A 144179-nucleotide genomic window follows, 5' to 3' on the forward strand; every position below is an offset into this window, starting at 1 on the left:
GCTGGACAGTTTACAAAATCCTGTAAGAAAGATATTGTGATTTTGCCAGCATGTGAGAGAGACTGTTTTGCAGATGATCATCAACAGCCTTGTTTGGCTTCTGGGAAAAAAATAATCTTCTGAATAACTTCCAAGGTAGACACAGAAGCTGCCATTCTAGTCTGAGCAACATAATACAACTGGAAGCAACATAAAAAGGGTCTCTCCTTCATAGCAGATACCTCCTCACAGCAAGCAACTAAATGTCATCAGCTGTAGCTGATGCTGAAGAGGTTGAAGAAAAGAGCAAAGAATACTGGTATTAAATTTTTCATGAATAAAGCTGTGCATGTCAATTTTAATGTGTTCCTGTATTGTTTCACCACACATAACGTGCCCTGAGGAGGTCTGCTCCAACTTCTAAGGGTTTGGTTAGGTTCCTGTAACGAGATGGGAAGAATAGAGAAATATTTTTTGGTCCCACCTCAGTTGTTGTTGTAGCATATTTGGATTCACACAATCTTCATATCTTAAAAAGATAAATGCCATTTATCAAGAGAGCATTAGATTGACTACTGAAGATTAGAGAACAAGCCCCCATACTCATCTCCGTACTGAGGCTGGGAAGCCACTACATTCCATCCAGCAGATGCTCCTCATGATGTGACATTGGTGCAGATATTGTGCTGTCACCTGCACATTCATCAGTTGCCCGTTCACATTTTGTGTGCATGACACCCATTCATCATGAAGACTTTTGTAGTTCAAATGAAGCATCATTTACCTGACTTAACTGTACCAAGTATAAGTATTTTTTCTCAGTATTGTTCTGTTATCATTAAGTGAGATTGCATAGTGGTCAGCATGCTGTACTCACATTCAGGAGGATGATGATTTAAATCTGTGTACAATTATCCAAATTTAGGTTTTCTGTGCTTCCCTTAAATTGCTCCAGAAAAATGTTGGGGTGGTTCCTTCAAAGGCATGCCCAATTTCCTTCCCCGCCCTTGACAAACTCCGAGCTTTTGCTCTATCTCTAGTGACCTCAGTTTCGATGGGATGTTAAACCCTAATATTCCTTCCTTCTTTTTCTGTTCTGTTATTAGGTGAAATTTATTATTACGTAAAAATTGTATTTATTTTGCACATCATTGTACAACTGTGCAGCACTCTCATTGTTTTGGTGGACTGTTGCATGCTGCTCCTGCACATGTGGACATGTACTGCAGTGTACTTTCATATTCACTCACTACATCTGCACTCAGTTGGTATGCTAAGTTGTTTAATTGATCTGGGTCTGCATTGATGTCATATGCTTCCTTGAAAGCCTGAAAACCAAATAAAAATAAATCAGATTGTAAACTCTTCACATCATAGGCAATATGGAAAATAAAAACTTTCTGCTCTAATCTATTAAGTGTTCATGTTTTCTCAAAAACAACTATAAACAGTACAGTTAAGATAGCTCATACATATTTTCTCATGTTATTTGTACATGTTGGGAATATAGAAAAAATAGTAGCAGTTTGATTTGTTTCCTTCACTGTTGGATGAGGTGGGTTCTGTTCACCAGTTTTCAAATCATCGTATTTAGATTATTTACGCACATGCACAGTAAGTACTCACTTGTTTACTAAATGAAAATAAAAACAAAAGGCATTCCATGCATACATAACCAGATGTTTATGAAAGCTATGAGGTTTCAGTGCTCACGCATTGCTAGGATACGCTTTGTGTGAAGGCTTAATTTTGAACAATCATTAATGAATGATGTTAAAAGCTAGGCATTGTTGTGAGTGTCATTGTAATAATGTAACCTGCAACCATAATGAGACTGTGAGAGCACAGAGGTGTGAAAGGTCAGAGCAGGAATGTGGATTTGCATGTAGTGTATTTGCTATTGTTAGGTCCTTTCATGTAGATAAAGTAAAATGTCTAATGCTGTGGCATCAATCAATAATTATTTCATTTAATTTAAGTGGAATATACAAACAGCACCTACCTTGTCTTTTATTGCAGACCAGAAATTACTACAAATAAATGTCAGTTATTAATTTATATCTGGATTTCATAATTTTAGACTGTACTAATGTGGAACTCATGGAAGAGTTAACTAATCCCACTCCTGTGACAAATGCAACAGTGTTGTAAAGTCACACCTTAGCACCAGTCTTGAAGATGTATACTGTCACAAAGGTGGTGGACAAAACAATGTGGACAATCTTCAGTTATGGTCAATCACAAAATATCTTTGTGTAGTGAATGAGCAGTATAAGCACAACAGTCTATTGGTAGAATTTGAAGTCAATGTTGCACAGGATATTTAATAGTGACTTTGAAAGTGTTCATTAGTATACCATTATTACAGTGACAATCACTGATGATTATGACAGGATGTAGAAAAACAGAATTGATATCAAGTGATATGGAAACAATAAATATAAATGTAGAGTGTAGGGTGTATAATAATGAATAAACACTGCAATGTTACAAAGCTAATTGGCTAAGATCAAGGATGCATAAATGCATACAGAATGTGGCAAAATTTAACTTCTCAGAATAGGCATAACTAGGATAGTGGATTTAAATATCTGTTGTCTGGAATGGGTTGAAAACAGTCACCTTTGGATACAGTAGGTCTTATTAATTGATAGGCTTGTAAAGAAAAATTGAAAATTCCCATCCCATGCAAGGCATAATTAATTTATCTTCCTTTTACATATTCATGGTTCATCACTCTATGTGCTATCTTCAGTGATTTGTTTGTTATTCTGCCTGAAAATGTTTTTTGACCTGACAACATATTCTGGACTTTCATATGAATTTTGCTTAGATATTTCTGTATAAAAAAGAGTTGATTATTTGACATTAATTTAAATGAGCCTCAGGGGCTCAGACAGCCTTGCGACAGTATTGGATGCAAATTTCTTGACCTCTGCTATCAGGAGCAGAATTGTAGGGTTCCCCTTAATAGGTCAAGTGTGCACTACATGCAGGAAGCAGCTACTACAATAGCGGAGTATGTGTGGTGTGCACATGGGAGCAAACACGCTTTGCCTGTAAAATCAGCCACAGCAACCTCAGAGAATCTTGGTCCTCACAGTTAAGAGATAGAAAAGATTAGTATGATTTTAGTAAATTGTAGGAGCATCTAAGGAAAGGTCCCAGAATTTGCATCACTTATTGAAGGTTATAATGCACAAATAGTATTGGGAACAGAAAGCTGGTTGAAGCCAGACGTCAGTGACAACGAAATCCTAAGTTCAGATGGGAATGTTTATCGTAAGGATAGGTTAGTCACCAATAGTGGCATGTTTATTGCAGTAAAAAATTTGATAAAATCTAGCAAGGTTATCATGGATTCTGAATGTGAATTTATCTGGATGAAACTGAGTATTAAAGAACGGTCAAAAATGGTGATCGGATGCTTTTATAGACCACCTGGGTCAGGATCTGTAGTTGTAGAATGCTTCAGACAGAGCTTGCAGAATATCATTAGTAATTTTCCTGATCATGCCATTGTAGTAGAGGGTGACTTCAACTTGCCAGGTATAGATTGGGAGTGTTATGGCATCAAAACTGGTGCCAGAGACAGGGAATCGTGTGGCCTTGTTCTGGATGTCTTGTCCAAAAATTACCTTGAGTAGATAGTTAGAGAACCAATTCGTGACAGTGACATCTTGGACCTTCTGGCAACAAACAGACCTGAACTTATTGAATCAGTTAATGTAGAGGAAGGTATCAATGATCATAGGTCTGTGACAGCATCTATGACGACAGGTCCTACAAGGAATGTTAAGAAATGTAGGAAGACATATTTGCTCAGCAAGGGTGACAGGATACAAATTTCAGAATATCTCAGCAATCAGCATCAAATATTCGGTGATGGGGACGAAGATGTGGAGAACAAATGGAAAAATTTCAAATGCATCGTTCAATGTGCCCTAGACAAGTACGTTCCAAGTAAGGTTTTAATGGACGAAAAGCTCCACCATGATTTAATAGCCATCTTAGAAAAGCGCTACACAAATGAAGAGCACTTCATGTCAGATTTGTGAGAAGTAAAAACCTAGATGAACAAACAAAAACCGAACAAAGTGAAAATGAGCGTAAGGAGAGCAATTAGAGAAGTGTTCAATGCTTTCGAAAGTTAAGACATTGTCAACCGACCTGAGTAAAAACCCTAAAAGATTTTGGTCATATGTAAAATCAGTAAGTGGGTCAAAATCATCTATTCATTCCCTCAGCGACCACACCGGCACCGAAACGGAAGATAACAGAGAGAGGGCCAAAACACTGAATTCGGGTTTCCAAAGTTGTTTCACCACGGAAGATTGTAACACTGCCCCTCCTTTCAATTGTCGTGTGAATGTCAAAATGGCAGATATTGAGATAATCGATAGCGGAATTTCAATGCAGCTACAATCGCTTAGTAGTGGAAAGGCTTTGGGACCAGATGAGATACCTATAAGATTATGCAAAAGAACTTACTCCCCTTCTAGCAGTAATTTATCGTATATCGCTTTAGCAACAAAAGGTACCTAAAGCCTGGAAAAAAGTGCAGGGCATTCTCATTTTTAAGAGAGGCCGTAAGACAGATCCACACAATTATAGACCTATATCGATGATGTCAATCTGTTGTAGAATTATGGAACATGTTTTATGCTCAAGAATTATGACGTTCTTGGAAAATGAACGGCTCCTCTATAAAAACCAACACGGATTCTGCAAACAGAGATCCTGCAAAACTTAGCTCGCTCTGTTCCTCCACGAGATCCACAGTGCAGAGGACAATGGTGCTCAATCTGATGGCATGTTCTTTGATTTCAGTAAGGCGTTTGACACCATCCCGCATTGCCATTTAATGGAAAAAATACGAGCTTATGGAGTATTGAAGCAGACCTGCAATTGGATTCAAGACTTTCTTGCAGATAGAGCTCAACACGTCACTCTTAACAGAACTAAATCGACAGATATAAAGGTAATATCCGGAGTACCACGTAGAAGTGTGATAGGACCGTTGTGTTCACAATATGTATTAATGATCTAATAGAAAGCGTCAGATGCTCTTTAAGGCTATTTGCAGATGCAGTTGTCTATACAAACGTAGCAACGCCAGAAGATAGTAAGAATTTGCAGAATGACCTGCAGAGAACTAATGAATGGTGCAGACTCTGGCATTTGACCCTGAACGTAAATAAATGTAACATATTGGGCATTCATAGGAAAAGAAATCCACTACTGTACGGCTGCACTATTGATGACAAACAGCTGGAGACAATGTCTGCCGTAAAATATCTAGGTGTCACTATCCAGAACGACCTTAAGTGGAATGACCATATAAAACAGCAGACACAAGACTCAGATTCATCAGAAGAATCTTAAGGAAATGTAACTCATCCACGAAAGAAGTGGCTTATAAGGCACTTGTTCGCCAGATTCTTGAGTATTGTTCATCAATCTGGGATCCCTTTCAGGTAGGACTGATGGAGGAGATAGAGAAGACACAACGAAGAGCGGCGCGTTTTATCACGGAATCGTTTAGCAGGCAAGAGAGCGTTACGGAGATGCTAAACAAACTCCAATGGCAGACGTTACAAGAGAGATATTGTGCATCACGAAGAGATTTGCTACTGAAATTTCGGGACAGCACTTTTCAGGAGGAGTCAGACAACATATTACTCCCCACCCCCCACCCCCCTTCCCCTCCACATACATCTCGCATATTGACCACAACAGGAAATTCGAGAAATTAGAGCCAATACAGAGGCTTACCAACAATCGTTCTTCCCAAGAACTACTCACAAGTGGAACAGGGTTGGAGGGATCAGATGGTGGTACTGAAAGTACCCTCTGCCACACTCCATTCGGTGACTTGTGGAGTATGATGTAGATGTATAGATAAAAGTTGAAGTTAGATGTAGTGGGGATTAGTGAAGTTGAGTGGCTGCATGAACAGGACATAAAATTGGGGAGAAAAGAAATTTGGGGCATCATTTGACTAAAAGAAGGGATCAGTTGATAGGACACATTCTGAGACATCAAGGAACTTAGTGTGAGAGGGCAGTGTGGCGATTTAAAATTCAGAGGGAAACCAAGAGACAACCACAGTAAGCAGGTTCAAATGGATGCGAGTTACAGTTGTTATTCAGAAATGAAAAGGTTTCCATGGATAGAGTAGCATGGAAGGCTACGTCAAACCAGTTTTCAGTTTGAAGACAACAGCAGCAGCTGAAGAATATGATACATATAACAACACAGTAGCTGATATCATAAGCTTTTTGTTTTCATGGTGAAGTAAAATAAAATCTGCATATACTAGTTAAACAGCATTAGTGAAGAAAATATGTGTCTTGACGCATCTAATACAGTAAGATAACAGTGCCAAAAATTGTAAAACCCTAAAATTGCAATATGATATAGCAATTTCGAGTCTGAAATGAAAGAAAAATAGAAAATATCTTGTCATTTTCAGGTCACAAGGAACACAACTGATAGCAAAGTGTAGCAGTACACCTTTCTTATTTTGCCAAACAGTAGTGTGGTATGAAATTAGAATTATATATTAATACCTTCAGCTGCTGACAGGCATTGATACATATGAACAGGGACAGGTGAAAATGTGTGCCCCGACCAGGACTCGAACCCGGGATCTCCAGCTTACATGGCAGATGCTCTATCCATCTGAGACACTGAGGGCACAGAGGATAGTGCAACTGCCAGGAATATCTCGCGCACACCTCCCGCGAGACCCACATTCTCACCTTATATATCCACACACTACATTCGTAGTGTCCCTACGCAACACACTCATTACTCATGGAAGACATTCTTACCAAGTCCCGTAAGGGTTCGGGTAATATGTGTGCATCCGCACAGAAGAGGAAGGTCATGGCCAGTATTGCCAGAACTATATACTTATATGGATATGGCGTCTGTTCTTTTGGACATTAGCACTATATATATTTATGTCTTCAACTGCTGACAGGCGTTGATATATATCAATGGAGACAGGTGAAAATGTGTGACACAATCGGGACCCGAACCCAGGATCTCCTGCTTACACGGCATGTCTGAGGGATGTATAGTATTTCATGGCTTGACTGTCTGACATATGTTGCAGCTATCGATATGTTGCAGCTGTTGATACACACACACACACACACACACACACACACACACACACACACACACACTGACATAAATTAATGTCAGATCATCAATTTGTTTTGTGTACTAATAGTTTTCAGCAGGATTCACATAAATCTCCTCAAAATGTTATCTTATTTAAGGCAGAAATATTCAACAAATTTTTGAATGTGTTGGCAGATTGGCAATACTATACTTCAAGTTGTTTTCTTACTTGTGTGTCCATCAGAACTGAAGTCAGTATCTTACTTTGCAAAGTTTCAAGTGATTTACATTAACAACCGTTAACTGAACGATCTCAGCATGTTGTGCAATATCCACCAAGCAAATCAGCATGAAAGTTTATCAGAACTAATACACAGTATACGTATAAATTCAATATCATTGTAGGTGTGAAACCCTACTCTTCCTTCCTTAAGTACTATAATTCACAGAGAGCCAGATGATGATGTTCCAGGCTTACTGCCCATCTGAATAAGACAAGTCACTTTTTTATGATAAATTTTAACAGCTTGAGATCTAACAATTCACATGGATATGAATGTCAGGTCCAGAATATCTCTCAGATGTTCAAGCATTTGTTCTCTCTCTCTCTCTTTCCCCCCCCCTCCCTCCCTTCCTCCCTCCCTCCCTTCCTCCCTCCCTCCCTTCCTCCCTCCCTCCCTCCCTCCCTCCCTCCCTCCCTCCCCCACCCCCATCCCCCACAAGCAGTGGAGGCTTTGGTTAAGGGATTTGCAGAACCAGAGGATGTGGCAGAGGACAGTGCCCAGCTGCTGAATGTGATGCGAGAAGGACCCAAATGGCACAGCCACTGAACCAGCAGCTGAGGTCACGAGTGTGATGGCATGTTACTGCTGGTCCCAGTTTGGTGGTGGCCATTAATGGGTTAAACATCTGGAAGTTGTCAAAACCTCACGTGCGCAGTAGTTGTAGCACAGTTAGCTATGGGACAATTGCACCAGGTATATGCTCTTGGGCATGATGTATGTGTGTGTGTGTGTGTGGGGGGGGGGGGGGGGGGGGGGAAGGGAGGGGGGTGACATAGGGATGGACTAGGAGGACAAGGATGTTGTTTAGGTGGATGTGCGATGGAATAGGTTGAGGTCATTGGCATGGAATAAGTTGTATTTCAGGTGGCTACAGTGTATTTGTTGACATATAAACATTGTTTGGTTACAAAGCACAATAAATAGGGGGAAGAAAAGCAAAAAGGTACTTTACCTCATCATCATCAAACTGGCAGTACAGGATATTTTCTGCAGCTGATATACGCCGCAGACAGCTATAAGTGTTATTACGTGAATCCTGGCATTTACAAGAACCATCGACGGAGCAATACTGTAAAATTTATAGAGAATTATGTACTTTGGTGCATATGAAAATTGATTTACATTACGTACTATTATTAATGGCAATACCTGTTTAAATACTGACTTTTCATGTCATTACAGAGACAAAAATTTTAAATATGGATGATGGTTGTCATAAATCCTATTCTTCTCATCAATTTTCAAGATTACCCAGTCTTATCATAAATTAAAAAAGATATGGTGCTGGTGTAATATTCTACAATATTGGAATATATAATATTGTACAATATTGCACCAGTGATGTGTGGTTTTTCATTCATAATGTATAAAATATTCTACCAGAGACTGACAGATCCGTCAGTTAATGCAATAACTGAGCCTCATAACAAGTGCTCCACTGTAGTATTAAGTTAAAGTATCACCCAAATTATCCTTAGATTAATATTTGCCTTTCGTAGAAACATATAGCTTACTTAACCAATTAAATTCTTCAGCAATAAACTAAGGTAGATAAAAAAGGCCCTTAAAGACAAGATACAAAGTTATAAAGCTCTGCATCCTGTCCAAGATGGATAAATTAGGATTGATTGACTGCCATGTCATCCACTGCCAATGGCATCATTGGATGTGGTATGGAGGAACATGGGGTCACACACCACTCTGCCGGCTGCTGTTGGCTTTTTTAACCTCAGAGCCACTATTTCTCATTCAAGTATCTCTTCAGTTGGCCTCATGAGGCTTAGTGTACCCTGTAACCAGTCCACCCACTAAGGAAAAATCCCTGGCAGTATTGGGTATTGAACACGGGCCTCTGTGTTGCAGCCAGACATGCTGACCACTGTGCTATGGAGCCAGGCCCAAAGCTATAAAGGCTCATAAAATATGCAATATAGCAGACATATTGCTTGATAAGTAAGTCTGACATCTAGAGGATCGGTGAAATAAGGGTACCGCCCAACCATTCCCAATGTTCCATAGAGCTCATCATAGATGAGGATCTCTGGGATGCAGAGTGTTTATAATATAATAGATAAAGGCCTCAATGTGTACTGAGAAGGGAGTGCTGCATTCATTTCACTGCAGGGGAAAAACAGATAAAAGGTTGACAGGCAAAACCAAACAATGGGAAGGCCAGGATGGAATAACAAAAATATTATGAGCTAAAATGCGTGGCAGTCTTTATAACTGAATGTACAATGGTCTTTTCATTGTGCCTGTCTGTGACTCCTCATTTCCTCTGTATGGTGAGTAGTGATCTATTGTTTTCAAAATATTGTTATAAACAGAGCAATTGAAAATTAGTGACCTATCCCTGGCTGTAGCTGCTCATGTACAAAAACCCATGAATGTGTCTTTTCTTTGGTTACCCAGCATATGAATTTCCTTGAACCAAAGCCACTTCCTAGACCATCTGAAATCTGTGCTCATCCCCCTTCACTCACACATTACCATTCATTTCTCACTACACCAAATCTACCACATGGTGTAGCTACCATGAATCAAGTGTGAGCCAAACCTCACTTGAAAGTGTTTCTCCTCACCTTAATCAATTTCTTACTTAACAATGTCTTGTCCACCCTTTAGAGTTAGCCACCACAGGTGTACAGCTGTCAGAACCAAAAATGGAAGTGAATGGAAAGCTATAGTTTGAAATTTCGTATACAGAGATCCCATAAGGCAGCAGAGTACTAGCTGTTCTTTTGTATATAATTTATTATAGTTTAATTTCTGAGAGCCTTGTTTTTATATAAAAAAGTGTGAAGTATTTTAGAGGTGTTCAAAGTTATAGAAAATAGTTAGTCTAGAAAATATGCAGGATAATCTCATCTCAATGGACAATGACATAATTCATATTCCTGTCTAAATTCTGTTGATAACAGAATCCACTCAAAAACTTTATTGGGATACAAGTAAGAATTCATAATGGCTAAATGAAATTAAACTAAAGTGATTTTCATCACAAGATTCTCAATCACCAAAAATATGCAAGATTTAAAATGAGTTCATTTGACATCAAGAAGAAACGGTTAAAATGTAAAGGTGCTGTACCAAGTTGAGCATCTCACAGATAACACTTTCTTTTATTTTAAGGAAGTGGCTCTCAAATTTTCTCCAGCCACCTTGACATAAATTTATCTCTGTCTCCCTAAATCAAGTTTCAAACAAACTAATTACTAGAATTCAGACAGGATACTACAGTCTAACAAAAAAGAGGAAAGGAAACAATGTAGCAGTTGCTGTTAGTTAATATCATTGGGGGTAATTGAGGATGATCTCTCAATGTACAAGAATCTGACACATTATTCCAAGATGGCTCATGTGGCACAAAATAAAGAGGAATTAAACATCAGTTTACGTCTTGCTGACATAAAAATTATTAGATAATTTGGTTCCATAATAGTGAGTAATCTGGTGAGAAAGTGTGTCTAGACAACAAATATATTATGAGCCTGTGGGATATTGACGAAAACGTTGACGCCAAAGGTAAAGACAAGCCAGACAAAGAAGTTTTACATCACATCACATCACATTATGTTTTCAATATGTATGACTTAAAAAATTAGAAATCAGTTTATTCTGGATAACTGAATTCAACAGTGAAGTACAGAAATCCTTTTTGTGACATTCAGCTTCCAGGTCTGATATTTTTGGAATATAGCTACATCTATACTTCTCAAGCCACACTGTGGGATGTGACAGAAGGTACTTCATGCATGACAATCATTTCCCTTTCCTTTCTCCATTCATGAGTGGTATGAGACACAAGGGAGTATCAGTAAGCCTCTGCGTGAACTCTATTTTCTATGATTTTCTAGTAGTTGTCATTTCACAAGACTTGTCTGGAAGGAAGCAATACATGCTCAAGTTTTTTGGAAACACCCATCCTTGGAATTTTAACAGTAAATCTCTTTCAGTGATGCATAACAACACTCTTGTAACACCTGCCACTGGAGTTTGCTGAGCATCTCTGTAATGCTCTCATAATCACTACATTAATTCGTGATAAAACACACCACTCTCTCTCTCTCTCTCTCTCTCTCTCTCTCTCTCTCTCTCTCTCTCTCTCTCTCTCATGATCAATTACATTTCCTTTAGATTCTTTCAATGAATATCAGCCTGGTATCTGTTTTTCTTAAAACTAGTTTCACATGATCATTACACTTATGCCGCTTTAGTCAGTTACTCCTAGATATTTTTATGGTTGTTGTCATTTTCAGTGATGTTTCATCAATAGTGTAACCAAATAGTAATGGGTCTCTCTGCCAATTTATGTGCAATATGTTACATTTATTTGTGTTAATTGTCAACTGCCAGATCCCTCACCAATTGTCAGTTCTCTGAATCTTCCTGCATTTCGCTACAGCTTTCTGATGTTGAAACCTTTTTACAGCCAACTGGATTGTCCACAAATTGCTTCAAGGAGCTTCTGATGTTATCTGCTAATCATTTATATATATTTTAAATAGTAATGGCCCTGTAATACTGCCTTGGAGTACTCCCACGGCTACTTTTACTTCTTTTGGTTTAATCCCACGGAGAATGATATGTTGAGTTCTACTTGTGCTAGAGGGAAATTATAAGAAGTATTTTGAGGCATTTTGAAGATCTGTTAACAACACAGAGCTTTACCTGGCATGATCCTATTGGAGGTAGTCTGCTGTCCATTCCTCTGAGCTTTGAACTGACTTACCTTGGCAGTTACATGTGGGCTTACAGTTTAATGTGGACTTTGAACCAAGCCACGAGTCAACATTTTTCGCATCAATAAACTTTGCCAGGAATGAAAGAACTGATTGGAGAGAGATAAAGCTCCTAAGATTGGCTAGGGATTGAACCAGAGATCGTTGGATCCATTGTCTGACATGTTTCTGCTGTGCCACAGCTGATATTGGTCTTACAACATTTTTCAAATACCACTTTAAAAACCTTCACATTTTGACAACTGCTTCACAGTTCATATATTAGTTAATGTCCTTTATCATTTCCAATATTTCTCATTCTAACAAGACTACAGGGGTTTCAGACCAGGGCAGATGAGAGCAGATATACATGTATTTAACAATGTGCTTGAGCTTTTTAGATTCTTTTGGATATATTAGTGGTATTTAAGATAGAATTGAACTGCAACTCATTTGCCCCACTGAAATCTGTCTTTACAGAAATTCTTAAAATTAATGTTTTAGGCTATAGTCATATCAGCATTAACAGTGTAATATTCATTAAGTTAAGTCTACAATGTCAGTTTTCCAATTAAGATTGAGATATCTCTGTAGTCTCCAAAACTGGATGCTATATACTTCTTGTATTCCATTATTGGGGAAGCAATTTTTATGGCTTGCGGAGTAACTGAATTGTAAGTATAAAACATTGTAAAAATTTAATGATAATCTGTGTATATAAAAACCCGGACACACACTGTGTCTGATTGTCTGAAATTCCAAGTGCCTGTTGCTATGTTACTGACCTGGAGCTGAGCCACAGTTTTTGTCACACACAAGGCAAACGCCATGAATCTGCTGTGTCTGCTTTTCCATCCTTGTATCTGGGAAGCTACTACCAGTGCAGCAACACATATCCAATTGGAAAATTATTTTCAGCTGAATTTCTTGCAATTAGGAAGTAGCATCAGGAAAATTATTTGCTGTGACTCTCATCACAGAAAAGTAAGGGTTTAATCACATTGATTATTGCTTGGATCTGTTCCTGACATTCTTAAACAACCCACTGATTCTTACAACAAGCTCTACCACTCTATTCACTGAACAGAACAGAGGGAAGGTTGCCTCATCAGTAGTGAAAAGATGCTTCATGCGTTATAATCAGAATGTTCATCACAAATTCCACATGGTTTAGATACATGTGAATTAAGTAGTTTGATGTCCTTAAACACATGACCTTTGTACACATACAGCTTTAGTTTTTTTGTTGTGAATGGATAGTTCCTGATTAGTATATTGGGTATATTTTGGTTGGATATGGGTAAATGTCTCCTCTAACTTCATGCAACTAATAAGGATGGTGTACATGTTCCCCGTCAGTTAGAGGGTAGGACAGCTAGGTGCAGTTGGGAGTTTAGACAGAGGGTTGGGAGATGAACTAAAAAGACTGGGTGCATTGGTGGAATGAGGGCTGTGTAGTGCTGGAATGGAAACAGGGAAGGGGCTGGATGGATGAGGACAATTACTAACAAAAGTTGAGGTCAAGAGGGTTACAGGAATGTAGGATATATTGCAGGGGGAATTCCTGCCTGCACAATTCAAAAAGCTAGTGTTGATGGGAAGGACCCATATGGCACAGGCTGTGAAGCAGTCATTGAAATGAACGATGTCATGCTGGGCAGCGTGCTCAGCAACAGGGTGGTCCACTTGTTTCTTGGCTACAGTTTGTCGGTGGCCATTTACATTGACAGGCACCTTGTTGGTTGTCATGCCCACATAGAGTGCAGCACAGTGGTTGTAGCTTAGCTTGTAGATCACATAACTGGTTTCACAGGTAGCCCTCTCTTTGATGGGATAGATGATGTTTGTGACCGGACTGGAGTAGATGGTGGTGGGAGGATGGATGGGACAGGCCTTGCATCTAGGTCTATTACAGGGATATGAGCCCTGAGGTAAAGGGCTGGGAGCAGGAGTTGTGTAAGGATGGACGAGTGTATTGCATAAGTTCGGTGGATTGTGGAATACCACTGTGGAAGGGTTGGGAATGATGGTGGGCAGGACATTTCTCATTTCGAGAGGTAGTCAAAACCCTGGCAGAGAATGTAATTCAGTTGCTCTAGTCCTTGGTGCTACTGAGTTATGAGGGGAATGCTTCTCTGTAGCTGGACAGTGAGACTTTGGAGTTAATGGGAGACTGGAAAGATAAGGCATAGGAGATTTGTTTTTGTACAAGGTCTGTGAAGGCTTCAGTGAGATACTCGGTATATTTTGAGAGGGACCACTTGTCACTGCAGATGTGATGACCATGGGTGACTAGACTGTTTGGAAGGGACTTTTTTGTGTTGAATGGGTGGCAGCTGTCGTAGTGGAGGTATTGCTAGTGGTTAGCAGGTTTGATATGGACAAAGGTACTGATGTAGCCATCTTTGAGGTGGAGGTCAACATCTAGTCAGGTGGCTTGCTGGGTTGAGTAGGACCAGGTGAAGCAAATTGGGGAGAAGCTGTTGACGTTCTGAAGAAATGTAGATAGTGTATCCTCACCCTCAATCCAGATCACAATGATATCATCAGTGAATCTGAACCAGGTGAGGTGTTTAGGATTCTGGGTGTCTGGAAAGGATTCCTCTAGATGGCCCATGAATAGGTTGGCATAGGATTGTGCAATGCGGGTGCCCACAGCCATACCTCAGATTTCTTTGGAGGTAATGCCTTCAAAGGAGAAGTAATTGTGGTTGAGGATATAGTTGGTCATGGTGACTAGGAAGGAAGTTGTTAGTCTGGAGTCTGTCAGGTGATGGGGACGGTAGTGTTCAATAGCAGTAAGGTCATGAGCATTAGGGATGTTAGTGTAAAGTGAGATGGCATCAACAGTGATGTGCAGGGCACTGTGTGGTAAAGGGACAGGAACTGTGGAGAGTCAGTGGAGGAAATGGTTGGTATCTTTTATATAGGAGGGTAGGTTCCCGGTAATAGGTTGTAGGTGTTAGTCTACAAGAGCAGAGATTCACTCAGAGGGGGCACAGTAACTGGCCACAATGGGGCATCCTGGGTGGTTTGGTTTATGAACTTTCGGAAGCATGTAGAAGATAGGAGTGCGGGAACTGATAGAGGTGAGCAGAGAGATGGACTCTGGAGAGAGGTTCTGGGATGGGCCTAAAGATTTGAAGAGTAACTGGAGATCCTGCTGGATTTCTGGAATTGGGTCACTATAACAAATTTTGTAGGTGGATGTATCTGATAGCTGGCAGAGTTCTTCTACCAGGTAATCCTTGCAATTCAAAACAGGTAGGATTATAAGGCTGGGATCATTTTTTAGCTGGTGGTCTGTGGTTCTCCCTGTAGATGTATGGTTAGTTTCCATGTTGAGGGATTTGGGGAATGATGGTGAGGCAAGGTTCAAGGTTAAGAAAGTTATTGGGGTGATTTTGGGGCAGTAGGGATGGATCACAGATGGATGGAGGAGTGATCTGAGTCAGTCAGGGTTCAACATTGGTCTTTGGTTGACTCTAATTGGTAGGGTTGGTGGTGAAAAAGTGTTTTCACCATAGGGAGCAGAGGAAGAACTGAATCACCGAATTTGGGAGTGAGGCCTAAGATGAGGCCTTTGGAAAGGGCTGATATTTCTGTGGGGCTAAGGCTTCTGGAGGAAAGGTTCGTGACTGTGTTTTGGGTTCTGGATTCTGTGTGATGGCGGGAGGGAGTTACGGAGGGTGGGGTAAATGGAGTAGGTCTGAGAGACAGGGTTTGTCATCTATGAGGGGAGTTGAGAGGAGAGGAGAGGGGGGGGGGGTTGGAGGTTGTTGTAGAGGTGGTGGACAGCAGTATTCCAAGGCTGGAGTAGGAAGTGAGCAGGGTGGAGAGTTTTTTGAGGTGGTGTTGTGCATGTTGCACTAGTTCCTGGAAGACAAGAGTTTCAATGTTTGTTATGGGTTCCAGGAATTTGGGATTCCATAGCAAGAGAACTTTGTGGATGGAGAGAAGGTACTGCAACCCCCCAATCACCACCTGCCCTCTGTCTAACTTTCTGACTGCACCTAGGTGCTCTACCCTCTCTTCACACCATCCCTGCACACTCCCTAGTAGCACTTCACTGCTCCCACACCTACCCTACTATCCCTCCCTGTCCCAGCCTCCTCCTTACCCCCACCCACTTGCCACTCCCACCATGCATTTGTGTTTGCAGAGAGTGTGTGTGTGTGTGTGTGTGTGTGTGTGTGTGTGTGTCATCTATTTTTGACAAAGGTCTTGTTGGCCGAAAGCTTATTTGCGACAGCCTTTTTGTTTTGAAATTTGGTTAGTTTCTTAAATTGTTTTAACCAATGCTTGAGTGACTGTTCTGTGGATGGATCTTATTAAAGTATGTTTTGTGTTGGCAATGAAACACCACAGGTTGTGCACCAAAGTCAAAATAAAGAAGCTGCCTTTTTTTGTACTGTGACCTCACTGAGCATATGGTACTCACTGTTCCCAGTTTATGCAAGAAAAGAAGTCGTTTCAATTATCATTATCACAAAATGCCATTGTAATTGAAAATTCTTTTCTCTGTTTATTTATAATATAGCAAACAATCTGTGGATAACCTATGCTTTCAGTTACAAGATAATATAATGGAATAATTTATGTAGATATCAAACCCTGGTTATGTGACCCAAGATACAAGAGAACAATTTTTGCACAGTAGGTTAACTCCAAAGGAAGCAAAGCAAATAGAGTTACTGTCCACATATATCATCATTTGGTTCTTTACTTTGTACCTGTGTATGTGGTTATGTTCTTCTGTTAGTTTTGGTTTAAGCAGTTGTTTTTAACAATTAAAATTTACATTACATAAGAGATATTTCCTTAAAAGTATAGCCTTATAGATGCAGCTTAACTCTGTGTCACATATTAGAAGAGCACTTACCCAGTTACCAAATCAGGATAAATTGGAGCAAATCTGATGGCACAAGAAAAAAATGAAGTAAAAGAAAAACTAGATGCTATATTCTAAGCTTCAGGAGGAAGAGCTGTATTCAAAAATAGGAAAAATATATGCAAATAAACTAGGGAAGGTAAAGTCAGTCTGAGCTATCACTCACATATGACTGTAGGAAGAGAATCAGGTGCAACCCTAGTTATTTTTTTTATTTCCTCCTTCACCTGTATGTCTTTCTATTGCCTCCATCCTTGCTACCCTCCCTGTTTTCCTTTCCCTGTTGCTTCATAACCTGGGTTGTGAGTAATTGAATCCACTTTCCCTTTCTTTCCCCTCTCTTCTCCCTGATAAAGGAACATTTATTCCGAAAGCTAAGAACGTAAATTTTCGGTTCTGTTTTTTGTGTATCTATCGTCTGTACTGAGCTGAGGTAAATACTGGCCAGCCCCTCTATCTCTTTGTTAGTATTTGTCTTTCTATTGCCTTTTTTTAGAGCCTAGATAATTTTTCCTCGCAACAAAGTCATTATTTTTCAGTTATGAAAGCTCTAGGTTCTGTGTCTGTTTCTCCCATTTGTGATTTGCATTCCACTCATTCTTCAGTTCTTGGTATTTCAGTACTTGCACTTAAGTCACTTTTTTATGGATCTTGATGTTCACAATCAATTCTTTAAACATTACCTCCTTCCATTTTCAATATGTATGTTCAACCAAATATGTATTAATAAGTAATGCACTTACCATGAGCTTATTATCCAGCACTAGAGGGCATTCTTCATCAACAGTGAGATCAGATCCCTCACCTACATATTCTATTACAAATTCTCTCCCAGTTGTGTTCTGGCCTGCTAAGGATTCCTTAAATGATTTGCCATCCAGTTCCACCAGAGATGAAAGATTTGCAATGTCAATAACAGTTGGTGCAATGTCTATGTTTAATACTGGATCAGATATAATCTGGCCCTTTGGTACACCAGGTCCCCTCACCAGAAGAGGAATCCTAATATCGAACTCATAGGGCTGCCGTTTGTCCCAAGGCATTGCAAACTGACCTGTAGCAGAAAAATGTAATATCTATAAACCATTTGTGATTCCTGTAATTTTTTCTTGCCACATCTGGTGGTATACAATAGCAATTTTTTTATTATGAAAAGATAGTTTTCACGTTTATGATTGCATAACAAAGATAAAAAGTTAATCATCAACTGCATAAGAAAACCTTTGTTTGGTTCATTTTACCAGTTCCAACCGTTTAAATTGTGATCTTCAGAAGTGAAATAGGCTCAAATCATTGACTCTGCAGCTGCTCAACTACAGCTATGAACAAAATCATTTATGATATTGTCTCTAATGCAGGATATTAATTGCTTTTTTAACCATTCGAAAAGGACACTTTGAAAAAATGTACTTCATTGGCTTCATCTATACTTACCTATCACCTGTTGTAAAAAGGAAAATTGTATAATGAGTTCAACAACTTGGAAAGTTACTAGAAGGAGACAAGAGTCTCACACATGTGTGACATGCATTGTCTGTCACTCAGGCATGTCGTACATGCACAGTCTGCACTTGAATACTGCTAGTAAAAGGACACTTGTGTGACAAATTTACTGTAGTATCTTCTTTGATAGCGTTTTCCAACGTTTTCACTAATTCTTTTATAGGTTAAATTATTGGGAACTCATAGCTGCTGGGTGAATATAGTTACTAACCAAACCAAACCAGCTACTAACCAAACCAAATACTGCAGTTTGAGCAAAATCATGGCATGGATGAACACTCATTAAGCATCCTCCACAAAAAAACATAAGAAGTCTCAAAATTAAAATGATAGATTATTAAATTCAACACAAGAAAATAAAGATAGAAGTGGGATGTCAGCATACATATCATGGTTTTCAGAGCACCATTTGGAAATCATTGACACTGAAGTGATGTATCTAGAAGATAAAAGTTAATTCCATAGAAAATTATTAAAATCTCCTCTGTGTGAATCTAGCCTTTGCTAGTGTATACTGCTGATGAATTCATGGACTTCCACTTGGATGGCTGCACTGAAATTCTATTATGTTTTAATGAGTGCCAGTCTCATCACTTTCTTGCAAAGTGTTGAGATGATGTGAGCATCCTTGAGTGGTGGCCACCTCTCCTCAATTCTTCCCCATGGTGCAGGCACGGTGACCCATGATGGTGGAGGGGGGAGGCGCAGACTGTCATTTAACTCTCAGCACATTCGGTCCCATCCAGACTCCCAAACAGCTAACTGCTAGGCACTGTCTCAGTGTGTAGCTGTTAATGTTAATGCAGGGTTCCATACCAAACTTAGCTGGTAGCCCTCATTCCTCTTGATGAGACTTTCATGGAGCCTTATCTCAATTGATTCTTCATAATACTCTGCCAAAAGCCACCAGATCAGCACAACATTTTTGTTTTCTCAAATTTGAACATATGTCCCTCATTGAGTCTGTGTTCCGCCACTGTCAACTTACCTTTATGCCCCAGAAGTGGGTATCTACTGTGTTTCTTGCAGTGTTGCAAGATGCAACACTGTGTTTGCCTGCTGTGTTGGAGTCCACCCTCATAAGCAATGATGTATGCACCAGATAATTGAAGTTTCAGTTTGGCCTTTACCAAGTCAAACATATCTTTCATTTTTTATATTGATCAAAAATTAGTTTTTAAGTTGTTTTTTCTGATGAGTCTAACAATTTTGGCTGAAGGATGCTCAATATAGTGGTTAAAAGCAAAGGCAAATTCCTGTTGCTCTACCTTGTATTTGCAGATAGCTTTGTTGCTTGTTTTCTTCAGTGCACATGTGATCTGCACTTGCTTTATCTATTTTGACAAAGTGTCTCTTTAAGATGTTGCAACTCGGCTGGGAAGCTGTCTTTGTTGCAAATAGGGAGGTGCTGCGAACTAGAGTTATTAGAATATTGTACTACTGTGCTGAATGATGACAGTTCATTGCATGGAGCTACATATCTGTGTGAGTCTCATTTCTTTTTAGAAATGGAAGGCATCCATTCTGTTCTAGCTCCATCATGAACTGTATGTTTTGACAGATATTGCTGAGGTGGTTCAGGAACTAATTCAGTGTGTTTCTGCCATGTTTCCATGCAATGAATGTGTCATCCATGTAATGGAAGAAGTTTTTAGGTTTGAACCATGCAGTTCTTAGTACCATCTCCTCAAAGTTCCCCATATAGAGACTGAGAATCCCAGGGGCAAGTGACAAGCCTATGACTACTCCAACAGCTTGTTCTTTTAAATCCCCACCACATCTCATGTAGGTTGTAGTTTTCCTGTTTGGGGCTGAGAAAGATCTTCTAAGACTACAGAGGTCTTAGTGATACTTGTGTGAAAAGAGCTAAGCTAAGCTAAGCTAACAAGCAGGTCACTCTTCTACAGCCACATCCCTTTTAGTGAGGTCATGAATTGAGCCAAGATCTTCCCATGATGAGTGCAATGTTCACTATTGCTTTCAGAAGGGAGGCTAGATACTCAGTCGCTCCATACATGGGCAAATTAAAGGTGTTGACTATTGTCCACAGTGGTACACATTCTTTGTGAATTTTAGGCAGTTCATACAAGCATGTTGCTCCTCGAACTTTGAGAGAGAGCAGTTTCATATCTTCTTTTGTTACAGCTGACACGTAAAGCAAAACTATTATTTTTCTTGCTCTCTTTGGTGTTGTGTCCTACCTTAATTTCCTGTTGGCTGGATCCTGTAGCAGAGGGCTTGTCTTCCAGTGGTAGTCTGCAGCACACAATAGAAATGTAACATGTCCTTTTCAAGCACATAGGCCTATTGTGTTTTATCTTCTCTTAGCAATCAGTGGTTTCCATTCTTTTGTGTAATATTTGATTTTGGAACTTGGGATTTGTTCATGATCCTGCATGTTTCTTGCCTAATTCCCTAGGCCATTTCCACTGGCAGGCCACAGACTGCTTCTTCATCACGAACTCATGACCATATGCAAAGGAATGCTGCTGCAGAAGGATGACCTGCCTCTGACCTTCACATGCCTACCACTTCAGTACAACTTGGTAATCTCATCAGATGTGGTGGGGATTTCTATGTACAAGTTGATGGAGTACCCATAGGCTTCTCAAAGCTAAAATCTTCTTCTGTTATGTGGATGACACCTTCATCATATTGGAACATGGAAGAGAGCTATGAATAAGTTCCTGGGCCACCTGAATGTGTCCATAAAAACTTACAGTTCATCAAAGAGCTACAATAGAATGGAGGTCTTCCACTTTTAGAAAGAAAGAAAGAAGTCCCACACAGATCTTCCAGCTGAGCTACAACATTTTGAAGATAAGTTTCACCAAAAGGGATGTAGTTAAGCACAAATTAAATGTATGTTGAAGAAAACGAGTGACACGCAGCTGGGGCAAAAACTTGATAGAAGCGACCCCCCCCCCCCTCCCCCCCACCACCATGGAGCATTTTAGATAAGACATCACAAACTGAAAAAATCAGTTTTTCAAACGTATGTTCATTTTGTAGCCCACATCTTCTGAAGAGTGTGGAACATAAAACATATGTGTTTGAGGAAATGTAAGACATATTATTTGGTCTTAAGTGTGCCAAGGAGCAGTGACATGCCTCTTCACACAGCATTCTTTTGTCCCACATCACTATATTTTGCTTTGTGGAATTCAAAAGTGTATATTTTATAATGGAAGCCATTAATTTGCTGCCTCTCTCGCTCCAAGCTGGACAGTGTGATGTCCTAATCCCCCTAAAAAAAACTCAAAATTACTACTGAGAAGGATTATTTGTCACCAGGAGAATAGGAACTCACAATTAATACTGTGTAGGATTATTCGTGACTGGGAGAATAGGAACTATTCTGAAAATTTACATTCCTTATTGCCTATTAACTAATAACTTTCTCTTTTGTGTAACATAAAATTAAATATAGGAAACATAAAACAAATAAAGACAAAAGACAAGCAAGACAGTAATTTCTTCTATTCTTAGGTCCCATTATTGTTTTCTCTCTAATCTTGCTACAGTTTTACATGGAGTGCTTTCCTTTCTGCAAAAGAATCTCTTACCTCATAAAAGTTTGTCAAATGTTTTGCTACATGAAAAATCAAACTATCATTATCTACTACTGAAAAAGCTGTTAATATGAATAGTTTCTCAATCTGATTACATCTATTTTGTCACTGTCTGCTAGACAAAATGAAATAGACCTTTCTAATATTGCAGCAATTGTAACACATGCCAAATAAATGAGACTGTTTTGGCACTAATGGTCATTTTTGTGAACCTTGTTTACATAAGTAACATGACAGAACATAATTAACAAAATACCAATATCAAATGGTTAATAGGCCTACTATAAGCAAAAGTTTTATGTTAGGAAATAGTTTCACATTTCATTCATATGCTCCATTTTCTCAAGCATAAGATCAAAAAGTAGTAGTATGAAATTTATTTGGTATTGTCATATTCATCCATATAACTTTTGTCATGTCCCCATTTCTTCTCCTTCCTCATTCGAAAAAACAATCTTTTCATCAATAATTCTGTAGCTATTCCTGCCATTGTCAAAACTTATTCTCTGGTTAACTTCACTAACCCTGCCATAATCACCTGTTTAGTTATCCTGCATTTATTCTCCAGTTAGGCATTATTACTTGTTTGTACAATGCATTTTCCATGCTTATCCAAGAATAGAACTTAAGCTGCTTGTAACTGGGGACTGTACAATGGGCTCCTAGTAGTGTACCATCCTGGCAAAAGTTTTCTGTCAAACTTTCATTTTCTTGGGCACACCGAGGAACTAATATGTAATTTTTCAAACCTGTTATTTCTGTTAGTTTTTTATTTCCATTCTGGTAGTCTGCAATCACCTGTTTGAGTTTATTCGGCTCGACTTGTATAGCCTTGTCCCCTTTGGCTGTAGGAAAGTTTGTTATTTCTAGATGCCATGGGGATTCCCCTGGCAGAGACACCATATACACTATGCACACATTCAAAAATCAACTTACCATTCATTCAGAAATCAGCTTAGAATGTGTTCAAAACTGTTCAAAAACCAGCTGAGATGCATTTCAAAATCATGTGAATAATCGATAGACCAATGTGCCCTGGATGCTAGGTACTTTGTGAAACAAGGTTATTTTCTTCAAGCATATGACTTTGGTGCCCCCTGAAGTTGCTGCCCGGGGCCGACACCCTGGTTTTCCCCCCTCGCCCCTCACCCTAGATCTTGGCCTGTTGACACAGCCATGTACAAACAAGAAGTAGAGGAAGAGAAACTCAGACCTACTTCATGCACTTGCCATGAGAAGAACCTCTGGTTGTTAGTTCAGAAAAATTAAGTGGAAAAATATAAAATTATGAGTATTTTGGTTAGTTCTGGAGATGTGCTTGTATGATCTGATTTTTTATTCAAATCCTGGTGTGGCACAAATTTTCATTTCCCACATTTACTACATTACAAGTCCAGCATTCCAAAATATATTTCATTTATATCATTTCATGCTGTTACATTTAATTGATTTCATTTCAGTAAATTTAACTGCTACAAGAATAGCTTAGATATTCTAACACAATGTCCATTAATTGGGTGAGAAGTGTGACATGGAACAGGCAAACAAATTAGTTTTGTTGTTCAGTACTTTTCATTGCTGTATCTTTAACTTTATGGAAGCATGTTAACATCAATTTAATGAGACAGACAAGTCAACTATTAATAAAATAAAACTCTTACCTATATGAAAACCATGGTCTGAAGTATATATTATGTAAGTATTGTCTAACACTCCTAATGATTCAAGCTCCATTATTACACTTTCTATTAGATCATCCACTGATAGTAAAGTTTCCCAGCGGTTGCGATAATGTGCATCTAGTATTTCCAGTGTAGATTCTGGTAAGACACTGGGTGACATGCGTAAAAGCCAGTGTTTATCCTGTACAAAAGGAAAAACATATAAATGTTCATATGCAAAATTATTATCATGTTTTAGCAGTTGGAAATTTGTTGGCTGACAGTACTGGCAATAATGGAAATTTCTAACACATTAGCAAATGTATTCAAGTTAATAGACACTCATTACTGATTTATATTTTACCTGGATGGTATGGATCGTAAATGCAAGGATAGGCAGTAGTGATTTTAAATCTGTCACAGAGTTGTAATTCATCATAAACATCCATTAACACAATTGCTAGAAGTCAACAACATCAGCCACAATTATCTATTAGCAAGCATTTTAACATTTATTACAATGAAAGATTTTATAATAATACAGTGCAAGATAACTAAGAAAGGAAACATCAAGGAATAAATTTCAGAGTACATAGAAAATTGCTCTAAATTTCATTATTCTGTATCAGACATAATTAGGAATTGGAAAATACCTACCAAAGAAAATATCATGATATACAATTCATTTTATCTATCAGTTTTGACCTATGGATCAGAATGTTGGACATGGACAAAGAAAGATCTGAGTGAAATACCAGCAACAGAGATGATCTTTCTATGAGGTATGCTGGATTGTATGAGAAAGGATAAGGCTATGAAATGAAACAATATGAAACATGCTTCAGATCAACCCATAAAATAAATTCACTATACTACACCAAAATCAAAAAGAGAAGTAAATTTAATAATTTTGTGACCAACAGTAGACTTTTTGATTCGTCAGAAGCTTTTGGCAATGATATTAAATAAACTGCAGATTTATGTGTTTACAGAAAACTATGTGGAATTACTGGCATCTTAGTACTAGAATGTAGAAAGTTATTAATAGTCAAGAGGATGGGAACTTGCTAGTGCAAGGTTTGTTACTAAGTGTAATCTTATTTATTATTTATATTAACAACTTGCTATATAACATAATTAGACCATCTATGTGCAGTTATTTATTTGCTAATGCTGTAGCACTGTCTATAACTTCAGAGACAATAGAAATGTTTGAGTATGAAATAGGTTGGATGACTGATAGTTTTGAAGCTCAGTGTAGTACAAACTCCCTCTGTATCAATCAAGGTGGAGCACAAGACCTCCATATTAAAGAGAATCATAAGACACCAATGGACAAGAACTGAGTGCTGTTAATTTCCTTGAGATAACAATTGATTCCAAATTTTCTTGGAGCTAAGTAGTACAGAAGGAAGAGTAGTGACCTTTTTCAAAATAGTTGTTTTTCTCCCAACATACACATCTGAAGTACTCTTGAAGTAATTACCGTAATTAACAGTTTGAGTAGATTGGCACTAGTGATAATTTGTTGTTAGTATTTCACGCTGCTTGGTTAGTAATCAAAACTTCTTCGGTTCTGCGTCCGACACCCACCACAACTTAAATATTGATTAATAATCAACATTGGCAGCTGAAGACTTTTGGCATAAGAAGTCACCCTCATTCTGCCAACAGCCTTGTCAAAAGAGGGCAGAGGAGCAGACAGAGGTTAAGGACACTCTCTTGCCACTATCTTGCCTGTGGTGGTGGTGGTGGGGGGGGGGGGGGGGGGGGGGGGGAACTGCCCTTTCAGGTGGAAGAATCAGCAATGATCAATGGCTTGAGGATGCAGAAGGCATTGGAAACCTCTGCATTAAAGACACATAATGTGTATCCACAGGACATGTGGTTTGTAATTGAAAAAAGTGTCATGAATATCTCTCCATTGGCAAAAGATACCAGAATAGTCTCCCATTCGGATCTCTGGGAGGGGACTACCAAAGGGGAGGTGACTGTGAGAAAAAGACTGAGTAACAACCAATGAAAGGATAAAGTTTTATGAGTCAGGGTGTTGAATCAGAAGCTTGAACATGGTAGGGAAGCTAGAAAATCTGAATAGGGAAATGCAAAGGCACAATCTTAGATATAATAGGGGTCACTGAAGTGAAATGGAAAGAAGACAAGGATTTCTGGTCTAATAAGTATTGGGTAATATCAACAGCAGCAGAAAATAGTATAATGGGAATGGGATTTGTTATGAATAGGAAGTCAGGGCAGCGAATGTGTTACTGTGAACAGTTCAGTGATAGGGTGTTCTTATCAGAATTGACGGCAATCCACCATTGACAACAATAGTTCAGATATATATGCCAACATCGCAAGCTGTAGATGAAGAGATAGAGAAAGTATATGAGGCTATTGAAAGGTTAATACAGAACATAAAGGGAGATGAAAATCTAATAGTCGTAGGGGCCTGAAATGCAGTTGTAAAGGAAGGAGTAGAAGAAAAGGTTACAGGAGAATAAAGGCTTGGGACAAGGAATGAGAGAGGATAAAGACTAATTGAGTTCTGTAACAAATGTCAGCTAATTATAGTGAATTCTCTGTTCAAGAATTGCGAGAACAGGAGATATAAATGGGAAAGGCTGGGTGGTATGGGAAGATTTTAGTTTGAGTAAATCATGGTCAGACAGAGATTCCGAATCAAATACTGGATTGTAAGGCATACCCAGGAGCAAATATAGACCCAGATCACAAGGCAGTAGTGATGAAGTGTAGGCTGAAGTTTAAGAGCTTAGTCAGGAAGAATCAATATGCAAAGAAGTGGGATACAGAAGTACTAAAGAATGACAAGATAAATTTGAAATTCTCCTAGGCTATAGATACAGCAAGAAGGAGTAGCTCAGTAGGCAGTACAGTTGAAGAGGAATGGATGTCTCTAAAAAGGGCAGTCACAGAAATTGGAAAGAAAAATATAGGTACAAAGGAGGTAACTGCAAAGAAATCATGGGTAACAGAAGAAATACTTCAGTTGATTGATGAAAGAAGGAAGTGCAAAAGTGTTTAAGGAGATTCAGAAATGCAAGTCACTGAGCATGAGAAATTTTAAGAAATGAAAAAAAGAAATGAATGTCAGAAGGATTTATTCAGCACTCTGGAAAGTCAAAACAAGCTTTGATGAAATTAAAAGTAAGGGAGGTAACGTTAAGAAAGCAATAGGAATTCCACTGTTAACTGCAGAAGAGAGAGTGGATAGGTGGAAAGGGTACATTGAAGGCCTCTGTGAGGGGAAAGATTTGTCTGATGTTATAGATGAAGAAACAGGAGTTGATTTAGAGGCGATCGAGGATCCAGTATTAGAGTCAGAACTTAAGAAGCTTTGGAAGACTTAGGCAGAAGGGATAGCTAACATTCCATCAGAATTTCTAACATGACTATCCATGTCCATTTGTAGAATATATGAGTCTGGCGAAATACCATCTGACTTCCAGAAAAATATCACCCAAACAATTCCAAAGACTAGAAGAGCTGACAAGTGCAAGGATTATTGCACAATCAACTTAATAGCTCATGCATCCTGACAAGAATAATATACAGAAGAATGGAAGCAAAAATTAAGGATGTGTTAGATGACAATCAGTTTGGCTTTAGGAAAGGTAAAGGCTCCAGAGAGGCAATTCTGATGTTGCAGTTGATAATGGAAGCAAGGCTAAAGAAAAATCAAGACATGTTCATAGAATTTATCAAACTGGAAAAAGCATTTGACAATTTACGAGTAAAAGGGTGCAAGTTGCACCAAATTCTGAGAAAAATGGGGTAAGCTATAGGGAGAGATGGGTAGAATACAATATGTACAAGAGCCAAAGACGACCAAGAACAAAGTGCTTGATTAAAAAGGGTGCGAGACATGGATGTAGTTTTTTGCCCCTCATGTTCAATCTGCACATTGAAGTGTCAATAATGGAAATAAAAGAAAGTTTTAGAGTGGAATTAAAATTGAAAATGAAAGGATATCAATGATACAATTCACTGATGACATTGTTACCCTGAGTGAAAGTGAAGAAGGTTTACATGATCTGCTGAATGAAATGAAAAATCTACTGAGTACGGAAGAAAGACAAAAGTAATGAGAAGTAGTAGAAATGAGAAGTAGTAGAAATGAGAACAGTGAGAAACTGAACATCAGGAATTGGTTACAAAGTAGATGAAGTTAAGGTATTCTACAACTTAGGCAGCAAAATGACCAATGACAGATGTAGCAAGGACATCAAAGGCAGACTAGGCATTCCTGGCCATGATAAGTCTACTAGTATCAAACATAGGCCTTAATCTGAGGAAAAAATTTCTGAGAATGTATGTTTGGAGCCTAGCACTGTATGGTAGGGAGACACACACACACACACACACACACACACACACACACACACACACACACACACACACACACACACACCTGCAGTCTCAGAGATCTGAAACCACACTGTGAGCGTCAGCACCTGTGCATGATGAGAGTGGTGACTGGGTGGGGGTAAGGAGGAGGCTGGGATGGGGAGGGGAAGGGGAGGGATTTTATGGTGGGAGTGGCGGACAGTGAAGTGTTGTGGTTTAGATGGAGGGCAGGAGAGAAGGTTTGGAAGGAGGAGAGAAATAAAAATAAATAAATAAAAATAAATTAAAAAACTGGGTGTGGCAATGAAATGACGGCTGTGTAGTGCTGGAATGGGAGCAGGGAGGGGGCTGGATGGGTGAGGACAGCAACTAACGAAGGTTGAGGCCACAAGGGTTATGGGAACATAGGATGTATTGCAGGGAAAGTTCCCACCTGCACAATTCGGAAAAGCTGGTGTTGGTGGAAAGGATCCTCAAATCCCTCAACATGCAAACTAACCTTACATCTGCAGAAAGAACTGCAGTCCACCATCTAAAAACTGATCCCGACCTTATAATCCTACCCACTGACAAAGGCTCCACCACTGTTGCTTTGAACCACAAGGATTACCTGGCAGAAGGACTCTGTCAGCTGCCAGTTACTTCCACTTAGAAAACATGCCACAGTGATCCCATTCCAGTAATCCAATAGGATCTCCAGTCACTACTCAAATCCTTAGGCCCATCCCAGAACCTCTCCCCAGAGTCCATCTCTCAACTTAACCCTACCACTCCCCACACTCCCGCCTTCTACATGCTTCCTAAAGTCCATAAACCCAATCTCCCAGGAAGCCCCATTGTGGCTGGTTACTGTGCCCCCACTGAGAGAATCTCTGCTCTCGAGGCCAACACCTTCAACCTATTACCCGCAACCTATCCTCCAATATAAAAGATAGCAACCATTTCCTTGACCGACTCTCCACAGTTCCTGTCACTTTACCACACTGTACCCTGCCTGTCACTATTGATACCTCCTCCCTGTACATTAACATTCCTAATGCCCATGGCCTTACTGGTATCAAATACTACCTTTCCAGACGCCATATGGATTCCAAACCAACAACCTCCTTCCTGGTCTCCATGACCAACTATATCCTCACCCACAATTACTTCTCCTTTGAAGGCATTAACTGCAAACAAATCCACGATACGGCTACAGGAATCCACATGGCATCATCCTATGCTAACCTATTCATGGGCCATCTAGAGGAATCCTTCCTAAAAACCCAGAATCCTAAACCCCTCACCTGTTTCAGATTCATTTATGACATCTTTGCTATCTTGATTTAAGGTGAGGACACCTTAGTCACATTACTCCAGAACCTCAACAACTTCTCCCCCATTTGCTTCACCTGTCCTACTCAACCCAACAAGCCACCTTCATAGCTTTTGACCTTCACCTGAGAGATGGCTACATCAGTACCTCTGTCCATAATAACCACCAGCAAAACCTCCACTTCGACAGCTGCCACCCATTCCATACCAAGAAGTCCCTTCTGTACAGCCCAGCCACCTGTTATTGTTGCATCTGCAGGGACGAGCAGTCCCTCTCAAAATATACCAAGGGTCTCACTGAAGCCTTCACTGACCGTAATTATCTTCTCATCCTTGTACAAAAACAAATCTCCCGTGCCTTACCTTTCCAGTCTCCCAACACCTCCCAAAGTCCCACAGTCCGGCCACAGAGGAGCATTGCCCTCGTAACTCAGTACCATCTGGGACTGGAGCAACTGAATTACATGCTCCACCAGGGTTTTGATTATCTCTCGTCATGCCCTGAAATGAGAAATGCCCTACCCACTATCCTTCCCACCCCTCCAACCGTGATATTCCACTGTCCACCGAACCTACACAATATACTTGTCCATCCTTACACAACCCTTGCTCCCAATCCCTTACCTCATGGCTCATACCCCTGTGATAGACCTAGATGCAAGACCTGTCCCATACATACCCCTACCACCACCTACTGCAGTCCGGTCACTAACATCACCTGTCCCATCAACGGCAGGGCTACCTGTGAAACCAGTCATGTGATTTACAAGCTAAGGTGCAACCACTGTGCTGCATTCTACGTAGACATGACAACCAACAAGCTATCTGTCCGCATGAACGGCCACCGACAAACTGCAGCCAAAAAGCTAGTGGACCACCCTGTTGCTGAACACACTGCCAAACATGATCTCCCTCATCTCAATGACTGCTTCACGGCCTGTGCCATATGGATCCTTTCCACCAACACCAGCTTTTCTGAATTGTGCAGGTGAGAACTTTCCCTGCAATACATCCTACATTCCCGTAACCTTCCTGGTCTCAACCTTTTTTAGTCACTGTCCTCACACATCCAGCCCCCTCCCTGTTCCCATTCCAGCACCACATAGCCGTCATTTCATCACCACACCCAGTCATTTAATTTCTTTTTATTTATTTCTTTTTATTTCTCTCCTTTCCACTACTTACCCCTACCCCCTCTTCTGCCCTCCATCTAAGCTGCAACACTTCACTGTCCGCCACTCCCACCAAACTATCCCTCCCCCTCCCAACCCCAGCCTCCTCCTTCCCCCCACCCAGTCGCCACTCACATCATGCACTGGTGCTGCTGCTCGAAGTGTGATTTCAGCTCTCTGAGACCGCAGACATGTGTGCAAGTTGCGTTTGCATGAGTGTGTGTGTTTACATATGTGTATGTGTGTGTACTGCTGACAAAGGCCTTAATGGCCAAAAGCTATAATTGTGTGAATCTTTTTGTTGTGCCTATTGTGACCCAGCATCTCTGCTATATGGTGAGTAGCAACTTTTCTTCAGTGAATGTTGAAAAGTAAATGGACTGATAAAGTAAGGAATGAGGTGGTCTGCGCATAATCAGAGAGGAAAGGAATATAGGGAAAACATTGATAAAGAGATGTGACAGGATGATAGGACATCTGTTAAGATGTCAGGGAATCAATTCCAAGGTACCGTACTAGAGGGAGCTGTAGAGTGCAAAAATTGTAGAGGACAGCAGAGATTGGAATACATCCACCACATAATTGAGTATGTAGGTTGCAAGTGGTACTCTGAGATGAAGGGGTTGACACTGGAGAGGAATTCGTGGTAGGTCACAACAAACCAGTCTGAAGACTGTTGACTCAAAAAAAAATGTACACTTGATAGAAATATTGATCAGTGATAGCTTCTGATCATTGATGTGTAACTTGACATGTTTCACTATCCCTGAAGTGTGTCCTTCTTGGTGGGATTGATGAAACACAATGAATGAATGAGTGAGTGAGTGAGTGAGTGATTGAGGTAACTGCACAACAAAAGAGATATGTATATACTCACCCAGAGGGAACTATACCTTTTTGTTAGTATTCTGATGATGAGTGCTGTCTATTATGCCTTTATATGTAGTCATATAGCATATTATACCATTAAGTGGGCTCAGGAAAAAAATGTGACCAATGTATTTAAATTATAGAAGAATACAGTGAGGATAAAGGACACAAACCTAGCTTCAAATAATTAAAGACACTACCATTGTTATCTATGATGGAAGATTGGAAAGTTATGCACAGTAATTTTATGACTAAAACCTTTAAAAAAATCACAAATGAACTTAAATCTTGTACCTACTTTTCTACATGGTCACCAACATTTACAACACATTTATCTGATTGCATTGTTTGTAGAAGTTCATTTGGTTCAAGTGTAGTCATCTGTGGATCACCGATTTCACTTCTGCATCTGTTGTGAAGCATTGGCCAGCCAGTAATTTCTCCATGGGACCTTAGAGATAAAGTACAATACTACAAGGTCCAGGCTGTATTATGGATGCTGGAGTGCCTTCCATCAAAACTTGGCAATTTTCTCACCAATAAGAGCAGCAACAAAGGGGCGAGCATTATCAGGAAGAAGTTTGACACCATTGGCACTAATGTTGTGATGTTTGTCACAAAGGACATTATGCAGTTCAACCAAAGTTTTACTGTAGGCTGCAGCATTCACTGTAGTCCTGTGTTCATCCAAGTTCATCAATAACACACCATGTGTATCCCAGAACACTGTCACAAGTACCTTCCTAGCAGTTTAAGTCGCTTTGAAGTTATCTGTACTGGGGAACCAGGAAGTTTTCACTCCACAGAGGACTGCTTGGTTTCAGGCATGTAGTGATATGCCCATAATTCATCACTAGTGATGATTACTTTCAGAAAGTCATAACCCTTTGGCTGCATGGTGCATTAAGTGATCATGTCTTCATCCGATGGCTCTTCTGGTTGTCTGTCAAGTTCTTAGTCACCCAGCAAGCCCTATCTGTACAAAATTTCAACATGTCATGAACAGTACCATACACTGCTCCATAGGAAATGTTGAACTGCTGTGATACAGTTTGCAGTTGCACATACCAGTCATACAAAATTGCTGCTTCAATGGCTCTGGCATTCTGTGAGGTTGCAGCTGTTACCAGCTGCCCACTGTGTGGTGCATCACTAAGGTTCACATGCCCCTCTTTAAACAATGCACACCACCTGAAGATATTAGTTGTCCTAACACACACACACACACACACACACACACACACACACACACACACACACACACACACACACCATGTATGTCCCTGTGAATTTTATTTGGTTTGCCCTTTGGTCCACAAATATCAAACTACAGTTCACTGTTCTTCACAAGTTGTTGATAGTAACATGCATGCCATGTTTGTTTCTTAGTTCAAGCTTCTATCACTAGAACTGCACATGAAAACAGAATGCCGTCTGTAGTACAAATTATATCATCAAGAAATTTCAACATTCCAGCTGTAATAACAGAGGAGAAAAAAAATTATTGTGCATTACTTTCCTAACTCCCTTCATATTTTACAACGTGTAATGCATACCAAGGAGAACTACTATGGATACTAGCAATACGACTTGCCCTACTTACAGTACCAGAAACAAGCATTATCTGGTATCATTCCAATGTAACTGTATAGAAAACAGATAGAAGTGCTTCGTTAACAAATTAACCAAACTTTTCACTCTCATATTTCAGTGTATCAGGTTGAAGATTGGGAAACACTGAAAAGGAAGGGAAGGTCACTCAGCCACAGGATGAAGAGACCCACTTCTAATGAGGAATTTAACCAATATAAAGTTCCAAAAATGAGGCCACGTTCATTGTCAATACGTCCCAGAGATGGCAGCACCGTACGGCAGATGGAATTTTACCGCCAGCGGCGAGAATGAGAACTGTTTTAAATACTTAAAATGGCGACTTTTTCCTTACTTGAACAGCGTGCAATCATTTGTTTTCTGAATTTGCGTGGTGTGAAACCAATTGAAATTCATCGACAGTTGAAGGAGACATGTGGTGATGGAGTTATGGATGTGTCGAAAGTGCGTTCATGGGTGCAAAAGTTTAATGAAGGCAGAACATCGTGTGACAACAAACCAAAACAACCTCGGGCTCGCACAAGCCGGTCTGACGACATGATCGAGAAAGTGGAGAGAATTGTTTTGGGGGATCGCTGAATGACTGTTGAACAGATCACCTCCAGAGTTGGCATTTCTGTGGGTTCTGTGCACACAATCCTGCATGACGACCTGAAAATGCGAAAAGTGTCATCCAGGTGGGTGCCACGAATGCTGACGGACGACCACATGGCTGCCTGTGTGGCATGTTGCCAAGCAATGTTGACGCACAACGACAGCATGAACGGGACTTTCTTTTCATCGGTTGTGACAATGGATGAGACGTGGATGCCATTTTTCAATCCAGAAACAAAGCGCCAGTCAGCTCAATGGAAGCACACAGATTCACCGCCACCAAAAAAATTTCGGGTAACCGCCAGTGCTGAAAAAATGATGGTGTCCATGTTCTGGGACAGCGAGGACGTAATCCTTACCCATTGCATTCCAAAGTAACAGGTGCATCCTATGAAAATGTTTCGAAGAACAAATTCCTTCCTGCACTGCAACAAAAATGTCCGGGAAGGGCTGCGCGTTTGCTGTTTCACCAAGACAACGCACCCGCACATCGAGCTAACGTTACGCAACAGTTTCTTCGTGATAACAACTTTGAAGTGATTCCTCATGCTTCCTACTCAGTTGACCTGGCTCCTAGTGACTTTTGGCTTTTTCCAACAATGAAAGACACTCTCCGTGGCTGCACATTCACCAGCCGTGCTGCTATTGCCTCAGCGATTTTCCAGTGGTCAAAACAGACTCCTAAAGAAGCCTTCGCCGCTGCCATGGAATCATGGCATCAGCATTGTGAAAAATGTGTACGTCTGCAGGGCGATTACGTCAAGAAGTAACACCAGGTTCATCGATTTCGGGTGAGTAGTTAATTAGAAAAAAAATCGGAGGCCTTAGAACTTGAATGCACCTCGTATTATATATTTTTCCTCTTGAAGGTAAGTACTGGTCACCAATTCTGTCTCACAATTTATTAGTTTTCACAATTGATTTTTTTCTTTGAACCAATACAAAGTCAACCAAACACAATGCATAATTTACATAATTTATTTTAATGTCATAAATGTTCTGTCAATATTGATATCATTTATGTACTGAGGTATGTAATGCCACAAGAAGTAAAAATTTGTTGTATATGTAACTATATTGACACGTGACCCAGGTGCAAGATCTGCCCAATCCACGCACCCAGCACTTCCTATTTCCAGTCCTGTCTTAGATTTATCCTACCCCACCAAGGGCCAGGCAACCTGTGAAAGCAGCCATGTCATTTAACAGGTCTGCCGCAACCATTGCATAGCTTTTTATGTTGGTATAACTTACAACAAGCTGTCCACCAGGATTAATGACCACTCCCAAACTGTAGCTTAGACCAAAGTAGACCACCCTGTGGCACAATATGCAGCTGAGCATAACATGCTTAATCCCAATGTCAGCATCACTACCTGAGCCATCTGGATCCTCCCCTCCACCACTAGCTTTTGTGAATTGCACAGATGGGAGTTATCCTTACAACACATTCCCTGCTCCTGAAATTATCCTGGCCCCAACCTATGGTAACACAGTAACTGTACCCACACCCTCCAACAGTTTTCACCATCTCTGTCCTATCATCTCCAATCCAATCCTGTCTCCCAGTCTCTTTGTTTGGTGCACTCTGCTAATGCAACTGCCCATCTTTCCCCACTCCTCTTGTTTTCACTCCTTTTTGCCCCACTTCCCTGCCCCACAGCCTCCTGATTCCATGCCTGTTGGCACTCTAGTCCCCGCAGACTGCACTAAGCAGCATTCCTCTGTCCCCCCACCTGCACACTACTATCTCTTCTCCTTCCCCGCACCCTCCTGATTGCTGCTGCCACCCCACATGATAGTTGCATTCTGCCTGAGCTGCCGGAGTTGGCGGTCATGTGTGCATTAGGTGTTGTGGGGTATGCTTGCTTGTGTGTATGAATGGTGTGTGTTTCTCTGTTTGTCTTTTGCTGATGAAGTCTGTGGCCAAAAGCTTTGTGTGACTTTTAATTGTACCTATCTGCAGCGTAACATGTCTTCTTTATGATACATAACAATCTGTCTTTTGCTACTTTGTTGATATTTTTACGTAATGACAACATGTACATGAAATGAAAATATAGTCACAGGTCCATCATTAAAATCATAGCAGTGTAAAAGTAGTGGATAATGTATGCTCAATATAATCAAAAGAATGAGAAAAAAATGCTGACTTGGGAAAAATATAATCTGCTCATATCCTCATTTAAACTGAAAATGTGCCAGTCTTCTTAAACGAAATAAAAGGTGTATCCTCACTGTATTCTTCTATAATTTGGCATGTTTATATTTCTGAAACTAATAAATATGTACTACGGATTTTTTTTTTTTTTTTTTTTGATGAACAGAAAACTCAAAAAGCTTTTTTCCCAATACCTTTTCGTAGGTGTTCAATGTGCCCCTCTTGAGATGCACGGCATATGCCAATGTGGTATTTAAATTGTTCCCACACTGCAGCAAGGGTATCTTGAGTTACAGCTTCCACAGCTGTTATTAAGCAATGTCACTTCATTCATTGTTGTTGGTAATGGAGGCATATAAACAGAGTCTTTTATAAACCTCCACAAGAAATAATCACATGCAGTCAGGTCCGGTGACCTTGTAGGACAGTGATGTAAGGCTAAATCATTTGGTCCAGTGTGCCCGAACCATCGTTCAGTAATACTTTGATTTAAAAATTCCAACACTTCCAGAAGGCAATCTGGTGGTGCCACATCCTGTTGGTAAATGAAGTCATTTGAGTCAGACTCCAACTGTGGGAAAAGAAGGTTCTCAAGCATATCAAGATAAGTGCTTCCTGTGACAGTGTTCCTGGCAAAGAAAAATGGACTCTCCTTTACACAAACAATCTGTTTCTCAGAATTGTTGATACCATTGTCTAATGTTTTGTACTGTAGGAGGATCTGCATCGTACTTAGTATGAAAGGCACACTGAACAATTATTACTGACCCGTACTGTGCCAAACATAGAAGACAAAGTGCTTTCTGTTGTTTTGATACCATTTTTACTAGAACTGAAGTGGGTGCACACTGCTGCTACCTAGCAGTAACCATGTAAAACTGGAGTGTTTGCTCTTTCCAACAGTTTGTTGTTCATGCAAATATCTCAAATAATGTAATAGTTACAACTTTTTAAAATCAGAAGACTCTTTGTGATACACCCCGTATAATATAGTAAAATGAAACTCCTACCCTGTAATGCAAGGTAAAATTTTAGATGTTTTTCAGTGGAGCATATTATTTATTGTTTACTATAGTAATGGAAATTGAACAGAGAAAACAATAAATAAAAATGAGGGATGACAACCCTTCACAAATAGATAAATCATGTGTGTAGTATTTGAACCATTGTTTCTTTCTTGTGTAAGTACATACTCTCACAAACACAACCATACAAAATATGAGTGCATCCATCCATGGTGGGAGACAGTGGAGTTGCAGTTGGCTGAATTTGAGTGTCTGTGTTGTTGTGTGAGAGATTCAATGTGTGCACTTACACTAGTAGAGTGTTAACTCAGAGGCTGTTTAAATTTCTATATTATTTTGTGTCTCTCTGTATCACATGTCAATCATGTATAGGTAAATGGGTGCCTTTCCTAATTTTTACATATTGTTCAGTGGTACAAAACTAGTGTTCACAACTTCTATTAAAAGCCAAATTTTACACTGAATATTCAAGAAATGTGATCCAAATTAAAATACTTACCTCACCAACAGGGAGATTGAAGTTCTGTGTTTTCATAGCTGTAACATTCCTGAAATAGTCTGTATACTTTTTGGAAGGTGTGAAAGGAGCATGTGCAGAAGGGGGGCACAGCATCATCATGAACCCAGAAGAGAGAATGTCACTCTGTCTTAGAAAATCCAAGCTGTATGAAGTCTGCAACATGAACATATATTGTCTCTGTCATCAAATTAATACAAAAAAATAAGTTTAATATTTCCTAACAATAATGTACTTACCTTTAGGAGACAGTGGAGGATACACGATAAATGGTAGGTGTAATTATACAAGAGGACAATAACAGACTTCTCTGCCTCTTAAGTTTGACACTAGTACTTCTTTCGGTCAGGAATGTCCTTTTTGCCGGTGTTGGTCTGCTTTTTATGTCCTCTTGTTCCATACACAATGGGTTATTTTGCTGCCCAAGTAGCTGAATTCCTTAACTTCATTAAATTTGTGATCATTAATTAAGATGTTAAGTTTCTCACTGTTCTCATTTCTGCTGCTTCTCATTACTTTCAGTGTTCTTCGATTTATTCACAATCCATATTCTGTACTCATTAGACAGTTCATTCCATTCAACAGATCCTTTAAATTTTCTTCAATTTCACTGAGGCTATCAAAGTCATCTGCAAATCTGATCATTGCTATCCTTTCACATTGAGTTTCAATCCCACTCTTGAACCTTCTTTTATTACCGTCATTGCTTCTTCGATGTATAGACTGAACAGTAGGGGTGAAAGACTATATTCCTGTCTTAGTCCCTTTTCCGTTTGTGCAATTTGTTCTTTGTCTTCCTCTCTTGGTTCTTTTATGTATTGTATATTATCCATCTTTCCTCATAGCTTACTGCTATTTTTCTCAGAATTCAAACATCTTGCACCTCTTTATACTGTTGGTTGTTTTTTCCAGGTCAACAAATCCTACGAACATTTCTTGATTTGTCTTCAGTCTTGCTTCTATTAAAAACTGCAACATCAGAAATGCTTCTCTGGTGCCTTCACCTTTTCCAAAGCCAAATTGATCATCAAACAGAACTTCAGTTTTCTTTTCCATTCTTCTGTATATTATTTTTGGCAGCCACTTTGATGCATGAGGTGTTAAGCTGACAATCATAATTCACACACTTGTTAGTTCTTACAATTCTTGGGATTGTGTGGATGATATTTTTTTCTGAAAGTCTGATGGTATATTGCCAGTCTCATACATTCTACATGTCAATGTGAATATTTGTTTTGTTGCCACTTCCCCCAATGATTTTAGAAATTATGATGGAATATTACCTATCACTTCTACCTTATTTGATTTTTAAATTCTGTTTCTAATACTGAATCCCCTGTCTCATTCTTATTGACCCCCATTTCTTCTTCTGTCCTCCCCTCATAGAAGTCTTCAATGTAATCTCCCCACCTATCCACTCCTCTGCATTTAACAAAGGAATTCCCATTGCACTCTTAGTATTAATGTCCTTGCTTTTAGTTTCACCAAAGGTTGTTTTGACTTTCCTATATGATGACTCACAAGGGGAGGCCGCCAATTGTGAAATTCAGATTCGATTCATACTGCGCATAATTAAAGCTCATGGCCAGAGGTGTAATGTGGCTAAGCACCAAGATGCATTTCTCAGCCGTTGTCGAGAAAATCGACAGTTAAAAGAAACCGTTGCGGTGAAATACTCTCTACGATTATTAATTTTCTACAACGGCTGAGAAGTGCATCTTGGTGCTTTGCCACATTACACCTCTGGCCATGAGCTTTTATTATGCGCAGTATGAATCGAATCTGAATTTCACAGTTGGCGGCCTCCCCTTGTCAGTCCTTCTGACAATCATTTCATTTCTGATTTCTTCACATTTTTCACTGGGCAATTTCAGCTTAGCTTCCCTGCTTTTCCTATTTATTTCATTCCTAAGTGACTTGTGTTCCTATATTCCTGAATTTCACAGAACATTTTCATACTTCCTCCTTTCATTGATCAACTGATGTATTTATTCTGTTATCCACGTTTCTTTGCAGTTATCTTCTTTGTACCTATGTGTTTCTTTCCAACTTCTGTGACTACCCCATTTAGGCGTGATTGTTCCTCTTCAACTGAACTTCCAACTGAGCTATTCATTATTGCAATATCTATAGCCTCGGAGAACTTCAAGTGTATCTTTCCATTCCTTACTATTTCCATATCCCACTTCTTTGTGCATGATTCCTCCTGACTAGTTTACAGCAGCCTACTTTTCATCATTACTAAATTCTGCTCCTGTGTACACCTTACAGTCCAATATCCGATTTTTGAATCTCAGCCTGACAGTGATGTAATCTGACTGAAATCTTCCTGTATCTCCTAGCCATTTCCAAGTATACCTCCTTCCCTTGCGATTCTTGAACAGGGTATTCGCCACAACCATCTGAAATTTATTCCAGAACTCAATTAGCCTTTCTCCTTCCTTATTCCTACTACCAAGCCCATATTGTTCTGTAATCCTTTCATCTATTCCTCCCCCTACAACTGCAGTCCGATCCCCATGACTATTAGATTTTCAATCCCCCTTACACAGTGAATTACCCTTTCAGTATCCTCATATACTTTCTCTATCTCTTTATCTTCTGCTTGCAACATCAGCATATATACCTGAACTGTTGGTGTCAGTGTTGGTCTGCTGTTGATTCTGACAAGAACAACCCCATCACTGAACTGTTCAAAGTAACTCACTCTATACCCTATCTTCCTATTCATAACAAATCCTACTCCTGTTATGCCATTTTCTACTGCTGTTGATATTGCCCTATACTCATATGACCTGAAATCCTTGTCTTCCTTCCATTTCACTTCACCTACCCCCACTATATCTAAATTGAGCCTTAGCATTTCCCTTTCCAGATTTTCTAGTTTCTGCTTCACAGTCAAGCATCTGATGTTCCACATCCTGACTCATAGAACAGTATCCTTTCATTGGTTATTCAGTTTTTTTATCGTGGTCATCTGCCCCTTGGCAGTCCCCTCCTGGAAATCTGAATGGGGACTAGTCTGAAATCTTTTGCCAATTGAGATATCATCATGATACTTTTTCAGATATAGGCCACATGTCCTGTGAATACACATTATGCATCTTTAATGGGGTGGTTGCCATTGCCTTCTCCATCCTCATGCCATTGATCATTGCTGATTCTTTCACCTACTTGGGCAGTTTCCTGTCTTAAGGGCAAGAGAATGCCCTGCACCTCTGCCACTCCTCCACCCTCTTTGACTAGGCTGTTAGCGGAATGAGGGTGACATCTTATACCAGAACTCTTTGACTGACATTGCTGATGATTTTTATTCAAAAATTAAGAAGTGGCGAGGTTCAGACACAGGACCAAGACTGTTTTGATTACTAATCAAAGACACTACCCCTAGACCATGGATATTCACTAATTACCAACAATTAATTTTTTCACATTCTATTTTTATTCATTCTGGAACCCTACTTTTTATCACTGTATTGCACATTGATTATTCACAGATGTATTATGTAAAGACTCATACTTTTTTCCTACACCATAACAGAATCATTGAAACTGAGAGAAAGTTATAGAAAATTCAGAGACTTGAAAACCGTGTGGAAGATCCTTTTTTTTAAAAAAAAAAAAAACGGACACTGAACTAACTTGTCAGTAGCATATAGCACAGCATCTTTCAGTGTATAACTGCTTAATTTGGTTATTTTATTGTTAAAATGTTGCAGATCTACATTTCAAACACAGATACATTAAAATGTGTATGTTTAACTTTACCCTGCAATGGAAATATGATTATCATTTGTCGATGAGCATCATTTTCAAAATTGTTCTCATTATTTGTGACATTTCATGTATCAAATCAATGAGCATCACTTTCAAAATTGTTCTTATTATTTGTGACAGTTCACGTATCAACAGTATGAGGATGATAACAATAGTAAAATAAATATATTTGGAATTTTGTCTCAGTTACACAGCTGTGTATTTGTTCTTGTTCTGATGTTGCATTCACCAAGTTAAAAAGATGACTTCATTCTTGTGTGGATAACTGCCTTATCATTTGTGTAGTAATTTGCAGAAACATTGATACAAAAATTAAATGATTAAACACTACTGGTATTGAATGTACTTGTAAGCCAAACCGCATAGTTTCCACTTTAGAATAACACTATGTGTTGCAATAAACTTACATCACTACCTCGTGTAAAGAGTATACTTACAATCAAATCTGTTAGATAATCTTCCTCTGAATCTCCATGCTTTACTTCAGTGCCATTCACAGAGAGGCTGTAATTGTAGTACTGAGAATTACCAGCAAGTCCAATCCACCAATCCCATCCAGGAGGTACATGTGTGACACCTTCACTTGTATACCCATACTGAAAACATTATGCAAGAGCACAGACTGATTTACACCAATAAATTATGTGATTTCTTACTTTATTGTATAATAAGGCAGTCATAAAATTGAAATTCTAATTGAGAATAAATGTATTTGTATATGAATTAAAATACAAAGATTCTAGAGATATTTTCTTTAGCAAAGAAATACTCAGTTACTTCCCCTGCAATACACTACAAAATAATTCTGTAAATGTACATTCAGTAGGACCAGATTAAAAATATATTGGAATTTTTACTGTTGTCTGCAAGCTAGAAGTAATGATTCTGTCTAACCCATCAAGAAAGTAAACCTTTTTGAATATAAATCAAGAAAATAACAACTCAGAACATGTCTTGCTGTACTATTACATGCACCATTATATAAGTACATTGGAAAGTGGCTCATTATGGCATACTAAGTGAGATGATTCCAAAGGGAATGCTGCTATGTAATGTTAGGCTACTTACAATGTTAGGCTTCCTACAAAAAATAATATCATACATTATATATTTGATTTACAAATTTCCAATGAAGAAAGGAGGATAAGATCTGAGAGAATGAAGAAGTACTGAGCTGACAGGAAACTGAAAAATTCTTTGTAAAAGTTGGCTAGAGTGGCCCCATGAAGGCCATAAAATGTAAATAACAACAACAGCAACAACAATAATAATAATAATAATAATAATAATAATAATAATAATAATAATAATAATAATATATTTGATTTACAGCCAAACACATCCATTCCAAGAGCATCAAGGCTATGATAAATATGAAAGTTTTGAAATTAATTAGGTAACAGTTACTGATCATCAAAGACACTTCCACAATGAGTGATTATGCCTTGTGCTTTGAGACATAGTGAAAAACCAAAATTATCAGAACTGTTTTCATCACTATCTGCAACGAAATGCTGGAGTATACCTTTACTGGTTATTTCCTCAAGGACAATCTCTGTCTGGCTTCACAGGCCTATTTTCATTTCAAAGATGTAAGTGCACCTCCTCAGAAATCTTAAGCAAGTAATTTGTGGGCAGGTGTAGATCTGCTTATTTAAGCTCAAGCATACTTCAACCCAAAACTCTTGGTTGTCAAATCTATCTTTGAAGATAAGTCAACAGTGGAAATAGGAAATGTTCTGCATGCCAAATTTGATGTCAGTTAGGAGAATTAAAAAAAAAATCTCCATTTTTGCATAACTGATTTGTATTTGATGAATTGAGAAGATATAACAATGAAAACAATCAATTATTGACAAAATTATTTAATTGGATAGAGAAAAGAAAATCCACATACCAGTGAATGGCAGAACAAACATGTAAAAGAACACATAAAATATGGTTGTAACCGGCAAGCTTTTGGAGCCATTGGCTTGTTCTTCAGGCAGAAGGATTGAAGGGAAAGGAAGAGTGGTGAAGGAAAAGGACTGGAGAGGTGTAGGAAACTGGGTATATTTTCGGAAAAGTCACCCAGAACTGTGGATCAGGGGAGACTTACCATACAGGATGAGAAGGAAAGATTGATTGTTGGTGACTGCATCAGATGAGATTTGACATTTTCAAATCTTGTCTGATGCAGTCCCCAACAATAAATCTTTCCTTCTCATTCTGTGTATGGTAAGTCTCCCCTGATCCACAGTTCTGGGTGACTTTCCCAGAATCTACCCCTTTTCCTAGACCTCTTGAGTCCTTTTCCTTCACTCCTCTTCCTTCCCCTTCAACCCTTCTGCCTGAAGAAGAGGAGCCATTGGCTCCAAAAGCTTGCCAGTTACAACTGTCTTTTATGTGTGTGTTCTGCCACCACTTGGTGAGTAGAATTGAGAAGATAGTCTGATGCCACAGAATTATGCAGCTAACCAAATGATTGCAAAAAATAATGAGATTTATTAGAAACAGAAACTGTGTTAATAATATGCTCAGGAAACTGACTGGTTCTAAGTGTTAATAAGAAAGTTTTTACATGTTGATTCTTGCAAAGAAGACAACAGAAACTAGAAATGATTAATAACGCTATTGTGTTTCTGCAAATTGTACCATTTCCAGTTTTGAACTGACAGGTTCACCTTCTGATGGCTGTTCATGTTTATATGTGCATGCATATTGTTGTTTACATTAGATGTTGGCTGTTTTTTTCCCAACAGCTACTGTAAACAACAAAAAATGCAATACAAGCATAAACAGCTATCTGAAGATGAACTTATCAGTTGAAAACTAGTAATGATGTGATTTGCATAAATAAATATCATTATTGACAGTGGCTGATTGCTGTTTTCTTCGTGTGCCAGAATCAGCTTATATATTGTACTCAGCCACAGTCTCAAAAATGTAATTTTTCTACAAAATATCAGGAAAGAAATTTCGATGCAAGTGCCATTAATACTGAGGCAATACATTTTATTTGTGATGATACAAGTACACAAATGAAAATACTACTCCTCATATCTTTTTAATTTTGGAACTCCAGGTTGATACAAAGACAATGTGCCATCCACTAACATATGTTTGAAAGACTTTCTTTGTGGCTTTTCCCTTGGTCAAGTCTAGGGACATGGAACAAAGTAGTGAGAACACAAAAGCACTGAAAATGCATTTTGTGAAAAATGGCACTTAAAATGTTTTCCATTTCCATTTTCCCAAGTTTTCCACGCTTCTTTGTAGCAGTAACCTACATCATCAGCCACTGTGTGAAAATTCCAATCCACAAAACCTTTGGAGCATCCAAACTCCTATTGAGAAATAGAATTTGTATGCAACATACAAAACATCATTAGCAATCAACAGTTTCAGAGGACATTAGAGTAAGTACAGATTATTTGACACATTATTTTGATGTTCTTTTTCAGTTAAGTTGTGCAGTACTACTCTCAACAAAATTTTCCATCAAAATCATTCATGCTAAAAGACATACATTTCTGAGGAGGAATTGAAACTATGGCAAAACCTCTGTTAGCCTCTGCATGTGATAGAAAGTGAAATTAGTAAAAATTGCCATTATGGGTTACTGGGTCTGCATCAAATCTTGTGCAAGAGATGTTAATTTTATGTTCACTGCACATCACATTTTATGATGGTGTAAAATTTGTACTTACCATATTGAGATATTTTCCTGCATAAAATGTTCTATAGCCATCTGAATTTAGAACTGTAGGAAATGCATATGGCTCAACCTCCTCTCTCCATCTTTCTCCAAAACAGTTTCCTTCCTCTGTGTTGTTAACTGTTCTATGATTGTGCTGGTAAAGTCCACTGATAATTGATGTTCTGCTTGGGCAGCAAACAGGAGTTGTAACAAACTGGAAAAGAAAAGTGGCTATTGTATTTCCTACAATTATAGTAACAGGTTCTAAATAAGTCCTTTGTCTACCTTTTTATCTCTCCTGTTCCTTATCTTCCCTTTTCTCTTTGGTCCTGGCTCATTCTCATCCAATATCTATGAAGTATGTATGTACAGCAATATAATGAGAGCCAGTACATCACAGATAACTAAAGTCTCCTACAACTTCTAAGTTGTGTACAGGGTGCTGATCTGATAACGGTTTGAATTGGAACTTTTCTGTGGAAACTAATGATTTTCATGCTGCAGCAACAAATATGTAAAACAATGCATTCCTCTCACCTACATCAGCTAGATTAAAGTGTTACAGTAATGTACTTGTTCCATTTTTTTCCGTAGGAAATGCTGCTCATTCCACCATCTGGAATTGTTGCTGAAAATACATGATTTGATGCCTTTAATGTATTGTTTACAATAATAGTAACACAGAACTCACCTTCATTGGCTGTATCATAGTTGTACTGAACACTACAAATACACTTCACAACAAAAGTTTGATAAGCTGGAAAAATATTGTCTTGTAATATTTTCTTTCCTTTATTTGTTGAATTTAGCTAAGTATTTAAATATTCAAAACACTCCATTGATACCCTATTGGTGTGGTATTACTTCTCCTATCCACCTCTTTTTTTTTTATGAAATCAAACACTGGAAAATCCAGGATGGAATGTAACAATACGAGAGAAGGAAAGTTGCTACTCACCATATAGCGGAGATGCTGAGTCGCGATAGGCACAACAAAAAGATTCACACACAGCTTTCGGCCATTAAGGCCTTTGTCGGCAGTAGACACACACACACACACACACACACACACACACACACGCACACACACTCTCACTCAAGCACAACTTGCACACTCGTCTGTGGCCTCAGACAGCTGAAACTACACTGCGAGCAGCAGCACGAGTGCATGATGGGAGTGGCGACTGGGTGGGGGTAAGGAGGAGGCTGGGGTGGGGAGGGGGAGAGATAGTATGGTGGGAGTGGAGACAGTGAAGTGTTGCAGTTTGGATGGAAGGTAGGAGAGAATGTGCAGAGGGGGGGAGGGGGTAAGTAGCAGAAAGGAGAGACATAAAAATAAAAATAAAAATAAAAATAAATTAAAAGACTGAGTGTGGCAGTGAAGTGACGGCTGTGTAGTGCTGGAATGGGGACAGGGAAGGGGCTGGATGGGTAAGGACAGTCACTAACAAAGATTGAGGCTAAGAGGGTTATGGGAACATTGGCAGTATTGCAGGCAAAGTTCTCACCTGCACAATTCAGAAAAGCTGGTGTTGGTGGGGAGGATCCATATGGCACAGGCTGTGAAGCAGTCATTGAGATGAGGGGTATCACGTTTGGCAGCGTGTTCAGCTACAGGGTGGTCCACTTGTTTTTTGGCCACAGTTTGATGGGGACCGTTCATGTGGACACACAGATTGTTGGTTGTCGTGCCTACATAGAATGGAGCACAGTGGTTGCAGCTTAGCTTGTAAATCACATGACTGGTTTCACAGGTAGCCCTACCTTTAATGGGATAGGTGATGTTAGTGACCGGACTGGAGTAATTGGTGGTAGGAGGATGTATGGAACAGGTCTTGCATCTAGGTCTATTACAGGGGTATAAGCCATGAGGTAAGGGATTGGGAGCAGGGGTTGTGTAAGAATGGACGAGTATATTGTGTAGGTCCGGTGGATGGCAGAATACCACGGTAGGAGGGTTGGGAAGGATAGTGGGTAGGACATTTCTCATTTCAGGGCAGGACAAGCAGTAATCGAAACCCTGGCGGAGAATGTAATTCAGTTGCTTCAGTCTCAGATGCTACTGAGTTACAAAGGGAATGTTCCTCTGTGGCCAGACTGTGGGACTTTGGGAGGTGGTGGGAGACTGGAAAGATAAGGCAAGTCAGATTTGTTTTTGTACAAGGATGAGAGGAGAATTATGGTCAGTGAAGGCTTCAGTGAGACCATTGGTATATTTAGAGAGGGACTGCTCATCACTGCAGATGTGACAACCACGCGTGGCTAGGCTGTACAGAAGGGACTTGTTGGTATGAAAAGGGTGGCAGCTGTTGAAGTAGAGGTATTGCAGGTAGTTAGTAGGTTTGATATGGATGGAGGTACTGATGTAGCCATCTCTGAGGTGGAGGTCAACATCTAGGACGGTGGCTTTTTGGGTTGAGTAGGACCAGGTGAAGCAAATGGGGGAGAAGTTGTTGAGGTTCTGGGGTAATGTGAATAAGGTGTCCTCACCTAAAATCCAGATAGCAAAGATGTCATCAATGAATCTGAAACAGGTGAGGGGTTTAGGATTCTGGGTTTTTAGGAAGGATTCCTCTAGATAGCCCATGAATAGGTTACCATAGAATGGTGCCATGTGGGTGCCCGTACCCATACTGCAAATTTGTTTGTGGGTAATGCCTTCAAAAGAGAAGTAATTGTGGGTGAGGATATAGTTGGTCATGGAGACCAGGAAGGAGGTTTTTGGTTTGGAATCCATAGGGCATCTGGAAAGGTAATGTTCGATACCAGTAAGGCCATGGTCATTAGGAATGTTAGTGTACAGGGAGGTGACATCAGTAGTGATGGGCAGGGCACCGTGTAGTAAAGGGAAAGGAACTGTGCAGAGTTGGTTGAGGAAATGGATGATTTTCTCATTTCAGTGTTGTGAATAGTGACAGAGATGCAGATGGTTCTCTTGTCTGTCCATCAGACTGTTGCTACTTTTTCTCATCTCAAAGACAGCATTTTAACTCTTGTGCAAGTTATTCTGATGTAAATACAGAGCCATATGTCTTGTGCGTCTCACTTTTGTGAGCAAAAAGTGGGTGATATCTAATAATCATCAACATTCAGGCAATCAAATTTGTTTAGTTGTTAATAATAATAATAATAATAATAATAATAATAAACCCTGTGGAGGCCTGGGAAAAGTATAGGCCTCTGGTATGTTCTGCCAGTCGTAAAAGGCGACAAAAATAACAAACCACTAATAGGGCTAACCCCTCTATTAGTGTGATTAGTTGGTTCAGGACAGAACTAATGAAGCCTCGGACAAGCGCTGTCATGGTTGGGGATAACGCTTGAACCCTATGCCCGTCCACAATGATAACGACACTGCTAGCCACACGGAAAATGATTTAAATCCAAATAGAGGTGTTTTGCAGGATATGCTTCCTGCAACCACTCTAGAAGGAAAAAAAAGACAGAGGATGAGATGGTCAGATGAAGTTAACCAACACCTCGTGTTCTGTTATTACCAAGCAACCAACACAACTAGATACAGATCACAAGTATACACAACATTTATTACCAGATACCCAGAATTAAAATTTTTAACAAACGACGACTAGCTGATCAGATCCTTGTAATAATCAAAAATACCGGGATACCCCAGTCAGAATTAGAAAACATCAAACAACAAGTACAACAAATACTGGAACAAAATAATGTGCAATCAGAAGAAGAAGAAAATACAGTAATGGACTCAAACATCCCAGAGCGAACAAACAAAGAATAACACACATCAATTAAACAATCATAGGAAAATGAAATCTTAAGACAGCCATCAGAACAAGCACAAATAGAACACGAAGTGACACACATGTTAGATGTAGAAGAAAAATTTCAGCTGACATATATAGAATACAAAGACAGAAATACAGACATTAGACCATTCTTGCATAGACCACCAAATAACCTACAAGTCGAAACAACAACAACAACTATCAACACAATTATACATAACAAAATAAATGAAAATACAGCTATGGAAGAGTTACAACTACTGGTTTATGTAGGAGCACTCACTACACTAAATATACGCACTAGGCAGAGATCAGAACCAACCAATACACAGAAGAAACCCAAAAAACCAGCATGGCAACACAGGCTACAGATCAGAATAGAAAAACTGTGAAAAGACATCGGACAGCTAACACAATTTATAAGAAATGAAATATTAGACAAAAAACGAAAAAGGTTAGGTAAAATCTCACAACAAGAAGCGATAGAGCAATTAGATTAAAAGAAGCAGAAATTACAAGCATTGGCCAAATGACTTAGAAGATACAAAAAAAAGTGAAAATAGAAGGAAACAAAAGCAAACATTCAACACAAACCAAAAGAAATTTTACCAGACAATAGATAACACACACATTAAAATAGACAATCCACCAAACATAACAGACATGGAACACTTCTGGATAACATATAGTCAACCCCGATACAGCATAACAGACATGCACGGTGGATACAAGCAGAAACAGACACATACAAGATGATACCACAAATACCTGAAGTGATAATTGTGCGAAATGAAGTCACCCGAGCAATTAATTCTACGCACAATTGGAAATCCCCTGGAAAAGATAAAACAGCAAATGTCTGGCTAAAGAAGTTCACCTCAACACATTCACATCTAACTAAATTATTTAACATGTGAATATAATAGAGGGAAACATTCCATCTAAAAACAAAGATGATGTGACTTACCAAGCGAAAGTGCTGGCAGGTCGATAGACACACAAACAAACACAAACATACACACAAAATTCAAGCTTTCGCAACAAATGGTTGCTTCATCAGGAAAGAGGGAAGGAGAGGGAAAGACGAAAGGATGTGGGTTTTAAGGGAGAGGGTAAGGAGTCATTCCAATACCGGGAGTGGAAAGACTTGCCTTAGGGGGAAAAAAGGACAGGTATACACTGGCACACACACACGTATCCATCCGCACATATACAGACACAGGCAGACATATGTAAATGCAAAGAGGTTGGGCAGAGATGTCAGTTGAGGCGGAAGTACAGAGGCAAAGATGTTGTTGAATGAAAGGTGAGGTACGATCAGCGGCAACTTGAAATTAGTGGAATTTGAGGCCTGATGGGTAACAGGAAGAGAGAATATATTGAAGGGCAAGTTCCCATCTCCGGAGTTCTGATAGGTTGGTGTCAGTGGGAAGTAACCAGTCCGTTCATGTGAATGGACAGGATGTTGCTGGTCATTCCCACATAGAAGACTTCACAGTGTAGGCATGTCAGTTGGTAAATCACATGGGTGCTTTCACACGTGGCTCTGCCTTTGATCGTGTACACCTTCCGGGTTACAGGACTGGAGTAGTAGGTGGTGGTGGGAGGGTGCATGGGACAGGTCTTACACCAGGGGCAGTTACAAGGATAGGAGCCAGAGGGTAGGGAAGATGGTTTGGGGATTTCATAGGGATGAACCAAGAGGTTACGAAGGTTGGGTGGATGGCTGAAAGACACTCTTGGTGGAGTGGGGAGGATTTCATGAAGGATGGATCTCATTTCAGGGCAGGATTTGAGGAAGTCGTATTCCTGCTGGAGAGCCACATTTAGAGTCTGATCCAGTCCCGGAACGTATCCTGTCACAAGTGGGGCACTTTTGGGGTTCTTCTGTGGGAGGTTCTGGGTTTGAGGGGATATGGAAGTGGCTCTAGCTAATTGCTTCTGTACCAGGTCGGGAGTGTAGTTGCGGGATGCGGAAGCTGTTTTCAGGTTATTGGTGTAGTGGTTCAGGGATTCAGGACTGGAGCAGATTCGTTTGCCACGAGGACCTAAGGTGTAGGGGAATGACCGTTTGATATAGAATGGGTGGCAGCTGTCAAAATGGAGGTTCGTTAGTGGGTTTGATGTGGACGGATGTGTGAAGCTGGCCATTGGACAGATGGAGGTCAACGTGAAGGAAAGTGGCATGGGATTTGGAGTAGTACCAGCTGAATCTGATGGAACCAAAGGAGCTGAGGTTGGAGAGGAAATTATGGAGCTCTTCTTCACTGTGAGTCCAGATCATGAAGATGTCATCAATAAATCTGTACCTAACTTTGGGTTGGCAGGCTTGGGTAAAGTGTTACACAGTCCAGGTTATCTGGATACTTCCCACTGACAACAACCTATCAGAACTCCGGAGATGGGAACTTGCCCTTCAATATATTCTCTCTTTCCATTACCCACCAGGTCTCAACCTCCGCTAATTTCAAGTTGCCACTGCTCGTACCTCACCTGTCATTCAACAACATCTTTGCCTCTGTACTTCCACCTCAACTGACATCTCTGCCCAACCTCTTTGCATTTACATATGTATGCCTGTGTCTGTATATGTGCAGATGGATATGTGTGTGTTTGCGAGTGTATACCTGTCTTTTTTTCCCCCTAATGTAAGTCTTTCCGCTCCTGGGATTGGAATGATTCCTTACCCTCACCCTTAAAACCCCACATCCTTTCGTCTTTCCCTCTCCTTCCCTCTTTCCTGATGAAGCAACCTCGGGTTGCGAAAACTTGAAATTTGTGTGTGTGTTTTTGTGTTCTTTATTGTCTCTATCAACATACCAACATTTTCGTTTGGTAAGTTATAGCATCTTTGTTTTTATATATATATATATATATATATATATATATATATATATATATATATATATATATATATATATATATATATATATATATATATATATATATAAAAAAACAAAGATGAGGTGACTTACCGAACAAAAGTGCTGGCAGGTCGATAGACACACAAACAAACACAAACATACACACAAAATTCAAGCTTTCGCAACAAACTGTTGCCTCATCAGGAAAGAGGGAAGGAGAGGGGAAGACGAAAGGAAGTGGGTTTCCTTCTTTTTTTATATATATATATATATTTTGTTTAAAAAGAAAGATGATGAAACTTACCAAACAAAAGCGCTGGCAGGTCGATAGACACACAAACATACACACAAAATTCTGCTTGTGTCTGTGTATGTGTGGATGGATATGTGTGTGTGTGCGAGTGTATACCTGTCCTTTTTTCCCCCTAAGGTAAGTCTTTCCGCTCCCGGGATTGGAATGACTCCTTACCCTCTCCCTTAAAACCCATATCCTTTTGTCTTTCCTTCTCCTTCCCTCTTTCCTGACGAGGCAACCATTGGTTGCGAAAGCTAGAATTTTGTGTGTATGTTTGTGTTTGTTTGTGTGTCTATCGACCTGCCAGCGCTTTTGTTTGGTAAGTTTCATCATCTTTCTTTTTAGATATATTCTTTTTAGATATATTTTTCCCACGTGGAATATTTCCCTCTATTATATATATATTGTTTAACAGTTACATTGCAGACCCATACATGGACCCTGATACACTTACACAAGGAATAACTTATCTGAAACCTAAAGATCAAGCAGACACAGCAAACCCAGCAAAATATCACCCCATAACATGCCTACCAACAATATACAAAATTAACTTCAGTCATTACACTGAAATTAATGACACATACAACATTGAACAAAATTATAAGTGAAGAACAAAAAGGCTGCTGCAAAGGAGCACGAGGATGTAAAGAGCAACTGATAATAGATGCAGAGATGACATATCAAGCTAAAACTAAACAAAGGTCACTACACTACACATACATTGATTATCAAAAAGCTTTTGATAGTGTACCCTCACTCATGGTTACTACAAATATTGGAAATATACAAGGTAGATCCTAAATTGATACAGTTCCCAAACATAGTAATGGAAAATTGGAAAACCCCACTTAGTATGCAAACAAATTCAAATAATATCACATCACAGCCAATACAGATTAAGCATGGAATATGCCAAGGAGACTCATTAAGTCCTTTCTGGTTCTGCCTTGCTCTGAACCCACTATCCAACATGCTAAATAATACAAATTATAGATATAATATTACTGGAACATACCAACACAAAATCACACATTTGCTATACATGGATGATCTAAAACTACTGGCAGCAACAAATCAACAACTCAACCAATTACGAAAGATAACAGAAGTATTGAGCAATGATATAAATATGGCTTTTGGAACAGGCAAATGCAAGGAAAATAGCATAGTCAAGGGAAAACACACTAAAGAGGAAGATTACATATTGGATAACCACAGCGACTGCATAGAAGTGATGGAAAAAACAGATGCCTCTAAATATCTAGGATACAGACAAAAAATAGGAATAGATAATATAAATATTAAAGAAGAACTAAAAGAAAAATATAGACAAAGACTAACAAAAATACTGAAAACTGAATTGACAGCAAGAAACAAGACAAAAGCTATAAATACTTATGCTATACCAATATTGACCTACTCATTTGGAGTAGTGAAATGGTGTAACACAGACCTAGAAGCACTCAATACACTTACACAATCATAATGCCACAAATATAGAATACATCACATACATTCAGCAACAGAAAGATTCACATTAAGCAGAAAGGAAGGAGGAAGGGGATTTATTGACATAAGAAACCTACTTTATGGACAGGTAGACAATTTAAGAAAATTCCATATAGAACGAGCTGAAACTAACAAAATACACAAAGCAATCACTCATATAAATACATTGGCTACACCATTGCAATTTCATAACCATTTCTGCAACCCTTTAGATCACATAAAATCAACAGATATGAAGAAAGTAAATTGGAAAAAGAAAACACTACATGGCATGCACCCGTATCATTTAACACAGCCACACATCGATCAAGACGCGTCAAACACATGGCTAAGAAAAGGCAATATATACAGTGAGACAGAAGGATTCATGATTGCAATACAGGATCAAACAATAAACACCAGATAATGCAGCAAGCATATTATTAAAGATTCCAATACCACAACAGATAAATGCAGACTTTGCAAACAACAAATAGAAACAGTAGATCACATCACAAGCAGATGTACAGTACTAGCTAATACAGAATACACCAGAAGACATGACAATGTAGCAAAAATAATACAGCAACAACTTGCCATGTAACATAAACTAATAAAACAACACATTCCCACATACAAGTATGCACCACAAAATGTACTGGAGAATGATGAATACAAATTATACTGGAACAGAAAATTACAACAGATAAAACAACACCACATAACAAACCTGACATCATACTCATCAATAAAAAGAAGAAATTAACACAACTAATTGAAATATCCATACCCAATACAACAAATATACAGAAGATAACAGGAGAAAAAATTGAAAAATGCATCCAACTGGCTGAGGAAGTCAAGGACATGTGGCATCAGGATAAAGTTGACATTATACCAATTATACTATCAGCTACAGGAGTCATACCACACAATATCCACCAGTACATCAACGCAATACAGCTACATCCAAACATATATATACAACTACAGAAATCTATAATTATTGATACATGTTCAATTACCCGAAAGTTCCTAAATGCAATGTAACATATACCGGACAGTTAAAGGAAAGTCACGCTTGATCAAGGTCCATGTCACTTTCCATTTTTAACCAGACATAACATCTGAGAAAGGAAAGAAACAATAATAAAAGTGTCTGCACATGGTTTACAGAATTGATAGCTAGAAAAGTAAAGACACGTCTCTAGCATCAAAAAGCTGGTAGACCTCAGAACCTTTCAGAATATTGAATATTTTGCCCATAATATTTAATAGTCTAGCTTCTTCAAAAAGCTTTTGCAACACAGATGAATTTTTATTCTATTCTATTTCTGATAGTGTCTTTTCCCAAAAAAATAAATTTTTCTAGTGTGTATGTTTCTCTTTGTGACAATAATGTTTACTGTCTTGCTAGCAACAAACTGATTAACATAATTTGTGATATTGTCCACCTAATGGTACAGTGCCACATAACCTCACTTCAAGTGACACTGTAGAGAAATATGGAATTTAGTTCAAGATCATTGTTATTGTTGTTGTGGTTCCGATATGAAGAGTGGTTTGATGCAGCTCTCCATGCCAGTGTGTCTTGTACAAGCCTCTACATCTGTGCTAAACTGCTGCAGCCTACATCCTCTTGAAATTACTTACTGTACTCCAGTATTTTTACCCTTCACAGTTCTCTCCATTACCAAGTTGACAAGTACTTGCACTTTAGGTTATGTACTAAACCAGCTGATCCTTTTTTCTCCAGTCCAGTTCAGTCCATCTCATTAGTTATTTGATCTACTTTTCAACATTCAGTTTTCACTGTAGGTTTTATTCTCTTGTTGGGGGAATTGTTATCATCTATGTTCCACTTCTATACAAGGCTGCTCTCCACACAAGTACCTTGATAACTGACTTCCTAACACTTAAATTTATATTCAATGTTAACCCATTTCTATTTTTCAAAGATGCTTTTCTTGCTATTGCCAATCTATATTTCATATGCTCTCTTCTTCTTCCATTTTCAGTCATTTTTTCACCCAAACAGCAAACTCATCTATTCCTTTTAGTTTCTCATTTCTTAAACTAATTCTCTCAATGTAACATGATGTAAGGTGATTACATGCTATTACCATTGTTTTACTTTTGTTTGTGTTCATATTATAAACTCTTTTCAATTAATAACCATTCCATTCAACTGCTCTTCCAACTCCATTGCCATCTCTAGCAGAAATACAATGTCACCAGCAAATCCCAAAGTTTTTATTTCTTCTCCCTTAATTTTCATTCCCTTTCCGAATTTCTCTCTGTTTTCCTTAACAGTTTGCTCAGTGTTTAGACTGAATAATGCCAGGAGCAGGCTACCACCCTGCTTAAATCCCTTGTCAATTCCTGCTTCTCTTTCACATCTACAGACTCCTAATTGCAGTCTGGTTTCTGTACAAGTTATGGATAACCTTTTTCTCCCTGTATTTTACACCCTGATACCTGCAGAACTTCAAAGCATGTATTACAGATATCATCATCAAAAGCTAATGCTATAAATATTGATTTGCCTTTCTTCAGTCATAGGGTCAGTATGGCCTTGCATCTTCCTACATTTCCCAGGATCCAAACCGATTTTCCCTGAGCCCAAGATTATGTTGTCAATTGTTTCTTGTGTTCCTACATTTCTCTGGAATCCAAATTCATTTTTCCTGATCCCTATATTATACCATTAATTTTCTTAATTATATGGCAAGCACGATCAACATATTGACACAAACTCTGGTGATTTATAATTTTGTGTCTCCCAGCTCTCCTCAGGTATGAGCATAAAATACATTCCTGGAAATGGAAAAAAGAACACATTGACACCGGTGTGTCAGACCCACCATACTTGCTCCGGACACTGCGAGAGGACTGTACAAGCAATGATCACACGCACGGCACAGCGGACACACCAGGAACCGCGGTGTTGGCCGTCGAATGACGCTAGCTGTGCAGCATTTGTGCACCGCCGCCGTCAGTGTCAGCCAGTTTGCCGTGGCATACGGAGCTCCATCGCAGTCTTTAACACTGGTAGCATGCCGCGACAGCGTGGACGTGAACCGTATGTGCAGTTGACGGACTTTGAGCGAGGGCGTATAGTGGGCATGCGGGAGGCCGGGTGGACGTACCGCCGAATTGCTCAACACGTGGGGCGTGAGGTCTCCACAGTACATCGATGTTGTCGCCAGTGGTCGGAGGAAGGTGCATGTGCCCGTCGACCTGGGACCGGACCGCAGCGACGCACGGATGCACGCCAAGACTGTAGGCTCCTACGCAGTGCCGTAGGGTACCGCACCGCCACTTCCCAGCAAATTAGGGACACTGTTGCTCCTGGGGTATCGGCGAGGACCATTCACAACCGTCTCCATGAAGCTGGGCTACGGTCCCGCACACCGTTAGGCCGTCTTCCGCTCACGTCCCAACATCGTGCAGCCCGCCTCCAGTGGTGTCGTGACAGGCGTGAATGGAGGGACGAATGGAGACGTGTCGTCTTCAGCGATGAGAGTCGCTTCTGCCTTGGTGCCAATGATGGTCGTATGCGTGTTTGGCGCCGTGCAGGTGAGCGCCACAATCAGGACTGCATACGACCGAGGCACACAGGGCCAACACCCGGCATCATGGTGTGGGGAGTGATCTCCTACACTGGCCGTACACCACTGGTGATCGTCGAGGGGACACTGAATAGTGCACGGTACATCCAAACCATCGTCGAACCCATCGTTCTACCATTCCTAGACCGGCAAGGGAACTTGCTGTTCCAACAGGACAATGCACGTCTGCATGTATCCCGTGCCACCCAATGTGCTCTAGAAGGTGTAAGTCAACTACCCTGGCCAGCAAGATCTCCGGATCTGTCCCCCATTGAGCATGTTTGGGACTGGATGAAGTGTCGTCTCACGCGGTCTGCACGTCCAGCACGAACGCTGGTCCAACTGAGGCGCCAGGTGGAAATGGCATGGCAAGCCGTTCCACAGGACTACATCCAGCATCTCTACGATCGTCTCCATGGGAGAATAGCAGCCTGCATTGCTGCGAAAGGTGGATATACACTGTACTAGTGCCGACATTGTGCATGCTCTGTTGCCTGTGTCTATGTGCCTGTGGTTCTGTCAGTGTGATCATGTGATGTATCTGACTCCAGGAATGTGTCAATAAAGTTTCCCCTTCCTGGGACAATGAATTCACGGTGTTCTTATTTCAATTTCCAGGAGTGTATTTTAACCACCAGGATTCAAACTGGCTGTCTCTGAGTCAAGGGCCATTGTAAAAGTGTGTGTTAGTGACCATAGCTGCTGAGACAGGTTTCCAAAAAGTCATCAGAGGTAGGATCCATCATGAAATCTAATGTCATTCCATGTTAAGTGGTATGAGAAGGTGATCAGATGTCATATGCTGTGGTGGGAAGGACAACAAGAACAGTAAACTCATAAAATGGTCATATTACAATAGTCTGTTATCAAGTAAATGAAGGATCATAAAGGGCTGCAATCAGGATGAGAATAGAAACCTTGGTGACTGTGAAAGATTGTGGTAGTTAGCAGGAAAGAAGAAGGCAAAAAGAACTGATTGGCTTAGGAGCCATTTAACGAAGGAGAAAGAGAGGAAGAGAAGGGCTAGAAGAATACCACTAAGTAAAATGACATCATGAAATTTATAACATGCATAACATAACAACAATGATTATGTGAACAAATATTGCAAAAAGATGATAAATGATACTGGTGCAAGAAACAAGGAAAGCCAGAGAATAACTGGGATGGATGGAGAGCACAATAGAGACTACTTAGATAAAATAAATTCAGACCAAGCAGCCTGTAGGAATGCATTGTGTGTCTGGTGTCAAACCTGGGTATGAAGTATGAAAAAGCTGATAGCAACATAAATTTGTTCATTGAAACAGGAACAAAATATAAAGTAAAATTAATAGTTTTTATTGATAAAGTACATGATTTCTAAAAAAATGTGGTAAATTACAAATTAGAAGATCATAAAAACACACACACACACACACACACACACACACACACACACACACACACACACACACACACGCTCACGCGCACTCGCGTGCATGCGCGAGTGTCAAAAAAGTCATTTACAAAATTGTAGAATGTTTAGAGAAGGTACAAATTGAACTGCAATAGTAATTTGGGATTGATATGTGTCTCACAGTTTTTCTTTCACTTGGTTTTCTTTATGTGTGAAAATTGATTAATTTCCAAATTAAAGGCATTCTAATACTATTCACTTTTAAAACTTAACTCTTAACCTGTGTGATACCGAGTTTTCTACTATTTTTTACTGCAGTTTTCTTACCATTTAAAGAGAAACAACTATTTATATCTTACCGCATTGTTAAATGTAACTCCCATGTCTCCAATTAGGGACTGCGCTTTCTGCATTGGTGTCTGGAACAGAAACAAAGAATTGCAGGAAATGAAAAACTGAAATTGAAGGACGCGTTTATTATTTCTTTGATAAGAGATGTGTTTAGAAACATAGGTTAGAATAGACATACAATAGTAGATGGATTATTTTGTAGTTTGTAAGCAATATGTAAATGTGGTCTTGTTGACATGCCAAACCGATAGCAGAAGCCTTACTTCATATAACATGGTAGACAAATGGGATTTTGTCCATATCCCTGTGTGCTTATGAACTGGGAGAGACCAAAATTGTTTTATTTAATTAAGTCATTCCTTATTACAATTAAAATGTTCTGCAAACCTGAGATTCAAACCAACTGTATTAGTTTCTGTACCAAAGCATTGTCCCTGATATTCATAACATTGAACTTCACAGAAAATGAATATGACTAAAGCAGTTAGTAGTCTAAAACAGGAACTCCCCACACCTATGAACCAGGAACCTTGCCGAAGTGAGATGGCTTATATGCCTCAGCGACACGTAGCTGTACCATAGGTGCAGACACAATTGAAGGGTATCAGTGGAGAAGCCAGAATAAACTATGCTTCTTGAAGTGTTTCAGCAACCTTTTTAGTAGTTGCAGGAACAACAGTCTGGATAATTAACTGAATGATTAATGGAAAATCTCATATGAGATGTGAAACAAATACTAACAAAGAGATAGAGGGGCTGGCCAGTACTTACCTCAGCTCAGTACAGCCGATAGATACACATAAAACACATAAAACAGAACCGAAAATTTACGTTCCTAGCTTTCGGAGCAAATGTTCCTTCATCGGGGAGGAGAGAGGGGAAAGAAAGGGAAGGAGGGAAAGGAGATTCAGTTACTCACAACCCAGGTTATGAAGCAACAGGGAAAGGAAAATAGGGAGGGTAGCAAGGATGGAGGCATGGTTGTCAGAGGGAAGCCAAAGATATTCTACTGTAAGTACTGTGCCAGCTTCAAACCAAAGAGGATGCATACAGAAGTAAAGAGGTATATAGTGTAAAGATAAACACAACTATGTAGGATGAAAAGATGCGTGAATGGCTAAAGAGGAAAGGGAAAGAGAAGAAGACTGAAGAGTAAATGGGATTGAGGTTGTTTAACGTAGGTTCAGTCCAGCGGGATGAAAGGATGTGTTGGAGTGCAAAGCTGTTACCCAGGATCCCATTCCCTCCATCCAGACTGAGCTGCAAAAAATCCTAAAAATCCAAGGTCCCTCACAAGGCCTCACAATGGCTTCCATAGACTTACTCACTCCACCTGAGCCACGTACCCCTACCTTCTACCTATTACCCAAAATCCACAAAGAGAACCATCCTGGCCATCCCATTGTAGCAGGCTTCAAAGCCCCAACCGAACGTATCTCAGCTCTGGTAGACCAGCACCTCCAACCTATCACCCGCAGACTCCCATCCTACAGCAAAGACACAAACCACTTCCTAGAATGCCTCAAATCCATTCCCACTCCTCTCCCACCTGAAACCTTTCTTGTCACCATAGATGCTACATCCCTTTACACAAACATCCCACATACCCATGGTCTCTCTGCCCTTGAGCACTACCTCTCCCAACATCCACCCGAAGAGCTTCCAAAAACCTCGTTCCTTATCACACTTACCAACTTCATCCTCACCCATAATTACTTCACTTTTGAAGGCCAGACCTACAAACAAATCAGGGGAACGGCCATGGGAAACAGGATGGCTCCGTCCTATGCCAACCTCTTCATGGGCCGCATGGAGGAGGCTTTCCTGAAGACCCAACAGCTGCTTCCCCTGGCCTGGTATAGGTTTATAAATGACATCTTCGTGGTCTGGACTCATGGTGAAGAAACACTCCTTAATTTCCTCCATAACCTCAACTCCTTTTCGAATCTGAATTTCACCTGGTCCTTCTCCAAAACCCAAGCCACCTTCCTGGATGCTGACCTTCATCTTGTTGAAGCTCACATCCACACCTCTGTCCATATCAAACCCACAAACAAACAACAGTACCTTCACTTTGATAGCTGCCATCCTTTCCACATCAAACGCTCCCTTCCCTACAGCCTAGGTATTCGTGGTAAATGTATCTGCTCCAGTGACGAATCCCTCAACAGTTAAACCAATAACCTGACCAATGCATTCCTCTCCCGCAACTATCCTGCAGACCTTGTCCACAAACAGATTTCCCAAGCAATACATTCCTCCCTGTCCAACAACAATGTTCCTACCCCCAGACCACACAGAAGCATCCCCCTTGTCACCCAATATTATCCTGGCCTCGAAAACATCAACAAATTACTCCGCCAGGGATATAACTTTCTCAAGTCAACCCCTGAAATGAGATCATCCCTTGACAAAATTCTCCCCACACCACCCAGAGTTGCCTTTCGTCGCCCCCCTAACCTCCGTAACATCCTTGTTAAACCCTACAATATTCCCAGACTACCTTCTCTACCCAGCGGTTCCTACCCCTGTAACCGACCCCACTGCAAAACCTGCCCCATGCATCCCCCCACAACCACCTACTCCAGCCCCGCTACTGGTAAAACATACACAATTCAAGGCAGGGCCACGTGTGAAACTACACATGTCATTTATCAACTGACATGCCTGCACTGCACAGCCTTTTACATCGGCATGACAACAACTAAACTGGCTGAGCGCATGAACGGACACAGACGAATTGTCCGCCTAGGAGATGCCCAATACCCAGTAGCGGAGCATGCCCTCCAGCATAATTCTAGGGACCTAGGAACCTGCTACACCGTATGTGCCATTTGGCTTCTCCCACCCAACACCAGTCCCTCTGAACTGCGGAAATGGGAACTTGCACTCCAACACATCCTTTCATCCCGCCATCCCCCTGGACTGAACCTACGTTAAACAACCTCAATCCCATTTACTCTTCAGTCTTCTTCTCTTTCCCTTTCCTCTTTAGCCATTCATGCATCTTTTCATCCTACATAGTTGTGTTTATCTTTACACTATATACCTCTTCACTTCTGTATGCATCCTCTTTGGTTTGAAGCTGGCACAGTACTTACAGTAGAATATCTTTGGCTTCCCTTTGACAACCATGCCTCCATCCTTGCTACCCTCCCTATTTTCCTTTCCCTGTTGCTTCATAACCTGGGTTGTGAGTACCTGAATCTCCTTTCCCTTCTTCCCTTTCTTTCCCGTCTCTCCTCCCAGATGAAGGAACATTTGTTCTGAAAGCTAGGAACGTAAATTTTCGGTTCTGTTTTATGTGTTTTATGTGTATCTATCGGCTGTACTGAGCTGAGGTAAGTACTGGCTGAAAGAAAGGGGAAACTATAGCCATTATATTTTTTTAAGGACATGCAGCTCTCTTGTATGGCTGAATGGTGATGGCATCCTCTTGGATACAATATTCCAGAGGTTAAATACTCTCCCATTCAGCTCTCCAGGTGGGAAGTACTCATGAGGATGTCATCATGAAGGAAAAACAAATTACAGTTTATGGTTCACAGAATGGGATGTTAGATCTTCTAATCCGGTAGATATGGGTATATATGTTAGAGAATTTAAAAAGGGAAATGGATAGATTGAGCTTTGATGTTGTGGGAATTAATGAAGTGCAGTGGCAGGAAGAACAGGACTTCTGGTCAGTTAGTACAGGGTTATCAACACAAAATCAAATAGGGGTAATGTGAAAGTAGACCTAATAATCAATAAGAAAACAGGAATGCTGGTAAGGTACTATGAACAGCATAGTGAATGCATTATAATAGCAAAGACAGATACAAAGCCAACACCTACCACTGTAGTACAAGTTTATATGCCAACTAGCTGTGCAGATGATGAAGAGATTGAAAAAATATGCGATGAGATATAATACATTATTCAAATAGTTAAGGAAGATGAAAATTTAATTGTGGTGGGGGACTGGAATTTAACAATAGGAACAGGAAGAGAAGGAAAATTAGTAGAAGAACAAGGACTGGGAAAAAGGATTGAAAGAGGAAGCCACTTTGCAGAGAGCTATTAACCTTTGCTAACACCTGTTTAAGAATCTCATAAAATAAGGGCATATACACAGAAGAGACCTGTAAACATTAAAAGATTTCTCATTGATTATGTGATGGTAAGAAAGAGATTTTGAAATCATATTTTAAATTGTAGGACATTTTCAGGGAGAGATTTGGACTCTGTCCATAATTTATTGGTTACGAACTGCAGGTCAAAACTGAAGGAAACGCAAAAAGGTAGGAAATTGAGGAGCTGTGATCTATATACAATGAAAGAACAAGATGTTGTTGAGAGTTTCAGAGATGGCATTAGGCAATGAATGCTCAAAATAAAAGAAAGGAATACAATAGGAAACAGGTTGGTAGCTTTGAAAGATGAAAAACTGAATGCATCAGAGGATCAAATGCATAAAAAGATAAGACCTATTGTACATCCCTGGATAACAACGGAATAGCAAATTGTGGTTTATTCATTTGCTGTTGTGTATCTGCAATCAATTTGATTTGCATACAGGCGATATATACATACTTGTATCCAGCTCAAATTATGAGTTTCTCATGTATGAATTCATCCCCTGAGTAATAGCATTTCAGTATCAGTACCTTGTTTTCAGTAGTCCTAAATTCATCTTCCTTAACTTGTATCTTTTTAAATCACTATAAGTTTCATTCCCATAGATTGAGCTGCCTGGGCATACATTTTTAAGTGGTGGGTGGTAAGCATAAAGTTTTTCTTGTTTCTGAGAGTGAAGAAACTGATTTTTATATATGCACACACACACACACACACACACACACACACACACACACACACACACACACACACAGATGTATATATATATAAATATAAATAATAGTGGGAAACATTCCACATGGGATATATATATCTAAAAACAAAGATGCTGTAACTTACCAAACGAAAGTGCTGACATGTTGATAGACACACAAACATACACACAACATTCAAGCTTTCGCAACCAACGGTTGCTTCATTAGGAATGAGGGAAGAAGGGGGAAAGACAAAAGGATGTGGGTTTTAAGGGAGAGGGTAAGGAGTCATTCCAATCCTGGGAGTGGAAAGACTTACCTTAGGGGGAAAAAAGGACAGGTATACACTCGCACACACACACACACATATCCATCCGCACATACACAGACACAAGCAGACATTTATAAAGGCAAAGAGTTTGGGCAGAGATGTCAGTCGAGGTGGAAGTACAGAGGCAAAGATGTTTTTGAATGACAGGTGAGGTATGCCGCGACTCTTACCTCACCTGTCATTCAGGTTCTGTGGGGGCTTGGTAACCAGCTACAATGGGGTGGCCGGGATGTTTGGGTTTGTGAATTTTAGGAAGTAGGTAGTGGGGTCATGAGGTTGATGGAGTCAGGTGAAAGGTTTTGTAGGAGGCTTAAGGTTCTTAGGATTCCTTGAATCTCCACCTGGACATCAGGAATGGGATTACCTTGGCATTTGTGCCACATATGTGGGAGGGTGCATGGGACAGGTTTTACACTGGGGGCGGTTACAAAGGTAGGAGCCAGAGGGCAGTGTACTTCCGCCTTGATTGACATCTCTGCCCAAACTCTTTGTATTTACATATTTCTGCCTGTGTTTGTACATGTGCAGATGGATGTGTGTGTGTGTGTGTGTGTGTGTGTGTGTGTGTGTGTGTGTGTGTGTGTGCGTGTGTGTGTGCGCGCGTGCGCGCGCGCGCGCGCGCGAGTGTATACCTGTCCTTTTTTCTTGTTTTCCCCCTAAGATAAGTCTTTCTGCTCCCGGGATTGGAATGACTCCTTACCCTCTCCTGTAAAACCCACATCCTTTCGTCTTTCCTCTCCTTTCCTCTTTCCTGATGAAGCAACCTTGGGTTGCGAAAGGTTGAAATTTGTGTGTGTGTTTGTGTGTTTTTTATTGTGTCTATCTACCAGTGCTTTCTCGTTTGGTAAGTCACAGCATCTTTGTTTTTTATATATATTTTTCTCACGTGGAATGTTTCCCTCTATTATACATATATAAATCGAACCATTCATGTATGGATCACAGAAAGAATGGTTGTTTAAATGCCTCTGAGAGTGCTGCAATTAATCTAATATTGTCCTCACTGTCCTACAGGGTTGTTATGTAGAGGTCCAGTCCTTGTAACTTTGTAAGCAGGCTTTCTCAGGATAGTTTATGTCTATCTTCAAGAGTCTTCTCCAGTTCAGTATCCTCAGCTCCTCTTCGTCTCTGTGACCCTCTCCCAAGGCACAAACAAAGCTGTGACCATTCATGCTACCCATTTGATAAATAACCAGAAAAGTTTTATAAAAATAGTAAACTTTGACAAAGTCTGTGTTTCTTTGTTATTTTTTAGTGGTGTCTATCATCTGGGGTTGGCACACCTGACTCTTGAACATGTTGGTGAAAATTGGTGAAACAAGATGGTGGGAACCGGCAAGGGTCCCACTAGCAGTAGAGCGTCATTACATTTCTATTAGCTGATGGGTTGAAACCAATGAAAATTCCCTGTTGGATGGCAGTGAAATATGGTGAAAGTTGTTTGAGTCGAACACAAATGTACAAGTGGCCAGATAAGTTCAAACAGGGTGTAAAAAGTGTTGAAGATTCACCATGCCCAGGACACTTCCTCTGTGCAGTTATGGAGAACAAAATTGTGAGAGTTGATGAGTTGATATGGGAAAACTTGTGTAATTATGGTAAACGATATTGTGGTACTGATGACATTAGTGTCAGATCAGCCTGCCATATTGTTCATGATGTACTGGTGTTCAAGAAATTGTTTGTGAGGTAGGTTACAAAACATCAGAAATGAAGGGAAGATGCATGGATGTGTGCAGGGAGACCTGAAATTCATCTACTTGCTCCAATATTCCCTGGATCTGGGACCTTCAGATTATCGCATTTTTAATCCACTGAAAGAAGCTCTTTGTGGCTCAAGATTTGCTGCCGATGAGGAAGTGCAGGCAGTGGTGCATAACTGGTTACGCAAATGCCCCCAAGACTTCTTTGCACATGGAACTGAGAAGTGGGTCGACACCCGCATACATCCGTAAAACTTGAGGGGGATTATGTTGAAAAATAAATAAATTGTATTCCGTTCTCATTATAGGTCTTTTTATAAAAATCAGGTTTTTATTAAAGGACCCTTGTACATCTCATATCGCATGTGAGTCATATTTAGTACCAACCCCACACACTCAAACAGTATTCAAGGATGGGTCACTTGAGTGATTTATAAGCAATCTCCTTTGTAGCCTGATAGCATTTCCCCAGTAGTTTACCAATAAACCAAAGTCTACCCCCTGCTCTATCCACAACTGACACTACATGCATGTCCCATACCATATTCCTAACAAATTATAAACTGTTACACCCAGGTAACTGTATGAGTTAACAGCTTCCAACTGTGACTCACTGATATTATAGCCATAGGACACTGCATTTTTTTCATTATGTGAAGTGCACAAATTTACATGTCTGATTTAAAGCAAGTTCCCAATTTTTATACCACTTTCAAATCTTATCAAGACCTGACAGAATAGTTATGCAGCTTTTTTTGGACATTCATTTCAGATAGCTGCATCATCTGCAAGAAGTTTGAGGTTACTATTAATGTTATCTGCAAGATCATTAATATACAACATGAACAGCAAGGATACTGATGTACTTCCCTGGGGCACACCCAAGCTGTTCATGACTTTCCATACAAGATAACTTGCTGCATCCTCTCTACCAAAAAAATCCTCAATGCTGATACAAATTTTGCTTGATATCCCATATGATTGGCTTTCGATGGTAAGTGTAGATGTGGTACTCAGTCACATGCTTTTCAAAAATCAAAAAATACTGCATCTGCTTGATTTCTTTGACCCAAGGGTTGCAGTATATCATGTGAGAAAAGTGCGAGTTGTGTTCAGGTGATTGATGTTTTCAGAACTGTTGCTGGTTACATGGAGGAGGTCATTCTGTTTGAGATGCATTATGTCTGATCACAGAATATGTTCTAAGATTCTACAATAACCTAGATATGCAATATATCCAATCAGTACTCACCATTGATCCATTCATTTCATTTAAACATATTTAATTCATTCTTAATCTCATAGTATTGTTGAACTAGTCAGAGACAATGGAGGGTTCCTGTATATTCCAAAATCAAAGTAGGGTCAAGACCAACTGGCTAGTTAATAGTCTGTTGAATAGTTGTTTGAATGATGTGCCATAATAGTGGATCTGAAAATATACAATTTGGTATTACTGACAATCTTAAGGCTGCTTTGATGAGGTAACATTTCCAGCCAAACTCTAGCACTCCAGGCAGCCCATTCACATGATGACATGTGGCCTGTATAGTTAGCTGCTGTGCTTCACTGGAGTTCATGTGAAAGTAAGGTTTCACACTTGTGTTCACCTCCTATGCTTGCTCACAGTCCAGCAAATGACAAGGGTTGCTCTACTGAAAATGCCATTTACACATTCACTCACCAGATTTTACAACCATAAAATAATAAAATGGTGCTGGTTGGTATTTTCTGCAATCTCTGTAAAGCATTTGCCATTGTGAATCACAGTATTCTCCTAGATAAATTGGCATTTTACAGGATTGATGGTATACCCGACCAATGGATAATGTCACATGCAACCAAAAGAATGCAGAAAGTTGTTGTACTTAGTAATTCATGCAACATAGTCCAGGGGGCATAATTCTGACTAGAGAGAAATCATGTTCCTCACGGTTAGATCTCAGATCCACTACTGAACCTCAAATATGTAAATAATCAATCAGAATGGACTCTTTTTGCAGATGCCACTAGTATTGTAATCAGTCCAAGTGCATGTATGGAAACAAAAGAAATGGTAAACAAAGTTCTTAAAAGTATCATTGACTGGTTTTCTGTGAATGATCTCACCCTAAATTTTAAAAAGACATAAGTTATTCAGTTCTGCACATGTAGAGGTACTACACCAGTGGTAAAAATAACAAATGCTGAGGAAATAATAAATAAGGTGGAAACTTCAAAATTCTTATGGGTCAATATTGATGAGAAATTAAATTGGAAAAACACATTTGGAACTCCTATAAACAACTTAGTTCATCAACATTTGTGCTTAGAATCATTGCAAATCTTGGGGAGAGACATAAGAGACACAACAGTAAATAACATATTTTGCATATTTTCATTCGATAATGTCATACGAAATAATGTTCTGGGCAACTTATCTTTAAAAAAGAAAGTCTGCATTTCCTAAAAAAGACACTGTAAGAATAATATGTTGTGCTCACCCATGATCATCTTGTAGGCATCTGTTTAAGAAGTATATTAATTCCCTCATGACGTTTGTTGTAAATAATCAAATACAGTTCAAAAGGAACACTGAAGTACATAATTACAACACCAGAAGGAAAAATGACATTCTTTACTCCACAAGAGGTTGTCTTTAGGACAAAAAGAGGTGCACAATATTGCAACAAAAATTTTTGATCACTTACCTAGTGATACAAAATGTCTGATAGACAGCAAAGTTGAATTTGATAGCAAACTGAGAAAGTTTCTCCTTTAGAACTCCTTCTATTTTGTAGAAGAATTTCTATCATTGTAATGTGTCCACATCATTAGGACCCATCCTGAAAAATGTTCCATGGAACGTAACTAACTAACTAAGTGAGAGAAGTTCTACCATGTCTTTTGTGCCCATTCTTGAAATCCAATTCCTTGGAAGATTTTTGTTGTGGTCCTGCAAGGTCTGGTGCGATCTAGCCCAGTTCCTCCTTCCTGTATAAGCAATTGGCTTACAAAGTGAAGTGAACAGATTTAGTGCAGTGGAGCTTAGTGAGGGCCAGAAGTACCAAGCAACTTATGTTACCATTTCCTTACTGGCCACTCCTTTACTCTTTGACCACAAAGTGTGCCCAGAAATGAGTTTCTTTCATCCAACAGCCAAGTCTGTTTTTGTCCTGGTTCCCCCTTTTTGTGTGCATATATTTCACCTTTAAATGTTCTTCCAACAGTATCATATAGTAATGTCCCCCACTCTCCCCCCTTCCTTTGGTATTTGTTCATTTAAATTGCCAAATGTTGTCACACCAGATACTGGAGAATGCTAGTAGCTTTCCCTGCTCAAAGATTCCAGCATGGGTGAGGGCTCCTCCTAATCCCAAAATCTAAATTCATTGCATTTTGTTATAATAGTCAGTCTTTATGAATAAAAATCATGTAAACCCGCTAACATATTTCCTTTTATACATTCTGTTAATAGTCATATATTCTTGCCAATTTTATGTAGGCTTGGAAACTTGCAAGCCATTAATGATGAAGTAGGAAACATTAAGCTATCCCTCAGTACTCAATGTGTGCATACAGACCTTATTATTTATCCAAATTTAATCCTAAGAATTTGACTGAGTCAACTTCTTGTAAATAATCTTGTTGTAAATAATCTTAATCTGCTCACATTTTGAATGTTTGGTTTTGAACTGCTTCAAGTGAGTCTTAGATTTGTTTAGATTCAATCTATTCAGCTGAAACCAAATTATAAGGGCCAGTTGGTACTTATCAGTGACTTTGGACTATTTTCTAAATTCTGATTTTCAACTAACACATTGGCATTGTCTGTGAACAGAACTGATGGATAGTTGATATTTAATGGTAAATAATTAACACTGAATGGAAATACTACTGGGCATAGTATGGAGCCTTGTAGGGTACTCTGAGGTATTATCAGGCCCAGATCTTGTGGGGGAACTGGGACATCTACCCCAGGTGGAAATTTCAGGTAGCACCAAATTCATATTCTTGAAGAAAAAAAATCTAAAACACCTAGCATCCAGTGCACATCAGTCTATTGACTATTCACATGTTTTTGAAACAAATCCTTGTTACTTTTGGATATTTTTGAACACATTCTAAGTTCATTTCTGAATGAACCATAAGCTGATTTTTGGTTGCCTGCATAGTGTACCTGATATATCTCTGCCATCCGTAGCTCTGTCAGGTCTAGAAATAAAAAACTTTCCTGCAGACAAAAGGGGATGGGTCTGTATGAGCTGAGCTGAATAAACCCAAATGGGTGAATGTCAATCACTGTTTGTTTATGTGGTTGATTGGGTGTGCAAATGATCACCATTGTTAGAATTATCAGCAAAATCCATATATTGAGACTATCAAAGTATAAACAAATTATTAAGAGGAATAATAGCAAAGAGAGATTATATATTAATCTTCTCATTGTATCCAAGAAAATGAAATTACCTGGTTAGTGACCACTTAAGTTTTATTCTCGAAATAGAACAGAAAACCTGTTGTATGAACATGTAATAATGCCTAACGAGAGAAGAAATGCGGGATAACTAAACTGATGATTCTGGTGGGGTTTGTGAGGTTAACCAGAGAATAAGTTTTGACAATGGCAGCAGGAACAGTTACAGATTTAGTGATAACAACATTGTTTGTTAGAATGAGTAAGGAGAAGAAATGGAAACATAACACAAATTATATGGAAGAATATGATGATTCTGAATTTATAAAAAAAAATTTCATACTGCTACTTTTCTGTCTTGTGCTTGAGAACTGGAATGTATGAATGAAATGTGAAACTATTTCTTAACGTAAAACTTTTTGCTTTTAATAGGCCTAAAAGGCATTTGACATTGGTACTTTGTGAATTATATTCTGTTGTGTTATTTATATAAATGAGGTAGATAAAAATGACCATTTGTGCCAAAACAGTCTTGCTTATTTGGCATGTGTTACAATTGCTACAATATTAGAAAGGCCTATTTCATTTTATCTACCACACAGTGACAAGGCCTATTTCATTTTATCTAGCAGAGAGTGACTAATCGAGGAACCACACCAGCCTTGTGTACCTTACATATTAACAACTTTTTCAGTATTAGACAATGACATTTTGATTGTGTAGCAAAATGTTTGATGAACTTTGATGAGGTAACAGATTCTTTTGAAGAAAGGAAAGCATGCCATGCAAAGCCATAACAATACAAGAGAAAAAAAAATGCTAGGACCTAAGGGTTGAAGAAATGTGTACTGTCTTGCTTATTGCTTGTCTTCACTGGTTTTATGTTTTCTGTATTTAATTTTATGTCACACAAAAGAGAAAATTGTTAGCTATGGGCAATAAAGAGTGCAAATTTTCTGAAGAGTTCTTGTTCTCCCATTTACAAATAATCCCATGCAGTATTAATTTTGTGTGTGTGTTTTTTTTAGTGGGGTACGATGTCAAACTGGCCAACTGGTAGCAGGAGAGCACCACAGGACATTTTAATTTCCACTGTCCTGAATATAGGTCTGATGGCTTCCATTACAAAGTATACATGCTTGAATTCCACAGAGTGAAATACAGTGACATGCTGTGTGCAGAGGCATGTGGATTGCATTTAAGACTAAATAACATGTCTTACATTTCCTCGAGCATATGTGTTTTATATATATATCTGACCTTTGACAAGGACATGCACTACAAAATTACCATATTTTTGAAAAATAAAGTTTTTTAAAAATTTTTGATGTCCTGTCTCCAATGCTTGAGGGGGAGGGGAGCACTATGTTTGCACCAGTTTTGAAATATGATAGATCCAGGGCTGAGTAACATTTTCCAGTCAGAATATTAAGAGCACTGTTGGCAAGCCAGTACTACGAAAACAAGGGAAACTTGAATGGTGGAACAATTACATAGAAGAGCTATACAAGGGAAATGAACTTAAAGGCAATGGTCTAGAAAGGGAAGAAAGAAACAGAAGTAGATGAAGATGTGATGGAAGACAGGATATTGCTAGAAAATTTGTCACAGCATTGAATGACCTATGCTACAACACCACCACCCTGGGAGTACACAACATTTCCTCAGAATTACTGAGATCCTTGATAGAGCCAACCATGACAAAACTATTTTACCTGGCGTACAATATATATAAGACAGGCAAAATACCATCAGGCTTCAAGAACAATCTATTAATTCCAATTCCAAAGAAGGCAGGTGCTTGATCTGTACAAGATACTACATTACACAAAATATTACATGACATTTATTTATTTATTTATTTATTTTTGTGGGGGGGGGTTTGGGAAATTACCCACTTACTGTATCCAAAAATTCATCTAATGAGTAGAAGGAGTTGCCATTAAGAAATTCTTTCAATTTCCTTTTAAATCTGTCAGACTTTTGATGCTATTTGGTAAGTGACCAAAGACTTTTGTGGCAGCATAATTTACGCCCTTCTGAGCCAAAGTTAGATTTAACCTTGAGTAGTGAAGATCATCCTTTCTCCTAGTGTTGTAGCCATGTACACTGCTATTACTTTTGAATTCGTTCGGATTGTTAATAGCAAATTTCATAAGTGAATATATATATATTGTGAGGCTACAGTGAAGATCTCTAGCTCTTTAAATAAGTGTCTACAGGATGATCTTGGATGAGCTCCAGCAATTATTCTGATTACACGCTTTTGTGCAATGAACACTCTTTTACTCAATAATGAGTTACTCCAGAATATGATGCCATACGAAAGCAGAGGATGAAAATAGGCATGGTAAGCTAATTTACTGAGATGTATATTGCCAAAATTTGCAATGACCCTAAAAGCATAAATAGCTGAACTCAAACGTTTCAGCAGATCTTCAGTGTGTTTTTCTCAGTTCAACCCCTCATCAATGCATACACCTAGAAATTTTGAATATTCTACCTTAGCTACTGATTTCTGATTGAAGTCTATATTTATTAATGGTGTCATTCCATTTACTGTGTGGAACTGTGTGTACTGTGTTTTGTCAAAGTTTAATGAGAGCCCAATTGCAGAGAACCACTTAATGATTTTCTGGAAAACATAGTTTACAATTTCACCAGTTAATTCTTGTCCGTTGGGTGTGATAGCTATCTGTACTTGTATCATCGGCAAAAAGTACTAGCTTTGCATCTTCGTGAATATAGAATGGCAAGTCATTAATATATATTAAGAACAGCAGAGGACCCAAGACCGAACCTTGCGGCACCCCTTTCTTGATTGTTCCCCAGTTTGAGAAATCGGCAATTTTTTGCATATTATGTGAACTGCTTATTTCACTTTTCTGCACTCTTCCAGTTAGGTATGATTTAAACCAGCTGAGCGCTGTCCCATTTATACCACAGTACTTGAGCTTATCCAGAAGTATTCCATGATTTACACAATCAAAAGCCTTTGAGAGATCACAAAAAATCCCAGCAGGTGACTTCCGGTCACTCAGAGCATTTAATATTTCATTAGTGAAAGTATATATAGCATTTTCTGTTGAAAAACCTTTCCAGAAACCAAACTGACATTTTGTTAAAACTTTATTTTTACAAAGGTGTGAAGCTGCTCTACAATACATTACTTTTTCAAGAATTTTGGATAAGGCAGTCAGAAGAGAGATTGGGCGGTAGTTGTTGACATCAGATGTATTCCCTTTTTTGTGCAGTGGTTTAACAATGGCATACTTCAGTCTATCTGGAAAAATACCCTGCTTCAGAGAGCTATTACATATGTGGCTAAGTATCCCACTTATATCTTGGGAACAAGCTTTTATTATCCTGCTGGAAATGCCATCAATTCCATGTGAGCTTTTATTCTTGAGAGAGTTTATTATCTTCCTAATTTCAGAAGGAGAGGTGGGTTGAATTTCAGTTGTATCAAATGGTGTGTGTAAGAGTCAAAGGACATGGAATGGAAGCAGTAGTTGAGAGAGTAAAGAAAGTAGTGATGCAGGAGTTTATCTCATTTCCAATGTTGTTCATTCTGTACATTCAGAAAGTAGTGAAGGAATTATAGTCCTGAGAGAAAAAATAAGAAACTTTGAAGTTTTGCTGATGACACTGTAATTCTATTAGAGATGGCAGAGGACTTAGAAAACCTGTTAAATAGAACAGATAGTGTCTTGAGAAGACGACAGAAGATGAACATCAACGAAAGTAAAACATCGGTAATGGAATGCAGCTGAATTAAATCAGGTGATACTGTTGTGATTAGGCTAGGAAATTAGTCATTAAGAGTAGAAGACGAGTTTTACTATTTTGGCAGTAAAAGAAATGATATGGCCAATGTAAAGAAGATAGCAAGAAAATAATTTTTGAAAAAAGAGGAATTTGTTAACATGTAATATATATTTAAGTGTTAGGAAGTCCATTCTGAAGGTATTTGTCTGAACTGAAGCCTTGTTTAAAAGCAAAACATGGATGATAAGCAGTTCACACAAGAAGAGGGTAGAAGCTCTTGAAATATGGTACTACGAAATAATGTTTAAGATTCCATGAGTGTATCAAGCAAATAATGAGGAATCTCTAAACCAAATTGGAGAAGAAGCAATTTATGGCACAACCTGTTTAAAAGAAGGGACCATTTGAGAGGGCACATCTTAAGACATACAGGAATTGTCAGTTGATGGACAGTAGTGTGAGGGGTAAAGTTGTAGAGGGAGACTAAGAGATGAATACAGTAAGCAGATTCAGATGGATGTAGGTTGCAGTAGTTATTCAGAGATGAAGAGACTTGCATAAGACAGATTAGCATAGAGACTGCATCAAACTTGTCATCAGACTGAAGATCATGGCAACAAAAACAACAACAACAACAACAACAAAACAGTAATAATTTTATCTTTTGAAGCACCAGAAGTCACATGCATTGATGAAAATATGACATCCATAGTGCTACATCATTACAGCAGATCTAGGACATCAAAGTGAGATGATATGGCTATTCTTACTGGGAGCTGCTTAACTAGCAAAATAAGAAAACTGAAAATAAATTTGCAGATAGCAGCATTTTGTCTGTAAGGTGTATGTATGCAGTGTAACTTGTTTGGGCATACTGCATCATGCACAGAATTGGTGCCTCTAATCTGTTATATGTGTCACCGGTATGGCCATTTTGAAAGGCAGTGCAGAGAGTCTAGGTGGCTCGTGATATAACATAAAGAGTAGTTTGTTATGTGATCGCTGTAAGCTTATTGACACCAGTGCTTACTAATTTAAGTTATATATTACAGCACTGAAGATGGTCACTAAGTGACCGAAAATCGATTTTGCGATAATAAACAAAAATATACGACCAATGCTGTCTCTCCTTTCAAGTATATCCTTAGATTAGTTAGGTTTAAGTAGTTCTAAGTTCTAGGGGACTGAAGAACTCAGATGTTAAGTCCCATAGTGGTCAGAACCATGCAAGAAGCAGAGCAGAGGGCACTCAGTGCCTTTCTGAGGGGAGGGGGGGGGGGAGGGGGGGGGGGTTGCCATCATACATGTGAAGAAGGTGTATACAGGAGCTCCAAAGAATCTGCATTCTGCTGTTAGGTTAGCAATGCAAGGCAAAGAAACTGGCATCTCAACAGGAATATGGGATAGATAAGGGGTATTTTCTGTGAACATTAACTGTAACAGATGTGGACAAAAGGGGCATTTCAGAGGTAGTGTCACTAGTCACAGGGAAGTAGAGGAAATGGAAGGTATCAGCAGCAGTGCTTTAATGATGATCATAGGGGTGGATGAGGAGGTCATAAGCAGCTCTTAAATGCAATGGGAAACCCAAAGTCCATCTAAAGGTGCTCCTGTTAAAATTAAATTAAATGAATATTTATGCACAGGTGGAGTGCGCAGTGTTGTAAGAGGTAAAGAGTACTAGTTTTTGTTGGATGCAGTGATCCATTTGGTGGTTGCCAGTGGAGACTTGGTAGATCAGAGGCAATGGAACCCACCGCACTGTAAGTTACATGGGGTCAGGGATAATGATGTGAGGTCACTGGAATTAGTGGACATAGATTTTAATATGAGGCTGATTTGGCTTAATCAGTGTGTGTAGGTGTTAAAACATGTAATCAAGGGTTACTGCATTATGCTGGGCTTATATTTTATGTATCAATATTGTTCTGAGACTGACCTTTCCCAATATATGGTAGAACTCAGTGGAATGACATTCCAGCTAGGAGAAGCTATTGCCAGAGTAGAGCTGTCACAAGGGGTGTCTAGCATATTAGAGAAACCAATTGAAAAGCATACAACTGCACTACGGCTTAACTTCAATGATTGTGTGCTGGGTGCCACCAGGAAGTCACTTTGGATGAATGTGGAGCCACATCTAACTGTGGGTATGTCTTGTAGAGCCTCTGGAAGAGAATAATATACTGGATCCAGCAAGTTGTTTCATTAAGAGAAGAGTTGTGCTGTGCATGTACAAGAGATGAATGTTGGGAGAGTGGTGTCCATAAATATAGATAATTTTGGTTCCAAAGAAATGAAGCTAATAGCAGGGATGTTAACAGCAAATTTGGACTTTCTGGATGAGTTGTGCACAAGGAGTATCAGCCACAATCAGCTGCAATCCATAGTTAAGGCAAGTTATGTAGGCAAGTGGAGCGTCTAATGGGAGTAAAGAGAGAGTGCTGATGGATGAATTGCTGTTTAAATGGGGTCCATTGCCAATAATGCTCCTGACTCAACATGAAATACCAACAGGAAATGGAGCAGTGGTCTATTGGAAACTGTATTGGATACCATGATATCTGCAGCCAATTGTGGAAGATTTTATTCACAAACAGTTAGTTGATGGAACAAGAAAAAAGTCTAAGGGTGTTTCTAGAAAATGCTGGTTCTGCTATAATACCCTCACCTGAAGATGAAGCAGATCCATACCCCATCCCCAACATTACTGAGACCATGATAACTTCTGACAATGTCGGCACTTTTCTACCACCGATGTAAGGTATGATAACCATAATTTGAAGGCTTTTCCTGAAGACTAGCCAAAGACAGCATTTTCCTACCATGGGAGTACTATCGGTTCAGAAGAATGCTGTTTGGACAGAAAAATATGCCTACAATATTTCAGAGGTTATTAGGTGGGGTAATGAGAGGTTTGAAAGTGTGCCAGTGTCAAGTTTAGCTAGATGATACCACTGTATTCTCAAAAGACATGGAGCAACACAGACAATTTCTGAAGGAAGTGTTTAAGAGACTAAGGGCCGCAGGTTTGATGTTGAGCACAGATAATGGCAATTTTGTACAACGTTTGAAGGAAGTGGTTGGGAGACTGAGAGTTGCACGTCTGACTTTGAGCACAGGGAAAGGTCATTTTGCATTAGAAAAGGTAGGGTATTTAGGCCATGTAATCAGTAAAGACAGGGTAAGAACAGACCCGAGGCGAGTGCATGGTGTATGAGGGTTCTGATCACCTAAATCGATTAAGGAAGTACAATCTCTTTTGAGGATCTCAAATTTTTACAGAAATTCATAAAACGGTTTTGTGACATAGTATGACCACTCATGCAGTTACCAAGGAAAGGAGGATTGAAGAGAGTCAGGGGATGTATAAAGAATTAAAGAATTTGGTTCTCGTATATCCAGACTTTGAGAAGGAGTTTATAACTTCATATGATGCATCTAATCATGCTTTGAAGATGTTTCCTAAGTCAGGAGATTAACAGTGAAGAGCACGGTGTAGCTTGTGTTAGCGTTCCGGCACTGTACTTGGTAGGGCATGGACACCCACATTGAACAGACCATGTCACAGGGTTGCACATGTGCAGAGAACCAATCCGCTCCGCCACAGACACTCTCTGTTTGGCTTAAGACTCAGTCACCAAGGCAACAAGTGCACATAGACTTTGCAGGACTATTTTGGAACACACCTTGGCTCATAGTGGTAGACTCTTTTAGCAAGTATCCATTTGCTGTGCCAATGAACTCTACCACATCACATAGCACCTCCATATTTTGCATAGAAGGTTTGCCAGAAGTATTTGTGTCAGACAATAGACCACAGTCCACTTCACTTTGTTTTGAACAGTTTTTTGAACGAAATGGCATTCGTCATCTAACAAGTTCTCCGTTTCACCCGCAGTCCAACAGAGAAGCAAATTGCTTGGTACGCACTTTCAAGCAACAGATGACCAAGCTTCGCACCACCCACACATGGGAACAGGTGCTGTAACTCTTTCTCGTCTCCCATCGCTCCCATCCACGAGACGGAACATCACTGGCGGAACTTCTACATGGCCACTCGTACTGCGCGCCGCGGAATTTGAATCCGCGCCAGACGTCATAGACGTTGAAGACCCATAGAGGTCTCTGCACCATCCCGCCGTAAGCTGTGGCGGTGCGTGCCTCCTGGCCCGCTTTTAGTGTGAGGGCGCCACAGTGGAACACGTCCCAGCGGCCAATAGCTGCGCCCCCGATAGCATACTTAAGCGCGTGCCTTGTGCTCAGCCAGCAGTCTAATATTGCGTGTGTCTCAGGACATATCGCCTCAGACAGCATCTTGACTTCATGTTTCTATTCCAGTGGATGTGATTGTCTTGTTTGGTTCGTTTCTCTGTTGTCTGTTCTTGTTGTGTCGTAACGTCCTCCGTTGGTTGTATCCGTCCTCTCCCATTGTGTTGTTGTTTGCGGGCCACTCCGCAGGTCCCGCTGCATTTCTGTCACTACTACCCCGTGACCGTTCCAGTTGCCGTTACAACAGCCACCACCATCAGATGCTGTTACACTTGCTACACCCACCGCAGGATCCGGCGCCGCCAATGGTCCGCAAGTGTCACTTTGCGTCGCGCGATCTTATTCTTTTCAGGTTTATGGCAACTGTGGGCGCTGGGAAAGAGGCGTGATCCAGGAATGCATTGGCTCATACATGTATTTTATTGCAGGTCTCAATGGTTTGCAGCGCCGCCACCAGAACCAATTTTGCGCATGTCATTTGACCCGTGAGTCTGCTGCTTTTCTTCCCCCAGATTTATGGCCTCACGGGACTGCGCAGTCTTTGCAGCTGCCCGTTGGTGCCACCACGGCACCACAGGAGGAGCAGATGGACGATGAGCCCTCACCTCCGCCCTGCCCGCCTCCCACCCATGGATCTGGACTCGCCATCGCCCTTGCCGTCATTGCCCCAGGACCCACTCTCAGGCCTGGATGTGTGCCCTGGCAGCAGTTTTAGGAGCAGGGGAAGCTCACAGAGGCCGGACGGATTGAGCTTAAGAGGAGAGGGTTATTAATCGATGGACATGACAGAGTCAGCTTTCCATCTACCAGCCACGGTTATGGGAATCACGTAACTGAACATATCAGGACCACAACTGTATTGGCCAGATGTACCTTTGGAATTATTGCCAGCACCGAATATAACATTTCTAAATCAAGCTTTAGAACCTGACTTAAACTATTCCCTAGATCAATTCACTGCCACACAGGAAGGGCGCATTTCAGCCGAGCGGTTAATGCAGCCTGCAGGGCAGTGAGAGAATAACAACGATGCACGACAGGGATTTTGAGTGCCGGAATACCAAGTGCCACAGTACTCTAACTCTGCTGTGCGTAGCTTTCGCTCTTCTGAGGTGGAGAGCTGACCGTCAGCGTAGACCACCGACAGTCTTGATTCCTTTAGAGTGCGAGAGTGTAATCTTGTTGTGTCAATCAGGAAAACGTGTAAATTTATGGTTAAGAGGAAGGGAAGCGAAATCACTGGCGGTAAAGGTTAAAACTGGCTGACGCGTAAAACAAGAGTGATAAGTAGAGTAGCAATAAGCAGTATAGAACGTAAGATTGGATGTGGTACCTAACCCATGTGACCAAGCCGGCAGTTGTTCTGGTTATATGTTTTTGTTTTTGTATTTTTGACGAACATGTTGTATAATAAGAAAATGCTCCTCCTAACTATCAGACTTCACGGTTCTCTGGCATACCTTGCCGAGATTATTATGGAGGTGGGAGACGAGGTACTGGCTGAGGGGATACTGTGAGGGCGAACCGTTTTCCGTGTTCAGGTAGCTCAGTCGAAAAAGCTCTTGTCCGCAAAATGCAAAGGTTCCAGTCAGTCCGTGTTAGGAGGCCATGTCGTGCGGAAGTATGCTGCCGCTTTGTGCATCAGAACGCTTGTTTATTGCGGAGCCCCCGTTGTGCTAAAGGGAACCGCGGTAAGTAAGATTATTTCCTCGAGGAGAGAAATATTGGTATGTAGTTTTGAGACAAACACCGAAAATCCAGCGCATCTCGCTATTCGCAAATGGATGACTGACGATGCGAAGTTGCTTGTTGAGGAATTGATAGATATTCAGATTAACAGCGCTGTTAATTGTGTTTGCAAAAGGTACACTACTGGCCATTAAAATTGCTACACCAAGAAGAAATGCAGATGATAAACGGGTATTCATTGGACAAATATTTTATACTAGAACTGACATGTGATTATATTTTCACGCAAATCAGGTGCATAGATCCTGAGAAATAAGTACGCAGAACAACCACCTCTGGCCGTAATAACGGCCTTGATACTACTGGGCATTGAGTCAAACAGAGCTTGGATGGCGTGTACAGGTACAGCTGCCCATGCAGCTTCAACACGATACCACAGTTCATCAAGAGTAGTGACTGGCGTATTGTGACGAGCCAGTTGCTCGGCCACCATTGACCGGACGTTTTCAGTAGGTGAGTTCTGGAGAATGTGCTGGCCAGGGCAGCAGTCGAACATTTTCTGTATCCAGAAAGGCCCGTACAGGACCTGCAACATGTGGTCGTGCATTATCCTGCTGAAATGTAGGGTTTCGCAGGGATCGAATGAAGGGTAGGGCCACGGGTCGTAACACATCTGAAATGTAACGTCCACTGTTCAAAGTGCCGTCAATCCAAACAAGAGGTGACCGAGGCGTGTAACCAGTGGCACCCCACACCATCACACCGGTGAAACGCCAGTATGGTGATGACGAATACACGCTTCCAATGTGCTTTCACCACGATGTCGCCAAACACGGATGCGACCATCATGATGCTGTAAACAGAACCTGGATTCATCCGAAATAATGACGTTTTGCCATTCGTGAACCCAAAGTTCGTCGTTGAGTACACCATCACAGGCGCTCCTGTCTGTGATGCAGCGTCAAGGGTAACTGCAGCCATGGTCTCCGAGCTGCTAGTCCCTGCTGCTGCAAACGTCTCGAACTGTTCGTGCAGATGGTTGTTGTCTTGCAAGTGTCCCCATCTGTTGACTCAGGGATCGGACGTGGCTGCACGATCCGTTACAGCCACGCGGATAAGATGCCTGTCGTCTCGACTGCTAGTGATACGAGGCCGTTGGGATCCAGCACGGCGTTCCGTATTACCCTCCTGAAACAACCGATTCCATATTCTGCTAACAGTCATTGGATCTCGACCAACGCGAGCAGCAATGTCGCGATACGATAACCGCAATCGCGGTAGGCTACAATCCGACCTTTATCAAAGTCGGAAACGTGATAGTACGCATTTCTTCTCCTTACACGGGGCATCACAACAACTTTTCACGAGGCAACGCCGGTCAACTGCTGTTTGTGCGTGAGAAATCTGTTGGAAACTTTCCTTATGTCGGCACGTTGTAGGTGTCGTCATCGTCGCCAACCTTGTGTGAATGCTCTGAAAAGCTAATCATTTGCATATCATAGCATCTTCTTCCTGTCGGTTAAATTTCGCGTCTGTAGCACGTCATCTTCATGGTGTAGCAATTTTAATGGCCAGTAGTGTGAATGGATAGTCGGGAACACTGATGATAGCTAAAATTTAAGCATGATGATTGTTCTATGAGCACAGTCTTAGTAACTTAAGCAGGTGTTGGCTTGTGCTTTGTGATAGTCTGTAAGACACCGTTCTAAATGTCGCTCGAGGAGATAAGAGAAGTTCATGGCTTACACGGGACAGTTTAGTTTATGGCGCCAGAGAAGTAGTGTGGCCTGAATATTTTTGGCATGGCAAGTTAAATGGCAATCGAATAGCTTAATCAGAATTACAAAAGCACGTACCCACTTATGTGCCTGTCTGCGGTCATAAGGCGTACTTCTGAATGAAAACCAACTCTGCACATGGTCCGAATCATATTTCACAGAGCTCCTGAGGGAAAATTATGCCGGTGGACGCCCAGTGCAATGCATACTGAAACACGTCCACCAGGTCTAATGGCATGGGCAACTGCTATGTTATGTCAGACTGACTGCACTGTGAATACATCAGGACCTGAAGTGGGAGAAATCTGAATGAGAATGTCACAGAAACTATCGCCAGAGAGCAAGGGAGCGTAATGGTGAGCGACTACAAAAGTAAGTCAATCAGCGAGGTTTAAGGCATCAACCTGACATTCACCTCAATTTGTTTACGAAAAATAAGGAAAACGCAGTAGGCGCTGCAATAGTGCTTTTTGACCACTGCACCACTTCCCGCGGCGCTTGTCAACGATTGATAGCCAAGGTCCGACTGTGGTCATTATAAGCTGCTCCTCCGGTCGCTGTGATAAAGATCTCGCTAGAAGGAACAGAGAGCAATGATAAGAGACAGGTGCCGTCGGGAAAGGTGTAAACAGTGGAGGTTCAAGGTTCCGGCGTGCGAACGATCCGCCAGTGGCAGTCAATAGAAAAGAATAAAATTTCTGCATCAATGAAAGACTTGTACTCCTTCCTCTTCGATCTTGTCACCGAATCTGTATCACCACACGGGGTACCCGGTAATATGATAACCGAAGCGACAAATTCCCGGCAAGACGCATGCCGGTGTTATTGTACATCGCTTGTTGCATTAGATGGGAGCTGCCTCCATTAGGCCAAAGATTAATGTTCATAGTACAACACAACATAGACAATCACCAAAACACTTTTACTGAATGTCATACTGGCTTCTACAGCTTAGGCTCACACAAAGATTTGCGTGGTTTTTAACGCAATTTACCTATTCGCCCTGTAATGAGTTCGGTTGAAAGTAGTAACAATACTTACTCCACCACAGATTTCGAGTTCATAGCTAGTGTGACGAATGCCTTGGAGCATCTGCGATAGATTTTCAACTCAAAGAATCATGTCATTCGTTTATTGTGAAATTCTTATTGTGTTCAAAATTCTTATTAAACAAACAGAGATATTCAGAAGCTGAAAAAATCTGTTAAAATCACGAATACTATTCAGACGCGTGACGTATAAACATGTAAACGAACCATAGCTATTATAGCAATCATTACTTTTATGTTGTGCAATCCTAGAACAATTGTATGTAGTTGTGGTTACGTGGTTATGATTTGAGCTAACGCTTATTCTTCGTGTTTAACATCCAGTGAAGTTTCGCCATCGTCAATGATTTCATTTATCCTCTGTCAAATAAAATCTAAAGAAATTTTATATAAGCCATACGTTTTGAGATTATGGTACTTATTTTCATAAAATTATTAGCAGGAAAAATATAAACCTTAATAATACATACTGATGTGTGTGTTGCAGCTGTCTCAAATTTGCAGTAGAGCTGATATTTTGCTGTCATATGCAATTAATCAGGATTTATTCAATATAATATTACGTTATGCAATGAATATGGGAAACTTGGAATAAGGGTTATGAAAGAATCTCCCCAATTTGGAACTGGTTTTATAGTCAATGTGAAAATAATAGATTCGATTATCTATTTTCAAGCCATCTCCCCTAGAATTGCAACTTTGAGTTTAAAAGCATCCAACAAAATTTATACCATCATTAAATCCCATGCCCCTACTAATGAAAAGAATTTTCTATCAAAGAGTAGGAAAGAAGTGGAAAAGTTTTGAGATCCCCTTGACCAAACAATAAACCAAGTAAATATTAACAATGTTAAGATCCTGTTAGGGGACTTCAATGCCCAACTTGGAAGAGAAAAGAAATACCAGAATATCATTGGGAAATGGGCTCCACATAAACAAACAAATAAGAATGGCCAAAGACTTGTTGAACTATCTAGGGAACACATACTGATCTTAAAAAGGAGGCCAAACAAACTTAAAACTTGGAAACATCCTGATTGCAGAAAAGGAGAATGGCAGCTGGATCATGTATTTAGGACAAATTCTTCCACAGAGAAATCTACAATGTTAAAGTATTAAGAGGGGTAGATACAGGTTCAGATCATTGCATTGTCAAAATGAAAATTGAGTTCACACAACTAAAAAAGAAACCAAAATGCAATAAACAGGAGAGGAACTTTGATCCCCACCAATTAATTAGAAATGATAGAGAAATCACACAAAACATAAAACTGACAGATAATGTAGAAGAACTGGTTCAAATTCTCAGGCAACAAGCAGAAAATTTAGCGCTATTGAACCCACATAAAAGACATGCTGGGGGAACTGAGAATGTGACAAAATTCATGAAGAAAGACATCACGCATGTTTAAAATTTCAAACAAACAAAACAGATGAAAATGCAACTAACCTCAAAAATATCAGGAAAAAGTTTACACAAATTATCAGGCAAACCAAGAAACAATCACAGAAAGATCTAATCAGCTCAGTAGTAGAAATTTACCATAAAATAAATTCCAGAGACTTTTACAAAATGTTTGGAAGACAATTACAAAAATTTGCCCCTCCCACATTAATGCTGAAAAGGGAAGATGGGAAAATGACACATAATGACAAGGAAAATGTCGAAATCATGGCAAAAGCATTTAGTAAACTTTTGAATTGTGAAAACCCAGAAATTTTTAGCAATTAATAAAGACACACCCATCAAGATTCTACCTGCTCTCATAAATCCTTCAGCAATCCAAGATGTGGAAACGGCACTCAGAGAGATGAAAAATAGTAAGGAAACCGGAGAAGATAAAGTATTTGCAGAAATGTGGAAATATGCCAGTGATACAGTTCGAATATCCTTAAACATAGGTCTAACAAGAACCTGGACACAGAAAAGTTTCCCAGACATTGGACCTCAGCCACAATCCACCCACTCCACAAAAAAGGAGATAAAAGCAACCCAGATAATTACAGAGGTATCTCTCTCTTAGATTGCACATACAAGACTTTCTCCAGAATCCTATACAAGAGGATCAAAGAGCAACTAGAGGAAGAATTAGGTGAATACCAAGGAGGCTTCAGACCTTGGAGAAGCTGTGGAGAACAGATCATCACTTTAAAATTAGCCATAGCATATTACAAGAAATGAAATAAACCTCTTGTAATAACCTTCAATGTTAAAAATCTTAAGATATTTGGGCTCCATACAAAATTAATCAAATTGATAGAACTCACCTTAACCAACACTGTATCACGTTCAGGGGGCAACTTTCTGAGCCATTCATTATAAAAACAGGTTTAAAACAAGGAGATTGCTTGGCACCCCCGCTGTTCAACGGTGCTTTAGAATACATAATGAAGGAATGGTGCAAGATTAACCCAAAGAACATCCAAATTGGAAGACCCAAAGACAATATAAGTTTAAATTGTGTACGATTTGCTGATGACCTTGATCTCTTGTCCAACAGTATTCAGGAAACCAAACAACAAGTTATCTCACTACAGGAAACAGCACAGAAAATTGGTCTTGGAATATCCTTTGAAAAAACAGTCATCATGTTAACTGGCCCACCACTTACAAACATAGGAAACCAAGAAATGAAAATTGTAGATAAATTTAAATGTCTGGGAGAAATCATAACATATAACCTCAATGAAAAGACAACATGGCATAACAGAATAAACAAAATGAGCACAATATATCACCAAGAACAGCTACAACAAAAAGAGCCTGTCAATAACAACAAAATTAAAACACTGCAGAACAGTCACTCAACCAGAATTAACATACGCAAGTGAAACCATCTTCAAAACAACTAACGCTGCACAAATAGACAAAATACTCAAAATAGAGTGAAGAATCATCAGAACGTGCATCAACAAGTCGTACCAGAAAGGTGGACACTGGAGAGTAGCCACAAATGAAACCGTCCACTAGGAAATAGAACTGGTAACAAGTACAATCAAGAAGAAACGCATTTCATTTTTCGGACATCTAATCAGAACACCAGAGAACAGGATCATCAGGAGAATAACAGGAAAATTGTGGAATAGTAAGTGCAACATTAAGTGGATTACAGAAATCAAGGAGGATATGGATGAGCTACAGATTACATTGGAAGACCTAAGAAACAAAACTGTCAAAATCAGGAAACTCACAGACAAACAAACCAGACTGCAAACGAGAATCAACAAACAGACAATAGGAAGGGTGATTTCCGATGAAGAAAGAAGGATGAGATCCGAGAAAATGAAGAAGACTGCGCTGAGAGGAAACTGAAAAATTCTTTGTATAAAGTAGGCTAGGGTGGTCCAATGAAGGCCGTAAAATGTCAAGAAACAAATAAATAATATTACCTATACTCGCCAAAAAGTTAGGCCTAAGACGAAACTATTACATTTTTCTGCGTTTTAATTTTATGATACTATTGTCAAATATATATAATGACAATATTACTATAAAATTAACTATGGCAGTTAACGTGTAACTAGTAAATGCTGCGGGATTACCCTGTTATCTACCAGTTTCAGAAATGAAACTCAAATTTTACGATTGATAACTTCGCTTGGTTGACAAGTAGTTAACGTCCAAATAACATTTTACATACCATGCCGCCAAGTGTGATATCCTGGTCGTCCGTGAGTATGATGACGAAATTCGGTTTGTTTGCCCCACCCCATTGCAGCAACAGGGCGAAGGCAACCAGTTTTAGGAAAACACTGCCAGCCGGCTTGACCATTGTGATCTTATGAAACAAGCCTTTTTACAGGCAGAACAGCTTTTAAATACCTCTCATCCGACTGCAATCAAAAGATAAGAGGCGTTTTACGTGATAAGAGTGGATGGCGAACATAGTAGTTTAAACAAACTGCCCTAATGGATCTGTGTAGCGGATTTTAACAGTTGTTTTCATTTTGCGATGAAGGAAAGAAAACTCTTATCAAGGCCTTCAGTATGTGAACTGCGACACGATCGACTGAAATGCTGTATTAAGTCACCGTGCGTGTGTTTGGGAAGACTGGTTTTCAAATTCCCATCAGACCACCCCGATTTAGTGTCTCCTGGTTTCACTAACACACTTCACTCTAATTTCGGGAAGACTATGACACTAAGGCAAACTTCGTATTCCATGTTCTAAAATGAGAATTGACATAGGTGCGCATGCTTGTCGTCCAGGTGTTAGACAACAGGGGACTGATGACCACAGATGTTAAGTCCCATAGTGATCAGAGCCATTTTGTTAGACAACAGTAGCACAAGAATTCACAGACAAGGAGCCATCTCAAACTGCAAGACGATCACAGCTTTATTTAGCAGAAATGTAGTAATCAGAGTGAGCTTATAACGACATATAGGTATTTTTCTTGTTTTGCTTCTGTTAACAAAATTACTTTTCTATTGTGAATTACGACAATGGTTGACTCTGAGCACTATAGGACTTAACTTCTGAGGTCATCAGTCCCCTAGAACTTAGAACTACTTAAACCTAACTAACCTAAGGACATCACACACATCCATGCCCGAGGCAGGATTCGAACCTGCGACCGTAGCGGTCGCGCGGTTCCAGACTGTAGCGCCTAGAACCGCTCGGCCACTCCAGCCGGCACGACAGTGGTGATAGAGAAGAGTCTTCTACGTAAAACATGAAACAATAATGTTTTCAATATTGAAGAATAAATCGCAATTATGTTATCTTTTTAAGACGTTCTCTTATCTTTTGTCTGACCTACTTCTTTTGTTACTTCCTCTTGGCATTGGTCTGTTTAGGTACGAGTTCCAAACATGATAGCATTAATGTCAAGGACACGGGGAAGAGAAATAATGCAGAATCAATTCAACTGAAACACTTTTAATGTGCTATTACAGTACATCATACCATTACATACCGGTACCATTTCTGCTACAAAATGGGCTCAATATGGCGCCCATCAGCGTCCAGAAGAGTCTGAAAGCAAGGGACTGCATTCTGCACAGCAGAACGAACTATGTCCGTAGGTATGCTGACTATCCCTCTTGATATGCTGCTCTTCAGATCAGCACCTGTTTGAATGTTCCCCTGGAAAACCCTGTGCTCCAGGTAGCTCCACAACTAGAAATGACAGCGAATGAGATCAGGTGATCGTGCCGGCGAGGCATTTGGAAAGGATCGGCTGATAGTTCGATCGTTTCCAAATGTGTTTCGAGGAAGCAGGTGAACTTCACGAGCGGTGTGCGGTGGGGCCCCAACTTGCATGGAAACTGCTTAGTTCAATGCGTCTCTCTCGTGTAGGGCGAGTATGACATGCTAGCGAAGCATATCACAGTAACGCTGGCCAGTCACACTGCAAGACTTTGGTCCTTGAGCGCCAATGGCAGTTACGCTGGCCAGTCACACTGCACGTCTTTCGTCCTTGAGCCCCAAACTGTTCAAAAACGAATGGGCCAATGATGAACGTAGCCGTGAAGCCACACCATAATGTGACACGTTCACCATACAGAGGAACTTCGTGCACAGTGACTGGAGGTGAAGATCCCCACACTCGGCAGTTCTGTGTGTTCACCTCCCCCGTCAGACAAAAATGAGCTTCTTCTGTCCTCATCAGCTTTAGTCCTCGCGAGAACGTGGAGAGCGAAGTCAACAAGTTGTGCGTCCTGTGGTGCAAGTTGCTGTACGATATGGATCTTGTACGGATGTCATTTGAGAATGGTTCGAAGAACCTTCCGTACAGTGGACCATGGGATTTTCAACTGTCGTGACACAGCACGCACGCTGCCTGACGATCGGGAGTTGCGCGCAGCGTCGTCAGCCATAGCAACAGCGATTTCACCAACCACTTGTGGTGCAACTGGTCGTTGGCCTCTTCGCGGAGCGACGTCCAGTTCTCCAGTTGATTCGAACTTCTTCATCATGCTCCGCACAGCAGGTGGAGAAAGAGGTCCCTTCAATAATCCTTTCAGCCGGCGATATTCTCAAAGTGCAGCTGCCAGCATTACTGTTGTTTTGATAATAAAGCTTCACCAATAATGCCCTTATTCTTAGGTCCAAGCTCACGTTGACACATGAACAAGTGCACTGCGACTCGTCAGGTGTGTGAGACTGTGAATCGTATTGACTGATCACGGCACCTGCTGGCCATAGTTGGAACTGGACAGTGGCGCTGCGACGCATGGAAATCATGCACCCCATACTCTGGACATTAATGCTACCAAGTTTGGTACTCGTACAGTAATTAGTTTCCGTGTTATTACGTGTAAAATAGGGACAGTTCAATTATAACCACCCGATATGTGCCAATATAAGTTCCTATGAACGAGAGTTATTACTTATTTTCGTTCAAGCATTGACTCATATTTTATTATATGATACCACTAATCTCATTCATATGTTACTGACAGGTTTCAAGTAAAAGTGTGGTTAAGCCTAATGTATGAACGGAAATAACCGACTTGGGCGATATCTGTTTAGCTACCATTGCAGCCATCTCACAGAGATAACTATACTTTGAACTCCTCCGTCCGAACAGGCTTTGGAAGGCCTAACTGTACCGACCGATCGCCGTTTCATACTCAGCCGAAGGTGTCACTGGACAATCCCTTCTTAAATGATGCCTACAGTATAAGATCTACACCCTCTCCGAACTTCAAGTTTCTATCCTTAGTAGTCTGGGCTGGGCGATGATGTGTCAGTGAAACATTCTCACCCTATTTCACCCCCTTAGGGATTGAATTTCCAAGAACTGTGAAACGTGAATTTTTTCATCTCCAACCGAGAATCCAAAGACCGATTATCAAAGATTTAGCTTTAAAATTGCTTTCAAAACTAAGTATTTTCATAAAACGTTTCGCCCTCAATTTCATCCCCTTAGGGATTGACTTTCCAAACACAATGACATGCGTTTGCTTTATTTCTAACAGGGAAGCCAAATACAAAATTTCATAGATTTGGCTTCAAAAATTCTCGCACAATGAACTATTTCCACTTAAACTTCCATCACCCATTTCACCGCCATAGGGACTGAATTTCCAAAAACAGTTAAACACGTATTCTTTTATTTCTAACTGAGCTGCCAAATTTAAATTTTCATAGCTTTAGCTTTAAAAATGCTTTCATAATAAAATATTTTCATAAAAAATCTTATCCCCTAATTCACCCCCTTTGGGGTTCAGTTTCCAAAAACACTTAAACACGTATTTTATTATTTGTAACCGAGAAGTCAGATATCAATATTCATAGATGTAGCTTAAAAATACTTTACCAGTTCTTTAATAATTATACAGGGTGATTCAAAAAGAATACCACAATTTTAAAAATGTTTCTTTATTTCCGACCGAGAACACAAATATCAATTTTCGTAGTTCTAGCTTCAAAATTGCCTTAGTAGCAACATTTTTCAAACAAAACCTTCACCCCTTATTTCACCCCCTTAGGGTTGGAATTTCGAGAAATCCCTTCTTAAACGATGCCAATAGTACGAGATCCACACATTCTCCAAAATTCAAGTTTCTATCCTTGGCTGTTTGGGATGGGTGACGATGAATTAATCAATCAGTCATGACATTGCCTTTTGTATACAGAGATCTAAAAACGTAATCAAATTGTGGATGGCGACTGTGTTAAATGAGAAACAATCTGTAGAGTTATAGAAATAGTTTATTTTAAAAAATATTTATTCAAAAATATTCCAACTTTAGCAGTGGGGGTGGGATCTTGTTTGAGCTGTAATACCGGGTGATCAAAAAGTCAGTATAAATTTGAAAACTTAATAAACCATGCAATACTGTAGATAGAGAGGTAAAAATTGACACACATGCTTGGAATGACATGGGGTTTTATTAGAAAAAAAAACAAACAAAGTATTGCTAGACGCGTGAAAGATCTCTTGCGCGCGTCGTTTGGTGATGATCGTGTGCTCAGTGGCCACTTTCGTCATGCTTGGCCTCCCAGGTCCCCAGACCTCAGTTCGTGCCATTATTGGCTTTGGGGTTAACTGAAGTCGCAAGTTATCGTGATCGACCGACATCTCTAGGGATGCGATGCTGAAAGACAACATCCGACGCGAATGCCTCACCATAACTCCGGACATGCTTTACAGTGCTGTTCACAACATTATTCCTCGACTACAGCTATTGTTGAGGAATGATGGTGGACATATTGAGCATTTCCTGTAAAGAACACCATCTTTGCTTTGTCTTACTTTGTTATGCTAATTATTGCTATTCTGATCAGATGAAGCGCCATCTGCCGGACATTTTCTGAACTTTTGTATTTTTTTGGTTCTAATAAAACCCCATGTCATTCCAAGCATGTGTGTCAATTTGTGCCTCTCCATCTACATCATTCCGTGATTTATTCAGTTTTCAAATTATACTTACTTTTTGATCAGCCGGTATATACTAGACTGCGAATAAATGCAGGAACTTAAATAAAAAATGCTTCATCTCAACGCTACAGACAAAAATGCTTAATCTCAACCAGTTGCCGCCATTTGTCATCTGCCTCTTACATGTTCTCGCCAATTTATGTTAGCGTAGCAGTTTTCACCGATCTCCAGGTGCTTCGTCATCCAATATCCGTGTTATAAATGCATTATTAGATTCAAAGCGCTGTTGGTTATATTCTTCGTGCGACACCTTTGTGGCTTCAACAACTTATAGAACTGGTACCGGATAATGTATAAATATGTATGTACACATGCAAGTCAAATAACAGTCAGTACTTCCAAAGAGTATGACGTTCAACCTCACTCCTATTCGCAACGTAAATTATTGTGCTGTTGCCCTGCACTTACGGCATAACATATTGAACGAATACCTAAATAATATGCACATACACACACAACACGCAAACGGAAGAGATGGTGCGAAAAAAATCGGCAGTTACACATCTCATGAAATGCTTGTGGCGTTGTTGGGGAGTAGTCTCATCATCACCATCAACATCATCCAGCATTATCAGCCACTCAGCTGCAGGCATTTCGGCTGTAATGCATATGGAATGAACATAGTGAACACACACACACACACACACACACACACACACACACACACACACACACACACACACACACGCGCGCACACACACACACACACACTGCGTTTTAGATGCATACCTGAGGACTTTTGCTCTCATCACCACCAGACTGGATGTAATACCGTTTTACGGTTATGGATAACAGACACTAACTCTGTGGTGAGCTCAACCAGAGTAGCTGCGCACTATATACTAAGTGTGACGGCAGGTTCATGGTTGCATTGTGTGTTCGCGGGGACTAGTGGGATGGATTCTCGCCAATCCTCCCGCCTTTCACCCTCCCCTAAAATAATTACATTGCCTTTTGGAAACACACACTTTTCTGAGACTTACCAAAGCATAAAAACATATCTCCGAATCACCAGAGTGTAATGTTTATAGCTTGTTCTGTCTTAATTGAAGGACAAAATTATAGGAACACTGAAATATATTGTAGTGGAACGGATGCTGCTGCAATCAGAAACCCTTGGGCGCTCCTAATTAGAAAAAAAAGCTATCAAAAAAGGTCTGTCTGTTATTTATGTACGTATGTCTTCCGAATGAAATTTGATGTGTTGGCACGAACTTCATTATACAGAACGTGGATAATAAATCTGTAGTGGAAACACTAGAAACTGCTGTCTGATACTGGTATGTAGCACGAATCTCATTAAGCTGCAGCATCTGGTTACTCCTCTTCATGATATGTCAATCTTAATGAGCGTGTTTAGGACCAACACGCGTTGTTTCACCAGAGATCTCGAGCTGTCGCTGAAGGCAGCTGCAGGCAGACGTTTGCGTCCGGCGGACATCGATGTCACTGCATCGCCTTTCGGAAAAGTGCCCACATGTTGGCGTACTTGTAAAATACATAAACGCTAAACATGTGAAATTATCGTAGTGTTTCCCGATCCTCCTCTAATATCTAGTCCTTTCACATCTCATATCTCACACCACCTAGCATTACCGCTGTCTGATGCGCAGTGTCGTCAGACTTTACAAGGAAAATGTTGTCATAAAGCTCTGGAAACTTACAAGAATTCGTTACAGCAGTCGTTTGCTACTATACTCAATCTTATGACGATCCTTAGCCACTGTATGAAGTACAGCGTGAATCCTAACAGTGGACCTGTCTACAATGGTCATTCGCAGACTTATGTAAATAAATGGCTGCTGTTGATCTCTATACTGTTTTATAAACATAGGCAAAAGTAGAAATGAAAGTCACTTTTGCTAGGTGGTCTTGGCGTGAGATTTGCCAGAAATCAGTAAACATAAAGCTGTATTTCACGTAACACACTAACCTATGATGCGCTAAATAACGTGAATTATTTTCCTGTAAAATATGTAGAAACTCCTGCACTAATTACCATTCTATAACCGACATTTGCCTTCATCTGACATGTAATCTAAAGGAATTTTATCGTGACTTCAGTGGCGGTTAAGACAGGTTGCTTGAATTCTACGTAAGATCATGACACACATCTTCCTGACTTAAGATCGTGGTATTAAGCTCCGTTAAGTCACATCTATTCCTAGTAAAAAGTAATAGTATTTATGATGGTATTAAACCCATATTACGGCTTGTGAAAATAATCAATTTATTAATTTTTTTTAGTTTCATCTCATCCATAGTGTTATACGAGACAAACCACGATGGAATTGATAAGGAACCTAAATAGAAGCAGAAAAGTTCACATACACAAATAGTCACTTTTTTAGTTTCTTACTGCCACATTTTTTTGTTACATGTTTGCTTCGTTTCAGATTTTCAGGTCGGTTCTACAGGTATTTTTTCTTTTGAAATGTTATCTTCTAATGGTTAAAAGAAATGCTCAAAATGTCTAGCATTAGCTCTCACACAAGCGTCTAAACACCGCAACATGGACTGTCTTAGTCGCTCCCATATTATAGGTATATGCTGTATCAGCTGAACACCTGGCGAAGAATATCAGCATTAGCAGTACGTCTTTAATGCCTCCAAAAATAAAAATCCATTCGATTGAGATCAGGAGATCGAGAAATCGAAGATGTCGCTACCCCACAACCACACATTCTGACGTAAGTGTAGCGGAATGTCTTCCAGCAAAACATTTAAAAGTTTGGTTAAAATTCACTATAAGATGTCCCAGTCAGTTCCATAGGAAATGAAAGATCCAATTAATCAGTCTCTAATTGTACCAGCCAATACCCTATCCTAAACTGTTGTTAATGTCTTATTTCCAAAACTACAAAAGGATTTTCCGCCCATACATGAGTGTTGTGAAAATTCGGCATTCCATTCCTGGTAAACTTTTCTTCTTCAGTGAATAGTATGACAGACAGACAGACAGTGTTGGTCCTGAGCATATACCATCAATATCCAAGCACGAAAACATTTTCTGGATTGAAAATTTGTTTCAATAAGACCCTGTACTCTCTGAAGATGGTATAGGTAAAGGGGTTACTCTCATAGTACTTTCCACACTGTCACACGACTCACATTCTCAGTTTCTGCTATTCATCTGCTCGTGCTGCCGATTGATTGTCCTCAATATGATGTAGCACTCGAGCTTCTAAATCAGGCGTTATAACACTTTTTAGTTTCCCAGCATGAAATGGCCTTTTCTCAAAAGAGCCTGTCTCCGCTAGACGTTCATGCACACTTTGAAACGTCTTATTGTTTGGTAAATGTCGATTAGGAAATCATTCAGCATACAGACGTCTGACTTTAGACGCATTGCAATTTGTAAGTCCATACATCAGGTGCATATCCGTAGTGTGCTGATTAGAATACATTCCAGCCAGAAATACGCAGTACACACTAGTTCAATAACAATACAGGCGGGCAGGAGTCACGCTGATCACTGTTAAGTCAGACAGCACGTCGCTGTACCGCTGAGGTCACCAATGCATGCTTGTTCTATGGTGTCCTTCTCAGAACTAGCTGATTACATTCCTGTTAGCAGAAGAATGTTCAGCACACACTAAACACTAGTCCAGTAAGAAATGTAGAACAAGATTCAACTACTGATTGTGTTTTCAATACCAAAAGGACTTGTTTGTATACTAGTTCCATGGCAGTTAAGATAAATATAAGAAGGTTTTGACTTCATAGTTCCAAAACAAACAGCTTTTTAAATGGAAAAAATAAGTTAGAACCAAGCTCGTAAATTTGAAAACGAAAAACAGAAACGAAACAAAAATGTAACACCAAAAATGTGTTTGTAACTAAGAAGATAAAAACATTACCATACGTGTATCTGAACTTTTTTACTTCTTTTTAAGTCTTCTATCCATTTTCCAGATGTTTCCCACATGTTAGTTAACACCATGTATATATACATAAAGAATTCCCTATCAATGTGGCAACATTGTCCACTTATTGAAACTTTAATTATCCTAGTACCACTTTTTTTAGCTTTACTGAGCTGCATCAAACCAGTCTCAGGACTGAAGACCACAACAACAACAGTACCACTTTGGTCAAATGATCCTTCAAGCACATTGGAAATATCCCCTTGTTTTGAAAACGGTTATTTTCAAAATATATGACTTTATCTGGTCAATGGTATCCAATGACATTTTGTTAATTTTTACACTTACAATACATTAAAATTTATTCTTGGCTTTTCCACTGACAAGTGTAAGGCCTCAGATACGGCTCATATTTGGTACCTACATGAAAGACTCTAAGATATTTTGGTTCAATACCTCCACCCCCTCCCCGTTTTTGAGAAACCCACCGCAAAAATTCACGACGCGCAGTCTACTCTGAATTGACGAGATCAATAGATGATTGGAAACTGAGCATTGTTCATCACACATATGGCGCCCGCAAACGCATATTTTCCTCGAAATCCGGGAAAGAAGCATTTTTTGTCTGTACCGTTGTTCGATTTCCAAATACATTTTTATTTGTATTTTTTTCGAAATTGGTAGGAATGGGAGGAGGGTTAATAAGTTAAGCAGGCTCAGTCAGTAAGGAATAATAACAAGGTAGGCAAATAAATTTCTCATTCGACTGGATTAAGAAAGAAATGAAGCTTTAAGAAAATTGTTGCCTAAAGTTTTCCTGTCCTTATATGGAAAAAATGATTAATCTGGTACTCGGTTCAAGTGGCTCTGAGCACTATGCGACTTAACGTCTGAGGTCATCAGTCGCCTAGAACTTAGAACTAATTAAACCTAACTAACCTAAGGACATCACACACATCCATGCCCGAGGCAACAGTCATGTATGATAGCATGTGTATTGATGGTCAGGGTCAACCGAATTGCACGGTAGAAGTAACACCGCCGAACTGCGAGCTGTGTGCCAGTCACCCGATGTTCATTTTTGTCGCCAAGTTAAAAAATTGCAATCTGCTTCTGGAAAACCATCTGGGATCTCACAGCCGCACGAATGCAATAACGATTCTCAGCATAATTCATGATCAACTTTCAGCACCGATTTTTCAGGCACTACTATTCGTCTACGTGGTACACACAAAATTAATTTCCGAAGATGAAATATTTTTAAATGTAAACCAAGTCTGTTTTCCGCCTAATCTTCGAAAGGAACGATTTAATTGCGCGAAGACTGCTTTCATGAGACGTTCTTGATGCGGTGAGTATATAAGCTTCAAATGCTTATGTGTCAGTATCCATTAGTTGTTCGAAAGAAATACAGGAGACGTAACAGAGCGAGTGAAAGAGCCATTGTAAAGTAAACAGGTTCAAATTTTTAATTCATTAGTAACCGAAGTCGTTTGAAACATTTATTTGTCTACATTTTTATTTTTCCTTTTTGGTTTATTGGCATTATTAACCTTCCTATTCCTTCCAATTGCTAAACGGAAAAAATACAAATGGAAAAATGCACTGGGGAACCAAACACAGGTTCTCTGATCGCTAGCCAAATGTCTTGGTCGTTACGCCAGCTGCGCTTTCATTGTACAGCTTCATTTTGGATACATCGGCGACAGTTTAAAAACAGTGTCTTTCCTCGATCTCTAGGAATGTAGGCGTTTTTGCGGACTCCAAATATGATACCGGTCGTAGGTTGTGTTCCAAAAATGAACAACATAGAGACAGAAGTGATGACACTTTCTGCAGGACCTGACCATCATTTTGCAGGACAATGCTCAGGCATGTACAGTGCAAGCTGTTGCTGATTTGTTTGACTGATGGGGCTGCTAAGTGCTATACCACCTACTGCACTACCCTGTCTTAAGCCCCCGTAAGTTCAACTCTATTTATAAACTGAAGGAAACACTTCACGGCATTCCCTTCGTCGGACAATAGACGGCGCCGCTCGAACTGTCAACACAGCTGGCACTACTAAAAGTAACCTACGATTTCCACATCGCTGGCACCGGGTTATACACAATGCTGGTGACTACACTGAAGGTCAAGTAAAACTTTGAAACTCGTATCTATTTTGTACGAGCTGTAAATAAGTAGTTGCCACTGTTAAAGTTCCAACCCTCGTATATTCTTCCTGTTATACTGTCTACGCACAAGTAAAATTACGTTATTTGGTATCCTTCGCAATGTTCCAATTTTAATGCCCAGTAGTGCTAAATATGAACGAGTGTAGATCGACAAGATGCAAGAGCAAATTCAGTGCCGTTTACTGTGCACGACACCCATGTCACTGGCAACAGATCGAGTTATGACTGAAGGCTACTAATTCCTGCCAGCTACCAAGGTTTCTGGCTTGTCAGGAGTCCTCACAGACCTCGTAGGTAGTTATAACATGGTATCACCTGCCCTGCTTCCCTTAACGTTGGCGCGACCCTCAGGCAAGAAGACTCATTGCCATAAGAAGACCATTTGCAAAACACCACGGTGCCCGCTTGGGTACCGCCGCTCAAATGGATGTCGAAACCACGGACTCTTTTACACGCAACAAGCCAACTTTGGCTCTTACAAATACTGGCCGTTGAAGCAGCGAGTCACCTATTCGGCGTCTGCTGTAGTGTCGGCTTCCTCTATGAGGCCACTACCAGCTGCAACCTCATCATGACGAAACTGAACTGCCTGTCAGGTTGGTCCAGCCACAGCATTGATGGGCCTGGGGTCGAACTGAGGCGCTTCGGGCCACCGAGCCAAGAGGTGCCCGCTAGCGACAGACAGCACCAGCCAGATGCCAGTCTGCAGTTCGTTCCTTTGATACCTACGCCTCTGTCATTTGCCATGATGGGCAACGTAACAACTCCAGACTGTCGTGTCAGAGCCTGACGCAGCACCGCCGAGTTATGCCAACCACGCAAGCCCGCTGCTCCCCTGGGCCTAGCGGGGCTACTGGGTCTTCAGGACAACACTTTGAGGCCAAAATCTGTTTTTTTTTGTTTTTTTTTTTTTTTGCCGTATAGAGCGCCCACTACATGTGGGCATGAGCTACTAATAGAGCAGCCCGTCTTCTAACAACCCCACCACAACAAATGTCAAAAATGAATTATGCTTGAAGTGTTGCTCACGCTGCTAAATATTGCATTTTCGGGCAACAACAAAGTTATATTATGTGGCAGGTGTCATTAGAGCACAGTTAATAAAGTCATTTCTTGAAATAATGGATAAACTAGGCACTCATATTTTCGTGTTTCCCACGCTGGTCTCGTTGTGAACTCATGGCTCAATCGCCGAAAATCTGGGTAGTGATGATTCCAAGCTCGGATGCAAAGAGGCCTAGGTGTTATTCTGCGATATTCAAAAGTTTTATAGATGCGCTTCACAAACCATTCTTGAAGATTAAACCTTTGCATGTTAGGACAATGGTGATGTAAAATAGTAATCAGCACTCCGAATTTAAGTTACACTTCTTTTTTATTACTTTTGTTGCAACATCACTTCACAATATAAAACATACTTGAAAATATCTTCCTCACTGTTAAAGTTCACATTTCATAAAGTGACTACAATTTGCGACTTTTCAATGTGACGATCAAGACTTGACTCTCTAATAACCGCTTACGCGCCCAAAAATCAGAGTTACAAGTACGTCAAAGATCATAGTGACAAAAGAAAGAATACACATAAGAATAATATCATTGCAATATAAACATTTCGATGTATCAAAGTACCTCTACATTAATGAAATCAAATCTGAATGTTGTCACAGAAACACAGTAGAATATTGCTGGTATCGAGAGGTTGAGGTGAGGCGCTGTAATGGTTACGTAATTCAAGTACCATTACAGTCTTCAGGCCACAAGTGGCCCATCGGGACCATCCGACCACTGTATCATCCTCGGCTGAGGATGCTGATAGGAGGGGCGTGTGGTCAGCCCACCGCTCTCCCGGTCCGCCCCGGTAGCTGAGTGGTCAGCGTGACAGACTGTGAATCCTAAGGGCCCGGGTTCGATTCCCGGCTGGGTCGGAAATTTTCTCCGCTCAGGGACTGGGTGTTGTGTTGTCCTAATCATCATCATTTTATCCCCATCGACACGCAGCTCGCCGAAGTGGCGTCAAATCGAAAGACCTGCACCAGGCGAACGGTCTACCCGACGGGAGGCCGTAGCCACACGACATTTCCATTTCCATACCGCTCTCCCGATCGTTATGATGATTGTCTTTGAGCGGAGCCGCTACTATTCGGTCGAGTAGCTCCTCAATTGGCATTACGAGGCTGAGTGCACCCCGAAAAATGGTAACAGCGCATGGCAGCCCGGATGGTCACCCATCCAAGTGCGGCCACGCCCGACAGAGATTAAACTTAGGTGATCTGACGGAAACCGGTGTATCCACTGCGACAAGGCCGTTGCCTGAGCTACTAATAGAAAGAGTAGAAAAATATTAGAAAGATTTTTCTGTCAGCGAGTGGCTTTTGACTTACCCCGATCCACACATACTACCCGCCACCAGAGGACAATCACACCTGTTACAACTGGAACGGTCTTGGGTGAGCATTGGATGTCTTCTAGGTCGAGACATGATATAAACTGCCAGCTTCCCTACGGATTTTTCAAGATTGCTATCGTGCAGTATGAAAGTGATTTCCTCCAAATGCAGTCTCCTAGTGCAATCCTGGGAGGTCAATTTTTATCGTCACATAAAGAATAGGATCAAAAAGTTTCAAAGCTGCTCTTAGCTCATCGAGAGAGAAAAAGAATTCGCGTCCAGAGAAGACTATATCCAAATACATTCCACTCCACATCACCAGCTATCCTCGCCAATATTTGGCTAAATGATGCGTTACGTGTTTTTGATGCGAAATTGGTATGAGAGAGAACCTTTCATGAATGTAAACTAAGTTTGCTTTCTCTAGAAATTCTGAAACAGCTTCTAATAGTAAAAATGCGGTGTCTGTAGAAATAATGAGAAAATTATTGCTTCCCCTGTTTTTATGATGAATATCACCCCAGCATGGGTAAATCATAAAATGTAAAATAATAAAAGTATATAATTTTAAATACGAAGTTCTAGTGAACGCCTTTCAATCCCTTCATGGAAATTTGTTTGCAGTCCCGAGTTTTCCTTTTCCTTTCCTTCTTATGCCTTTTATGAAAATATTAATAAATACAATATACTGAGCATTATTTTGGTTTGCTTACAATGTAACGAAAAAACTGAAATTTTAAAAGAAGTGGCTGCATAGGGTCTCGAATCAACGACCCTCAGAATACCGTTCTGTATTCCTTCTGCTGCACCAACCGCTACCTGGAAACTACGCTGACATAAATGGCTCTCACCTCGCCCGACGCTCTTAAAAAATGCTGGCCAAGCGCTGTATATACCCTAAATTTGGACTAAATCAGTGACGACGATTAGTACACGTCCTGTCCTGCTTGCAGTTCCTGTCCTGACTTATACATACGTAGCGCCTATCTTACTCGGTTGCCTACTTAGCGTCAGCAGTGCTACTACATCGAGTAAAAAGTTTGTACATTACTTGCTTATTGGTTTTATTTCTTTATTAGTTGTTTGTTTGCATTTTTTACAATTATTTAATTTTTTCATAATTTATCCTATCCATAATGTCTTTAAGGCAGAAATTTGATGACCATTGCAGAAAAAGACGAAAAACAGAACAGGAACTGGTTGCCAAAGTAGCCGGAAGTCTTGAAAGATTTATTATGAAAATTGTTAATAGCGTCAGCTCTCTAAGTACACCAGAATTTACATGTTCATCTGTTCTTGAGGCCGTAAGCTGTTCACCCTCTACAGTAGAACAGAGACAACTTTGCCTTAAGACCTTCAACGTCTGTGCAGAAAATCTCTCTCTCGGAGCAGATTGATTAGGAAGTACGACTGATAATATTTACTGGCCAGAAAATGTAGCGAGACTTTGAACATTGGACTTGTTAAGAAAGGGACGTGTGAACTACGGAATAAATGCGACATTTTTATCAGCAGAGAATATTTGCAGATCATTTTCTGAGTATTAGTTTTATACGAAGTTAGAAATGGTCATGGTTAGTTGTATTCTCCTGTGAAATGTGGCTTATATTGCTTGCCTTGTATCCCTTGCTGAAAATAAAGGAACAAGTTCTTTTGTACAGTCAAATGGTTTTAAGACATGGGAAAGCGTAACCCCAGAATCTTAGATGAATGGAAAAATGAATCAAGAAGAATTCTTGATTGTATATTGTATTTATACATGCAATCCTTACCCTTGCGTGGTCACTCAAAATATCTTTGTGGAAATGGTAATTGGAAAATTCCTTGTAATTTTCAAGCTACTATCTAAGTATGACCCAGTTGCGAGTCATCATCATCACTACACACATGTATCGCATACCGACCATCGAGTAACGCGTTGTGTACATACTGAAGGTTCAGAAATCACAGTAGCTAAATCTTTATTGACTTCATTCCGTTGCATGGGAAACCAGCTAATGACATTGCAGAACAAATTTGTGACAAGTTGCAGGGGAAATAGTCTAAAACTGGAGTAGCGCTATGGACAAGGATGTGATAATGCTGCGATCGTGGCTGGACACATTAGTGGTGTTTAGAGACGTATTTTGGATAAAAACCCCAAAACAGTGTTTGTGCGAAGTAACAGTCACTCGTTTAATCTTGCTGGACTGCATTCAGCTGCTGTTGGAACAAAATCAGTGACTTCTTTTGGCGCTGTGCAAAATGTGTACCTGTATTTTCAAGCCATTCACATACGTAGCACGTTCATAAATAACATGTTCTAGTTAATGTGAAGCGATCGTGTCACAAAATGGAGTTCAAAGCATGAATCGGTACACGTGTTTGCTGAGCACATTGAAAGCATAACGGAAGCTTTGGAAGCCTTGAGGAATGGATCAGAAGAAATCCCAGAAACCAAAGGAGATGTAGGTACTTTTTTTGGTTTGCGTTACGACGTATAAGTTCTTTACATTCCTTTAATTTTTGAAGTGAATGATGCCAGGCATACGTACAGCAAAGAGGATTTGTACTAGATCAGTGTGTTCGAAAGCTGAAACCACTAACTCCCATTTGTGAGGAAAGGAGTGATTCTCTAGGCACAAAAGCATCCGAGAGAACAATGCAGATATGCATATTTCAACAGAAGGAACAATCGAGACACGAAAAAAAAATATTTGGTGAGGAAAGCATCGGCTGGCCTGTGGCTTAAATGTAATTCAGTAAGCTCTTCGGCAACAGCTAACATCAGAATAAAAAGTAAAAAAAAACTTACGCCACGAATGAATACACTTGACGAGCTTTTTGCCTTCCTTCAATTTCAAATGTTATTGGATGTAGAAAAGATGAATTCGTTGTTCTAAATATTCAGCATTTATGAGAAAAATACTCCGAATTGAATGCTTCAGGTATGACTGCTGACGCCGTATTTGCGTGTTTAAAAAAGTTTTGGATGTACAGCTTTAAAATTATTAAGGAAAATACTTAAGTGGTAGATAAAAGAGAGTTTAATAACATTGTTGTCATACTAAGAATTCCTTTAGCAATCATTGTGTCAAATGCTTCCTGTGAAAAAAAATTTTTTTTTTCAAATTAAAGCTAATAAAGACTTACCAGAGACCGAATGCGAGCCGGGAAAAGTTATGTAACCTAGCAGTTCTAAATAAATGTAATTTATGCACATAAATGTCTAATGTTTAATGTTTTCTGTTTCCCTATTTTGTATACATGTACTGGTACCTATAAACAGTTACGAGGCAAACAGTAATGATTTTAGGGAAGTAATTTGATTTTACAATTTTAACTGTAGGGTTCGAAAGTAAATAGTTGACAATGAATAGATGGAAGTAGTGCTGCATTCATGATGTATAAAATGGTACTGCCTTGGCGGAGCTGTCATTTATACTCAGGCGATTCAACTGAAAAGGTTTCCTACGTGATTATGGTCTGAAAAGGTTTTCGACGTGATTATGGTGGCACGACGGAAATTAACAGACTTTGAACGCGGAATGGTGGTTGGAGTTAGACGCATGGGACATCCCATTTCGGAAATCATTATGGAATTCAATATTCCGATATCTCCAACGTCAAGAGTGTGTCGAGAATACCAAATTTCGGACATTACCTCTCACCACGGATAATGCAGCGGCCGACGGAATTCACTTAACGACCGAGAGCAGGGGCGTTTGCGTAGAATTGTTAGTGTTAACAGACAAGTAACACTGCGTGAAATAACCCCAGAAATCAATGTGGGACCTACGACGAACGTATCTGTTAGGACAGTGCGGTGAAATTTGGCGTTAATGGGTTGTGGCAGCAGACGATCGACGCGGGTGCCTTTACTAACAGCACGACATCGCCTGTGGCATGGTCAGATGAGTCCCAATTTCAGTTGGTAAAAGCTGATAGTAGGGTTCGAGGGCGCAAACTGCACGAAGTCATGTATCCATTTTGTCTACTACACACTGTGCAAGCTGATGGTGGCTGTGTTTACATGAAATGGACTGGGTCCTCTGGTTCAACTGCACCGACCATCACCTGGAAGTTGTTCTGTTTGGATTCGTGAAGATTATTCGTGGATTTCATGCTCCAAAAAAAGATGGAATTTTTATGGATGACAATTCGCCATGTCTCCGGTGCACAGTTCTTCTTGATTGGTGTGAAGAACATTCTGGAGAATTCGAACGAATGATTTGGCCACTCAGATCGCCTGACACGAATCCCATGGGATATTTATGGGATGTAATCGAGAGGTCAGTTTGTGCACAAAATCCAGCAATGGCAACACTTTCGCAATTATGGACTGGTATAGAGGAAGCATGTCTCAGTATTTCTGTAGGTGACTTTCAGTGACTTGCTGAGTCCACGCCACGTCGAGTTGCTGCACTATGGCGGGAAAAAGGAGGACTGACACGATATTAGAAGATATCCCATGAATTTTGTCACCTCAACGAACACCTCAGTCATATGACATAAGTCACCAAATGATGCCGGATAGGGGGATCTACACCGTGATTAGGACAGATTAAGCCTCTGGATATCACAGTCTGCAGAGCTTGACCACCACATCTGGCAGGTTAGTGGCGATTCAAATTTAATCTGCCACAGCCCAACTTGCAGACATATGATTTAACTGTGCAGCCGCTAAGCACACGCTGACACTCAGAATGTCAGCCTTATGTCACTGGGATTTAGAGCGACTACCGGCCGCCGGCGACACAGTATCATAAGGTCTTGGAAGTGCCACCGCCACGTTACCTTGATGGCCCCGCGGAGCATGTTGTCCCACAATGACGTGCAGAGATGATCATTATCGATCTGACACACTCGAGACAGTATCAAACTGGCTCCAAGGCGATCAAGTATTGCCCTTTCTTCAACATCTTCAAGATGAATATGCCGTGGACACTCCCATCATCCAAGACGACAGAGTTGGGTTGGGTTGTTTTGGGGGGAGGAGACCAGACAGCGAGGTCATCGCTCTCATCGGATTAGGGAAGGACGGGGATGGAAGTCAGCCGTGCCCTTTCAAAGGAACCATCCTGGCATTTGCCTGGAGCGATTTAGGGAAATCACAGAAAACCTAAATCAGGATGGCCGGACGCGGGATTGAACCGTCGTCCTTCCAAGTGTGAGAAGACGACAGGAGCAAGTTCACTCGGCTGCATACATACGTAGTTTGACTAACACTCAGACACACTGTCATCTGACCTTAATGGCACAGAAAATCTCTGGCGCTGTTTGGAACGGTAGGTGAAGCTTAGTAAACTGTACCCCATCATTTTGATAGCTCAACGGGATCGAATAATCTATGAGTGGCTTCAGCTGGATATAGCTTATCTGAATAAACTGGAGCGACTCTCTTGCTCGCTGAATTGGGGTCATTACGAGGCGAGAGGCGGTGTTTCAACTTATTAGATGTCTCCGGTGGGTGAATAGTTTCTTGTTCATTGTACTTAACGAACTGTCACTGCACTATCACATCTACATCTGCAACTACATCCGCATCCACGAGGCTGCTCTGTACTTCACGCTTAAGTGCCTCGCACATGGTTCACCACCTTTAGACCATTTCTCTACCGTTCCGCTCTCGAACAGAGCATGGGAAAAATAAACACTTAAATCTTTCCGTTGTGACCATAAGAAACTACTTTCGTTTGCTCTGGCAGAAGGCTCACCAAACTAAAACACATGAAATACTAGTTCACTTTATGAAACGTCCCCTTTTTGAAGAATTACACATGACTGTGCTTATCCTGACACACAATATTTTCAGCGCAACGCAATCTGACTTTCAAAAATCCCTACAAAAGAATGGCCCTGACTAACATTAACCTATACCTTTCACAAATCACTTACCTCACCAAAAATCTTCGTTACTCGAACTACTGCAAAACAGCAAGCGCCACTACTGCCAGCTAAATAAAAGATTCAAACTACGGAAGGCACTAACTACTGATAGGCATAGTTAGGAAATGAAAGATTTTAGTAGAGAACAAACAATGTATTTACCTTAATAGTGTTGAAAAATCATAATATACATAACAGATCATGACATCCAGTCTTACAAATTTCCAAACTCTGCCATCTCTCTCCCCACATCCACCACTGCTGGTGGCTCACCTCCAACTGCGCTACGCTACATGCTGTTCACATCCAGCTGCCCCTGCCCAACACTACAATGGCAGACAACAATGCAAACTAGCCACAGACTGCACACAGCACAGCCAGTGATTTTCACACCCAGTGATTTTCACACCCAGTGATTTTCATACAGAGCACTATGTAACGTTGCCAATAAGAAAACATAAACAGCCTACTTACATAGCCCCCATGCTCCCCACAAAAAATTTTACAAATTGTTTTGGGCAGTGGCCAATAATGATTTGATAAAATTTTTCATAATTACAATAACAAAGAAGTCAAAGGCACACACTTATTGGTACAATGTTGGTCAAAAGCTAAAATTTTCTCACAGTCCATAAAGACAGTCCTGATCATTCATCACAGTAACATTGCAGTGTTTTTCTCAAAGTCTGAGCAGTAAAAGAAAATGCACACGGAAGTAGTGGATTTCCATGCAGTCTTGAAGAAGTAATGTTGTCCTTCCAACGGAAAGACAGTCAGCACTGACATGCTGACAGATAATGGGTCACAACAGAGCAAACCCACAGCAGAGTCATTCGACGTTTTGAAGAATATTGGTAGGTAGGTCATCAAAGAGCAGACCCACTGTAGTCCTGGTAGAGAGTATGGTATTGGTGAGTCATCAAAGGTGCAGACCCAGTGCAGTCCTTGTAGAGATTGTGGTATTGGTGAGTCAGCAAAGGTGTAGACCCACTGTAGTCCTTATAGAAATAATGGCATTGGTGAGTCAGCAAAGGTGTAGACCCACTGTAGTCCTTGTAGAAATAATGGTATTGGTGGGTCATCAAAGATGCTGACCCACTGTGGTCCTTGTAGAGACGGCCAGCAGCCATCTGTTGCGACTGTGCAGGTGCACAATCACCATCGAAGAGTCTTGTGGTCAATATAGCAAGTCCATAAACCACCACTTGTGAACTCACAAAGTCCTTTTCTAATTGTCCTTAGAACCAGCAATGCTGTTAACCAGTCCCTTGCTGAAGTAGTAACACACGTGCAAACACTATCAGTCCCTGCTTCTCACATATTGTCCATATACTATGACTAACAGAAATGTGTGCAGTGAAATGGAACTTACAAGTTAATAATATGATGAACTGGTGTCAATCACAATTTTATAACATAAGAATACAATAGCAAAGGTACAAAATACATCAATAAAGAACATAACAATACAGATAACATTTGTAGTAACACAGGCTTTACAAAAAAATAGAAATAGACATATACATCAGTGTTACAGGAATTATGACATAAGTAAATATATGAAAGATCAGAATAACTTTTGAAACATCAACTTCACACATGAGCATTAAAACAGTACAGAATAAATAATGTCTAAACATCTTTACAAAGTAAATAACATATTATCAGAAAAATTCTATAACATAACTCTTATTAGCTAAACACATAAAGACAGGAAAAAGACAAATACACAAGGATACATAAACACATAGCGGAATAATACAAAAGGAAAGACAGGGTTCATTTTCAGGGTAACATTTGGCACTGCAGTCCAACCCAAAACTTCATTCCATAAAACTTTCGTCTTATTTCAACATTTGTTTCCACCAAAAAAATTCTATCCAAGCATGCTTTCTGTATTTATATGTTCACATATTTCTTACCTCATTATTTATTTTCCATTATCTTACCTCATCATTTATTTCCAAGAAAATCCTACTAAACCTGTTGTCCCTACTTTTTTGTTCATATCCTCTTTCAAAATCCTTTTTGGCCAAACCATTTTCTTATAGCTTCTCAATGCATTTCGTCCAATTCATCACAACTCGTTCTCTTATATAGCCTACCCCATCTTAAGCTAACTTAAATCTACTGAGCTCAGATGCTAAACTAAGGGACGAGGCAATGCAGCAGCACAAAACAATTTATACAAACAGCAATGACAAAAAAAATGCAAATTGGCAAAGCAAGCAGCAGTAAATGTAATAACTTATATCTAAACATGACAAAGCTCAAGCAGAAAAAATATTACACTAAAAACAACAATGCAGATAAGGGAAATGTATAATCATATCTTAATGTCTATCTAATTAAAGTGGTGCACCACAACTATTTCTACAAAAGAAATTACCAGTACTTGAAAACAAAATTATGTACACAGTTACTGTTATTAGTCCCTTCTTATTGTTCTTTCCATCCCAAGAGCTCCTTTTTCGAAGAATGTGGATCATAAAATAATTATTTAATAGATCTGTTGACAGAAAGTGTTCACATTAGCAAATGCATGTAATTTTATTTTATAAAACCAATGCTGTAACACAGCTGGAAACCAGATATCAAATGAAATAAGCAATTACGCAAACCAAAGCATAAAAATATCATTCAATAGTCATGTGACATTTCATAAGTTAATAGAAATTCTTTCGACTCTCGTAGAAAGACGTTTGTCATAATCAAGTGTGCAGATGTAAGTATCTTTCCAAGTAATGAGCGTGTCGCATTTGCGATGCTTTCTACAAAGGAATGTCAATAGTGAGGACAATGGCCCTTTTTTTTTCTCTCCACCTAATGGCTTTCTTTTGTCAGACGGCTACCTCTCAGCTGGGCGCCCAAAACCATTACGTCAAGGTCACTTACCTTTCTTACTGAAATATTTACGACAGCAGTTTCCGCTACAGTGGCAGTCTCATATAAAAAATTTCACAGGTCGAAAATTTGCGTTAGAAATGTGTAGAAACAAAATCCTGTAAATATAACAGCGTCCAAAAAATTTTCGTCAGCATTGTGATACATTCACGCATATACACACATTTCATAACTCTTAAAGTACGATTCTTGGTTTCCAACATCCTTTTCATAAATCAGAGTCCCTAATCATTACTCATTATTCCTTGCTTTATTACACATATACATATTCGTAGACACTTCTTCAATATTTCATCATAATAACTACACAGCATAATCAGATTCCTCATATAGCATCAGCTTATTGATAATAAACATACATCAACAGCATAATACACATCGTCGTCGTAAAAATAACATCATAACACCTCAGTCAATTCTCAAAATCGTCGTAGCTTCCTCCAATAATTTCAAAACCTAAAAAAAATTCTCTGCTCATGTTAAAAGTGTCATCTGCCTCAAATGTACTTTAAAAATCATGATCGCATACCAAATACATCATTCAAAGCTCTCATAGTATCACAATGGTTCCGAAAAAATATGAACAGTTCACAAAGTACAGACAAAATACAATTTTGTAAGTGTGAAGTTATCCAACTGTGTAATTGCGTAAACATGAGTCACTGATATAGTAAAATAAATGTTTGTCTCTCTGTCAAATAATCAGATAGCTGTGTAATTCTGTGTTAGAGAAATATGGTACCGATGTGTAAAGTTGTATAAGCAAATACCATATTAGCTAGGGCTCCTTGTGCTTGCCAAACACATGGTACACAAAGTAAGCGTGTACCCCCCTGAGGATTAATGTAATTATACCCTCAGGTGTTACAGATTACAGCAGTGGAATGAAATGTATCACGGAAAACCTTTGTATCATTGTACTTCAAATATCTTTAAAAATAAATGATTTAAGTGCAAAATTAATCACTCAAATACGTGTCCTGTAGCGCTAAATGTGCGTCTTGTTACAACATAATCTCTGTGGAAGTGTTGTAGTTATCGTCCTCCGAAAGCTAAGTTCTGCAGAAGTCAATGTAGTTACCTCATGATAAACCAAAGTGAAATGCTTTGCGTATAGATATCTTAGTTATTACGCTTATTGCCGTGATGAAGAAAGTACTATGCTGTAACGTAATGTTGTCCTACGGAAAAGGCTGTCTCCTTGTAGCTATACCACACAAGTTACTACTAAAACAAGTTTTACTTTACAGAAGAATTCAGAAAAACTGTGCAGATATAAAACAGATACACCGCAAAAGCAACATTGTAAATTATCACTCATTAGTAGCGTCGTGATAAAATCGTGTAGCTGTCACATAAACTAACCACTGTGTCATCTGGTATTTCACAGAAAGTACTTTAAATCCAGAATGTATTTTCAAGTAAACCAAAATGTTGCATTAAAATCTCATTAGCAGTACTGGTAAATGTTCTAAGTATGTAAGCCTTATAGTCGTTACGTAATCGTGTAACTAACAAGCAAGAATGTACACACACAATAACACTGTGACGTCTGTTCACTATAACAATGCATTCGTAATTTCTGTTTCAATAAGTTCTCTTGATTCTTGACTGGATATTTAACTTCAAACATTGTTGCATGTTAACAGATTCTAAGTCTGACAAGCATACTAGTAATGTAAAGTGAAAAGTTATATGGCAAAGACAAAGTTAAAAAGCAGTTTATCTTTCAATAAACGGTTTTACATGTGAAATGTGGTGTAAACCTTTACTCTTTCTAGTACGCAGAGTTTCAACTTCAACGCAATTATCATGTGGTGTATGTCGGTGAGGAGTGCTAAAATTTTTCTCAAGGTTAGCATCTATGTTATTTTTCTCTAAGCCAGCCGGCGCACGCGGCTGCCTGCGGTGCGGGTCATTGTCTGTTTCTTTGTTGGCGCGCATCGTTATTGGGATTAGGAGACCTAACTTCTACAAATTCACCTTGACGAGAAGGCCCTGCCCTGTTTGAAGCTCGCCAGTTCTGATGAAATTCAGGTCTGTCGTTATGATTATATCCTCTGTCGTCATGTCGGTAGTTCCTGCAGTTTCTTGTCTGTCGGTCATGTGGTGGAGAATTTCTCCCGGAATCGTAACTGCGCGCTGAACTGTTGCGTCTGAAGTTATTCTGTCACCCTTGATAACAATTGTTTTTGTTCCCATATTGTCTGTTTCTATGGTAATCTCTGTCATATTCATTACTACGGAAATGCGATCTTTCTCTGTAACTAGTATTACTCTGCCAGTGGTTGTCATATGGGTGGTGTCTGTTTTGGTCACGATTTGCGTTGTAAGAATAGACTTGTCGTGTCCAGTTATTGTTTCTGTCGTCACGGAATTGTGATGGATGTGACCTGTGGTGATTGTTTTCCTGTTTTCGCATCCCGCGACTGTCTGTGTCAATTTCTAGTTCTTGTAAGAGTCCCTGAAAAGCTTCAATGTCGTCTTTGCAACGTCCTGCCAAAATAATGTGTCGTAAATGTTCAGGTAATTTGATTAAGCAAATGCGGATGAGTTCTGAGGGGCTGTATGGGTTTGACAGCTACTGATTCTTGTGCAACATGTCTTCAAAATATTTCACAAGACTGGAGAATTCAGATTGTTCGAAATGTTTCCTCATTATGATACTATGTTTTACTCGGTCTTGTGTAGCTTGAGACCAATATGCTGAGAGGAAGGCATGATAAAAATCTCCTTCACTGTGACAATCGTGAATGACCGATCACATTCTTACAGCTGGTTCATTCTCCAAGTAGCCACACATAAATTCTAACCTGTGCTCCAATGACCAGTTGGGAGGAAAACAATGAGAGAATTGATGGAGCCACGCTTGTGGATGAATGTCGTTGGCAGAATTCTTAAACGTTTTGAATTTACGTGTAGTAATGAACAGCTTATAGTCAAAATCATCGTGTCGGCGAGTAGCATATCGGTCATTGTTACGTCGTGTCGGCGGTTCCATCTCAAAATTCGGTGCACCTTGCCAATTTCTTTCATAATTTCCGAAATGCCCTGTGTTATTATTTTGTGGCTTTTCCGTATTTCTAAGTTCCTCTTCCCGTGTTGGAGCGTGAGTGTCCTCTGAAATATGAAATTTTTGTGTTACTTGTGCCAACTGATCTTGTACTTCCCGGATTTCTCTTTTGTATTGCGTATTAATTTGATTCTGATTTTGTTTGAATTTCTTAATTTGTTCATACTCTTCTGTGTCAGTGATGGCTACAGGTCTTGTGTCATTCAGATCATCATCTACCTTTGCAGATAAGTTAGTGAACTGATCCGAAAGTTCGGCTACTTTCTCTGATAGTGTACTTGTTTCCTCAGTGTGTTTTTCTGAACCAAGTTTCAGAGTGTCCATTTGTGTTGAAATCGTATCTACTGTGTCCTTTAAGTTTTCTTGAGTTTTTGCAAGTTGCGTAACTGAACCGGTAGATGCAACTGAGTCAATTTTAGCTTGCAAGGTGTCGTGATTTTCATGAACAATAGTTTGCAGTTCTTTTATGGCTGCTTCATGATTCTGTAATGCATTTTCATGACGCGAAAAAATAGGTTGGAAATGCTCACAAATTTGTGTTTTTACGTCATTACAGACTTTTTGACATTTCGATTCGATGTTATGTAACTCAGTAGTTAAATCTTCACGTGTTTGTTCAAGTGTGATGTCTAACTTTTGAAGATTTTGTTCCATTGTGTCTAACTTTTGAAAATTTTGTTCCATTGTGTCTAACTTTTGAAGATTTTGTTCCATTGTCTCTAACTGTTGCTGTGTTTGTCTCTGGTGTTGTTCCATTGTGTCTAACTGTTGCTGTGTTTGTCTGTTGTGTTGTTCCATTGTGTCTAACTTTTGAAGCCTTTGTCCCAGTTGTCTCTGATTTTGTTCCATTTGTTGCATTAATTGCAATAATAATGTATTAGTGTCTGGAATCTGTTTCTCTATGCTTTTTGGCAGTGCATTTTCACCGGCAACATTCACATTTTGACAAGCAGAAAATGTGTCTCGACTTATTTGAGAAAACGGTGAGGACCCAAAACCTGAGTCTACAGTATTTGCAATATTGCGTTCTGTCATTCCCGATTCCTGAGGCGAGCTGTTGCCGACCGATCGATCGATAATGCTTCCCTGTTCACTACCTGTTTCACTGTCTACAGCATTATTTGACGCCCGCTCCATTTCCCTATGCACAGTTACCAAATTACTACTTTGAATGTCTGTTAATTCATTACACAGCGGTGCTGGTAAGCTATGCTCGTCATCACTATTATTTCTCAGTTTACTTTGAAACCTAGTGTTACGTTTTTCACACGCCATTATTGTCACAATATTTCACACGATAACACAGAAAAGCACAATTTGAAGAGCAAAAATAAGAGAACACATTAACATAGCACTGAAAATAAAATGTAGTTAATTGCAAGCGCAGCTGCGAAATACTTGGTGCAAATCTACATGCATGCCACAACTGTTTTACTGTACAACAATGAAAGACTGCAACTACATAGGAGTTTCTCTCTACAATCACTCGCTAGCAATAAACAATAGCTACACTAATTACACAAACTACAAGAAAAAAAATCAGAAGATTCCAGTGAGGTATCCTCGGCTAAGGGTAGACATATGAAACGTCCCCTTTTTGAAGAATTATACATGACTGTGCTTATCCTGACACATAATATTTTCAGCGCAACGCAATCTGACTTTCAAAAATCCCTACAAAAGAATGGCCCTGACTAACATTAACCTATACCTTTCACAAATCACTTACCTCACCAAAAATCTTCGTTACTCGAACTACTGCAAAACAGCGAGCGCCACTACTGCCAGCTAAATAAAAGATTCAAACTACGGAAGGCACTAACTACTGATAGGCATAGTTAGGAAATGAAAGATTTTAGTAGAGAACAAACAATGTATTTACCTTAATAGTGTTGAAAAGTCATAATATACATAACAGATCATGACATCCAGTCTTACAAATTTCCAAACTCCGCCTTCTCTCTCCCCACATCCACCACTGCTGGCGGCTCACCTCCAACTGCGCAACGCTACGCGCTGTTCACATCCAGCTGCCGCTGCCCAACACTACAATGGCAGACAACAATGCAAACTAGCCACAGACTGCACACAGCACAGCCAGTGATTTTCACACCCAGTGATTTTCATACAGAGCGCTATGTAACGTTGTCAATAAGAAAACATAACCAGCCTACTTACAACTTTTTTACGTAAATGAATAAAAAGTTTACTTAACTTCGACACATTTCTTTGCTACAGAATGCTTGATAATTTACAACTGTCACTGACAATGTAAGCATCACTAGGTGCGTAGATTAACAAACTATTCTCTTGTAGCACACAGTGCAACAGTCACTGTCCTATACTATGGTGTTGACTGCTGTATCTGTCACGAACTGGGCTGAGCGCTTCCGTGCTCGGCTCTGTATTGACCTCCAGTGCGAGGGCGTTACTGTGCTGAAAGGGAAGCGTCGTCTTCAGGAGCACCTCCATACGTCGTTGTGGAATGCAACGGAACCTCGCTAACCTCTGTGGCGTCAATATGTATTGGCAACTTTGGTACGGCACCACGCTCTGTGGACAATACCACACTTCCTGTAAGAGCTCTGATTTATTTTATTATAATTATCATTTCTCCCTATGTGGGTTGACGTCAATTAAATATTTTCACATTCAGATGGGAAATATGGTGACTGAAATTTCGTTAAAAGATCTCCCTGCAACGAAAAACACCTTTGTTTTAATGATTGCTACTTCTAATCGGTTATCATATCTGTGACACTCTCTCTCATATTTCGTAATAATACAAAACGAGCTGCCCTTCTTTGAACTATTTCGATGTCCTCCGCCAATCCTGTCTGGGAAGGATCCCATATTGCACAGCTTATCAGCGATTTTTACTTTGGGGCACACTAAACTACGTTTCAGACTTAAGCGACACCCTTCCATAAAAGCAAACACATAAAGAACATACAAAAAATTACTTTTCCTTGTTATGGACGATTATGAGATACAAATTTTACAAATTTATCACGTAAGCCTCTTGAATAAGAACGTAAGACTATAAAAATAAGGCTTGCTATAAAAGAAACTTATTACTCTTCAGCAGGAACATAAAAATCTCGCGACACACCTGACATGTATTCGCGACACACGAATTTTGCGAAACGGTGGTTGAGAAACGTTGCTCTAGTTTAGGCAGTCTCTTTAGTAGCACTGTTGCATCTTCTAAGTGTTCTGCCAGAAAAAGACAGTCTTTGGTTCCACTTCGTCACAATATTATCTATGAGATCTTTCCAATGTAAATTGTTCGTAACTGTAATTCCTACGTATTTAGTTGAATTGACACCCATTATATTTGTGTGAGTTATCGTGTAACCGAAATTTAACTCAGTCCCTTCAGTCTTCATGTGGGTGAAGTCACAATTTTCCTTATTTAAAGACAATTGCCAATTTTCGCATCATACGGATGTTTTGCCTAAATCATTTTTCAGTTGGTTTTGATCTAATGACGTTAACAGATGGTAAATGTCAGCATAATCTTGAATTTAAGAGGGCTGTTCACATAGCCTTCTAAACTGCGTATATAGATTAGGAACCGCACAGACCCTATAACACTTTCTTGGGGAAGGTCAGATATTACTCCTGTTTTACACGTTGGGTTTCCCTCCATTACTACGAACTGCGACCTTTCTGACAGGAAATCACGAATCCAGTCGCAAAGCGCTGCCGCAGGGTACACGCAAAACCGCTTTTTTGGACTCCCTATCAATGATGCCGTTCCAAAACAGTATTTTGTGCCTACTGTTTCTATTTAGTTTTGCGTTCCAGTTGTCATTCCTGGTAACTGTAATCGGTTTCTGACACTTACGGCACTCAGCACATGGCCTGAGATAAGATGCCGTGAGAAGAAGCTATCGATAACGTTAGCAACATGTTTACCGTTCTTTCAGACGCTGGGTTTTCCTCTGGTCACGAGCAACGAATTGATGACAGAACAGTTTAATCAGATGACATTCAACTGCTCAGCCACTTGTAAGTGATGCAAATGTATGCCATTAAAAGTTAATTAGACAGTTCTCATTTATCTCACATTTTGCTTATATGTATTTAATCTACCAGAGATAATACAGTTAACGTTGTCTCAATAGCCTCCAAAAATTAGACATCATCCATAAATTCGATAACGACACCTGAATGGTATGCCAGAAGGGTTACAGAAGGAGGTAAAATTTCACAAGACAACACTGTCCAAAACAGTTTGTTAGTAAACGTACGAAGCCGAAGACATATCTTTTAAGGAAAGTAATGAAACCATGAAATCTTCAGTAATGACTAGTTGCGTTCAGACACGTCAACTTCAAACAGCTCAACAAAGCGTTTTGAGAGGCAGTGCTCCATACAAACGAAAAAACCTATTTCTTTGGAAGAGCTCTATGAACTGCGACTATAAATCCTTCACTATATTTGCACGTTTTACCAGTATTGCTGCACAACCGATTAGCCTGCAACACTAAACGATGACCAGCTCAGCATTTACTATTCGTGTATCTTTTATTTTTGAGGTTCTGATCTCAGCTCTCTTCTTATTTCCGTATTTAGATTTCAATCTTGTCTTGTGCATGCCTTAACGTGTCTCACAAACTTCATTTCCGCACTCAGGATTTTTTTTAATACTAGCTGACAAGCCCAGCACTGCCCGGATATTCATTTGGCCAATTTCCTGCTGGAAACGAAAACAAAAGAATGAACTGTGTTTGAAGTGTAGTACCGAAAAAATTGCAGTTGCACGTATTCATGAAAACAGCTTTGAAATTATTAATAGTTTCTGTCCGCAGGAAGCAGCTGCTTCACGAGACTACAACTCGTTTTTTGTAAAAGTCACTACGGCAACGCCTCTTCATAGTTCTATAAACGACTATCGTCTTCGCCTACAGCCGTTTGCGCTTCGCATTTGGAAGCTGTCAAAAGCACTGCAAGGTGTGAGGAATTTCCTTACGTTGTCTCTCTCTACTGTAGGAGTGTCTGAATAGCAAAGAATATATGCGTTAAAACTTCATGCATGGTGCGGCGTTTTTTCACGCTTGTCAGTGTTTACGACGTCATTTATCCTGATCTGTGTGTCACAGAATGATATAATTTTGTTGGTACATTCAGTAAACTGTAACATAGTCGCGAATTGAACAGTGGCCCGAATGTAGAATAAATTTCCTTTACTTTACGTCTATGGTCACAATTTTTTTTTGTCATCAGATTACCGGTTCCGGTCTATAATAACCATCTTCAGATCTGTTTTATAAATACATGCCCTAATATACTGGAGCCATAGTGACATCGTCAAGAGATAAACACAAAATCAGCGCCAGCATCGTCAAATGTATATAAATAACGGTACAGACAAGCGTCTACTTGTCAACAGCACTACTGTTCAAAGCAAACTCTCACAGGAGATGTTTTTATCAGACAGATCTGAAGATGGTCATTATAGACCGAAACCGGTAGTCTGCTGACAATTGTGGCCATATACGTAAAGTAAAGGATATATATAGTATCAAAAACGTAATAAAATTAAACGTTATGCACAATGGGCAGTTTTTCACGCATCTCAGTGTTGAAGACGTCATATTTCCTGAACTATGAAAGACAAATGTTTCTTGCCCCTACATCGATTGTTATCTGACAGCAAGGGTATGCATACCAAGTGTTGTTGAAACTGGTCCCGTGGTTTAAGAGGAGATGTGGAACATACACACATACAAAGAATCATTTCGATAATATGTATGAATATCCAATTTTTGTTTCCCCCACTTTCTCTTCCAAATACCACAATTGAAAGTGATGGTTTTTATTTAAGTTTTAAGTGTTGTGTGCCCATCATCTACATTAATAATGGCTACAACGGTCACCCTGTCCCAGGTCCAGGTTGCCTACCTAACGGCTTCCAAGGCTACCAAAAATTTTATTTTCAGCATTTCACCACATAACCGTTTACCGAATTTAAAAATTTAAAATTCTGTCAGACTCTACTCATTAAGAGGCATAATCTTACGTTAAAGATTCATCACATCAAGTATTAAAGTTAGAAAATGCGATTACATCTTGAAACTGCGTAACTGACAGCGCACAACTACCCGGACTATACTCAGGAATTATCTGAGAATGAGGGCACTTAGCGACTTCCAGCGAACATTGCACGTATTTCAGTCTTCTTCACAACTTTTTTCTCTCTAATACCCAATACAACATTTTCACTGCGCATGCAATAAAACTTCAGCATGAGGTGTGACGCTTTAATTTATTACTGGTGTACTACTAACTCAATTCGCAACACATTTTGCAAAAAGTACACCATTGAATATACCTGCTAAATTATTTCATTTTACTACATACAGATCAGAAAATATGACGTCGTATACAATGAGATGCGCGGAAAACCAGCGGTTTTATAAATGGGAGCTAGATTTCATAAATAATCGAGACTGAGGTTATTCGTCCACTCTACGGTACGCCCGACGGCACGAATTTACCACGTCTCACATCGAAAATCCATTTCATCTTTTAGCTCTGTGTTCCATCCTAAATATTTCCTTGTTCAATTGCCTCTCCGATCATTATAATTTGAGACTCTGTTTTTCGCATAGAATGCTACCTGATATCTGCGAGTTTACGAAGCACAGATTCATTGCAGTTGATATGCTGTTCTTTGAAGTTTCAACTATGATCGGTAATTACCGGTCATCTGCTATGAGCAATGTTGCAGTATCCAGTTTGAATGATTAAAAGAATAGTTAGTAGGATGATTTTCCGCTCCAAAACGATTCCCTTCATGCGAATACAAAAACGGAATGGTGATAATACACCATGGTCTTCAATCTAATTCCGATATTCTCTCTTTTTTAAATATTTTTTGCTGCAACGGAAATATGTGACTTTTCATACACACTTCTATTGAATCTGTATTGAGACTACTGCTGTCATGTCCTAGAGACGTGTGCCTTCTTTTGTGCTTTTTTAAGAAGAGTTAATGAAATCAATGAAGACTACAATATTCTTTCTTCATTTCCTTTGTAATACATTGAATGAATGCCTAAACTGAGAAAGCATACAAAACCAGTGTTATCGTGTAGCGTGTTGTAACTGCAAGTGATGTGCTTACACTGTGTTATTGTTAGGAAAAACTTTATACGAACTAATTTGGCAATGCAACTCCCAATACCAACAAAGAAATACAGTCACTGCAAAATACATTCAGCCCCTTAGGTATCGGATCCTCTGGCCCTGTTAAAAACTGATAACTCTGGTCAATGCGCACATAACAAATAAATAAAATTGTCTTACCTCCAAAGCAGCAACTGCGGATCGCGATATATTCTGGTCTCTCATGACGAAGAATAAAATATACCAGCTACAGGCTCAGCGGTGTGCAATGCTGGCCGTAATACTTTGAAATGTACGTGAGATTCTTTTGGCTGATAAATGAAAACATTTAAGAAAAATTCAATGTCTTTGAAAAACATATGAGATAGATAGGGAGGCGCTACTGATTTGGGTGAATTACTAACACTGACGTTTTCCATAGTGACATTGTATTCTAATTTAAGTTTGTCTTTCCAAAATATCTGACAATTGAAATTACATTACTCAAAAAAATACATCCTGTTTACTAATTGAGTTACAAACAATCAGGCTTATACAACAAGTATTATCTAACTTAACTAAAAAAAAGCATAAAGAGAAATCATCAAATTACGTTACCTGTGTTAACAAGTCTTACAGACACTACGAAAGGGAAATATCTAACTAGCTTATACATCAAATCTGTTTATGTACATTCTGGGGTTAGTCAACACAGAAGTCATTGTTACCATTTACCAGCCAACTCATTTACACTAACACGCCGGAAAACGAAAATCATAAAAATTTAACTTCTTTACCTTACTTGCGAGAAGACTTCTGATTCCACATTTATATTTCCAAGTGGCTTTAAGAGCACACTACAAAAACTGCCTACTGCTTCCTCTTTCGTTCACAGACAGATACCCACTGCTGTGTGCCAAGCCAACGCTACCTAGGAACAAGGCCTCACAGCGCGACTCGTGACGTCATGACCAGGGGTCTGAAATGCCGAGCGGCTTGTTAGGCTCTGCCCCAAGTATATGAAAACATTGAACGCTTTCCTGGTAGACTACTCATAGTGTTTTATACATAAATCTGTAAACAAACGCTAATCCTTCTCACTGGAGAATTAAATTGTTCAAATTTCGTAAACTATAGCTCCAAAGGTGAAAATACTTTTTCGTAATTCCCGTGACTCACGCGTTTTGCAACTGCGAATTTCTATAATCAGCAGTGTCACGTATATAAAGACATTCAACACTTTCCTGGTAAATTATGCATTGTTTTTTAAGTAAATATGTAAACAAACATTAAAAGTTCTCATTTCAGAATTAAATTGTTCAAATCTCGTAAACTAGCTCCGAAGGTGAAAAAACTTTTTCGTAATTTCCGTCACTCGCGTTTTCAAAATGCGAATTTCTAATTCCATAACTCTGACAGCACTATTTTCACCGTGTAAGTCGCCTTGCATAATTTAATTGAAAATGAGGTACCGTAATTGGAAAGACTGACAATGAATCGAAGTAGATACTCTGAGACTTGTATCTATGTCAAATTTTATTTTCGTATGACAGATACCTCATTTGGCAGTCATCTACAGTTTTATACTTAAGAAAACATTACCGTACAGAAACTAGTGCAAACTTCACTGAACCTTCTACATACTACTACTACTAGGTGGTGTTGGCCAAGCGCTCTCTTACTCCAACACTACAATCTCAGACCAGAAGCAGTATCTTTGGCTTTCCGGTTGTGCACAGTCAGCGATCCGCTTGATATAGCCAATGAGAGACATACATCGTTTATAATATAATAGTTTCATTTTAGTTTATACTAGTATCATTACAATATTCGAATGCCACATATAAGTCTATCCCAGTAGACTCCTTTCAAGATTAAGCATGTTAACGCAATGTAGTCCCTATATTTCACAATAATTTGCTTCAAAATAGACATGTTAAGAATACAACTCCTACCATATCTGTATCCTGACGGAATAAATGATTGGAATTCTGTCGTAATTTGCATTAAGAAGTATCCTTTATTTGTTGTATTTATTGGTGGTAACTTGTTTCGGACACTGAGTTCATTCTCAAACCATCTTATAAAAACAAAGTTGTAGCAGATGTTATAATAACGATACCACTGAGGCAAGAGTATTGGCAGTAGTTCCTGCTAATAGTACGTTACATGAAAGGCTACACATCGTCTTCGTAAGTAACTGAAATACAGTGAAGTAAGCATGTTTGGAACAGCCACAGCAGACAGTCCAAATCAATGCAGATAGTTTACCATACAACAGGTAAGTTACAGTGAAGAGTAGGAAGAGAACTGATGCTGGAAGACACCAACAGGTACCAACTGAAAGAGCCAGAGGCCGCCAGCAGCGGTGCGCGCAAGGGACGAAAATATTTACGATCTAGTCCAAAAGTTCTGATACTGTAATATTAACATTATACGATGACAAAATAAAATAAACTGTAACCACCAGCGGGTCGTAATCGACCCAAATTAAATTAAAGTAATAATGACTCATGTAAAAATGTAGCACCGCATACGGTGTGATTCACAAGTTACATACCAAAGTTACAGTGAAAATTGCCAATAGCCGAAACAATTTTAAATAGAATGTAGGAACAATATAAATAAAACATGAGTAGAGTATGTCTATAGTGTTTATAAAGGATTCCGTAGTGTCGCAGACTACGTAACACATAGTCACGGTACAACCTATACTAAAAACGTGTCCTTGGTGGCTGATAATACGCATCATCTCGTCTAATACAAGAATTATTATGAAATGAAATACATGTGGAGAACAATGAGAATATCTGTAGAGTGTCCGAGAAGGGCCTTATATTATCATCTGAGATGAAACATAATTACACAGCGCAAACATGCCTGTAATTACAGATTAAACTGCTTATGGGAGAATAGGTAAAGTTGGTATGGTCGTCCATATGACGATCAACCTTCACATCAATGAACATGGCATGCCCACGCATACTGAGTTTTCTAGTTGCATGACATGCTTAAATCGTAATGCAGAATCTGTTACGAACAACACGTGTAAGTGATCGGCCTCCATATCAGTCGTATATTGGACAGACTAGAGTTCCTGCTTAAACAGGGCAAAAAATAAAAAAAAAATAAAAATTATACGTAAAGGCTACCTGCTTATTGAGCTCCTTATCTGGGTCTTTGATCTTACTTTTATATATTTCTAGATCCTCTAAAATATGCTTAGAGGCGACGTGTAGTACACTCCTGGAAATGGAAAAAAGAACACATTGACACCGGTGTGTCAGACCCACCATACTTGCTCCGGACACTGCGAGAGGGCTGTACAAGCAATGATCACACGCACGGCACAGCGGACACACCAGGAACCGCGGTGTTGGCCGTCGAATGGCGCTAGCTGCGCAGCATTTGTGCACCGCCGCCGTCAGTGTCAGCCAGTTTGCCGTGGCATACGGAGCTCCATCGCAGTCTTTAACACTGGTAGCATGCCGCGACAGCGTGGACGTGAACCGTATGTGCAGTTGACGGACTTTGAGCGAGGGCGTATAGCGGGCATGTGGGAGGCCGGGTGGACGTACCGCCGAATTGCTCAACACGTGGGGCGTGAGGTCTCCACAGTACATCGATGTTGTCGCCAGTGGTCGGCGGAAGGTGCACGTGCCCGTCGACCTGGGACCGGACCGCAGCGACGCACGGATGCACGCCAAGACCGTAGGATCCTACGCAGTGCCGTAGGGGACCGCACCGCCACTTCCCAGCAAATTAGGGACACTGTTGCTCCTGGGGTATCGGCGAGGACCATTCGCAACCGTCTCCATGAAGCTGGGCTACGGTCCCGCACACCGTTAGGCCGTCTTCCGCTCACGCCCCAACATCGTGCAGCCCGCCTCCAGTGGTGTCGCGACAGGCGTGAATGGAGGGACGAATGGAGACGTGTCGTCTTCAGCGATGAGAGTCGCTTCTGCCTTGGTGCCAATGATGGTCGTATGCGTGTTTGGCGCCGTGCAGGTGAACGCCACAATCAGGACTGCATACGACCGAGGCACACAGGGCCAACACCCGGCATCATGGTGTGGGGAGCGATCTCCTACACTGGCCGTACACCACTGGTGATCGTCGAGGGGACACTGAATAGTGCACGGTACATCCAAACCGTCATCGAACCCATCGTTCTACCATTCCTAGACCGGCAAGGGAACTTGCTGTTCCAACAGGACAATGCACGTCCGCATGTATCCCGTGCCACCCAACGTGCTCTAGAAGGTGTAAGTCAACTACCCTGGCCAGCAAGATCTCCGGATCTGTCCCCCATTGAGCATGTTTGGGACTGGATGAAGCGTCGTCTCACGCGGTCTGCACATCCAGCACGAACGCTGGTCCAACTGAGGCGCCAGGTGGAAATGGCATGGCAAGCCGTTCCACAGGACTACATCCAGCATCTCTACGATCGTCTCCATGGGAGAATAGCAGCCTGCATTGCTGCGAAAGGTGGATATACACTGTACTAGTGCCGACATTGTGCATGCTCTGTTGCCTGTGTCTATGTACCTGTGGTTCTGTCAGTGTGATCATGTGATGTATCTGACCCCAGGAACGTGTCAATAAAGTTTCCCCTTCCTGGGACAATGAATTCACGGTGTTCTTATTTCAATTTCCAGGAGTGTATTTCCATCCACTTCTGTATGCTATCACGTATCCTTCATTACGTAATTGCAGGCCAAAGGCCGTTTGTTTATCGGGCCTGTGTGCTCTTTGAATCTAGTCAAGAATGATCTGCCCGTCTGGTCAATGTAAAACTTTTCGCAAGATTTGCATTTTAACTCCTATACCCTAGATGCGTAAAATTTCATAGTGTCATCCCTTTCTTACCTCCTTACCCAGTCTGTGTTTCAATCTATAGGCTGTTCTCCCAACATACCTTCTACAATGTACCTAATTTTTCTTATAATGACTGTGGAGTACACTTTCTAGACCGCACACCATAAAGTCGTACCTGGGTAATTTCCGAAGTTTGAACTGTCACTTTCTTTCAGTATTGGAAGTATCATTACATACTTCACTTACAACAGAAGACTTAGCAAAAACTTTAAAACTCTACGAACTTAATGAACAAAATTATATATAAAATTTATGTTTAGAACAGAAATTGTGACCAATAAGGATTATTTCAATAGCAAGATAGATGAATTTATTTTTACTCGGAAGAAATATTTCATCTCTAACTTACCGTGAATGTTTTGGAAATTTGTGGTAAGGTCTTACGGAACCAAACTTCTGAGTTCATTGGCCCCAAAGCTTACGCACTATCATCGTTAGGAGGCAGGACTGTGGTGCTCCAAAGAAACGCCGAACGCCCGAATTGGAAGATGTACCGCATCGCGTTGAAGAGAACCCGTCGACGTGTACTTGAACAATCGCGCGTTCTATGGTTGTTAGTCACAGCATAATCTCGGACGTTCTGAGTGAGCAACAATTATACCCATATGACTTACAAAGGGTACTCGCCATGCGTCCAGCAGCAGATTTTCCACAACGCGTTGCCTACTGCACGTGGTTTCTCTACCATTTGATCGACACACCCCTGTTTCCACGTCGAGTTCTGTTTACAGATGAATGTGAGTTCACTAGGGACTGTTTTCTGAATTCGCGGAACAGTCACATCTACGCCGACGAAAACCCTCGTGCCTCGCATGTTCAGGGATTTCAGCACGGGTTTGGAATTAACGTGTGTTCTGGGCTGTCATGTAATTGGGCCATATCTGCTTCCACTCAGACTAACTGATCCTGCAAACTTGACCTTCCTGCAAAAGGTATTGGACCCGTTCTTGGAAGCTCTGCCACTGAATGTCCGTTAGCAGATTTGCATTCAGCATGATGGTGCACCACCGCACTTCACCATGTTGGCGGGTACACCTTTCTTTGATGCCTTTGGTTCTCACGACCAGGAATCATCGTGAAATAAATGAATTTGAATCTGTGTCAGTGTGGGTGAAAGGTGTTGACAACTGTAAAAAATTAAAATCGTGGATGATCTCACGCATTATTATAGAAATAAATTAATTTATTTCCTTTACTTTATCCTTACCAATTAAAACTACACTTCCCACGATTTTAATTTTTTTTTACAGTTGTCAACATCTTTCACCCACACTGACACAGATTCAGATTCATTTATTTTACGATTATTCCTGGTCCTGAGAAGCAAAGGCATCAAAGAAAGGTAACACGATTTACCCATATATCTACTGTAGACCTCTGCGATCTGAAATGTCCGATAAGCAATTACGTCAAGGCTGTTAAAACTTTCTAGACCTGCAACTTTATCGACTTTCAGTCCACATACTAGAGCAACGGTAACCCAGCCATTGCCGTGCTAATTGTTATCATTGTTGCTAAGGGTAAAGTTAAGAACTCCACCACAGAACAATGATGGACCATGGTAGATGACTTGTGCACCTACATAGTTTTAACAGCCGTGATGTCATTGCTTATCGGACATTTCAGATCGCAAATCGCAAAGGTCTACAATAGAGATATGGGTAAATCGTATTACCTTTCTTCGATGGGTACTACATGGTGAAGGGTGGATAGGCTGAGCTGGTCAAATCGCGTGTCCGCGGCAACCGCCGTGTTTAACTCCTATGGACTGCTTCTTGTGGCGTAGTATGCAAAGATCTGCTGGCATGAATTCCGGCCGCTGCACTAGAAACTACAGACATAATTCGCATGGACCTAACGAAAAGTCCCCGCAAGTCGATGAAAAGGTTGTCTCAGCGGGTTGGTGTATCTTGCACATTGTGACATCGCTCACAACAAGATACGAAATTAAAAGCCTGTGGTGTGAGTGGTTGCAAGGGGTGAAATTTAAGGATCGTGAAAAAAGATTGCAACTAGCTGTTAACATCAATTGCTAACTGTTACTTGGACCTCTTAATTTATTTTATATCAGATGAGGCCTGGTTTCATTTGTCAAATTGCATAAACTACCAGAATTGCAGCTGCTGTTGTCTGTATCACTCATCAATTTGTATGATGAAGACACACAACAGCAGCAGCAGAACACAGATATACCTGTCCACGAATCCTAGAAGCGCACCAGAGGCTTTTAATTTCCAGACTCACAACATGATGATCAGCATTGGCAGTGCACTGGGGGTCACAGACAGCAAGGTCAGTACTGGTCTCCAAAGTATACACCATCCATTAAACCATGAAACATTCCAGTGATACTGAAAGGATAGAGTGTGGATACAGTGGATCAGGAGATGTCACTTCTACTTGTATTTTAACTGTTAGTGTTCAAAGCGTCTGAATATAGGAATAGAAGCAGAAAGTAAGTGGCATGTGGGGATTTAGATTGAGAATGTGATGAAGGGTGTTAAAATGGCGCTTATTCAGTCAGAATGGGAGGAGATAAGTCTTGCAACGCCATACATCAATTCTCAGATGACTACAGAGTAAAAACAATCTCTTTTTCCCCCTAACATTCACTTACTGGTCTGACGATATCTAACATACAATGTATGATGACGCTGCACTCAGGGTGAAATCTAGAGACCATTTATTTACAGCAGTCTACAGTTATGAACTTATTTGGACTAAGGATGGGGTTATCACTTGTTAGAGGGAGTGAACAGTTGGCTTCCATGTACTCAAGCTGCATGTAATGACATTGTGTACCATCTTCATGTGTGTAGTATACGCGTGAATGATTTACAACAGTGCTTCAGTTCCCGTATTAATGTCATGCTGAAGGCAGCTACTATTGCTCCAATTGGTACGGAATCCATCCACACTAAATTTACAGATGGAATAACTGAGTTTTGTGATGTTCCTATCAATTTGAGGAAAATACAAACAGAATTTAGTGCATGCAAGAAACAGTTGTTCAGAAAATACTGTACTGCTGTGAAAAATGAACCGCTGTATGTTGCTGTGAATTTTTTTAAAGAACCAAATTGTATCTCCAAGAACTGAAAGGTATTTGTCATTTATGTACTCCGGTTTTTAAGAGACACGAATTCATTACCATGCATCTTTGTTCTTGTTGTTGTTATTTACGAAAAATATATCCCCAATGCATTGTATATATACAGGGTGGTCGGAAATTCCCATTACGGACTTCTAGGGGTTGTAGAGGGGAATGAGTACATCGCATTTTGAATACGAACCCATGTCCGGAAACGTCACCCAATGAGACTACAGAGCGTCCAAGTCAGGCGCGGGGCGTTTTTAAATCTACGTATACACGGGGTGATTCCGTGACGATGTTACAGTCTTTCTAGGATGATGGAGAACGATAAATGTATTAATTTGATGTAAGAATCCCTGTACCGGAAACGAACGAGTCGAAAGTCATAAACGAAAACCTTTCTAATACCTCTGACAGTTGAATACATGTACTGGTTCTTGTGTTGCGAAGAGTGTACTGACGTTGACATTATCCTTCCATCCAAAATACCGTGGATACATTAAGAAACCAAGCAACTTCAACCGCCAGTTGTCATTACATTTTATGTGTAATGCTTTATAATAAAGACATATGTTGCATGGCCATAGGCAGCTCTTAGATTATCTTTTTCTCCCTGTAATACACCCCAATACAGAATGTAATGGGGTGTACATGTCGCAGAGCACTTGTTTTCAGATCATGTGGAAGTTGTAGGACAGATCTTAGCAATTGTACTGTGCTGGAGGACGAAATGATGTTTTTTTAACCCCATGGAAGACTGAATACGTTGACAGAACGGTGGTATTGTATTTTAGTTCCTTGCTTCAACACTAAAATATTAGGATTCTTCATCACATGTCAGGAGGTGTTAACCTATCGTATTAAGAGCAGACCTAAGCATGACTGATGCAGGAAAAAACAAGAAAAGAACGCATTTTGACGATGATGCTTTATTCTTCACAATGTGTATTAACAAAGTATAAAAAATACATCATAAAATAATAGTATCTCTTACTACGTCCTGGTCTTTATAAAGCACACAAGGAAAGGTAGGTCCACATTTAATGCAACAACAGCATGTCTGCAGGGAAGGAATACCGCTCCCACTTCTTCCAGAAAGCAGATTTTTACACAGGTGAGCATTGTCAGAGGCTCCTAGTCATGTGGTGTTCTGATGCTGCTGCCAGAAGATCTGATGGAGGTTTAATATTAGCTGCAATCATTCCAGTAATTTCTGCATCTCTCTTCTGACAAATATTATCAAATGGTTCAAATGGCTCTGAGCACTATAGGACTTAACATCTATGGTCATCAGTCCCCTAGAACTTAGAACTACTTAAACCTAACTAACCTAAGGACATCACACAACACCCAGTCATCACGAGGCAGAGAAAATCCCTGACCCCGCCGGGAATCGAACCCGGGAACCCGGGCGTGGGAAGCGAGAACGCTACCGCACGACCACGAGCTGCGGACACAAATATTATCAACAAAATCCTTACTCCTCACAAGAAACACAAACAAGCACTTGGAAAACCACACAGCATATACAACCCATGGGTTATTATTTCATCCCAACATTTCAAGCCTCTGCCGCAGTGGAAACACATGGTTTCATCTCCATCACCGATATACAAGAAGAACGAAATGCCTTTGTTCCACCCGCTGCAGGCTTCTACAAGCCAGAGAGTGCTACTCATTTCGCTGTGGGAAATACGCTTGTTGACGTTTCTTACAAGGGAACTTCCCCATCGCACCCCCCTCAGATTTAGTTATAAGTTGGCACAGTGGATAGGCCTTGAAAAACTGAACACAGATCAATCGAGAAAACAGGAAGAAGTTTTGTGGAACTATGAAAAAAATTAGTAAAATATACAAACTGACTAGTCCATGCGAAGATACGCAACATCAAGGACACTGGCAGTCAAGAAGCGCCGTGGTCCCGTGGTTAGTGAGAGTAGCTATGGAACGAGAGGTTCTAGGTTCAAGACTTCCCTCAAGTGAAACTTTTAATTTTTTATTTTCAGTTTATGTGAAAAACTCTTATGTTTTCATCACTTTTTTGGGAGTGATTATCACATCCACAAGAAAACCTAAATCGGGCAAGGTAGAAGAATCTTTTTACCCATTCACCAAGTGTACAAGTTAGGTGGGTCGACAACATATTCCTGTCATGTGACGCACATGCCGTCACCAGTGTCGTATAGAATATATCAGACGTGTTTTCCCGTGGAGGAATCGGTTGACCTATGACCTTGCGATCAAATGTTTTCGATTCCCATTGGAGAGGCACGTCCTTTCGTCTACTAATCGCACGGTTTTGCGGTGCGGTCGCAAAACACAGACACTAAACTTATTGCAGTGAACAGAGACGTCGGTGAACGAACGGACAGATCATAACTTTGGGAAAATAAAGAAAGTAAAATTTTCAGTCGAGGGAAGACTTTGGACCTCTCATTCTGCAGCTACTCAGGCTAACCACGGGACCACGGCGCTCCTGACCTCACCTACTCCTTGATGTTGCATATGTTGTGAATGGACTACTCGGTTTGTATATTTTACTAATTTTTTTCATTGTTCCACACAACTTCTTCCTATTTTCTCGATTGATATGTGTTCAGTTTTTCAAGGCCTATCCACTGTGCCAACTTATAACTAAATCTGAGGGGGGTGCGATGGGGAAGTTCCCTTGTTAGAGAAACCGGAAGTACTTTGTCAGTGTTTCAAGCGGTCGATGGCAGTTAAGTTGCCACTAGTGTAAGTCCCTTGGGCATTACGAGCCACTGCAGGCAGTCAGCAAAGCCAACTAGACAATAAAACAAACACCAGGTCGCCATCGAGCACCTGATTGTGCAAGCGAGTTCTTAGCAGTGAATGGGGAGGCCACTGAGCAGCATGTGCATGCAATCCAAGTGCCAAGTATCACAGTAGTTCCAATAGCTGCTGTGTGGCGGTGCATGTGGCATCGGCGCACCCGAGCGCACAGCTTGCAGTCAGCTGTTGGCTGCTACAGCATGCAGACATAGTTGGTGTGGGAGGGGTTAGGAGTGGGTAGGAGGGGTGGAGGGAGGGAGGAGTAGATATTTACCAGGAAGACAGGGAGGGCTGAAAATTTCCCTGAGGATCAAGGGAGGGGGTGAGGGGATTAATTGATCAATTTAATTATTTAGTCAATTGATTTGATATCAAAAGTGCCCTCATTTCGGCTCTGCACCTCTATTAATAATTTCAGGGCATGGGAATACACTAGTAATGAAATTACAACCCATTGTTCCGAGATACTATGTCATAGACAGCGCTATAAAGAACATTGACCATGCTATGATATCAGAATACAGATTCCCTAGAAATCTTCTGATGGATATCACTTTCCATAAACTAGAAGGAATTGGCGCCAACATCGCCACAATTGGTATTCTCTGGCAATAGCCTTCGTCGTTTCCGGGAAGAGATCACTCCAATTGGTCTGGAACGATGCAGATTTGATACAGTACGTCAAATCTCCACCATTATGAAAAGGCGTCTCATGGGTGTTTATAATTAAAGTGCAGCTACTCGCAGAGGTGCAGTGTGGGCTGTGATTATCGTATGTCAGCGAAACTTCGTAGATATCCTAATGCGTTAATGCGCAGCAGATTTGCGCTGTATTAAAATAGTTCCAATTTTTACCAGCAGGTGCAAGTCTGAAACTGTGAATGCAAGAAAGACGTACAGAAATGTTTCCGTATGTAATCTATAGAAAATGGGACGTGGGCAGAAAAGGTAAGACAAGTGAGAAGGCATACACAGTTTGTTCGGTATGAGCAACGGAGATTCGAAGAGATGCTGCATCCGTAAAACTACTTGCACAGCAGTTACTCACAACAGTCCCAGTGGAATGTGAGCAATGCGTTCCTGTATACAGGCTTTCAGATCAACTAGGGATCGAAGGTATCCCTGGTGAACACGTTCCTTCACGGCAGATATGCCCAGAGCCAAAATTCGCATGGATTCATCATCTGATCTTGCTCGCCATGCATCTGGAAGATCTCTGGAGATGACACGTTCGTGGAAGGTTGCATTAAGCACATTTTTCACTGGGCGAGCGACATGAGGTATTGCTCCATCTTGCAGGAAAACAGTGGTTTACACAGTATTGTGCTATTCGAAAGCAGGAATTGCATGGTGCACAAGTAGGTACCTCACGGCACACCTGACAGACCCTCTAGATGTATCCTATTCAAAGAAAAACGGACGACAATAAAGATGCTTATATATTCACTCCACAAAGTCACATACGGTATTTGCATTGGCTCCCCGTGCGTAACGCGCTGTTTAACTGTGCCCCAAATTAGGCAGTTCTGTGTATTCACTGCACCCTGTAGTGTAAAACGAGCCTCGTCATGGCCACATGTCATCAACTTCGACCCGTTCCAGAAATTTAAGAGCAAATTCAGAACATTGCTGCGGATCATGAGGTTTCAGTTACTGCAACGTCTGGATCCCATTCGTATTGATACCAATGTAGAGGAGACGGCAAAACTCTCCATACTACTTACTGATCGTGGGATGAACAATTCTCGTGACAGTGCACGAGCACTAGCACTAACCGGGGCACGTGCTGCATTATCAGTTAAAGCAACAGCAATGTCGTCAGTAACTTCCAACAGGATAGGACGCCTTTCTCTTCCAGGTGCCACACCAAACTCACTCGTGCTTTCGAATTTCATTCTGATCTTCTTCAAACCATTTAATGACTTCAGACCTCGCCTCAGGCCTTTCAGTCGGCGATAATCTCTCAATGCAGCATTGTAATTGCTGCCGTTTACATAAAACAGTTTTACTGACCAGGGCACTATCTCTCTTCTCTATAACCACGCCAATTACTCAGGCTGTTGTTTGTCAAATGAGAGAGTGGATGTCATACCATCATACTGTACAAACAATGCACAGCGCCAGATTTACACCTGGTGGCCACAACTGGAACTAATTTGTTTTCTAGCATAAATCGGTTTCGCATTAATGCACCAGCAGTTACGCCGCAGTACGAAAATTACAGCTCAAACTTTAACTCTGTGATTACTTGCACTTTAATTATAATCGCCCGGTATTTGGTTCCTGCCAACATTAATACAGCACCAAGTGGCATGACTTGCAAATTATCAGTACTGCTTTTTTTTTTTTTTTTTTTTTTTTTTTTTTTTTTTTTTTTTTTTTTTTTGTCGTCAGTCTACTGACTGGTTTGATGCGGCCCGCCACGAATTCCTTTCCTGTGCTAACCTAGCACTTGCAACCTACGTCCTCAATTATTTGCTTGACGTATTCCAATCTCTGTCTTCCTCTACAGTTTTTGCCCTCTACAGCTCCCTCTAGTACCATGGAAGTCATTCCCTCACGTCTTAGCAAATGTCCTATCATCCTGTCCCTTCTCCTTATCAGTGTTTTCAACATATTCCTTTCCTCTCCGATTCTGCGTAGAACCTCCTCATTCCTTACTTTATCAGTCCACCTAATTTTCAACATTCGTCTATAGCACCACATCTCAAATGCTTCGATTCTCTTCTGTTCCGGTTTTCCCACAGTCCATGTTTCACTACCATACAATGCTGTACTCCAGACGTACATCCTCAGAAATTTCTTCCTCAAATTAAGGCCGGTATTTGATATTAGTAGACTTCTCTTGGCCAGAAATGCCTTTTTTGCCATAGCGAGTCTGCTTTTGATGTCCTCCTTGCTCCGTCCGTCATTGGTTATTTTACTGCCTAGGTAGCAGAATTCCTTAACATCATTGACTTCGTGACCATCAATCCTGATGTTAAGTTTCTCGCTGTTCTTATTTATACTACTTCTCATTACCTGCTATATTTTGCATAAAGCTGTGTGGTAAAAAGTTTTCTATAACCATGATCGCAAAAATACTTTTTTATTTTCAGTAACCAGCTTCGACAGACTTTGCTGCTGTCTTCAGGTCTTCAAAAATTTTTCAAGACCATGAGATGATAGCAAAGTCAGCCTATCTGGTTGTCGAAAATAAAGAAGTTTTTATGCGATTCTGACTATAGAAAACAGATTGCCCCATCTCATTTCTCAATATCAGAAAACTCAGTAAAACTGCGCATGATGAAAAGGTTCTATGTATATTTCACTTTTGGCCAATCTTTATATTGGAAAGCATCAAAAATTATTTATGAATTCAGAGAACTTGAGAACACAGTATTAATACTTTGGTTCTTCCACACTCTGATGAATCTTGTGGATTCGATATAGACGTCAATGAAAGGTTCAGGTTTATATGAAATGTTACAAGAGATATATGCGATGTGGATGCAAGCAAAACGGGTGGGCTTGTTCACCCTCTTGGGGGTGTGCTAGATCAGCAGAGTGGCAAGAACGTTGTAATTCAAAACAATGACAGTGCTTTATATGCCTTGTTTTTCCAACACGACTTATTTAATTCATAGAGAATGTCTTCACACCTGTTTACTATGAAAAAAATCGTTTATACTTATCACCAAAAAATTAAAATTATGTCTATATTGTCTAAATAAAATCTGTTGTTGCAATATAAATTCTATGTTGATTAAATATGTACAATGAAACTTACAGGCTTTTTTTATTGCACTAAATATTACTAAATAACTTCAAATTAAGTAATCAATTGACAAAATTTTTAATCTGATATTTCGGTACTTTCCTATGGGCCAATTTTGTCTGATTTTGGATATGTTAAAAAGCAATATTTCTTGATTTGAATGCGACTTCAATCGGTTTGTTGCAGTTTTGCCCAGGTTTATGGCTCATTTTCCTTAATTTGAGTGGGCTATACCTATTTTTCATAGCACAAGATATGAGATCCCACTGAAATTTGTTTAACGATCGCAAGTGGCAGTCTACGATGCGTTAAGTAATGATGAAAGCTAACCACGATGTCTTCTTGCAGAAATATTCGTCTTATAGTTTGACCTGTGGAAGACGTTCATTCAGCTTTACGTTCACCAGCTTAGAAGGAAGCATGTTGTTTCGAATTTATTATCTATTTTCATTATCTGTTCGAAACGTCTGCCTTTCATGGAACTGATATCACATTGTGTGTCGAGCCATCAATCTCCTCTTATCTTTCCTCCTTACTGATATGATGTAGTTTTGACGACATAGCGTACAATTGATTCAGCTTTCCAGCCTACCAGCATCTAAACTGAAATGATTACGTTATAGCACTTTGCACCTGCAAATAGTGTAATCAGTAAACTGTGCAGTAAGTAGATATTGGTTTACTATCGTTATGCACAAACTGCGGTTCTTGACATAAAAACATTTTAGGGTATCAAATACGTACTATACTGTTACAGAGAAACATAGTAAGAATGATAACTAAAAAAGCAGATAGGTTTACTACAAGATATGGTTAAAATGTTGATATTCTTATCTGTTTCCGCCGGTTACATTACCAGAATCACAATATTCACTAAATATAATAATACCGTTCGTAGCCACGAACAAGAATTAAACGGATCTGCGATAATGAAAAGGAAAATAAATTGAATATATAATACTCGAATTTGTGTATAAAATGATAGGGGGTACATTTCCACAACAGATTGAAAAATGTGTATTCAAAACTGTTAATCCGTTTCTTTTCACGAATAATTACAAAAATATCTTAGATGGTTAAAACGAATCGAAGTACTGCCTTTTGAAAATATAATGATACCATGAGACACCTAGTTTTTGGTATATAGTAACATATAATATATTACATCCGCTTCAAAACTATTATAGGCTACATTTACGTTACTCGACAGTCTTTTTTCATTAACTACTCATGAGCAGGGTTCACAGTCATGTAAAATTTTTTAAATCATGTTCGCCATTGTCTGTAGAAATTATTTATTTCACAATTGTAATTTCAGCCTTTGGGCCATTTTCAAGTGGTACTGCAAAAGATTTAACTTCAGCACATTTAAGACTTTAAAATCCTACAAACTCTTTTGCACTACCACCTGAAAATGGCCTAAAGGCCGAAACTGCAATTGTGAAGCGCATAATTTCTACAGTCGACAGCGAATACGATGTCCTTTAAAAATTCTCTTTTCACTCCCCTAAGTAAAGCGTTTCATTCATTGCGACGGGGTCCTTAATCAGTTCCCCTGACAATAAGGTAGGATGGAATAGAACATACCCAGGCAGCTACCGTAGGTGGTCTTTGGTGTTACTTTCTGTCGACAGATCCATGACCTACGTTGTACACATGTCAGCGTAATATTTGAAGTGCTGTAGTGATTTAGGCAACTCTGAAGATTGGTGTTATACAGGGGGTGCAACAGAAACAACATGGCAAAACATTTCTCACAATTATAAAAAAGAAGATGCAGGATGAACATAAAATCACTACGTACTTTCGCAATATTATGGGGACATCCATTTTCACTGTAGGCAATTTGACAGAACTCACAACAGAAGAGGGAACCGCTCTTATTTGTGCCCGTTTGTGTTGGGTGACATACCAAGAGGTGAAGGGGAATTGTACCCGTAAATTTAGAAAGCTGCAAACAAGCATTTGGTTAAAAATTCAAACGAACGTGTAATGTCGGTGAATGAGGAACTATGTGGGAGGCCGTCCATAACTCAAGAAAAGTGGGACCCGTAGGGGATGCGATTGCATCCAGCCCCTCTGCATCTACCGGGAAACTGAGTAAGGATTTGGGTACTCCACTACCCACAGTTCGGAAGACCCTGCGGTAACATTGGAGAAATGTGCATATCTTGATTAGAATCTGCACAAGGTAGAAGCTGAGATTCGTGCAGTCCGTCAGACTATGTTTTATGATCTGTTACAGACTAGGGAAAATGAGAATCTCGTGAGACATATTGTGTTGTTCAGTGATGAAGCAAGATTGCACATCTGTACACATTTGAACAGACGCAATTGCAGAATTTTGGTAAATGAACAGCCACTCGCAATGCAAGAGTGACTGACTGTGTCATTCGGGATGACAAGGACTGCCGCTTATGAACTCAGTTTGTTTACAGAGAAAACTATTACCGGAGACATGTATCTCTATATGCTGGAAATCCTTCTGAATCCACAGTTGGTAAAATATGGGATTAAGCGATCACAGCAGTAGTTTTCCAATGAGACAGAAGCCCACGCCATTTGCCGTAGTTGTCCGTAATTACCTGGATGCAGCTTTTTACGGTTAGACGGATTGGAAGTGGTTCTCAAAAACCTACAGTCTCTCGCTCTCTAGGGCTGACACGGTAGATTTCTTTGCGTGGGGTTTTATTAAGGTCTCAATGGAGGAATAACACAGTCAACCGGTCGCAAATAATTCTTTAATACGTTTACTTAGGTCTCGAAAACTCTAAGGATGTCTTCATCAGAATGAAAAGTTAAAAGCCAAAGGTTGGAACATTTTTAATTTTTATTTTTTGACTTGAACATGTCGCTCTACACTTTGACTACGGATTTTAAATTTTCATTCTGATGAAGACATCTTTGTAGGATGTCGAAACCTACGTAAATGTGTAAAACCATTATTTAGAACCGCTTGGCTGTGTTATTTCTCCATTGAAACTTATATCTGATTGCTGAAAGACAGCAACTGCGGTTTATTAACGCTTAAGTGTAGCAGGTAAGACTTAACAGCACAGCAGAGTTGAAGCAAGGGGTTAAAGACAGCGCAGTTGATAAAATCTTTCCCTCTATGTTGAACAGAGTGTTTTGTCTATGGGAGAGCGCTAGCAACTATGTCTGTACTTGGAGGGCAGTAACGCTGAGATGTACTAATTAGTGATTCTATTGTGATATACCAGGGATGGAAAAAATACGGAAACACCAAAAACATAATGCGTTACCATAGCTAATACAGTGTACGGCATTCAAAACAGTTTCCAGTCGTCTCGGAATGCGTAAATACTGGCCCTTGTTTGCTGTTCGAGAGAATATTGTACCATTCTTCTTGCAAAACTGTGGCAACTTCAGGAAGCAGGTGGATAGCGATCGCGCACCCTTCTCTCCAAATTACACCACAAAAGCTCAACAACATTGCGATCTTGTGACTGGTGACCAGGAGAGTGCAACAATTCATCCTCGTGCTCACAAAATCAGTCCTGGACGACGACAGCCATGTGGGCAGGGGCCCTATCGTCTTGGAACACAGAATCAGCATTGGGGAACGAACGTTGCCACATGGGATGGACCTCATAAGACAAAATGACCATATGATCTTTGGCAGCAACGCGACCTTGAAGCGTAAACATGGGGCACATGAAATACCACAATATGAGGGCCCAAGTCATCACCGAACGCCCCGCCGTTTCACTCTTGGGACGGAAAGTCAGCCAGAAGCTGCAGGTAGTGTGATGCAAAGTCGTCCGACCAAATAACTTCCATTTCTCCATAGTCCATATTAGATGGTCTCGGCACCACGTTTTCCTCCTACCAGCATTTGCCTCACTGATGAGTGGTTTTGAAATCCCAGCTCGCCCTGCAGATCCCTGCTTATACAGCTCCATTCGTGCCGTTTTGATGCTGACTGGGTTCGCGAGTACGACGTTCGGTTCTGCAATGACTTTTGCAATTATCGCACCTTATTTTTCGTCACAATCCTCTTCAATGACAATCTATCACTTTCATTCTACAAACACTTACTTTCGCGTTGTCACTTAGCGGATGACGTTTTTCCGCTTTCCCTGTGTGCGGTATAAATCTTCGATCGATGTCTCTTGAGACACCAACCACTTCGGCTTTCATGATTACGGAAGCACTCACCATTCGAACACCAACAATTTTCCCACGTTTTGAAACACTTAACTCGGGCATAATATACTCACAACCACACAGAAACTCTTTTAAACACGGCTGACAGTTGGAAGATTTTGACGATACTGCACAGGTACCGTTCGTGGTCAAATACAATAGCGCCGCCTACAGGCTTTGTAGCATCTGCGTTCAATTTCAAGCTCCTATTTCTCGCACTGTTTCCATATTTTTGTCCACCCACTATACCGCATTATACACGGTCTGAAAAAACAGTGAAGCACCCATGAGAAGAAATGAAGCTTCATGGATTGAGAGCGTGTGTCAAGTTATTTCAGTGATTAGAATAAGGAGAAATATTTACAAACAGTAGGCAGTATGAGCCCACTGATTAGTAAGACGTTGCACTCCCTCTGGACTAAATATGTGGACTGATACGGTTGTGTCGTCACCTGAGACAACCTGGCACACAAGTGTTGTAATTGGTCCTTGATATCCTGGCACTAGGATGGAGTTGACGTCTGAGCTGATCTCACGCATGTTCTATTGGGCACAGATCTGGGAATCTTGCTAGCCACCGGAGCATCTCATCTTCACGCGTACGGTTCATAGAGATACCTGCCATGTAGGGACAAGCATTATCCTGTTGAAAAATGGCACCATGATACTGTCGCACGAGCGTTAACATACGAGGACGAACCGTCGTGGTATCTGAGTTCTTTAAACCACTACCAGGCGTGACCTGAAGTCATACCCGATGTCTTCCACACCTTATCAATAGACGTAACACTGCTTTGCCTCTCCAAAACGCTTGAAAAATGGGGCCTCTTCCCAGGACGCCGCCATACTCGCCAACGATGGTCATTCACAGTAGTGCAGAACCGCGGTCCTTTGCAGAACACAAATACGACACCATTCGTCAACAGTCCATGCTTACCTGTCACAGCCCCATCCAAAACACAGCAGTTTCTGTTGTAGCCTACGCTTGGGACTGTAATTCCCTAGTCCAGCTGGTGCTAGTCTCCAACCAAAGTGCGCAATGACACAGAATGTTGTAGGGAGTCCATTACTTGTTCTCAGATGGCAAGTCCAGATGTGAAGCAATTACGGTGTGCTTGGTGCAGAGTACGCCGATCCCCCCTTTGGTGGTCGGACATGGTCGAACAGCACCTTGACGAGGAGAATGCCTGCACTCACGTTTCCATGCATTCCATCATCGACCACTGTCTCATGCGAATGCCTTACAAACTGAGCTGTTGCTCGATTCGACCAGCCAGTCAAATGGAGGCCCACAATGGCGCCCCTTTCAAACACTGTTCTGTGCTGATAACGCTGCCTCACACGTGTACGTAGCATCTCCTTGCCCTTCGCAGTGATTACTCCACTTCTGACTCTATTCAAGCCCTTTATATACCCTCCCAGATCTGGTAACAACAAAACACGAACCTACTAACGCACTCTGATGGTCTATCTGTCACAGACAATTACAGCTTTAAATCATTTACACAGCCGCCTATGGTTTCTAGATAAACAAAACTAGCGAACCCGGCAACGCTTCGCAATTGTTAAACACGTTATGGAATTTGACAGACTTTCTAATCTCCTTCTTCCATCTCTCTTTGTTCATCTCCTCTTTCCCCTCTCTTTGACGATCTCTTCATCCTCCCACACCGTCTGTCCATCACCCCCTCCTCCCCCTCTCTCCATCACCTCCTCCACACTCTGTTTCCATCAGCTCCTTCCCCTCTCTCTGCCCATCTGCTCTTTCACTCCCTCTATGTTCATTTCGTCCTCATCTCTCTGTCCATCTACCCCTCCCCCTCTCTCTGCCTTTGACCCTTGTTTATTGTTATTGGAAATTCAGGTTCCGTAGTAGTATTCTAATCATACAATGAAAAGCCATAACTACAACTTTCCTATTTTGTATGAAAACAGACTGCGAGGAAGAAAACAAAGCAGCACATTTTTTAAAAATATACATAATGAGGAAGTATATGTATTGGACAGATAATTTCTCCCATGGTTTAAATAACCTACTCCCGTAGTTAAAGCTATCTGAAAGAAAGAAAACAAACCCGCACATATTCACAGCAGAGAACAGCTCAGAATTTTCTTTCTCAGTTTTAACTGGAAACTTATAAACTGTTGTTTGAAAAATACAGTTCATATTTGTATGGATGTTTATTAAAGCATCGAGTCAAAATTTGAAATAAATCGGCCAGGAACTTATCGAGATTTTTGGTAACATTGCCAGAGGAAGACCAATCTTTATATAATAGTATAGATTACATTGACATCCGATGATGTCTTCTGGGTGCCTTATGTTTTTTGTCAGACAATGTATATCGCAGATGGTTAATGAATTTTCGTTTCCACTGAAATGTGTAGAGCCTTCGTTCACTTTGCATGTTACATTGACATAGTGCTGGAAACTATTTCCATGTTAGAACTTGCTTTGGGCAACTCTTCACAGTACATAATTCGTGGGAAACAAAAACAGAACGCAGAAGAATGTAACATCAAATTCTTTGTTAAATGAAATGTTCAAAACGCGGCCTCTTGTACCTCATTTCGGTGTTCGCACCTTCGGAATAACAATTGAACGACAGAAGCGTATGAAGCGGCAGATCAATTCTCTGGACTCTACTTTCTCCAAACCTAAACAGTTGGCGGTAAGGTGCAAAACGATACTCACTATTCCAGGCACACAGAAGCACATCGGTAATTCAATGCGATTGCAGAGTGGGTCGTGTATCAAAGCTAACGTAGGGCATTTAGAGCATGTCATCCAAGAAATTGATTCATGCGTATGGTGGTACTGCGTTTCCGTTTAGCAGTGCCCTTTGAAGAGTATATGAAATAAACTGTTCCAGAGCTCAAGTTCATATAATATATTTTCTACTTTTTCTTATGACAAATGTGTCAGTTCTCATAAAAAAAGTAAATCATACTAGCTCTTACCGACGGTTGCTTATCAGTTTTGTTATTATGCGTAATGGTGAATAAATAAGCTGTTGTACGTGCAATAACGTCATCTGTCAAAAATGGTTCAAATGGCTCTGAGCATTATCGGACTTAACTGCGGCAGCTCTACATGGAGGCACCAGCAGCCCAGCCAGGCCGCCGCCGGCACCGGTGCGCCACAGCCCAAGGAGTCGGCGGCCGCCCTGCAATGCCCCTGTCGTTGCATATTCCACCCGCCTCATATCCTCTCCATGTCTGACTCACTACCCCAAATGACACTGCAGTGGACGTGCTTCTGAGGTCATCGGTACCCTAGAACTTAAGAACTACTTAAACCTAACTAACCTAAGGGCATCACACACATCCATGCCCGAGGCAGGATTCGAACCTGCGACCGTAGGGGTCGCGCGGTTCCAGACTGAAGGGCCTAAAACCGCTCGGCCACTGTGGTCCATCAGCTGCCCTCAAGTGTCTCGTGACGCGTTCACTGACATCTATCACTTACCTCATGGAGCTGCTTCATTCATTATAAATATACATACTGAATTTAATCAGAAAACTATTCTTACTAGTTTCAGTTTTAATTTGAGCAATTTTTATGACGTCATTTTCCTGAACACTGTTCGTGATCACTGTTACACAGTGATATAATGTTGCAGGTACGTTGAGAGGTGTACTGTATGTGGCTATTGCCTGTAAAATGTGTTGCGAATAGTGTTAATAGTAAAGGAGTAAGAAATTCAAACGTTATGTCCGATGCTGGAGTTTTACTGCACGAACAGCGAAAATTTTGTAAACGATAAACTTCTTTTCTTTCAGTATTTTGGGGGAGGTGTCCGCGAGAAAATATTTCAAAGAAGTTTGAAATTATGTGCAAAGTTCAGCTGAAGGCGCTAAGAGCTCTCGTTCTCAGATACTGGATGAATATTCTGTGGGTAATTTGCGCGCCCTGAGTCTCACTGCTTCAGGGCAGTCCGCAATTCACCGTACGGTGCTTGTCGGAGGGTGCCTTGTACCACACCTAGTCTCTTCCGTTCTGTTCCACTCGCAGATAGAGCGATGGAAAAACGAATATCTATACGCCTCCGCATGTTCCCTAATTTCTCGTGTATCTTATATTCGTTGTCCCTACGTGAAAGGTATGTTCGCGGCAGTAGAATATTTCTGCTTCAAATGCCGATTCTCTGAACTTTCTCAGTAGTGTTCTCCCCCTAGGCATTTCCACTTGAGCTTTCGTAGCATATCCGTAACACTTACACGCTGGTCGAACCTAACGGTAACAAATGTAGCAGCTCCCATCTGAATTGCTTAGATGTCTTCTTCCCGTCCGACCTGATGAAACACTCGAGCATTACTCAACAATAGTTCGCACGAGCGTCCTATATCCGGTCTCCTGTACAGGTGAACCACACTTCCCTAAAATTCTCCCAACAAGCCGAAATCGACCATTCGCCTTCCCTGCCACAATCCTGACATCCTCGTTCCATTTCATATCGCTTCACAACGTTACGCCCAGATATTTAAACGGCGTGATTGTGGCAAGCAGGACATTTCTAATGCTGTATGCGAGCATTACGGGTTTGTTTTTCCTACTCTTCCGCATTAATTTACATTTTTCTACATTAAGTGCCAGCTGTCATTCATCACACCAACCAGAAATTTTGCCTAAGTCATTTTATATCAACCTGTAGTCACCTACCTTCGACAGCTTCCGTACACCACAGCCTCATCAGCGAACGACCTCAGATTCCTACCCATCCTGTGTGCCAGATCATTTATATATACAGATAACAGCAACGGTCCTATCACACTTCCCTACGGCACTCCTGATGTTACTCCTGTCTAGGATGAACACTCGCTGTCGAATACAACATACTGACTTCTATTTCTTAAGAGCCAGTCACATATCTTGGAGCCTATTCCGTATGCACGTAACTTCTTTAACAGTCTGCAGCGGGCTACCGTGCGGGATAATTTTCGGAAATCCAGAAATAGAGAATCTACCTGTTGCCCTTCAACCAGAGTTCACAGTAGATCATGAGAAAAAAGAGCAAGTAGGGTTTCGCACGAGCGATGCTTTCTAAGGCCACTTTGATTCGTGGACATGAGCTTTTCCGTCTCTACGAAATTTATTATATTCGAACTCAGGATGTACTCTAGAATTCCGCAGCGAACCGAAGTTAGGGATACTGGTCCCTAATTTTGCAGGTCCGTTCTTTTACCCTTCTTATATGCAGCAGTCACCTGCACTTTTTTCCAGTCGTTTGGCGCTTCGTGCTGGTCGAGAGATTCGCGATAAATGCAAACTAAGTAAGGGGCCAATGACGTCAGAGTATTTTTTGTAAAACAGAATTGAGATTCTATCCGGATTTAGCGACTTATTTTTTTATCAAATCTTTCAGTTATTTCTCTACACCAGGGATGCTTGTTACTACATCATCCATACGGGATACTGTGAGATGATCGAACGACGGTACGCTTGTACGATTCTACTGCGTTAACTATTTCTTGAACGTGGAATTTAAAACCTCGGCCTGCCTTTTGTCACCTTTAACGTAAGATTATATCTTTTAGTGGACTGTTACAGCTCATTATATTTTTAAATTCAGTGAAAAATTGTTTAAAATACTGAAAATCAAATTTTTGTTAGTCAATTTGCAACTAGGATCAGATGATTTTCGCCGTTTAGTACGAGTGCCTGCTGAAAAGTAATGCCTCCGAATTTTTTATGTGAAAACTTCTTAAGTTTTTTAAATAACACGAACTTTATTAACATTATAAATCTTTCTTATTCACATGTACATACACTGGAGAGCCAAAGAAACTGGTGAACCTCTCTTATATCGTGTAAGGCCCCGGCGAGCATGCAGAAGTGCCGCAACACGATGTGGCGTGGGCGTGGCTAATGTCTGAAGTAGTGCTGGAGGGAACTGACGTCATGAGTACGTAAGAATACGAGTAGGTGGATGTCACTTCTGAACTACACGTTGCAAGGCATCCCAGATATGCGCAATAATGTTCATTTCTGGGGAGTTTGATACCAGCGGAAGCGTTTAAACTCAGAAGTGTGTTCCTGGAGCCACTCCGTAGCAATTCTGGACGTGTGGGATGTCGCATTGTCCTGCTGGAATTGCCCAATTCCGTCGGAAAGCACAATGGACATGAATGGATGCAGGTAGTCAGACAGGATGCTTACGTACGTGCCACCTGTCAGAGTCGTATCTAGACGTTTCAGGGGTCCCAGATCACTGCGACTGCACACGCCCCACACCATTACATAGCCTCCCCCAGCTTGAACAGTCCTGTTCTGATATGCAGGGACCACGGGTTCATGAGGCTGTCTCCATACTGGTACACTTCCATCCTCTCGACAAAATCTGAAGGGACATTCGTCTAACCAGGCAACATGTTTCCACTCATCAACAGTCCAATAACGGTCTTGACGGGCCCAGGCGAGAAGTAAAGTTTTGTGTCGTGCAGTCATCAAGGGTACACGAGTGGGGCATCGGCTCTGAAAGCCAATATCGATGATGTTTCGTTGAATGGTCCGCACGCTGACACTTGTTGATGGCCCAGCTTTGAAATCTACAGCTATCTGCAGAAGGGTTGCACTTCTGTCACCTTAAACGGTTCTCTTCAGTTGTCGGTGGTCCCGTTTTGTAGGATCTTTCTCCGGCCGCAGAAATGTCGGAGATTTGATGTTTTACCGTGTTCCTCATATTCACGGTACACGCATATGCATGCCTATACCAGTTTCTTTGGCGCTCCAGTGTATTTACGTCTCAACATAGCCACCCCGGCGACGGACACATTTCTACAAACGAGAGATCAGTTTGTTGGTACCATCACTGTAGAATGATTGAAGTTGTTGAGGGAGCCTCTACCTCACCTCTGCTTGCACCGTTTCAACGTTATGAACCGAGATTTTAATGGCGTGCAGTGGAGAACTGTTTTTTATTAACTGACGAGGACGAGCTGAATATAATTTATGAAAACTTTCATTTGTAGCAGGCTTAACAAACTTGAAAGCTGCAGTAGAGGTTCCGTCATGACTGCGAGACCACCAGCTTGGAAGACGACCCTCCAATAACGACCACAGACACCTTCCTGTAACTAAGATCGGTATAAGAGCCACAGCACAACCACAACGTCGCCATCCCTTAAATACGGCAGGCAGTACAAAATTTGAGATCGATATCCAAAGATGTCAGCTTTATAAGTATCGCAGGTATTCTGAAGACATTTTACCTTTAAAATTTTATAAATGTAATATTAACAAAGTTGTATAGTTAAAAAACTCTATATAATCCATAGACGGCGCCCTCGTGGGTAAA

At 40.3% G+C, this 144179-nt stretch overlaps 1 protein-coding gene and 1 long non-coding RNA gene across 2 annotated transcripts; one reads left to right on the forward strand and one right to left on the reverse strand.

The window, feature by feature from the left end:
* Nucleotides 1–1151: 1151 nt before the first annotated feature.
* On the reverse strand, nucleotides 1152–86178 carry LOC124775995 (N-acetylglucosamine-6-sulfatase-like). The gene is made up of 9 exons (XM_047250837.1): nucleotides 86047–86178; nucleotides 58617–58676; nucleotides 44844–45047; nucleotides 41592–41750; nucleotides 37360–37533; nucleotides 23746–23947; nucleotides 17753–18063; nucleotides 8350–8466; nucleotides 1152–1307 (listed from the first exon to the last, which is right to left on the reverse strand). The coding sequence occupies exons 1-9, from the start codon at nucleotides 86176–86178 to the stop codon at nucleotides 1152–1154; spliced, it is 1515 nt and encodes a 504-aa protein (XP_047106793.1).
* Nucleotides 66264–78806, forward strand: LOC124777340. Its single transcript, XR_007015718.1, has 2 exons — nucleotides 66264–66450; nucleotides 78402–78806. It is a non-coding gene; the product is annotated as an uncharacterized LOC124777340 (long non-coding RNA).
* Nucleotides 86179–144179: the final 58001 nt, after the last annotated feature.

Source organism: Schistocerca piceifrons, chromosome 2, assembly GCF_021461385.2.
Source record: "Schistocerca piceifrons isolate TAMUIC-IGC-003096 chromosome 2, iqSchPice1.1, whole genome shotgun sequence".
NCBI lineage: Eukaryota > Metazoa > Arthropoda > Insecta > Orthoptera > Acrididae > Schistocerca > Schistocerca piceifrons.

Excerpts from the sequence above, each read along its gene's own strand:
- LOC124775995 (XM_047250837.1), bottom strand. The coding sequence starts at position 86,178 with ATGGTCAAGCCGGCTGGCAGTGTTTTCCTAAAACTGGTTGCCTTCGCC. Across the intron at positions 41,751-44,843 it reads CAGGAAAATATCTCAATATG|TATGGGTATACAAGTGAAGG; the intron begins GTAAGTACAAAT and ends TAATGTTTTCAG. Across the intron at positions 18,064-23,745 it reads AGACCATGGTTTTCATATAG|GTCAGTTTGCAATGCCTTGG; the intron begins GTAAGAGTTTTA and ends TTTCTGCTACAG.